This window comes from Taudactylus pleione, unplaced genomic scaffold (genome assembly GCF_031769625.1).
Source record: "Taudactylus pleione unplaced genomic scaffold, aTauple2 ptg000053l, whole genome shotgun sequence".
Classification (NCBI taxonomy): Eukaryota; Metazoa; Chordata; class Amphibia; order Anura; family Myobatrachidae; genus Taudactylus; species Taudactylus pleione.
The window spans coordinates 14408040-14532267 of NW_028284455.1; the positions used below are offsets into that span (position 1 = coordinate 14408040).

Consider the following 124228-nt stretch of genomic DNA (forward strand, 5'->3'; position numbering starts at 1 on the left):
CAAGGAGGCTAGATGTATGTAGTCAGTTCTGTAATGTTTTTTGTATAGAAGTATTCCGGCGCTCCCAAGGATCAGTGTTATTTTGGGAAATAAGAGAATGGAAAAAAATATAGTGTAAATCTGTGATAAAAATCAGGTCAGCCTGAGGAAGCAGACATGGGGTCTGTGAAACGCGTTGCTGCTATTGGTGCCTTCTTCACATTTTTTACATTATGGTTTGGCACTATTTATGGTTATTTTATAATTATATTATATTTTTATTGACTTTCTTTTTTTGTATGGCCATCTATGAAATTATTTTAATGGAAGTTAAATAAAATTATTTTTAAGAGACATATATTTTTTCATTACCGACAGACAACGGGATTTAAAATGAATGTCTAAGGCGCTTATGCAATTGGAAGAAGGTGAGCAGGATATTATTTACTATAATTCTGACTTGATGACAACCGTTTTGCACTATGGAGGCATGTTTTATTTTCTTTACATAACGACTACTGTCAGGATTTGAGACCCATCCAGATCGATTCATCGTTGCTATTGCAACCACCGTAGTACCACGGTGTTGATTTGTGTCCATTGTACTGATCTCACCTATAAAGGGTGAGTATATGTCTATATACTTTATTTTTTGGTTTTTATCACAGATTTACACTATATTTTTTTTCATTCTCTTTTTTTCCCCAAAATAACACTGATCCTTGGGAGCGCCGGAATACTTCTATACAAAAAACTATCTTTATCCGGAACTCTGTTGAAAGTTCCGACTATTCCAGGCTGCACCTTCTTTCGGTTAATTTATAAGTCCACATAAGGATAGTAGCGCCAAGCATCCAAACCTATTTTTATCACTTCTGTAATGTGTTATGCTTGGATTTTGTAAACAAAGCAAAATACAGATTGTGGGATATTGCTAATAAAAAGTTCATGATGTGAAGAGACATAGGGCAAAATTTACTAAGTGGCGGGCTCTAAACCGCGGCGGTTTAGTTGCGGTTTGATGGCAGTTTCTTAATGACACCAAAACCGCTGACTAGTAATTTTAGCCCTAGCCCTCTTCTACTCTAAAATGTGTTTTGATGGTGGTTTTGTGGCGGTTTTGCAGTGGTTGTGGCCACAGTAAATCTGCGGATAGCAAAACCGCCACCAAACCACCCCCTGCCACTTAGTAAATTTTGCCCCTAGCCTTTCATGAGGCAGCTTCAACCAAAAGCAAGCTAAATGTTGCAATACCATAAGGACTTGTGATGTAACAGCTGGCAGCATGTCAGAAATTGAGACTACAGATACAAGTGATCAACCACAGAGTAGAAGCTCTACGATGAGCAACAAAGTTAGATCACCTAAAAGATAAAGCAAGGAATTTGATAAACTTCGTTTGCTGTGTACCTCAAACTATACATAAAGCAAAGCCAAGCTGCGACTGGCAAGAGTGGAAATCATCCACAGACAAAGAAATAACAGTCTTGAACTACAATGACATGTGGACCATTGTGGCCGAGCAACTGTAATACAGTCAAAAATAAGTGGGTCCTGTAAGAAACTAAACATTGATGGAAGTCTTGCTCATTACAAAGCCCTACTTGCTGCCTAGGATGACACCAAGAAATCAGGTGTTGACTACGACTATAGATAGACAGTAATTAGTTAGACAATGTCTAGATAGACACCAGATGTTAGACAGTCAATAGTTAGAGAAGGATAAAAGTTTGACGCGGAAAAAAGTCAGACACACTAAAGTTATACATGTAAAAAGTTCGACAGGTACAAAATATCGACAGGGTCAAAAGTTTGACATGAAAATTATCGACACAATAATGGCCGACACATTTGTTTTTTCTTTTTTTTTAGGATTAGGGTTAGGTTTTAGGGTTAGGCACTTACTGGAGGTTTAGGGTTAGGCACTTACCCCCACAGTTAGGCACTTACCCAGATGGTTAGGGTTAGGCCCCAGGAGGGAGGTTTAGGGTTATGCACCAAGGGGAGGTTTAGGGTTAGGCACCAGGAGGGAGGGTTAGGATTAGGGCTAACAAAACAAAAAAAAAATTTGTCGACCACTTGTGTATTGATTATTTTCATGTCGAACTTTTGACCCTGTCGACCTTTTGTACCTGTCAAACTTTTTACATGTCTAACTTTAGTGTGTCTGACTTTTGTCTGTGTCAAACATTTTCCCTGTCTAACTATTGACTGTCTAACATCTGGTGTCTATCTAATTATTGTATATCTCTTATACCACACCCCTACGGGGAGATCTGTATTATGTTTGTTTATAACCTCTTTTTGGTTACATTTGAAGCATCCAAAATGCAGGATGTCTTTTATTGTAAGTCTAATAAGAGACTTCCTTGAGTGAGGGGGGTGTTAGGAGAGATCACCCTGTGCTCTCTCTCCATCTGGTGTTAGGACCCTGAAAGGCTGAAGGAGCAACCTCCGACCTCGTGCACTACAGCACATGCACAGCATGTTGATATATGTTCAGCTCCATCCTAGGAGGACATGTCCCTGAGAGTCTCCAGCAATATTCCAATTGAGACAGAGTTGCAAAGGCCAGTGACCCCAGACAGTTCCACTGCACCACCACCGTAACACCACTATATATACAGAGCCAGTGTACATACTCTACTGACACCACTGTATGAACAGATACAAGTGTGCGCTCCCACATGTTGCACACTACCGACGCTCCCCTATATGTTCCTGGCTAAATCTGGTGCATACGCTATCTACCTGTTATACAAACATTTAACATCAACCCTCTGTCATCTTGCAAACCTGTTATGCCTGGTGAATAAACCTAAAACCCGGTTAATATGTACCATTTGGACTAGCCTCCATCACACACAGCTGCCACCTATATCAACTATAGGATCTCCCAATAAATGTCAGCTGGGTTTAGACCAGCGTGGGACAGGTTAGTTTAACCCTACTGATAAGATGTTGTCGCCTTTGAATCCCTCTGCCAGAATGTTTTGCAGAATGTAACCCATTGCCTACAATGGTGAATACCAAGCTCTGGAATGGTGCATTCTGCATTTTAGCAGCCCCCATAGAAAAATAATGTATATTTAATTTACACCATTACCATATTTTAATATATGTTTCAAGCTGGAGATAATTTCCACATCAATGATCAGGTGGAGCTTTCAGAGTATCTGCAATCCTATGAGAGATCAATCATAAAATTAGTGTTTAAACAACTTTAAAAAACAGCATTATATCAATATGTTTCCAAAAGGTGAAGAGTGTCAAATATCGCTTAATATTCAGAAATAAAGTGATCATCTTTATCTAAGAATTTAGAATGTCATAAAATGTGTATGAAGAATTAACTGATTTCCACATTATTTTAAGAAAAATGGGGCTTGATAAATAGATTACAGGTTGAGTCTCCAATATCCAAATATTCCGAAATACGGAATATTCCGAAATACGGAATTTCGTTAGCATGACTGAGATGGTGAAACTTTTGCTTTTTGATGGTTTAATGTACACAAACTTTGTTTAAGGCACAAAAGTATTAAAAATATTGTATAAAATTGCCTGCAGGCTTTGTGTATAAGGTGTATATAAAACATAAATTAATTTCATGTATGCACACAAACTTTGTTTGAGCCACAAAATGATTGAAAATATAGTATAATATTACCTGCAGGCAGTGTTGTATAAGGTGTATATACTGTATAAATGCATTCTGTGTTTAGATTTGGGTACTATTCCCAAGATATGTCAATATGGCATGCAAATATTCCAAAATATGGAATATTCCGATATCCAAAATACATCTGGTCCCAAGCATTTTGGATATGGGAGACTGAACCTGTACTACTTTTCAAATTATGTAATATTGTTAGAGTCTGTCTTAAGCTGGGTACACACTTAGTGACCTGCCAATGTGACGCCCGATGGTGCCGATAAACGATATATCGGGCGAGCGTACACACTGCACGATCCGGTGAACCATTGCCTAATATATCGTTCACCGGCACCATTGGTCAATGGTTCCGGTGCAGGCAGCTGCGTCGCTGCATCGGCCGTGCATGCAGGCCAAAGGAACGACCACAATGAACGACCCACGGGAGTTTGCATAATTGGTACACACTAGACAATATGTCGGCCCGATACGCAGGATCGGGCAACATATTGGCTAGTGTGTACCCAGCTTTATTCATCACATTGTTTAAAGGGAAACCATAAGTGAATATACAAGTGATTTAACTGTCAGATTCGGATGTGCAGGGTGCAGTAGTAAAACCAGCAATAAAATATATCACGATCACGTAAATAAAAAATAATCTACAATTTCTTGAGATGCATTTGTTTTTGTTCAATATCAGAACGAAGCAAAACATATTTTGTTATATAACATGTTATACTTTTCTACTTAAGCTTTAGCACAATACGGGCCACTCTTAGGGGTAAATTTACTAAAGTGAGAGTTTTTAGAAGTGAAGATGCTGCCCATAGCAACCAATGAGATTCTAGCTATTATCTTCTAGAGCAGGGATGGGGAATCTCAGGCCCTAATGGTAGCTATAGTCTGGCCCCGCCCCCTAATGATGACAGCAGCCAGGTCCCCTCCTGGGAAGGTGCAGCAAAAAGGCGGTACATTTGCATTAATCCCACCTTGATTCATAATGTACATAATGTACTGAGCATGCTCTGTTGAGAATATCGTTATGAGTACTCATTGATGAGGTAGAGCTACACAAACAATGTGCAATTGCTGTGAGGAAGCAAGGAGCAACAAAGGAGCAATTAACTAGCTCCTGACAGAGGTCTGATGTACAAGAAAGGATCAGTGAGAACTTACTGTATGTACTGCCATTTCAAAGATAGGTTGCGAATAACTTATTTAGCAACATCTTTAAACATAGAATTAATGTAGTTGATTCAATTTAGTGCAATGCTGAATAGCCCTGAGAAGGAGTTCCCAGAGCTATTCAATTCACCGCGCTGTTAAGTCCAGCTAGAACCACTTAAGTAGGAGAATGCAGATTACCATGCCTTAAGCTGGGTATTTTGTTGTGGTAACCGGCATTCCTAGACTAAAGTGATCGCCACGTAGGAGAACAGCATCGTGGGCAGCACTTACAGTAAGTCGGATTTTTGCTCTCACCTCAGGAGGGTGCAAGCAGAGATCCTCTAGTTGAACTTAACAGTGCAGTGAATTGAAAAGTTCCGGGAACTCCTTTCTGAGCTTACGAATGGTGATTTCAGGCAGACGTCTTATTGTAAGTATTAGATATTAATCCAATAAAATGTAGTAGCTATCATGTGAAGTTAGCAATTAACTATGAAAACTATGACTCATTTTCTCACACAAGGAACATGTCAGATGGGAATCAGAGGCTGTAATTTCCTTAAAGTAGATATTCTGGTTGACATGAGCATTAAGGGCCTGGTTCAGAGTCACACGCTACACCAATATTCACACAAATGGCAGGTGTTTTCTCTTCTGACCATGCATCCCATTGCACTACACATGCATCCCTATTTTGTTTGTACAGAGTCACAGATCAAATGTAAACACACGGTAGCAGATATGTAAGGGACATACCTGGACAGTGACTGGGTGGTAACAGGGGGGTGGCTAAAAAGGCAACATGGAGATGTTGCTTCTCAAGTTTCAATGGTGCCAATGATGGTGTATCTAAATATGCTGGCAGTGGGTGCCTCAGTCCTTGCACATTCACATGCACACCAAGGAAGGGCATAAATAAAGACCCAGCTCCTGCAGCGTCTGTGTCTGACCCAGAATCACACCTTTAAGCTGGGTACAGAATATACGATGTATATATAGTCCTGACGCGGCTCGGAATGGTATATCATACACATCATGTAGTATGTACACACAATCCATCATCCCCTCAGTTGTTCATCGCATCAGCCCATCCGGATGTAGTCAGCATCATTCAACATCATCCCGAAGGTAAGTATCGGGGTGCACGGGGAAGATAACACTACCTAGCAGGGTTAGGGTTAGAGAACGGGGAGGGAGGGTTAGGGTGTGGGGATGGGGAGCTTAGGTTTAGGCACTAGGGTTAGGAACCGAGAAGAGTGGGTTAGGGTAGGGAACATACTTACCATTCACTCCAATGCGTGCCGGGATTCTGCCTGTTGGGATGCGGCTGTCGGTATTCTGACTAGCGGCATCCCAACAGCAGGGATTTCATACCCAACCCAGCCCATCTGCTGTCCTATTCAGCAGATGGAACGCTGCAATGAATGATGCGGTGTAGTTACATGTAGCATGATTTGATACATCACTCCATCGTACGCTGGATTGTGTAGTGTGTACGGAGCGAGCAATATATCGTTACATTGGTCACTGCATCGCTGGGTCGCACCATCATATTGTGTGTACCCAGCTTCAGTTGGCAAGAAGGATTTCAGATCATAGTATTTTTTTGTGTTTCCTTTTTGTAAGCTTAGGCTGAGAGACTCCATGAAGTCCGTTAATGTTTATATAAATATCCTGTGTAGAATGATACTGAGGGGTATATTTACTAAAGTGTTGGTTTTAAGAAGTGGAGATATTGCCCATAGCAACCAATGAGATTCTACTTAAAATTTGATAGCACCTTCTAGGACATAATACAGTGTTCGCAATTATGCGCTATAGCGCGTATTTTACCCGATATTGGGCACTGGGGGCTCACTTTTATAAAGTAGCCGGGACCCCGGGGGTGCGCTGTGCTGTGGCCAATCCCCGACAGCTGGCTGCAGCACAGCGCGTCCCCCAGAGAAAGACACAACGCTGTCTGTTATAGCAGCCAATGAGAGTCAGATAGACTCTCTTTGGCTGCTACTGTGGAAAGCCGCGCTGGGATCAAGTGTCTGATCCCAGCATCGGCACAGCATCCGTGGCTGGCGCTGGGACAGTGTGTTTGTTCCCAGCGCCGGGTAAGCCACCGCGGCGGGTACCTGGTGAAGGTACTACCTGGTCCCTTCCACCAGCGTCGGCGGTAAAGTGGCGGCTGGAGAAGCTTGGCTCCGGGCGCAAATAGCGCCGGCGGTTGTCTGGCACTGGCCGTGAGGCAAACACTGCTCGCAGTCCAGCAGCCAATAGGAGGCAGACGCGACAAGCCAATCACTGCACGCCATGTGATAGCCCCGCCCACTTGCGGCGTCTTGAATTAGATGTCGCTGAGCGGGAAACTTCAGTACCGGCGGCGGAGCGGAGGAGTGAAGACCTCCTGAAGAGTAGAGCGTCGCGGCAACAGTTCCGGTGGCCGCGCAAGAGGCCAAAAGACGGCGTGATCAAGGAGGAAGACAGGAAGAGGTGGCGTCGCTGGCCAGGACGGGCCAGTGGCAGAAGAATGAAGTTGAGGACCAGAGAGGACTGTGGAGGTGGAAAGAAAAAGAGCTAACAAAGCTCCCCCCCACAGCCTCTTCCACCATACTGGTAGGCGGCCTTGGGCCAACGTTATTTAACCCCTCCCTAGACCACCAGGGTTGGCGGGCACTAGGCCCGTGGGATAAACGCAGGCAATAGGCCTGTGGGTATATAGGTGGGCACAAGGCCCGGGCCACATAGGAGGCATTACGCCCAATTGAAGGTATCTGCCCCCACAAATAGGTGTGAGTGACCTGGGCATTAGGCCCAGGTCACTAAAAGGCAAACAGGTGGGCCAATACTGGGGGCAATGCATAGGGGGTCAATTACTGGGGGCACTGCATAGGGGGGTTACTACTGGGGGCACTGCATAGGGGGGATTACTACTGGGGTTACTGCATAGAGGGACTACTAGGGGTAATGCATAGGGGGATTACTACTAGAGGTAAAGCATAGGGGGATTACTACTAGTGGCAATGCATAGGGGGTCAACTACTGGGGGCAATGCGTAGGGGGACTACTACTAGAGGCAATGCATAGGAGGACTACTAGGGGCAATGCATAGGGGGACTAAAGGGCATTAATGTGCAGCATAATGTGTAAAGGCCGGTCATGGCTGTGTGGCAAAAATGTGTAAAGACTGGGCATTACTGCGTGGCATAATGTGTAAAGGGCATTAATGTGCGGCATAATGTGTAAAGGCCGGGCATGGCTGTGTGGCATCATTTGTAAGGGGTTAGGGGAGGTCTGAGAGTTATATGGGGAGCTCTAAAGCATAATGATGGGACCCAGAAATGGTCAGGAAGGACCCCAAAGTGGAGGGTCCCTAGGACCCACATATTTTGTCACTCACCGCGATCACTGATAATAGCTAGAATCTGATTGGTTGCTATGGGCAACATCTCCACTTTCAAAAACCCGCACTTTAATAAGTATACCCCTAAATGTTGATGGTACGGTACTTACGGGTGCAGAACTTTCCCAAGTTGATAATGTGTTCGTTCATGGAAGTCATCAAACCTTTTTGATACAATGTTGCTGCCTTCTTTTCTGCAAAATTGTTTTTACATTTATTTTCATTCTTGCTAGTAGAAATGATTACAATGTTATAATGCACTTCTTTAGCATATTTGCTGAATAAAGTATTAAAAGCTTAGTTTTGTTGTTTACATAATAATATTGTGCAAACTAAAACCATAGTGGTAAAGCAATGTAATGCGATATAATGACAAAGGCTAAAGCGAACACATTTTAATTAAATATTTCCTCTTGCTTGCCTGACCTTGCCATGTGTGTGGAATTATATAGGCCACCAATGATTGCTTTAGTAAGAACAGAAGAATAAAAATGAACTTCCAAATATGCATCCATGCATTTATCTGCCGGCTTGCATACAGCCATATACAGTATCCTTTTGTCAGGGACAGTGCAAGGTTTCTTTGTATCCTAGGCCTACCTCCCCTCTTCCCACCCAAACCAACTCCCCAGCAGCTCACACGCTTGACTTTATTAAAATATTAATAACAAAAACGTATAACAATCATCCAGCAACACACACATTTTTCTTATGATTTGGTTGAGTTACTTGTCTTTGTATTATGTATTTATTCAAAGACAATGCCTGTATACCTACACAATACATTAAAAGGACAAGTCAATACTCAGCAATGTGCACAAATTGGCATACTGGTGAGAATCATGGTACAGTAACATGGCAGATATGACAGCATTTATCTGCTGTCATATCAAACCTGTCATGTTGGTGGCTATTGGCGGATGTTGGTAAGCTTTTCTCTTGGTCTGCCACTGCATTCGTATTTGGGTTCCTGTGTACTGATGTACTGATAGACTGTACAGCACTTTCAGCATTCTACTGTAGTCAGAGCCGGTTGGCTGGAGGGAAACTTGATGATGGGTAGTAGATATTGGTATGTGCAGTAGGCAGAGTGTGTCAGGGTCAATCATATTTCATTCTGCTATGGGACTTCATCGTTTGTGTGGCACAATCTTGCTGCTGAGGAGTAATCAGTGGCACCCTTCCCAGGTCCTGGCACCCGAGGCAGTTGCCTAATAGCAGTGCCAACCCAGCCTTCTGTGCACATAGCATGTCCAGTTTGTCCTATTCTCAAGTCCAAGGAGACCTAATCAAACCCAACACTGTAACTGGAATTATGCTCTGATGTGCTGCTTGTAGTGTATGAACATGAATATCTGTGCATTACATATTATTTATTGCTAATTATGTGCACTGATTCAGAATGATTTAGGGGTTCTGCCCTGTGCACTTCTAGAGTATGTATCCTTTCTGCTGTTGAGATATACCTCAGTAGACTAGAACTGCATCTAGGGACCTCATTCAGAGGGGCTCGCAAAATGCAGTCTCACTGCGAATAAATGCTAATGATTGCAATCGCAACGCAGCCATACATAAGGACACCCACTTTACCTTATATACATCTGTAATACTTAGCAAGTCTGAGAAACCATCGGTAACATTGAGTACCATTACAGCCTCACGCACACCTGCACAAGGTCTGATCCTACTCAGAAATTGCTAACCTCATTGCACGCAGTGAAAGCCCAAGCTGCGTATTCCATCGTAGTGGCTAATTTATGCACTCCCCTGTAACGGCGTTCAAATGCATTGGCACACCTGTGTTTCTCCGACCACCCCCTCATCACCACCGCCAACCGCTCACTTCCTGTCAATCACTCTGCAATGGGTCTGCGCAGTCCGATCGCAGTGAAACCATTGCCCACTGAATTAAATATTTTTCTTTTTCTTCTAAATTACTGCATAGCTTGGTCTCATTTATGGCTGGATAAGAGTTAGGGGACACCAGGACTGCTATTATTACATCTGGAACTTTGATAGGTTTTGGGTTTTGTCTTACTTTGAGCAAAGTGTGCCTAGACATATGCCTCAGGAAGTGCACCAGGAAGAAGGAAAATGTGTGCGTTAAAAGTATAGAAGATTGCCCAGTCTCCTCCAGCTCAGAGCTGATGTTGGTTACAAGTTGCAATTGGCTATAAAGGTGTGTACACACCTACAGATATATCTGTTCAATCTGTCTGGTGGGAAGGAAAATCTGGTCCGTTTTCCAGTGTTTGCTCAAATACATTACCAGATTTTCCATCCCACCAGACGGATTGGACAGATATATCTATAGGTGTGTACGCAGCTTAAGCCCCAGGGCCGTAACTAGGGTGGGGCGGCCAGTGTGTCCGCGCAGAGCGCACACGCACTGTGGCTGGAACCCACCACCTCCACCCACGATCACGGCCACTACCTGTATTGTAACGCCTGCTACAATGTAGAATAGTAGCGGTGTGCCCGGCTCCTTATCTGGGCTGCGCTGCAGCAGCCGTCCCTGTGGTCCGCCCCCTCCCCATCTGCTGTAGTGCTAGTGTCTTCAGGGAGGGACTGGGAGAGACCCAACCCAGTCCCACAGTGACCTGCGCGACCGAGGAGCCTTTCCTCTAGCACTGGGCTGCAAGCCTGCAACTGCCAGTGCCGGATACAGAGACTGCGGCTTCCCACCGGCTCCCATAGTGAAGCGATTTATAATACAGGTAAGTAAGTGTGATGTATTTAGGAGAAAGACCCGGGGGAGGGGGGATTTGTACTGTGTGGCATAATGTGTAAGGGGGATATTTGCACATTGTGGCATAATGAGTAAGGGGCGGGATTTGTACTGTGTGGCATAATGTGTATGGAGCATTACTATTAGTGGCATAATGTGTAAGGAGCATTACTACTGATGGCATAATGTGTAAGGAGCATTACTACTGATGGCATAATGTGTAAGGAGCATTATTACTGTTGGTATAATGTAAGGGGCATTACTACTGTGGGCATAATGTAAGGGGCATTACTACTGTGTGGCATAATCTGTAAGGGGCATTACTACTCTGTGGTCATTTGGTGTAATGGGCATTACTACTGTGTGGCGTAATCTGTAAGGGGCATTACTACAATGTGGTCATACTGTGTAATGGGCATTACTACTGTGTGGGGTTTTCTGTAGGGGGCATTACTGCTGTGTAGCAAACATGTATTAGGAATACTATCATAGGCCTCGGAACAGGGGGGGGGGGGGCAAGGGGGCATCTCTCCCCCCACCCACATTTGAAAGTTGCCGCGGATGGTCAGGGGCTGTGCTTTACAGCAAAAGGCTGCACAGCCCCTGCACTGTAAGGAGGAGGAGGTGTAATGTGTAAGTTACACCTCCTCCTCCTCTGTGTGGTGCAGAGGAGCAAAGCCCGACCGTTTGTGGCCGTTGTTCTCCAGTCCTGACCCGAACGTCGCGTGAGGGAGGAAGTGCAGTTCCATGGACACGGCGGGGTTTATGTTGGAGGGGCGTGGTAAGGGGAGGAATGATTTTATGTTGCCCTTCGACATAAAATTGTTCCGACGCCCCTGGACACTGCTATGTAGTGTAATGTGAATAAGAGGCACTACTGTGTCTCGTAATGTGAATAGGGGGTACTATAGTGTGGCCACGCCTTTCCCTATGAAAACACACCCTTTTCCCGGCTGCGCACCTCCAACGCACGCTGTTCCTGTTTACAAAATGTGGGGGGGGGGCACCAACGGTCTTTCTGGCACAGGGCACCAAAATGTCTAGTTACGGTCCTGATAAGCCCATCCGCAACCGTCGCTATTTTGGTCTGTAAACCTAATGTGTGTGTTTTTACAGAAATCTAGGTGCACTTGTATATCTTAGAGCACATGGAACCTACAAAGAATGGTTCGCACTGTGCCTTAGTCATTTTGCAGTTTGGTAGTCTGTGAGCTTCATTTTAAAATCTGTTACAAAATATATTTCTAAAACAATAATAACGTACATTGGGCCTGATTCAGCACGGATCACAACTACAACAGTGTATGCAGTCAGCCGATTATCGCGTACTGCGCATGCGTATGCATTGCAGTGCGTGTGCGCGATGGCAGCATTGCGGTTGCATTGCGATCACGCAGACCACAGAAAGCCACCGCAGAGTGATTGACAGATAGTCAGCGTTTTGGGGTGGTGACAGGAGAGTGGAAGGAGAAAGGCAGGTGTTCCTTGCCGTTTGAACGCCGTGGCATGGGCGTGCATAAATTTGCCACTGCGATTGCATACGCTGCTTGAGTACTGTGTGTAACTAGGTTAGCAATTTCTGAGTAAGGTCAGACCTGCTGTAATTATGCGTGAGGGGCCGATGTTACTCGATGTTCCTGATGTATAAGCAGGACTGCAAGGTATTACGGATGTGAGATAGCGGTAGTGGGCGTCTCTATGCTGGCAGTGCGACGGTATTGCGATAGAATTCATTAGCATATTTTCGCAGCAGACCTGCGTGTGTAATTGCAGCTGCGATCGCAATAGCGATCTGTAATGAATCATAAACCCCAATTCTTTGACTTCGATTTAATCCATTTAACGATAATGAAGAAACCTACATTTTAGTTTCATGAAGACATCTTATGGTGCGTTCAACATTTCTGCCATCATTGAAGTGAGGTGTTTCTATTCCAAACCTTCTGTCCTTTTTTATATTTGACCAGTCATAGTTTCGGTCTTTTATTTCACCTAGGATTTAAGCAATGAATCAGCTAGCAAAGGAATAGTCTAAAACAGGAGCTATAAAACAACAATCAAAGAGTTCATAAAACACCAATATGGTCATTATGCAGTACTAGCTGATGTACCTAGTTTCAACCGGGTAGACCGTAGATATTTACTGTTTCCATTTCCATCTCACCAATCCAATAACACATTAATCCTTCAAATCTATAGTAATGCATCACTGCTATAGTAAAACATTACCTTCCCTCACCTGTGTACTAACACATTCCACTCCCTCACCTCTGTAGTAACACATTTACCTCTCTTGCCCGGATTGTAACACATTCAACATTCCCCTCTATCACCTGTGTAGAAATACAATCACTCCCTCACACCTGTAGTAATACATTAACTTCACTCACACCTGTAGTAACTTATTCCCCTCACCTCTGGAATAACACATTACCCCTGCTCACCCCTGTAACACATTCCCCTCCCTCACCTCTGGCGTAACACATTGGTTGCTATGGGCAACATTTCCACTGCTAGAAACCAGGACTATAGTAAATATACCCTTAGGTGGATGAGGACACATCTGTACTGAATGTAAGTCATTTGCATCTTTTTTCCATATGTACTGAAAATGTTATACTGAATATGTATTTGCAAACATGGTTTTGCTTTCTTGAATAACCAAGTTGTAAAATATATTACACACTCACCAACATCATAATCATTATGTGAAATAATATAATTCTTGTGTCCTTGGCATGATTCTTCATATATTTCTTGCAAGCATTTAGGAGGATTAATAAGTTCAGAAGCTGATAAACCTAAATGCAAACAAGAGAAAGATTTTCTTTAATTAATTTATATTTTATTACTATGGGAGTATTAACTGGAGTTGTTAAATGAGTATAGCAGATTAGTTTCTACTCAATGACATTATTGTTAAAATAGAACTCAGCTGCTTCTCCCTAGTCTGCTTGGAACCCGTTTGATGGGTCTGTAATCAAGGTACCTAGAAGACCTTGGGGCTTCTGTAATAGGTTGGGAGCTGCAGCTGTTGAGGGAACTCCTGCGAGTCCTCCCATTATTTTAAAGCAGCAATGATTTTAAAGACAAAACCAGCTTGGATTTGCCTTTAAAATTATTGCAGCTTTAAAAATACTAATACTAACAGACTATTTTTTATTTGTTTTTTTAAGTATTAATAAGTGTGTGATTTAGCCCCAGAAACACAAAATCGATGTTGATAGATTTTTATCATTTTTGAATCGATCAAAATTTACTTAAAATTGACCTTTAGTAAATATATCCCCTCTACTCAACCAGCTCAGAGCGCCCTCCCCCCTGCTAATTTTATTTCAATGAGTTCTCCCATCTTGTTTTTGTTGGCTTCATTAACTAGGAAAACCAGTGTGCTATCTCCGAATGCACTCAAACTGCCCAACAACTTCCATCAGCTGCTTCAAGCTCCTGCTTTTCCACCAATGCAGTCATGCAGGTCCATTAACCTGTGCACTTTGGGGGACATCTAAGCCCTACTAAAGAAGATCTTGCAGTGTGACTTGGTCATTTGTGTATCATAAATAAAGTTGACTGTCTTGTTTTGCTCAGGAAAAAAGTAATTAAAAGCAAATTACTATCAGCCCCAGTAGGGTGTAAGTAATATAAGAATAATTTTACCAAAAGGTCAAGCACAATTGGGTATTAAGCAGGTTAATACTGTACATTTGCCACTGAGAGGGCAGGAATTTCTCTATTGAAGAAAACTATATAGGAACAAGCAGGGTAATAGCATTGGCCAACGAAAGATTTTGAAAGGGGTCTTTCCAAATCCTTGGTTACTGAACCAATGTAAAGACATCTAGCTACAAATAGATAGACAGACAGACAGACAGACAGATAGACAGCATACATAGGATTTAGGACCACTACAGTAAAATATACCACTCAGCCTATGATGGGGTACACACACACTGACTGACAAAGACACACACACACACACAGAGACACACACACACATCCCTATCACTAAAAAACATGATTAAAGATCCCCCTCCCCCCCAGTAGTTCCCCTTATATGTCCCCCCTATGCAGTACCCCCAGTAGTGCCCCTTATATAGTGCCCCCAGTAGTAGTCTCCCTTTGCAGTGCCCCAAGAGTAGTGCCCCTTACACCGTGCCCCCAGTAGTAGTCTCCCTTATGTAGTGCCCCCAGTCATTCCCGTTATATAGTGCCCCCAGCAGTAGTCCCCCCTTTGCAGTGCTCACAGTAGCAGTCCCCCCTTTGCAGTGCCCCTTATATAGTGCCCCCAGTAGTAGTCCCCCCTATGCTGTGCCCCCAGTAGTAGTCCCCCTATGCAGTGCCCCCAGTAGTGCCCCTTATATAGTGCCCCCAGTAGTAGTCCCCCCTATGCAGTGCCCTTTATATAGTGCCCCCAGTAGTAGTCCCTTTTAGAAGTGCCCCTTCAGAAGTGCCCCGTATGTAGTGCACCCAGTAGTAGACCCCCCAGTAGTAGTCCCTCCCGGTAGTCCCCCTTATATAGTGCCCCCAGTAGTAGTCCTCCCAGTAGTGTCTCTTATATGGTGCCCCCAGTAGTAGTCCCCACAGTAGTGCCCCTTATACAGTGTCCCAAGTAGTAGTCCCCCTATTCAGAGCCCCAGAACGGGCCATCCCATTATACAGTGCCCCCAGTAGCAGCCACCCCCTCTATACAGTTCCCCCTGAAGCGCCCCCTCCCTATACAGTGCTCCCAGTAGTGGCCCCCCTATACAGTGCCCCTAGTAGCTGCCCCCCTATACTGTGCCCCCAGTAGCGCCCCCCCCCTTATGCAGTGCCAGTGCCGTGCCCCTTACACACACAAAAAAAAAAACAAACACTACTTACCTGTATCCCCGTCCCTGCCGCCACCACCACTGTCCGATCCTCCCGGCCCACTGCACTATCAATGTCATATATATACAGTTCACTATATTTATGAGTTTTAGTAATATTTTTAGGTTCTTAGGAAAATTAATACATTGTTAATACTTCTCACATATGCCTCTATTCAGCACGAGTGATGATGTTGTCCCGAATATTATCGTGCAACATCATTACAATTTTGTATTAATTATTACATTTTTCAGCTGCTATTCGCCAGTTTTTTATGCAGGGACAGTGGTTGCATTAGCACGCTGTGCCGTCGATGTTGCAGAAGGCATTGTTTTCGGGATTCCGGAAACAAACCCTTCTGATTCTGTTTCTGCGCATGCTCAGTCATGCGCTTGCAAATAGTCTACGTCCCTGCTTTCAACTGTAAAAGCATATAAATATAAATGTATATAGACTAATATAAAGCCTGCATGCACATTTCAAGCAATTTCTACTGTTTTGACAGGCTGGAATTGGACTTACCCTCGGCGTTCACCGCAAAGCAGGGATGGAGACTGGGGTCGACTTTCAAGATCCTGCAGGAACTTAAGGGAAAATTTCTCTCTGTCCCAGCAGTTTTTGGGATATTTAAGGATTTTCCTCATATAATGCCATTCTGAGATGGCATTATATAGAGTAAAGATTTTTTGCGTAACAACGCTTTTTGCTTTGCTGAATAGCAAAGAGCCTTAAAGCACTGTAGAGATCAATGGCTGATCCCTACAGTGTCATACTGTGCAATATGGGAATTAATGGAGAAGATACTGTAATTTCGTTATTTTCTCCATTATCCCGTTGCTGAATAGTGGAAATTATAGTTTCCGAATTTCTTAAGCAAACAAAAATCATTGCTGAATAAACCCTCATCGCCCTTACATGAAAACATATCTTCATTATAAATAATTCATACTCATGTTACAGTTATCAGAGATATGCTATGAATACATATCCACAGTTTCTCAAACTCGGTCCTCAGGACCCCACACAGTGCATGTTTTCCAGGTCTCCTCACAGAATCGCAAGTGAAATAATTAGCTCCACCTGTGGATCTGTTAAAATGTGTCAGTAAATTATGAATATAGCTGTGCACCTGCGGGGTGACCTGGAAAATGTGACCTGTGTGGGGTCCTGAGGACAGAGTTTGAGAACCACTGTCTTAAACAATAAAACCATAATTTACTAACCTCTTTGATATTTTCGCCCAAATGTAGTTTCGCTGAGATTGATGGTAGCTGGCAATGCCCCTGTTGGATCACATGATTTTCCTAGGGGAGCTCGTCTGTGACTAGAATACAAGGATTCTCTCTTCTCAATTAGTTTTTGACGAAATAATGTATTTGATGGCACATTAATCAATGAGGCAGCCTAGTTTGGGAAAAATTAGGTAGACAAAACACAACAAGACTTTAAAATCTAACAAATAATATACTTATTACAAAGTGATAACACAAAATGATATGCAAGATCCATAAAGGAGAATGAAAGCTGAAAAAAACAATTAAGCAATACAGTGCTTTCACTGCTAAGAAACAACTGAAGCAGTCACAACTAAATAGTTACTAATACCACTTTTACACCTAAATTCCGGGTCTGACTCAGAGTTGGAACAGGGGGGGTCATTGAGACCCGCTCGCGAGCAAAGGACGCTCGCAAGCGGGTCGATGTTGTGCGAATGCGCATGTGCACGACGGAGGGAGCTCCGTCGTGCGCATGCGCGAGACCCGGCGAGCGACGAGGAATACGTCGCTCGGGGTCTCGCACCAAAGGGGGCATGCTGTCGATGATGAGTGACAGCACGCCTCCTTTGGTGGGCGTGCCGGGGGCGTGGCTGCCAGACGGAGGCGTTCCCATGGGAACGCCTACCGTCTGAAGCCGGCCCCACTGACATCAGTAATGATGTCAGTGGGAGTGATTTTGGCTCTGATAGAGCCAAAATCACTCCTGGGCTTGCAGCAGCGAGACCCTACCGCAGGGTCTCGTCGCAAGCCCGATGGTCGCGATGGTCTTGACCATCGCGACCATCTTTTTGGCCGCTTGCATATGCTGTGGGTGGTCACCCACAGCTATGCGAGCGGCCAGGAGGCCGCTCCATTTTCAGGGAGGAGGGCACTGATTCAGAGCGAGCGCTCTGGTCAGAGCGTTCGGCTCTGAATCAGGCCCTGGGTTCCAATCCGGATCAGACCCGGAATGTAGCCAGCGCCGACCCAGGATATTCCCGAGTCAGCTCCGTTCACACCGGAGCCGGGTCTGCATAGACCAGGCTTTTCCGGCACTGAAGTGGACGCTTGGAGATGACGTCATCTCCAAGAGCCACTGAAGCTGGACCAATCGGCCAGCATGTGGCGCGCTCCAGGTCATCGTGACCCGGAGCACGCCGTACACACTGCAGGGTTTCACTGGTTACTCCTGTGTTAAACCCTGCTAGTTACCTGGGTTGGATTGCCGGGTTACTTGGCCCGGCGATCCAACCCTCTCCCCTTTTACACCAAGGAGCTACCTGGGTTAACCCTGCAATTAGCTCCAATGTAAAAGGGGTATAAAGGAACATGCATAATTTTTAACTGCAATTCAATATAAAAAGTAGAAATAAAACCAATAGGTGCGCTTATGAATAAAAGCTGTCCTGTGTAGCTGACAGCAGAGGGATTCGGTCCAAACCCTCATTAAAAGGAACATAAAAAGAAAAGTGTCTGCGCCAGTATAAACACTGAGGATCCCAAAAGCTGTTAGTTAAATGACAATTTATTAATAACAATATCAAAATATTGTACTGATCTGCAGTTTGTATAAAACCAATTAAATATAATTAGTAACATTCAACAATACACTATGGCCTGTATTCAATTAGATGCGAAAAGTCGGAAACTTTTCGACCTATTGTACTTTCCTCCACATTCGCCTGTTTGAGGCGCGAATTCACGGCATGCGTGTCCCCTCGATTCGCCCTATTCAATTGCAGAACAGAAAACGCAAATAGGCGAATGCATAACAGACCCTCTGACACTGGAAATCATTACATATTTGTACTATTAGCCCTAATAAATGACTTTGTGTCTGTAAGTTGTGTTAAAAGCTTTCTAGAAGCATATTTCTAAAAGTGGTGAAAAATTACAGAAAACAGTATTTTTTGTGGAAATAGTCCAGTCAAAATTGGGGTACTTGAAAATGGGTGCTAGCATACTTACCCTTGTTATCTCTATTTCTACGAAGTCCATAGGGTTCCACAGGATACCTTGGGGTATAGGTGTGACGTCAGTCGCAGGGCACCAAAGAGTTAAGCTTTCAGCCTCCCAGGATGCACTAGGTCCCCCTCCTATACCCCGCCCCCGAGCCAAGGCACCTCATTTAGTTACCAAGCATTAGGCCGGAGGAGGAGAAGGAAGAGAGAGAAAAAAGATCTGGACACACACAAGAATCACATTCTCACCAGAGGGAGACGGAAAAACCGGTGACCAGAGCAAAGCCCATCTGCAGCACAGGTGCGACAGGGCGGGAGTCCTGTGGAACCCTATGGACTTCGTAGAAATAGAGATAACAAGGGTAAGTTCTTACCATATCTCATATTTTCTACTTCAGGGTCCATAGGGTATCCACAGGATACCTTGGGGATGTCCCAAAGCAGTATCCTTTAAGGGTGGGGACGCTCCTGTGCAGAAAGGAGAATCCGCCGCCCGAAGGAAGCATCCTGAGAGGCGAAGGTGTCAAACCTGTAATACCTCACGAAGGTATGGACAGAGGACCACGTAGCAGCCTTGCAGATCTGGACTGCAGAGGCACCATGTCGAGCTGCCCACGAAGGACCCACAAACCTAGTGGAATGAGCCTTCAGAGAAGGAGGAACCGGTAGGCCTTCATGAAGATAAGCTTCAGAAATAGCCATACGGATCCAGGCAGCCAAAGTTTGCTTTGAAGCAGGCCAACCCTTTTTACGGAAGCCATAGAGGACAAACAAAGCGTCTGACTTCCTAAACGAAGAAGTGCGGTCAACATAAGTCCTTAAGGCCCGCACAACATCCAAAGAGGCCTCACCCACGGAAAGACCCGGTGAGTTAAAGGCCGGAACAACGATTTCCTCGTTAACATGAAACTGGGAAACAACTTTGGGAAGAAACTCGGGCCGAGTGCGGAGTACTGCCCTGTTCCCATGAAAAACCAAGAAAGGGGGTCTACAAGAAAGAGCCCCTAACTCAGAAACACGTCTGGCCGAAGCAATAGCCAGAAGGAAAACAGTCTTAGCTGTTAGCCATTTAAGATCCACTGATCCCAGTGGTTCAAACGGCGGTCCTTGGAGAGCCCTCAGGACCACAGCCAAATCCCAAGGCGCCACAGGTGGAACAAAGGGCGGCTGAATGCGGACAACACCTTGCATAAAGGTGCGCACATCCAGAATTGTAGCAATCCTATGGTGAAACCAGACAGACAGGGCCGAAACCTGTACCTTCAAAGAAGCAAGGCGAAGCCCATGATCTAGTCCCGCTTGCAGGAAGGCGAGAATCCGAGACAGACGAAACTCCTGCGGTGCATAACCTCACGGTCGACACCACTGGAAGAACGTATGCCACACGCGATGGTATATCCTCGCGGAAGACGGTTTCCGAACTCGCAACATGGTACGCACCACAGAGCTGGAAAACCCCCGGGACCTCAGCATGGCCGTCTCAACAGCCACGCCATCAAACACAGCCGAGTCAGGTCCGGGTGACGACAAGGACCCTGAGACAGGAGGTCCGGTCGTAGCGGCAACCGCAGAGGACTGTCCACGGACAGACCCTGAAGGTCTAAGAACCAGTGCCGTCTGGGCCACGCGGGAGCTATCAACAGGAGCGTCCCTCCTTCCTGTTTGAATTTCTGGATTACCCGTGGAAGAAGGGAGACCGGAGGGAACAGGTATGCGAACCGGAACGTCCACCGGATGGACAGAGCATCCACCAAAGACGCCCCTTCGTCTCTTGTGCGAGACCCGTACACCGGCAACTTGTTGTTGTGCCGGGACGCCATGAGGTCGATCTCTGGAAGACCCCATCTGTCCACCAGCAGTTGAAAAACGTCCGGGTGCAGGGACCATTCCCTCGGATGAACGTCCTGGCGACTTAGAAAGTCCGCCTCCCAATTGAGCACTCCCGGGATGAAGACCGCTGATATGGCCGGAAGATTGCGCTCCGCCCAAACCAGGATCCGAGACACCTCTACGAGAGCCGCCCGGCTTCGGGTTCCTCCTTGCCTGTTTATGTAGGCCACGGTGGTAGCGTTGTCTGACTGGACCTGTACCGGGTGACCCTGGAGAAACCGATGTGCCTGCTGGAGAGCATTGAAGACCACACGGAGTTCCAAGATATTGATTGGAAGCTCCGCTTCTGTCGGCGTCCACCTGCCCTGGAACAGATGTGGACCCGAAACTGCTCCCCAGCCCCGAAGACTGGCGTCCGTTGTCAACAGGACCCAATTTGGAACCCAGAACGGACGTCCCTCGCTGAGGTGGGTCGTCTGTAACCACCAAGCAAGGGACAGGCGAACCTCCGGGGTGAACACAATCGTCTGGGACTTCAGAGACTGAGGCAGCCCGTTCCACTTTGACAGGATCAGGTGCTGCAGAGGTCTGGAGTGAAACTGGGCATATTCCACCATGTCGAACACCGACACCATGGAGCCCAGTAACCTCATCGCCGAGTGTAGAGACACCAGGCGGCTGTGCAGACAACTGCGCACCCTTGACTGTAAAGCAGAGATCTTTTCCTCCGTCACGAAGATCTTTTGCTGTCCCGAGTCCAATAAGGCTCCTAGATGCAGAATCCTCCGAGACGGGATTAGAGTGGACTTCTGCCAGTTGATTAGCCAGCCGTGCCGTTGCAGCAGGGCTATGGTCAGGGCCAAGTGGCGTAACAGGAGCTCTGGAGATCCCGCCACCAATAACAGGTCGTCCAAGTACGGCAACATGCGGACTCCCTGCAGCCGCAGAGAAGCCGCCATGACCGCCATCACCTTGGTGAAAACACGTGGTACTGTCGCCAGGCCAAAAGGTAACGCCCGAAACTGGAAGTGGTCGCTGCGGATTGCAAACCTGAGGAACTGTTGATGGCGCAAAAGAATAGGGACATGCAGGTAAGCGTCCTGTATGTCCAATGACACCATGTAGTCCCCAGGTTCCAGCGCCAGAATGATGGACCGTAGGGTCTCCATCCGAAACTTCGGTACCCGCAAAGACTTGTTGAGTGCTTTGAGGTTGAGAATCGGATGATACAATCCATTGGGTTTCTGTACCAAAAAAAGATTTGAATAGAAACCCTGGCCCCTCTGGGAGAATGGAACAGGCACTATAACTCCAGCCTGGAGCATAGTGTGCAATACCTTCCGCAGCTCCGTAGCCTTGTTCCGGTCTGATGGTAGACCCGTGGTGAAGAATCGAGCCGGGGGTCTGTGCCGGAAGGAGAGGGCGTACCCGTGGGAGACCACCTCCAGAACCCAAGTGTCTGTCGTAGTGACCGACCAACACTGGGCGAACTGCAGCAGGCGGCCTCCCACCCTGGGATCCCCCAAAGGGAGGCCCGAGCGTCAGGCCGCAGGCTTGTCATCTGGCTTGGGGGCCGGACGTCTGGTACTCCATGCCTGCTTCTGGGGCTTGACCGATTTCCTAGGGCCAGCCTGACGAGGAAACGACTGTGGTTTGGGCCTGCCCTGGGCCCTAGATGACCGAAAGGACGATGGTCCAGAACCAGAAGGAGCAGCGGCCGACGGGAGACAAGCCGATTTGGCTGCCGCCAGCGTGGCCACAATCTTATCCAGATCCGGACCGAAGAGAACTTCTCCGGTAAACGGCAACGCTTCCAGACCCTTCTTGGAATCTGCGTCCGCCTTCCAGGATCGCAGCCACAAGGTGCGACGAGCAGCTACCGCTGCTGAAGAAATTCTAGACACCAGAGTACTAATGTCTAGAGCCGCCTCGTTGATGTAGGTGGCCGAATCACGGAGATTGCCAATCAACTCCGCCTGTTCGGAATCAAAAGAAGCCTCTAATGAATCCGCCCAGCGCTCCATCGCTCTGGCAACCCAGCAAATGGCCATAGCCGGCCGTGCTGCCCCCCCCGCAAGGGAATAAGCGGACTTCAGGCAGATTTCCACCTTGCGGTCCGTAGCATCCTTAAGGGAGGACATGGATGGCATCGGCAATGTGGCACTACGGACAAGACGGGTCACGTGAGAATCCACCTGTGGAGGGGATTCCCACTTAGCAAAATAATTATCCGCGAACGGATAAGCCACCGCCAGGCGTCTCTGCGGCTGGTATCTTTTGCCAGGCTGTTTCCACGCCTCCTCTAAATGGTCCACCAACTGACCCGAAAGAGGAAAGACTGTGGCGCCCTTCACGTCTTTGAAAAAGGCATACTTAGACTTAGCCGCTGAGGGAACTTTGTCCTCAATCACCAAGGCTGTGCGGACCGCCCGAATAAGTCCAGGAATATATACTTTGGACTTAGCATCAGCGTCCTTAGTATGGAAAGGTTCCTGATCGTAAGGATCCAGAATCTCCCCTTCATCAGACGTCCCTTCGTCATCCTCATAAGGAGCGGACAGAGACGCCACCGGCCGTTTATGAGGCCGCATCACAGACTCCCCTTGCAACACATCCGACAAGTGCTGTACAGAACTCGTCAGGGAGTTAACCCACGCTGGCTCCTGAGAAACCGGGAGCGGGGAAATAGGGAGACTGTGGGGTACCACCAATTGTCGTGGGAAACCCTGCATGGGTGACGACACCACAGACTGCTGGGACAAACCCATCGGAGTAAACGCGGGCTGCGGAGCTAACTGGCCCACTAAAGCTGTTAGCGCCTGAGCGAAACAAGCCCAGGGCGGCTCCTGTACCAGTGCTGTAACCGTAAGAGGCCGCGCCGTGGACAAACACTGCCGGCAAAGGCCCTCCGCGCTACCCTCCCCCTCCGCTAACGGTACTTTACACGTGGTAGACTGTAGCCGGAGGGGAAAATCACTTTCAGACATGATGGCACCACGTATGTGACCCCTTTCACCAATTATATATTAAATAGGCGAGAGACCACCCTGCAGCACCGCACCGCAAGGGCTTAGCAGAAAGAACAGGGACAGTAATAAAGCTGACAGTCTTGAGAAGAAAAGTTACAGGCAGCAGCGCTAGCACAGTCACATACAATGCAAATAAAATCAATTCCTGCACTAACAGCGCTGATCACTCAACTACACAGACACAGGGCCTGGTAGGACACAGCGCTGCATACACAGACCTGACCACAGCGGAGGAGAGGTATGCGGGGGGACCCAGACCACGATGCTTCCAATGCAGGCTTCCAGCAGCGTTCACCATGCTTCTGAAAAGATGGCCGCCGAGGAGCAGAGAGAAGGCTGGCCTGGGGGAGGAGCGCTGACACAGGGCCAGTCAGCACAGTGCAGAGAGGGCTGTGTGCAGCGGGGGAGGCGCCGGCTGTGAGACAGGGAAGGCACGCTCCCCTGGCATGCATTTAACCCCTGGGACGCCGCAGCGCTACCGCTCTGCTGCGGTCCGCTGTCCCAGGGGGTAGTGGAAGCGCAGGTTGGTCGCCTGGCTCCACGCTGCAGCCAGTCCCCAGGTAGCCCCCTGCCTGGGGACTTAGGACCATGTGATCAGCGGGGACCCACCGCGGGACCCCGCTGCTTACCTCTGTCCCCCTTGAATCCGGCCATGGTCCGGAACATCTGGGGTCACCGCTAGCTGTGACCCCAGATGCCCACCAGCATCCCCGGATCAGTACCGGCGTTCTGGTACCGGCGGGGTGTAGGGAAGACAGCATGGACGTCAGGACTGACTGTCCATGCTGTTCATCCAGATGTGCAGCCACAGCTGCATGAAGAAAAAAGCTTCAGGGGCTCTTCTAGCCCCCACTCCAACAGGTGCACCCGACTCCGGCCGGGCACCAAACTAAACTGAGGTGCCTTGGCTCGGGGGCGGGGTATAGGAGGGGGACCTAGTGCATCCTGGGAGGCTGAAAGCTTAACTCTTTGGTGCCCTGCGACTGACGTCACACCTATACCCCAAGGTATCCAGTGGATACCCTATGAACCCTGAAGTAGAAAGAGAATTTGTGAAGTCCTTTGTTTTATCTTCCAGATATCTCAGCCAGTATAAAAATGATCATACCATGCGGCACATAGAATAAGAATCAATATTCACCAGTCCAATGGGTGGATATAGAGCGTGTAGTGCTTCCAACATATATCAGCGTGCTGTGTGATTTATAGCACGGCTCATCTCCAGCAGCTGCCGGCCAGGTCTGCCCCGAGATATGCTCTCTGACTAACAGCTCCCAGCCGCGTCTCACAGCAGGTAATGTCCGCTTTCACCTGGCCGCACTTAGCTCTGTCTCCTGGGACGCAGGTGTCTAACGGCTGTATTTCACAGGCCCGCAATACAATGCAGGCTTACCTGCAGGCACTGGATGCGTTTCTCCCCTCTCACAGGGGTTTTATCAAAAGACAGTCAATAGAAAAAGTATATTACACTACGTTTAGAATAAACTTTTGTATCAATCAATTGCTTACACTTAGCAAAGGGCCGGTTCTCACACCATGAGTAATGGAACTTGCCACATCAGGGTCATTTGCTTTGGCATAGAAAACTGTTGGAACACCTGGATTTGGCTGCCTCATATTAAGAAACTTCTGTACAACAGGTGGGGTAGTAGGCTGTAAAGGGGAATAAAAGAGAGCAGGATAATAAAATACTGATTGTACACAGTGATTTGAGTAATAACAGAAAGAAATAGACAAAAACATAAACAACAGCAGGTAATATAGGAAACTTGTGTCTAGTTAACAGCGCAGCAAGGGGTTAATAAATCAATGTGCAGTGATGTATGTGCAATTGTTTAATAATACAGTTAAAAACAATATAGTACGATGTAATAAGGGCATAATACAATGCGCATATAAAATCAATATTCATTCCATAACATACAACAAACATATATATGAAGGTGCGCTGATTAAAAAGCAGGTAATCCAGTTTCTGGCATGTATTGTAAAAATGGTAAAAAATAGTACTTGAGTCACAAAAGTTTCACATATATAATTTTGCACGATAAATTTTTCATTTCAACTTACTCTTAAATGTTTTATTATGATGTTTATTTACAAAGACTTCTATACTTTTTTTTATTTATATTTTTTTATATTTTTACATTTTACAATTACATATGGCATGTCAGCTAATTTTATTTGGTATGTCAGCATCTTCCAACTGTGAAATGCCAACACTCTCCATTTAAACATGAAGGAACATATTATATATCTGGACATCATCTCACCTGGATGACCAATCATAGAGGAGTCAAATATGCACTAAAAAAAAGTCCACTTCACTACCTACTGAACTATACAGCCCTGACGAAGCCTGCACAAGTACAAGCAGGTGAAACGCGTTGGCTCGCCCCCTTTCAACTTGCTCCATGGACTCCAGTCTCTACCAGTCTCTCCGACGGGGATCAGCGTGCACGCTCACCACCGGAACGCCCGCCAAGCAGCTCCACATCATCAGGCACTAGCGGAGGACAGGAGGAGAAGCAAGAGATCGGGAGGCTCACATCACAATACAGCCACACGGACGAGTGGTAGACTCAATCCAGACAGCACGGCACATCGGCAAGACGAGGTAGGAGGGGTACGCACCCATCCGAATCTTTTGCAACATTGTATCTAATATCTCCAGCTGATGAGCTGTGATCTGAAACTTTTGTGACTCAAGTACTATTCTTTACCACCTTTACAATACATGCCAGAAACTGGACTACCTGCTTTTTAATCAGCGCACCTTCATATATATGTTTGTTGTATGTTATGGAATGAATATTGATTTTATATGCGCATTGTATTATGCCCTTATTACATCATACTATATTGTTTTTAACTGTATTATTAAACAATTGCACATACATCACAGCACATTGATTTATTAACCCCTTGCTGCGTTGTTAACTAGACACAAGTTTCCTATATTACTTATCTCTACTCTGGTGACAACGGGATTAGTCACCTGTGTCTATAGCTGCAGCACATTCCCTCCCCATATTTTCCCCACATCCTAACCCCCAGTAGCGCACCACACCACCATATATACTCAAGTAAACAGCAGGAACTAAAATATTAGCATTATAAAAAATTATAAATGTTTAGTAATTTGTAATACAATTACATGTGGTCATTTGGTTTTCCTCTAACTCTACCTTCCCCTTCATTTTCTCTTCCAGTTGGCATTCCCCAAGGCTCTGTCACTAGCTCCCTTCTCCCTTGGTGATCTCATCATTTGGATGACAATATCATTATGCTGATATACACATCTCTACTTTTCCTTCCCTGACCTCTCCTCCTCCACCTTTTCTCACATCTCCAACTGTCTCTTTTCCATCACTTGCTGGGATCCTAGTGCCTTTTTTAAATCAACATGTCTAAGTCTGAGCTTATTCTCTTCCCCACTCTTTGGTCCTTCTAGTCTTTTTTTCCTCCTATCTCACTATTTAATTTGCTAACACAATCCTGTCTCCTGTCTCCCAAGTCTTCTCCTTAACCTACAACAGTTAAGCTATCTTTTAATGTTGCAAATTTCACAGGATTTGACCCTGTCTCATTCTTCAGGCTAATAAATCTTTTATTATTATCTCCCACCTGGAGACTTGTTATCTCCCACCTGGACTACTGCAACCTCCTACTCTCTGGCCTTTCTTTCTCCTGCCTCTCCCCAATTAAATCTATACTCAATGCCGCTACTCGTTTCAACTTTCCATTTCATTGCTCTGATTCGACTTCTCCTCTCCTTCATAAAATCCAGATTAAGCTCCTCACACTGGGGATTACTTTCAAACCACTGAATTGCTCCTCCACCTCCATCGACTCCGTCCTCACCTCAATTCACTTTCCCTCTCACCTCTTTGCTCTTCATCTGTCCTCCATTCCCAGGGTATTGGGTCATTGAAAGGGATTCAAGTCACATTGTTGACAGTTACCATGTTGACATTCAAAATGTATACATGTCGACACTAGAATGATAACACGGTTCAACATGTCGACAGGCACCATGTCGACCCAATGTTGACATCTGAAATGTCGCCGTGTGAAATGTCGATATTCTTAGAATACTGGTGGTTAGGTTCAGGTGCTGCTGGTAGGATTAGGGTTAGGCACTAGGGGGAGGTTAGGGTTAGGCTGCAGGGAGGGGGGTTAGGCACTAGGGGGAGGGTTAGGCACTATGGGGAGATTAGGGTTAGGCTGCGGGGGGGAAGTTAGGCACTAGGGGGAGGGTTAGGATTAAGTGCAGGGATTAGTGTTAGGGATAGGCAGAAAATACTCACCAAAACCACTGTTCTATCAGACATCTGCACTAGGACCCAGAAGCAGCGCCGGAGCCACTGCAGCTGTCAGGACCAGGTAAATGACCGCTGGACCACCAGGCACGTTATGCAATGTTATCATGTTGACATGTCATCTGTGTAGACATGCCGACTTTTCGACCATGTCAACATTCTCATGTCGACCCGATGCACGTCAAAATTATAAAATGTTGACCTAACATTGCCACACTCCACTGCACTGTGCTACGGAACATGGTTGCACCATATAAATAAAAGATAATAATATTTAAATATAAAGTGAATAGATGTAAAAAAATGAAGTCAGATAGTTAGACATACAATCATACAATGTACTCGAAATGCTGCATAAACAATTAATTTACCTTTTAAAATGAACAAACATAAAACCTTTATTATTCTTGTTAAAACTATTTAAAATAGAACCTAAAAGCAGTTCAGATGGTATTTTGCTTACCAAGGGGGGGGTTTCAGCAAGACAGCTTGAAGCTCTGTCTCCACTAGAAAATAGCTTCCCAGCCTAGAGAAGAAAAATAGTAGGTATATCGTTAGACTTGCAAATGTCAAACTTTTTGCTATTTTGGTATCTGCTTACTGCTACTCTACAAAATTATGTAGATCAACTGAGGTAAATATTATAATATTACTGAGTATTATTACTTTATCAAAAATTAATCTGCACCTTCAAAATTTCCTCACTACATGATCAGAGGGGGTGAGGGACGTCAACATAGCATGCACCTTCATAATATGCAGACACATCCTCCATATGTCATAATGCAATGTCACAAATTTGTATCACTGGCCTATTTATCAAGTGTTTATTTTTTCTGCATAATTTTATGAATTGTTGATATGTACTAATAACCTAATGCAGGAGAATTCACATAAATCTTGCGCAGAAGGCTAATTACGTAGCACTGCAGATCGCAGTCCCCATTATTATGATTGGGGACTATGGAGCTCATTCAGACCCGCTTGCTAAGATGCATACTCTCGTTGCTGCCAATGGTATGAAGTGTGTATGCATCATGCGCATAGACAGCCCAGCAGTGAGTGATGGGGAAGCCGTTTGTAGGTGGTAACAAAGGCTGGCCATTAAAAGCGGGGGAGTGGAGGTGCAACTGCAAACACAGGCGTGCTTGAGCATCTCAACGGCGCTTTAGAGGTGTGCATAATTATAAGACAGCATCATAGTACACGTCACCTGGCTTGCTTTTACACTGAAGTGCTCGCAGTGCTTGCAGCAGGGTATGGTCAACCTCAAGCGCTGTGATAGCATCCGATGTACCGATGGTTGCATACACTTCCTGGACATGGCGTGCACAAGTGGGCATCTTAAAACAGACTGGTGGGTGTCTGCATACACAATGCGATCGCTCTCTAAGAAATACTGGGCGTGCTAATGCATTGCTGTGCGGTAGCAATGCCTACGCAATTTGCATACACATCGTGCGAGCGATCACATCTAGTGAGCAGCTCTGAATCAGGCACAATGATCTGACTCCTATGTACCAAACTCCAGTTTGGCCCCTTTAGTTTACACTATCTTCAGATGGTGTACATCGCACATTAATCTCTCCCCTGCAACCTCTGTCCGGTTCCGGGAATTGACACTGTGCACATGTGCAGTGTCAGGTTCCCCTGGAGGAGTCTATCAAAATGCCGGGGTAGTAACTAAACTGTCCCCGCAGGGACAGCTGTAGATATAACCGGAGTCCCTGTGGGTTTAGTTTAGTACATAGTGGGGATATTTTCATTCAAAATGAAAATATCCGCCATAATACAGAGTGTTAATAATCGTGGTAGTACCACGATCATTAATACATAGACCCTTAGTATTACTATATACATTATTGTATAGATTACTCAATGGTGAATAGTCTATTTCTATGGAAGTTCACTCCTAGTTTAGCAAGAAGAATTTACTGTTAAGGTTTATAAAATTCCTTTTTTATGCAAATAGCTTTTATAAGGCTGAGTTATAATTTGGCTCCACACAAAACCGGTATGTGTTGGTGGTTTAATGAGCATATACCTGTTATACAGTTGAAAATTCAAACATTAACAGTACACCCTGAATAAAACCCTATATGCAAAGCATATCTCCAACATTTCAGATAAAGTAAATTAGTAATATATATATATATATATATATATATATATATATATATAAAATATATATTGATCTAAATCGGCCATATCGTGCAAAAAATCGCACCGTGTATGGCCCCGCTTTAGGGGTATATTTACTAAAGGTTAATTATAATTGATTTTGCCAGATTTAAAATTGATGAAAAATGATCATCAGTGTTGTGTTTCAGGGGCTAAATCACACATTTACTAATACTTAAAAAGTCAAATAAAAATTTTGTCTGTTAGTAAATGTGTAATTTAGCGCTACAAACACATCGATGTTGATTGATTTTCATTTATTTTCATAAATTTAAAAATTCGACCTTTCTCTTTCTTTTTCTCATGTGTCTGTGCATGCACAGTATGAAATAAAATATAAAGACTGATGTGAAGAATTAAATATACATTTTGAGAGTAGCACTACCTAATATGATAGGGCTACAGTATATAATAAGCAAATAATAATAAATGATTTTATAATCTTGAAAATTCTTTGGGTTCTATTCAGCAATGATTTTGCTACATAAAAAATGCAGAGACTATCATTTCTGCCTTTTTTAAGTAAATCCACTATGCAGCAATGGGATAATGGAGAAGATAACGCAATTACCTTCTCCATTAATTCCCATCTCGCAGTGTACCGCACTGTAGGGATCAGCCATTGATCTGTACAGTGCTTTAATGCTTTTTCCTATTCAGCAAATCAAAAAGCGTTAAATTACTTGAAAAATATTTACTTTATATAACGCCATCTCAGAATGGCGTTATTTGAAGAAAATGTATTAAATTCCCCAAAAACTGCAGGGACAGAGGGAAATTTTACCCTAAGTCCCTGCAGCATCTTGTAACACCGCCTAGGCTTCTTCCCTGCTTTGCGGTGACTACTGACCGGTACGTCCAACAAGGGCATGTTAAACCTGCCTAAATTAATTGACATGTGTACACAGGCTTTATATTAGCCTGTATGCATTTATATGTATGTGCTATTATATTTAAAATTGAAATATAAATGTTAAATATAAAAGCACATAAATATACATGTATACAGGTTAATATAAATCCTGTGTACACATGTCAATCAATCTGGACAGGTTGAAGATGTACAGTACTTACTCGTCAGCGATCATCACAAAGCAGGGACAGAGACTGTTCGCAAGCGCATGACTGAGCATTCGCAGGCGCAGAAGCAGAAACAGAAGGTATTGTTTTGGAAACCGAAAACATTGCCTTCTGTCACATCGCAGGGACAGCGTTTTAATGCAACCGCTGTCCCTGCAAAAAATATTGCTGACATAAAAAATAGCTGACATAAATTTTAATAATTGAAAATTGTGACAATGTTACCCGTTAATATTCTGGGCAACATAGTCACTGTTGATGAATAGACCCCTTTGTCACTTGTAAGAAATACAAATGACAAAGAAGTGTTGCATTCCAGATGAGGATGATGATAATGATAACACATAATGAAAGTGACATTACAACAACTACTGTAATGTTGGGTACACATTAGACGATCCTGTGTGGTGACCGCCAGTTCGATCGATATGAATATACATTGGTCGCCTGTACACACAACGATATAGTGCACGACCAGGCAATAAATATCGTTCAGTGGCCGCATCCAGGAGCTTGTCATCACCCGATGGATCGTCACATTTGCTGCACAGAACACATTGCTGACGATCGGCAGGAGCGCGCAATCGCTGGTACACATTAGACGATGTGCTCGATTTATCATTCTGATCCGTGTCAAAACGATACATCGGTCGATAGACTGTCTAATGCAGTGTTGGCTAACCTTGACACTCCAGCTGTTATGGAACTACATAACCCAGCATGCACTGCTACAGTTTTGCTATTAGGGCATGCTAAAACTGTGGCAGGGCATGCTGTGATATATAGTTCCACAACAGCTGGAGTATCAAGGTTAGCCAACACTGGTCTAATGTGTACCCAGCTTAAGTGATAATGAAGTTGAAAATCAGATAACAAAACAATTCTGGACTGAGTTGTGAGCCAGCAGTAATATGATATCTAACTATTGTTTAGTGACATATTTAATGCTCTGTAACCTTGGAACTTGTTACAATAACAGTGGAACTTGGAAGGCACTGTGATCGTCATACAGTGTGACATACAGTATCTATAATGAAACAGAAATTACCCCTCAGCCGTGTTACCCCGGTGCAGGAAGAAAAGGGACTGACAGGAGTCCGGTATAATGTCGCAGCACACGCAGTAGCAGGTCACTCACCGTGCGGATATGCGGGGAGTGGACTGTAAACCTCCCGCTGTAGATGGGGGCCTCCTCGTCACTCGCCATCCCCGTGACACCCATGATAGATCCACTTCTGTGACTTCCCTCACACTGTAAACTCTGCCAGCGCCCGGCAACCGCTGCTATTTATCATACCCCTTGTTGCCTGGCAACCAGAAGCGTGAGATCAATTCGCTGAACTGGATGTTTGTGTGTAATGTTATATCTTTATTACACTCTGGACATAGTTACATTATGTACTTTCTACATGCAATAACCTGAGCTGAATTAAATAATTTAGCAGATAAAATACATTCTTTACCCAGAAATCTTTTGCCACAACTAGTAAAATATGAGTTCTGTGAATAGTTTCCGTCTGTAATTATCAATGAGTTGCAGATCATAAAGCTTTGTCCCATTGCAGTGGCGTAACTAGGGCAGGGCGAGCGGGTTGCGTGCCCTGGGCGCCGTTGGATCGGCGGCGTGGGGGGGGCGCCGCCGGCCACGGTACTGGCCCGCCCGCCCTAGTTAGCCAGTGTAGCGCCGACCGCAATGAGTGCAGTCAGCGCTACACAATTACACAGGACCGGCGCTAGGCTTCCAGCGCCGGTCCTGTGCTGCACGCCTGAGCCCGTTCCCTCCTCCTGAGCGCTTGCCCAATAGCGCCAGGAGGCGGGCTCAGGCTGTGCATAACACACGCATCGCCGCCAGCGCTTGCGGCGATGCGTGTGTTAAACAGCAGCCAATGAGAGTCAGATAGATTCTCATTGACTGCTGCAGCACCCACTGCAGTGGGTAATGGGACTGACGTCATGACGTCTGTCCCATAATGCTGAGTGCGCCAGCCCGGGCGGGAGTGGCGTCGCGAGCAGGACCAGGAGCAGAGATTCAGGTAAGTATATTTTTATATATATATATATATATTTTTTTTTTTTTTAAACCTATCTGCACAACGGGGGAGGGGGGTGGCTACTACTGGGGGGACCTCTACTGGGGGAGGGGAGGCTACTACTGGGGGCGCCATTGGGAGGACCTACTCTACTGGGGACTACTACTTGGGGGGGAACTACCACTATAAAAGGGGCCTACTACAAGAGGCACTGCACTCGGGGGACCACTACTGGGGGCAATAATAGGAAGGGCCACTACAGGGGGCACTGGATAGGGGGGATCACTACAGGGTGCCTGCATAAGGGGAACACTACTGGGAAAACTGCATGGGGGGGACTACTGCTGGGGGCACTATATAAAGGGCACTGCATAGGGGGGGGCTACTACTGGGGGCACGATATAAAGGGCACTGCATAAGGGGATACCGCTACTGGGCGCAGTGCATTGTGGGGACTGCTACTGGGGGCACTGCATAAGGGGGAACACTACGTGGGGCACTGCATTTGGGGGGGCCACTACTGCGGGTACTGAGTAAGGGGAACTAATTGGAGGCTGTATAAGGGGGACCACTACTGGGGATACTGTATAAGGGGCACTACTATGGGCCTGCATAAGAGGGACCACAACTGCATACTGGGGGTACTGTATAAGGGGTACTACTGGGGTTAAGGTGCATATGGGTAGGAATGTTCAGCGTGAAAATAAAGGGGTGTGTCATGTTGACACGCCCCATTTTTAAGTGACCACGTCCCTTTTTTTCCGTGCGCACAGCTCGGGATGTAGGGGGGGGCTCCCTTTTCAAATTTGCCCTGGGCTCCAAATACCCTAGTTACGCCACTGTCCCATTGTCTTTATAAATTTGAATGTATTGAATAGTTATATATAACATGCAAATTTACAAAATAAAGACCGTAAATATATAAAAATAGGGATTGTAGTACAAGATACACTAGCATGGCAAGGTGTACCTGAAAATGATGGCAAATGTTAGCAAGTATGTTTCATGTCAGAGTCCTACAACACTGTTTGTTCCAGCTTTGACATAAAGTTGATGGGATAGATTCTAGCATAAAAACTGATGCAGTGTTGTCTGAATTTAAACGGTTTCCAGTCTTCAATGGGACACTGATATATAATTAACAGGACACTGGCTGATGGGTGCAATAATAAATATAAAGGATGGGGACCTGCAACAATCAGTGAGGGGGGGAGGCACTACCACTGACTGTCATAAAAAATGTAATGTACTATCATCAGGGGGAGGCACTGTCACTGACTATCCTCCCCCTCACTGTTTGTAACAGGTCCCCATCCCTTATATTCAATATTGCACCCAACAGTGACCGCCTCTATAAATTATAATGTAAGTAGCCAGCCTACAAACAGTACGACCAGACAGTGTGCACAGGGCGGCGCCGAAATGGGGCGTGGCTTCACGTGAAGAGGCGTGACCAGTCGAGAAGGGCGTGGCCTTGCAGCCAAAGCTCCGTGGTCCTCCCATTATTGCCGGGGATATCCGAGGTGCGGTTACAGGGGGGGTGGGGGTGCGGCGTGCAGAAACGGCCGGCTCCCTCACAGTGACAGGAGCCCAGTGCTGCACTTAATTATACAGTGCAGCACCCAGCTCCTGTTGCTGAGGGGGAGTCTGCACCTTGGTGTCACCCCTCGGTGGCAGCCCGCACATCCCCCCCCCCCCCCCCTGTACTGCCCTGTCAGTCCAACCAGAGCGCTCCCCCTGTCAGTGCTGCTCCTCTTTACAGACTCTTGGGTCCCGTCTTATCTCTGACCCCGTATGACGGCATATGCACGTGCGTGTCACGTCACAACGTCACACGTACGACTCGGGAGCGCAGAATTTGGAATCCTACGCTGCTCAGGCTGTCACTGACAGCTGCGAGCCACGGGCGGCTGGATGGCAGGAGCCACGCCAGAGTCAGGCTGCGGTGTGCCCTGGAAACTTTTAGGCGCCTGGAGCTTGCGCTCCACTGGAGCCGCCCTCCCTATGCCCCTGTATTCATGGTCATAAAATGAACATACGTGGGTGGACATGTAATAACCTGCGACTTGCAGGCATCCGCTAGATTCTGGCAAGTCTGCCAAATGTTTTAAAGTGGCAATCACCAAGTTGGTTTTGCATTTTAAATTATTGCCACATTAAAACATTGGCAGACTCACCAAATTCAATATGTTTGAATAGTCTACAGAAAATTATTTATATAGCCCAGCTGTAATTTTTACTCTTCCCACTGCTCAATGGTGGCAGGATGCATGACGCATCGCATTCGGGATGCACTGCATCCCGCCACTCATCACATGCATGTCGGCGTTGACTACGCCAGTATGCATGAATGAAAGCGCAAAGGATCGCTCTCTCGGTAAGAGTAGTCCTTTGCGAATGAGGGACTTCCGGGTCTATGAAACAACGTGATTTCAGTACCTCAGACAATGCATACACATAGGTATCAGTTACTTTATAGACGCTATCAAAAATGAGATGAGCTAATGTTGCTCATGTTTAGGGTTACGGTTAAGCCGGATACACACTGAGTGATGTGTACCAGTACGATATGTCTGCCCGATGGGTCAACACATCGCACCTCGGGTACACATTAGAACAAGGTAATAAACAGCAGAACGATCCCTTTCCGTCCTTCATTACCTGCAACGGGGCTGCATGCGATATCATTGGATGTGCAGCACGGCCGACCGGACAATACCGCATGCGACTGGGAGCGCGCATATTGGCTGTACACACTGAACAAAGTGGCCGATATGTCGTTCCAATTCGGCCGGAAACCACATATCGTGCCGATATCATCTCAGTGTGTATCCAGCTTTAAGTTTTGAGTTAGGGTTAGGATAAAATAAGCAATAAACTGTATGTCAACATTATGGTACCAACATGTCAAATTTCGACAATACGAACATGTTGACATTTTAAATGTTGACCTTTTGGTTGTCGACCTAAAGCCCATGTTGACATTCTGATGTAGGAGCCACCACTGCCAGGAGAAAGGAATGCCTGGTATGCAATGGCCCGATAGTAATCTCTGCAGATTCGGTTAAAGGATAGTGCTGCACTTTACCCGTTACGCCCATTGCTGGTACTGTCTTGCAGGTCACCTGTAAATTGGATGGAGATTTTAACACTGATCTGGTCGCCAATGTATCTACAAGAAAAGTATGTTTAGTACCAGCTTCATCAACCATCATTACAGGTTCTTCCCTAGTACTCCCAGTTAACCTGACTGGCTGTAGACTACAGGTGTGACCTGACCCTTAGAGCTGACTGTCCTTCTCCAATAACGCATTTACTGCCACTATGTGAGCAGGCGATTGCTGAAAGTTTTCTGCATTCTGGGGGTGTTTTGGAGTTCCCTGGTAAAGTGGTCCCTGTTTCCTTGCTTTACAGTCCCTAATTAAGTGTCCCCTCTGGTTGCAGTCATAACACCTTCATGGTGGGTATGGTTTGAAAGGTTGTTGTTGTGTGGGTTGGAGAGTGTGGAAAGATAATGGCTGGGGATGTGGATATGGGGGTTGTGGCTGTGTGTGGAATGTGTTCTGAGGCAAGGTATGTTGATATGTGTTTTGCTGCAGAGTGTGATATGTGTGGTATGGCTGTGTAATTTGTGACTGCGCAGGATGATGTGTATTGAGAACTCGTAGCTGCACAGGTGAGTAGGTGGCTGGTGGCTGTAGATGCATTGTTTCAAGAGCTTGAATGCTAACAGCCATTAGCTTCTCACTCTGTGTTTCATGCTTCCTGAGGATGTTTTTGTCATGTTCAATAGCAGTTTTCCTGAGAGTGTCTACCGTAATTCCCCTCCATCCAGGATGTGAAGTCTGAACCCTGGTCTTTAGATTGTCTTTAAGACCATCCATAAGTACCGTGATGACCATTTCCCTGTGGTGTGTGCTATCTTTTATGTCCTCTATCCCAGTGTACTAGGTAATAGTCTGCAGCACTCTGGTAAAATAATCTTCTGCAGACTCACTCTCCTTCTGTTTAATTGTAAAAATTTTACTCGTTAACTACAACTGGAAAATATACGGCCAATTGGGTGATTATGCGAGTTATGTTGTTCTGATTACTTTCGTCAGTTAAGGGACTATCTCCATCCAATACACAAGCCATGATAAACTTTTCCACATCGGTATTGTGTGGAAGACATGCACGTAATACCACTCAACAATCTTTGTTGGTTGGCTCATGAGCATTACCTAAATCCTTTACAAATCTCTGGCACTTTGCTAGTTCTTTCCTAGGGTCAGGGAAATCTGTCATTATGGAATGTAGCTCTGCTCTCATCCATGGACAATGCATTGCTACCTCCCTTGTAGGCACTACACCACCTGCATCCGGATTCCCATTGGGATCTGTTATTGTCCGGACTGGATGCATGCCTACCACACCATTACCTTGGCACTTGGGGGGTTCAGTCTATTACTGCAATGTATAGTATTTACACCAGCTTCCGCTACGGCTTCTGCGGGTGGTAGCACTTCTGCTACTACTATTGGTGAGGCCACTTCCTGTAGCTGCTGTGGAGGAACATTTAACATTTGAACTGCATGGGAAATGGTTGACATTACAACAGGTTCATCATCTGCTTCATAAACATTTTCCTTATAATTACTCAGGAGAGGGTACAAGTTACTTGTTAAATTTTTATCATTTTTGGAATGGGCTGTATCTTCACCTTCCACCGCGTAGGGCAGTGGAGGTGTGCCTGCACTACTGACTGTACTTTTGGCAATGCTACCTTGCTGTGCATACGCGTTCCCTTGCTGTGCACACACTATGCCATTTTGCGTTGCATGCGCGCTCCCTTGCGTCGTGAGCGTGACGCTATTTTGCGCCGCATGCACACCGCTACACCACGTTTCCCTCTTGCTGCCACAGTTTCAAACAATCGTTATATTCTACTCTTTTCTTCAGAGATTTCACCACACAGATGCTATCTCTAACATTGTTCAATATTTCCTCATCAAAACTGCCAATCTTCGGAAAAGATTTCACACACTTCGTCATTCTAACCCATACATTACAGTGCGTAGTTGTGTATGCTCCATACTTCGTATGCATTATATGCCGTGCCGACTCTGTCGTCCCTTCCAAAAGCAACACTTCGTCCACCATACCCAGCGTTAGCCTGGCACCCACCTGGGAAAATGATGGATTATACACCCTTGAAAAAGTCCCTAAACGGGACAAAACAAATTGGGAGGCACCCACACACCCAGCCAGCCACATAGAGACTCTTTTCTTTCATCAAGACCTTTTTTTATTCTGATGCTTTTCGTATATACTTGTTGAATACTATTGCCAATTTACTGACATAGTAATTGGGCCATTTTAATCCTGCACCATACACCAATACTGTTTGGTATGGGCAGACTGTACCAAAAATAAATAAGTTTAACTGCATTTATACCAGCTCCAAGTCTGCTTACTAACCTATACTCCCCTCACACGCATGCATCCAGCAGATTGAACGCAGCACGGGACACTGGTGGACCAGCAATACAGCAGCAAGATTTGGTGAATACATAAAACTTACATTTCATATTGCATCATAGTGTCCTAAGATCCCTGATGCTGTGCTATCTGTAATTTTGAGGTGGAGAGGAGGAGCAGACGTGTACAGCATCATCCTACTGCTGGAAACAGGAAACTTTGATACAACATCTGGACACTAAATGGACATACTATAGAGACAATCCATATTAGGATGAATGTCCAACCTACAGCTATTGCATCCAGTGTATGTATATATATATATATATATATATATATATATATATATATATAATACAACTACTTCAAGGGTGCTTCAACAAACTTAATAAAACGGACAATCCTTATATTCTTTGTATATAACAATGCCTTCAGGGCTTATAGGTTCCAATTCTTTCCGTTTTATGGATGTAGCTATCTTTTTTCGTGCTCGCTTTTCAGAGCTGATTGAAAAGTTCATATGATAGAACTTGTTTTATCGTCGTCCTTGAGGTTCTAAAATATACCCTCACACCAGAAAAACATCCAAGATAGGCCCAAAGGCCAATATTAATACACTTTAAAATAAATTTTATTAAAAAATTTGAAAATTCAGATGGACAAATGTTTTTACATGAATATGTTAATATGTCATCATCCTTTATACAGATAAAAATAGATTTCTCCACACCTTACGAATTAGTGGAGGTTTACAGCACAATGTCCACCATTTGTCCAGGGTTTATGCAAATGGTGGACATTGTGCTGTATACATACAGAAGCTATTATCTCCAGACACCAGTGTAATTTCTGAATTATTAATTATTACATTTTATTTATAAGGCGCCACAATTGGTCCACAGTGCCGTACATACGTTAACAGTAGACCAGTACAGAGGACCTGATTCAGAGTCAGAAGCTCTGACAGAGCATTCGCTTTGAATCAGGGCCGGCCTTCTGTTTTTTTAGAGCGGCCTTCTGGCCGCTCGCATAGCTGTGGGTGACCAGGAAGATTGTCGCGATGGTCAAGACCATCACAACCATCGGGCTTGCCGACGAGACCCTTGTGGTAGGATCTGGTTGCCGTAAACCCTAGAGTGCTTTCGGCTCTAACAGAACCGAAAGCACTCCCAGTGACATGTAATGTCAGTGGGGCCGGCCCCAGATGGTAGGCGTTCCCATGGGAACGCCTCCGTCTGGGCAGCCATGCCCCCGGCCCGCCCACCAAAGGGGGCGTGCTGTCACTCAACATCGACAGCACGCCCCCTTTGGTACGAGACCCGGAGCGACAGTTTGCCCGTCGTTATCCGGGTCTCACGCATGCGCACGACGGAGCCGGCTCCGTCATGCGCACTGGGCCACCATCGACCCGCTTGCGAGCGCACAGCGCTCGCGAGCAGGTCTGAATCAGGCCCAGAGTACACATAACATTACATTACAGTAACCAAAACATAAACAGAGCACAAGTTTCAATTAGCACCATAATTCTTAGTACACAATACAGCAGAGAAGGTGAAGGCTGTCACTGAAGTGCTAGAGAAGAGGGCTGTGAAAACAGAAGGGAGGAAGACCCTGCTCCTAGGAGTTTACTATCTAGGGGAGACAGACAGATGACATGAGCATGTGGATGGGGACAAGAGGGCAGGAAGTAGTCGAGGTAGACATGACTGAGGCAGGACGGTGGGGTGAGCGACTGGGTGAAATGGTTATGTGGTGGACGGGAATGCTTTGATGAGCAGGTGGATTTTTAGTGCACGTTGAAGCTATGCAAGGTTGGGGAGAGCCTGATTGAGCGAGGGAGCTCATTTCAGTGAAGGGGGGGCGCACGGGCAAAATCTTGGATACGAGAGTGAGATGAAGTAACCAGGAATAGCAGTTTGGTAGCATTTTGGGAGAGAAATAGTCTAATGCGAATGATGTTGCGCAGCTGAAATTGACAGGATTGAGTCAGAGATTGAATGTAGGGGGCGAAGGAGAGGGTGGAGGTAAGGGTGACACCATAGCAACAAAGTTGCAGAACAGTGTAGGTGATAGTATTATCAACAGTGATAGAGAGATTGGTGGGGGTGGAGACTCTATTAAGGGGGAAGATGACGAGCTTGGTTTTGTCCATGTTGAGCTTCAGAGAGCGCTTGGACATCCAGGAGGAGATGGCGGAGAGGCAGCTGGATACCTGAGCGAGGACAGAAGGGGAGAGTTCAGGAGAGGTATAGTTGCATGTCATTGGCATAGAGGTGGTATTGGAGGCCGAAGGAACTGATGAGTTCTCCTAGTGAAAAGGTGTACAGGGAGAAGAGCAGGGGGCCCAGGACAGAACCCTGCGGGACACCAACACGAAGGATGGAATGGGGGAGGTGTAACCGGAGGCAGACGCAGAAAAGGAGCGATTGGCGAGGTAAGAGGTGAACCAAGCATAGACGGTGTAAGAGCGGCCAAAGGTCTGAAGGGGTGCGGAAGAGTCGAGTATGATTCACGGTGTGTAAAAATAATTTAAAAATAATCAACTTTAATTGTGTATACAGGAAGAATTAAGGAAAATATATATTTTTTGCTATTATGCTGTTTTTCTTTTCTAGTGCACAAAACATATTATCAATACTGCTTCAAATAAAAGTCATAGCTCTTGTGAAAATAAAGGAAACAAGTTACCAAGGGGTCTATTTATGTGCCATGTACAGTATGTGTAATCTGGCAAAGCCTAGTTACATTTGCGAACACTGGGCCTGATTCAGTACGATTTGCAACTGCGATCGCAATAGCGATTACGCACACATTCTCACTGTGAAGATATGCTAATGTCTGCGATCGCTATGCCATATGTAGCCTAACATAAGGACGCCCACCTTACCTTATGCACATCCGTAATACTTAGCAAGACTGCAAAACCATCAGTAACATCAAGTACAATCGCAGCCTCACGCACACTTGCACAAGATCTGACCTTACTCAGGAATTTCTAACCTTATTGCACGCAGTGCAAGCCCAAGCTGCGTATGGCATCGCAGTGGCTAATTTATGCACGCCCCTGCAATGGCGTTCAAACGCACTGCATTTTGCCGACCACCCCCGTCACCACCCCCAAATGGTGCATAGTCACTGCAATTGCAGTCCGGATCGCAGTGGAGTGTTTGTGCACGTGCACTGTGATGCATGCGCAGAACGCAACAATCGGACGATTGCGAGCATAATCGCAGTTGCGATCGCTGCTGAATCAGGTCCACTGTGTTGGACTGCAAGCCAGTGTCGCTGTGGAGTTGAGTTACTCAACTGCCACGGCGACCATATTTAGTAAGTTGCAATAACCGATTTTCTATTTCTGCAATAATGAATTCACATTTACACTGAAACAACTATTAATATAATAACTTATAATTTTTATGAAATCCAATTTTTTTACTTTACTAGTTATTTATACTGTGTGCAGCAGCCCCTGTTAAAATGTAGGAAATTATTTACATAAAAATTAAAAAAAAAATCCCCAATTTATTCCACCACACAGTTATCTAAACAGATCTTCTTAAATATAATATTTAAAAAAAAAACATACAGTGCTATAAAAGTATCTTTTGATATAACTTCACTTTGTACATTTCTGTTCAGAGACCAAACTCAAACATGTGCCCAGCAGGTGATGCCTGGACCATAGGAGTGCTCTGTAATTCACATTAAAGGTATGAAATAAAATTCATTGATGTTACAGAATATGTTTCGAACTGTTGTGTGATATTGTTCACTAGAGTCTGGCTTATTCATAAGGGCATGGTGGCTGAGGCCATGTAGAGACACAGGAGGGGGGAGGGCATGTTGATGAGGCAATGGATAGACACAGGAGGGATGGGGACATGATGGCTGAGGCAATGGAGAGTCACAGGAGGGGTGGGGACATGGTGGCTGAGGCAATGGAGAGACACAGGAGGGAGCATGGTGGCTGAGGCAATGGAGAGACAGGATGGATGGGGGAATGGTGGCTGAGGCAATGGAGAGACATATGAAGGGGGCATAGTGGCTAAGGCAATGGAGAGACACAGAAAGGGGGCATGGTGGCTGAGGCAATAGAGAGGCACTGGGGGCATTGTGGCTGAGGCAATGGAGAGACACAGGAAGGAGGCATGGTGGCTGAGGCTGCTGGATAGACACAGGATAGGGGTTGAGCTGAGGCTGCTGTGTCTATGGAGAGATACAGGAAGGATCTCAGGCCATGGAGAAACAGGTGGGTATTTGAGACACAGGAAGGGGGGAGCTGAGGCTGCTGGAGAGACAGGGGATTGGCTGGTAATTTTCCACAACTTTTAAGATTAGCAGGAACAGGCTGGGTGGGGCACAAACATCCTCATTGAACCACTAATTCTATATAAAAAAAAACATATTACATCTGTTGAATGATAACATATGTTATATTCATAAGCAAGCAAGTGTCTCTGAACCATGTGATCGCCTACATGAATAGTGAATACCGACTGAAGTTACCATTTGTCTAGGGAGGATCAATTTTTTCAGATGTTCCCCATTGCAGAGAAATCATTATACAGGTAAGAAAAGTCTGAAGCCGGGGGATGCCCAAAAAACATGAGTGTTGCTGGCTCTGCATAGTGAACAGGGCTGGCAGCATGACAAGCGTGATAACTGGACATCTGTCATCATCAGTGAAACTGAGTGAGCACAATACTGTGGTCATTAGAATGTTAAGAAGAGTGACAGATTGATAAAGTAGATAAGTTACTTAAAAAGAAAAATAGGTAACATTTGAGTTTTTGCTGGCAGGAGTGTTAAAAAGTATCTAAAATTAATTTCCCACAATCAAAATTGCTAAAGCTTCAGGGGGGTCTAGACGGCCCCCAGACAACCAGCCAGTCACTGCAGATTTCCATTCCACTACACATGATATTCATTGCTGTCATATACGTGTTTTACCTTTCTCTCACATTTCTCTAATTTTGTGTTTATAATGTATGCTTGAGTTATAAGAATTCAGCCAAAACAATAAATAACAAATTTCAAGAGGTGCCATTTTTTATTTGCCCTGGGTGTCATGGACCCTAGTTACGCTTCTCTGCGACACTTAGTCTAATAAACTACACAGATATCTGAAGGAATAATCTGTAATTTATTGCTTTCATCATGGCCAGTTCAACTGTGACACGTGCTCACCTTAAATACCCATAATAATATGTGTGACTGCTACTTTACCACAGTCATACAATGATGACATCATAGGGGCCAGAGTACCACTCACCACCTGAGTGAATACAATATACAAAATCACAAATACACAGATAGCAATTTATGAATTTCATAAATTTTTACTTGAAATCACAACTGCATAAATTATAATCACAAGCAATGGACTAGAAACAGTAACAAAACATGTAATTGTATTCAGTAGCTTTACAAGGAGGATGCGGGAGGTACGGTCTGCACCCGGGTGTCATTTGCCGAGGGGTGACACCAAGGTGCAGACTCCCCCTCACTGACAAGAGCCGGGTGCTGCACTGTAGCATTAAGTGCAGCACTCGGCTCCTGACACTGAGGGAGGCGGCCGGCACTAAATACAGGGACATCCTGCACCCCCCCAAGTAATAGGCATGGGGGATCAGGCTGCGAGGCCATGCCCCTTCCCCTCGAGGCCACACCCCTTACTGCAAGGCAATGCACAGCATCCCTCCCAGCACTGGGTGACAAAACGTGAAAGGGACGCTACTGATTGTATTCATAAATAAGAATTTCCACAATAAAACATGTCTTTATTCTAAATAAGAGTGTGGGACTGTGAGCTGGAGCACTGTGAGGCACTGTGTTAAAAAATGCTTTAGCCATCAGGGCACCATTAGAGTGTCATTAGCATTAGGTTAGAAGGAGTTAGGTTTAGGAGTTTAATAGGTAGATCTAGAGACAGGAGTAGGTATATGGGAAGTGTTACTGCAGACATCATTGTCATTTGTCAGTGTATGTGTGTTTGTCACACACACTGTGCACTCACACACTGCGGTGCAAACAGGCTAGCTACTGTCTGTGCTGCTGTTGATTGTTTTCTGTTTCTTAAGGTGGACCTGCACCTTATTTTCTGTAGTATACTTATTATTTAACTGTCCAAAAAATACCCTGCTGCTGCACCCCAAGAAGACTTTTGTTTTGAGTTTTTTCCCAGTTTACCTGGCTTCCACTAAATAGTACTCCACCTCCATTTACCTGTGCTGGCTACGGGCCTCTGTTCTAGTTCTTAATTAATGAAAACATTCTATAGCATCGTACAAATTATATTAAACTGCCATACTGTCTGCCAATGCAGTGCCACTATATTTTCTAGATGTCCTATATTCTTTTTTAAACTGCCATGTGTTTGTGCCACAGCTCTGTCACTTAGTTTAGCCAGTCAGCTCGCTGCACCCTTTGGCTAATATGGCATCTATGGGGCTGATCAGTGCTTCCTCTCTCCAGCTGCTGTAAAGGCATGCTCCGGAACTTTCTCCTGGCGGCAGCAGGCATTTCCCGGTCTCTCTCCTCTATTAAAGGCATAGGCATGTGCAAAAATTTGATGTCACTTTGGTGCCAAATTTTAATCCCCCCCCTATATAAGGAAGGCTCTGTGCATTATTGATTATTGCCCCTGCCACCTTAAAAGACTTACCTGAGCTGTCAGTAGCAGAAAAATTAGAGGAGCTTCCAGTCCCTCCTTGTCCCTCAGACATGGTTGGCACTACTGCCCAGCAGTGGCTGCAGCCGCAGTGACCTACGATGTCATGCCACTGCGTCTCAATAGGTCAAGGCACGGGTAGTATCTGAAGTGCCTGGAAGAGTCCAGGTTGCCCGGGCCTGAAGTTAGAACTGGTGGTGCAGCTCCAGGACCTCAGTAGCAGCTGCGCAATGGCAGGCACTGCTCTGCTTCTCTGGCAGCACATCTGAAGACTAGTTGCAGCACACTAGTGTGCCGCGGCACAGTGGTTAAAAAACACTGGGTTAGAGTATAAAATTAAAAGGTTATTCCTGGACATTACAGTGTGGTCATGAAGGTGTTAATCATTTCATGTTCTCTTGTCTAATGCTATTCATGAGCATACATAGGGTGGCACAATATTGCAGCCTCGCAGCACAGAGCCCATGTTCTCCAAGTGGCACTATCTGTATGGTGCTTGTGTAACCTCTCTGTGTTTGCTTGGGTTTCCTACAGGAGCTGAGGGTTACTAACAACAGTCCATGAACAAAAGAGTAGATTAATGTTAGTTGTGAGCAGGGCTGCCATCAAAATTGTGGGTCCCGGGACTGACATAATGGGCAGACCCCCCAAAGTTTGGGCTTTGGGGTAGGGTGTTATTATAACATGTCAATCTTCATATAAATATATGAAACATACAAATACAGAAATAAAGGAGAGAAAACTGCTGTAAAGAAATGTCGGATCCACATAAAATACCCTAAAAAAGTTAGAACCACATAAAATCATTGAAACAGCCAGATCGACATAAAATATATTCAAATAGCCAGATCCACACAAAAAAACACTGAAAACCCCAGATCCACACAGAACACCACCATAACACTAGTGCAGTTCATATGGGGAAGCTTTCACTGGCGAAAACTGGCAAATTTTATTACCGTCAGGATTTTTGCCAGCGATAGCAGCGTTAGAGGGAAAACTTATTTTTTCCCTCTATGGCCAGGTTTCTCCACGTCACTTCTGATGATCGGCTAGCAGTACTCCATTGCCTTCAGCAGAAGAGGAGAAGGGTGGTAAAAGTTAAAGAAGGGACAAGTGGAAGAAGAAAAGGGGTGGCAGGATGAGGGTCAAGGCAAGAGGATAAGTGGTTGTGAAGGGCACAGGGAAAAGGTTGGTGCTTGATAAATGTTAGAATTAGGTGAGGGGGACAGATATAGTAAGAGGTGACGCAGGCAAAGGAAGGAGGGAAAATAAAGGCTAGACACACATAAAGAAAAATAGAATAAAAAAGTAGAAACACTGGGGCAATATGAAGACATACACATTGCTGGTGAATGGGGGGGAGAAAGTGGGACATGGAGACATATACACTGGAGACTGGGGAGCAGGGTAGGGTCTGAAGGGGGACATGGAGACATTATATAAACTGAAGACTAGGTTGGGGGTACAGTGCCTGAGGGGGACATGGAGACAAGGGGAATGAGCATCAGTTAGCAGTGGTGTGGATTTGGCATTTTGAATATGGTGCTGGCTTTGAGCCAATCAGAGCTCGCAGACCAGCATTCAGTCAGGAGCTGCCACTGCAGCGGCTCCTGGTTGGTTGCCGGTCCGTAATCACCAATTGACTCACGGCTGGTGACAAATTCGAAATGCCACCAGCACTGTTTCTCCATGACTGCCTGCAGGTCCGGCGCCAATCCGCACCATTGCCACCCAGGACCCCCTCTCTGTTCGGGCCCGGGACTTCAGTTCCAGCAGTTTCCCCCTGATGGCAGCCCTGGTTGTGTGGTAGAGAATTTAGCCAGTATGCTGGGGAAGGGTCTGTTGTAAATGATTGAACCTTGTCGTCTATAAAATGTTGCAAATTATGATTATGCACATATCATGTGTTTTTTTTCTCTACAGTAATCAGGATGAGTGACTACAGGGTTTAGTACATTTCCCTACAAACTTTGGAAAGTACATTGTCACCGTATTCACTTTTTGAACTTTCTTTCTTTTGTTTTATTTTTGGATGTAGAGTTTACATGTTCTCTTTAATTTATTAAAAATTTTTATTGTTGAATCTAATATTTCCTTTTTCTCAACATATTTTTATTCACCATTTTTCACTGGTGTGATTATTATCAATGAACCCTAACACCTGGGTGCTTATTATTTATATTACCATGTTGCAATGTATGCTGTTATTTAATGATTTTTGACCAATGTTCCAGTTATATTCCCTCCATGATAGCTGGCAGCACTGTGGCACACCTCTCAGCGCAAGGCCCCGCGGCCCTGTGTTGCAGGTGATATCTTCACGTTAGTGATGTCATCACACTGGCGCCGTGCGTTTCGGCAGACGCACGTTGATGACTTCAGGCCCACGGCAGGGGACACATGGAGAAACTGCACCTATCACTTCAGATAGACTGGTATATAGGTATGTATGTTTGTATATATCTGTGTTTTCCTAATAAAAGTCTTTGGGACTGAAACGTTGGACAGGACGTGACACAGTTGTCAGTGTGCATTCTTTTCTTCAGAGACCTGTGAGTGCTGCCTTCTTGTTGTAATTCTTGAATTGGTGGTTTCCTTTAGCACCCAGGAGGGCACCAGGGCATGTATTATTTTATGCAAGCGGAGTGCCTGTTCCATATGTTTGATAATAATTATGCTATATAAATAAAAAATAAGTAATAATAATAATACATTTATTGGAGATACCTATTTGATGTTAATAATAATAAGAATAATACATTCAGTTATTGGAGATACCTATTTGAGGTCACCAATGCAACTTTTGTCAGAAAGATTGATTGTCCCACATTTGTGAAAATGTGTAATTTCGTAAAGATGTTAAATCAATGGGAAAATAATTAAGGCAGAGGTTCCCAATCACAGTCCTCAAGGTTCCCCAACAGTTCAGGTTTTAGAGATATCCATGGTTGAGCATAGGTGATTTAATTAGTACCAAAGTCAATTTGATATAACCACCTGTGCTTAACCATGGATATCTCTAAAGGTGCGTACACACACAGTGATGTAAGTAATGAACAATTTTCGTTGAACAATTTTCGTTCAGTTTTTCCCTTGAAAAAGTGAACAAAAATCGTTTTACAAAGTAGTTGGATTTACTTTACTTAATAAACGATTTTCTGTGTGTTGAAGGAAAAATGTTGCAACTTCTATTGAAAATCGTTAAGTTGGCCAGTCTGACTGAACTACAAACTACAATCGACAAACGTGAATGCGCAGGAACGATAATCGTTCTTCGTTTTACACTGAACGATTTTTTTGAACGATTGAACGATAACGACGTCCTTACAGTTAAATCGTTAAAAAATTTGTTGTGGGCGTACGCACCTTAAAACCTGAAATGTTGGGGAACCTTGAGTACTGCGTTTGGGAACTTCAGAATTAAGCTATTAGCCACACATAAGCAGCACCATTTTAATTTGCTACTTAAATATACTTTGACATGTAAAGCACTGAAAAATTGATGAAAGTTTAAAACAACCTAAATAAACATCAGGTAACAGTAAAGGTGCATACACACACAATGATTTTTTGAACGATTATCGATAACGATATCGTTTATCGTTCAATCGTTGAAAAAATCATTCACTTTCGGAGTTTAAACGATGAACGATTATCGATCATGCGCGTTCATGTTTGTAGTTTGTAGTTCAGTCAGACTGACCAACTCAATGATTTTCAGTAAGGGAATATGCAAAAATCGTTTGTAGTTCAAAAAAATCATTCATTACATTTAGTAAATGAACGATTTTAGTAAACGATTTTCTTTCATTTTTCCCTTGAAAAAATGAACGAAAATCGTATACTAAAATCGTTCATTTACTACATCGTTGTGTGTGTATGCAGCTTTACTGTTGATGTTTTATATAAAGTCGAAACAGTGTTAAATTTAGATATAGCTCCCTTTCAAAATCAGATTAAAGTTCCTATTAGAAGAACAGTAGTGGACCGTCTGTTTTAGAACAGATAAATGTAAAGGGGATTTTGAGTTAAATAATACATAACTCTCAGTGTTTGTTTTTCTCTTTTAGATACATTTCAATGTTTAGATATAAAAGGTTTTAAGGCTCCAAGTACTGTGTGCCTCTGGGTACTCACCTCAAAATAGTAACAAAGTATAAATGATTAATCAAATAAAGGGCAAGTGAGAAAGAAACCAGCGATGGTTTGACAGTTATTCATCTTATCTGCTTTTTCTCATTCTGCCACAGGTTCCCATGGTATTTGCAGAGCATTGTTTGTGTATTTTGGCTTGTCCTGATATGGAGGGCACATTTTGTGAAAATATGTGTTGCCCCAGTATAAGAGAAGTCCCATAGAAAATATTGTGTCTTAGTTACATTCTAGCTACATTTAAACAGTGTACCAGGAATGCTAGATTACTACTTTTGTCACAGAGGAATTGGTATAACTCATGTACAGTGTCGCAGATTAAGCATAATGAAAGGGGATCGGTATGTATTACCGCAGACCGCATGGCCGTCAGTTCAAATACTGACAGCGCATGCCCGGCAGGGATGAAGATCCCGACTGCTGCTAAAGGTAAGTACCGCTAATCTTTTCCCCCCTAACCCTCCCTTAGGGGTGCCTAACCCTAACCTCCTCCCGGGGGTGCCTAACCCTAATCCCCCCTAAAAGGGGCCTAAACCTAAGTCCCCCCAGTAGCCCTAAACCTAACCCTCCCCCCCACGGCTGTCCGTGCCCAGCGCCGTGCTTACCTTCTATTGGTAAGCTGAGTGTCAGGCTCCCGGCATAGGTAAAACGACAGGCATCAGGATTTTGACGTCTGTCATTTGTAGCTTGCCGGGAAGCCGGCAGTCGGGATTGCCTCCGTTGGCTTGCCGACTGCTTCCCTAATGAAATGGGGTGGGAGGAATAACCACATCTGCTCATATCAGAACCTTTTTTAAACAGTTTTGGGGCTTAGTTGCACACTGACGTACAAGTATTGTCCAAATAGTCAGTGTACTATAGCAATGCAGTTTTTTTGCATCTTGTATTTTTAACGGTACAAAAAAAGAGAAACATTTTGAGCAAAAAAGATGCATGGTGCGGCTAAGTCGAAAGGTTCATATTTTGATAAAAGCACAAGAAAAGTTGTAAATGGGAATTATTTGTTCCATTAGTGTAATGACCCACCCAGGAGCCCACTTTACCTTCAGACACTTCGGGCTGTATTCAATTCAGAGCGAAAAGCCATTTTCGCATGGTTTTTGGTGAAAATTTTGCCTGAAAATTTATCTCCGAATTCAATTCCAGTCCGTTTTAGCCTATGAGAAAAGTCAATGCACTAAGAGCCTGATTCAGACCCGCTCGAGAGCGCTGAGCGCTCGCAAGCGGGTCGATGTTGGCCAAGTGCGCATGCGCATGAGGGAGCTGGCCCCGTCGTGCGCATGCGCCAGACCCGCATAGCGACGGGCAAGCTGTTGCTATGGGTCTCGCTACAAAGGGGGCATGCTCTCGATGGTGAGTGACAGCACGCCCCCTTTGGTGGGCGTGCCGGGGGCGTTGCTGCCCAGACGGAGGCGTTCCCATGGGAACGCCTACCGTCTGGGGCCGGCCCCACTGACATCACAAGTGATGTCAGTGATGTCCAGGGCTTGCGGCAGACGAGACCCTACCACAAGGGTCTTGTCGCAAGCCCGATGGTCGCAATGGTCTTGACCATCGCGACCATCTTTTTGGCTGCTCGCTATAGCTGTGGGTGGTCACCCACAGCTATGCGAGCAGCCAGGAGGCCGCTCTAAAATAAGAGAGGGAGGGCACTGATTCAGAGCGAGCGCTCTGAAAGAGCGTCCGGCTCTGAATCAGGCCCTAAAATAGGCAAAACTTTTTCTCCACAGAATAGCAGGTGAAAAGAAGTGCAAAATCTATATTTTGAGGTGCAGATGTTGGGAAACCACTCAGAACCCTTGGCACACCACCCAAAGGACAATTCATCCAAAAAAAATAAATAATTCCAGGAACAGTCCAAACAACGCATTAGAAATTTGAGGCAAAAATGAAAAAAGTGGGGGGACAACTTCAAAAACTAGCGAAATAAGCTTCTGGGGGTACTCTAAGAAGTGGACAAGTATTTTGGGGATTGCAGGTGCTTGTATGATGGAGGAATTTCACTTTTTCTAAAACTTCACTTTAGAGACATTAAAATATGCTAGTAACCATTTTCAAGCACCCCAAATTTGATGGAACTACTTATTTGCCCCAAAAAACACAGCTTTATGCCATTCTTCATCACTTTTACCTAGACGCTAATAGCAAGCAATTACCACTACTTAAGTACCCTAACTAGTTTAATTAGGGCTAATACTATACTACCATAATGATTTCCGAAGTCAGACCATCTTTTTCAGTGGTACAGAGTGATTCCCCCAATTCAACCTGCACTTTTTGCCTTCTTCACATTCAACGGGTCCCGTTTTCGCCTGTTTGACAATTGAATACGGAGTAAATAAGGAGCACACACGAAAAGTGTTCACGTCCAAAACACGCGAAGGCGGCAAAAAGTCAGGCAGGCGGAACTTTCTTGCCGATGCGAATCTAATTGAATATGGCCCTTCATAGCATGGTGACTTTACTGAAAGGCAAGTTCCCCATCAAAACTTGGACATGAAATGGACCCCAGACTCAGAAAATAAATGCAATCTTGGCTGAAAAGTACAATTTTAATATTACAGGAACGGAGCAATGAACGTACCCATGACTCAGTACTTTTAGCAAAGTAATGATGGGTACAGACTGCCAGATATAATAGCTGATCATTTGATTGGCCAAAATATCATGTGTTCATCGGCCAGTGCGTACCAGCGAACTGTATGTGAACAACGTCATTCACAGACATATCACATCGGCTGTGCCTCACAGCCAATGGCAGATATATCCTCCCGTACAATTGCTGAACTAAATAACCTTATTACTGTTTTTTTGTACACTTGTATAAATACTTTATACTCCTGCATTTTATTCCCTATGCTATTATTCAATAACATTTTGTTATGTCATAAATGTGTTTTGTATAAGTTTATTTAACACATTTAAAGATTGCTGTTTTGTTATCGCTACTTATGAATAAACATTAATATTTTCTCCTCTTCTGTCAGACTAGGTAGGAGTAATTTCTCCAAGATGTTATGGGCATACATTCAGTATTACTCCTACCTATTCTGACGGAAACATACACAAAACACATGTATGACATAAAAGTTTATCGAGTGACAGCATAGGAAATAAAGTGCAGAAAGATATTGCAGTTAATGACAATGTGGAGGCATATAAATTAATAAAAATAACAAGTAAATGTGTATATAATGCTATCCAGATCAACAGTAGGATGTTTGTTAGAACAGATTACAGTGTATTAAATGTGTTACAATGTACTTGAAACACTGTATAGGGGCCTATCCATTAGAAGAGTTTTTTTTTGTGAAAGACCAAAGACTTTTCCTGCCAACAAAAAGTCTTTCATGCAAAAAATCTTTCACAACAATGAAAGACTTTGTGAGCGATATCTTTAAAGACCAAGGACCAAGGATTGTCGCTGAAGAGACAAGGGAGTGGAAATTTTTAATGAATGCAGTGAATATTCAGTAAAGAAGGTGTAAAAAGTCGTTTGCCATTCACCGTTAGTCATTCACTTCATATCCACTGAACGACATTTCTAAAATCGTTCAGCAATATGCAGAAATTGACCAGTGTGTTAGAACGGCAAAAGACTTCTTTTGTCGATCGCAGGAGTGCGCGGAGCAGGACGTTTGCAGCCTATCCATTAGACGACTTTTTGAACGATCCAACCAAAACCTCCTGGTTTTGGTCGGATCATTAATAAAAATCATGTAATGGATAGGCCCCTTATAACTGTATTACATCATCCTGTTACAATTGGCAATAGTACAGTCAACAATATGTGATCTGACCAAATCAATGGTATACATAATTAACAATTTTTTCTGCTTTTACACCTTGTGAATAATTGTGCATGACCACCCTTTTTGTCTCTTCAGACAGTCCCTGTAACTTAGTTTCAAAAAAATTTTGTTTTGTTTTTTTATTTTAAAATTTCACCTATTTATGGGTTATATGTTTGTTATAATTTTATATGGAATTTAATAAAGGTTATAATTTATTTGTGTGACTAGTGCACCACATCACGATCCTTGTTTTTTGATACCCGATATCTTTTTATAGTGGGTAGCACCTCTTCAGTAATTAATAAATTGAAATGTAAATTGTGTATTGAATAGAAGGTCATGGACTGGTGTGCTTGTCTCTCCTTTTCCAATTGCAAGATTTGCCAGATTTGCCGGGAAGGTTCCCGTCTCATATAAGACTTGATGAAAATGTACCACATGTTTTAGATGTTGTGGCTTGGACTATGTTGCTGCTAATTATCCACTTACCTCTCAACCTAAGCAATGTGATGCTGCAATAGTAGAGTATCTTTCTTTGCTCAGCTAGCCTGCACAGTGCAGACCAACAGGCTGACCCCGATAAACAAATGTGTATAAATCACTGTAGAAGGCAAATTGTTAGAGGCTCTATTAGATTCTGGTGCCTGGTTACCCTTTTAAAAGCTGAGTTGGTAAACCCCTCAATACATCAGGAGAAAACTGTTGGTGTAACCTGCATCCATGGGATACTGTGTATTATAAATAATACTGCTGAAGTGAACATAGAAACACAATGTGTTCCCACAGTAGTCACTGTGGGATTGGTACCTTATTTTTGATAGGATTGTGTCCTTATTTTGTATCTGGCCTGCCATACCTCTATGCTACCAGAGGTGTTGCTCATGTATTCAGACATTTTCTACTTTCATGCAAAAGCCTCTGTTTAATCACCTGCACCTGTGTCACTTACTATTTACTCCTGCCCTTGACCATGCATCTTGCTGGTCATTGTTTTCCCTGGGTGTATTCTTCCATGTTCCAGCCACCCTGTTCTTGTGCCTTGGACATCCTGACAACCAGTGCTGTTCCCTGGGTCTGACAGACTACCATCGTTTCTAGCTCACAATTTTGGGTATATTTACTAAGGTGCGGGTTTTTAGAAGTGGTTTTGTTGCCCATAGCAACCAATCAGATTCTAGCTATTACCTTCTAGAAGGTGCTAGATAAATGTTAAGCAGAATCTGATTGGTTGCTATGGGCAACAAAACCACTTCTAAAAACCCACACCTTAGTAAATATACCCCTTTGTCTGAATTTCCCAGACGTTAAGGTTACTTGTGTTTATGTTTTTTCTGCTTTGCCTGGGACTGTCTGCTCAGTTCACCTGCTATCCAGCCACACCCAAATTTTCCTGCTATACTGAACTTGGTTTGTTTATATCCTGCATTGTCTGGACTATATTTTGTTACAATTAAACAGTTAAACTTCACTGTGCTCCTGATTTCCATAGCTGTCATTTCTAGTATCCATTTGCATAACAATTTGATGTTTAATGCTATATTGGGAAGAAATTATTCCCACTTCTGTAAGCTGTGGGAAATCCAACTTGTTACAGAAGTAAATAACCCAGACCCGTTTGATAATGTTACTGATACAATTTTAGTGGGAGTTTTCCCCAAGTCTGAAGTGCTACCCTTTGCAAGCATGGTGAGGGAGTCAGAGTGACAAGAGCAGCAGTGTGACACAAAGTGGTGTACCTCCTGCTGAAGTAGGAAACCTTGTTGAGCTAGTTGACTGTATGCCTTGCCTGTATGATCTTGAAGTAAGAAAATAGGAGGTCTATTTACTAAGCCTTGGATGAACATAAAGTGTACGGAGTGAAAATACCAACTAACCAGCTCCTATCAGTTTTCAAATACAGCCTGTTACATGGCAGCTAGGAGCTGATTGGCTGGTACTTTATCTCTGTTCACTTTACCTCTATCCAAGGCTTAGTAAATAGAGCCCTTAATCTTTGACTTCAAGCAGTTAAACAACCCACCTCTAGTAAAGGCTAGAAAGAATGTAAAAGTGGTTGATGGAAACCCAGTAGAACCTGATAGGTTGTCATAATCTCATATGGCAGTATCTACCAACTGTCCAAGAAAGGAGAAGACATTGTGGAACAATCAATAGTTCCAAAGTCATATACAAGAACAGTGTTAGACCTTGCTCATGGTCACATAACTGTAAGACATCGAGGAGTAGAAAAAACTTCTGAGAGACTTTACAGAGTATTTGTCAGGATGCAACCTGAGATCGGCCGCTACTCACCTCCTCGCCGGCATACTTGGGCTTAGGCGTTCAGTCGCTGGGAGTGGAGGTGAGTGGTAGCTGAGTATTCTCCCCAGGGTCTGCTAGGGCTTCCATGCGTGCGTCCTGGTTCCCGTGGTGGCGCGCATAGGCGCAGCCATGCTAGTCCATATCACCTGACTAGTCTCTCCCAATGGTAGTCCTGCAGTCAATCAGCTGATCTTCTGATCCAATGACCAACTGCCTAGGGGTATTTACTGTAGCTCTGAATCCAGGAACAGGAAATTGCCTGATCAACTTCATCTCTTCAGTTACTGCAAGTCATCAGTGATCCAGAGACTGAGTACTACTCCTTACTCCAGGCTCCCCATTGTTTTCAACTTCCAGTGTTTACCAGTGATTCTCTCTCCAGTGTGCAGTTAAAATGATTATCAGTATTCTGAGTTTCCCTTTTCATGCTGATTTCCCTGAGTTATAAGTATTTGTTCCCTTGCTAATTTCTCTGAGTACATGTCCAGTCCTCTCCCTGTGTAACATGCTTAATGTCAAGTTTAGCTACCTGGAGTCCGTCACTGAGGGGCTGGAAGTTGTGGTCACGGGTCAAGGAAGGAATCAGGAGCGAGGGGCCTGGATGTTCAGTTTCCTTGTCCACAAGCATCGAATTTTGACGAGACCTGACCTAGGGTGCAGAGTCTAACCTGCCGGCAGGTGTTCACAAGTGACCCCCTCCAAGTGGGATATGGGTTTCAGCTGCACCCGGCAAGCAGATTGCGGTCCCCAGGTCAGGGATCCAATGCGAGTGGGAATGGAAAAAGACACACCACTTTGGCACACTGGAAAGCGGGTCGCAAGCGGGTCGATGTTGCCCCACTGCGCATACGCACGACGGAGGGAGCTCCGTCGTGCGCATGCGCGAGACCCAGATAGCGACGGGCTCTCCGTCGCTCCGGGTCTCGCACCAAAGGGGGTGTGCTGTCGATGTTGATTGACAGCACGCCCCCTTTGGTGGGCATGCTGGGGGCGTGGCTGCCAGACGGAGTACCGTCTGAAGCTGGCCCCACTGACATCACTAGTGATGTCAGTGGGAGTGATCTTGGCTCTGATAGAGCCAAAATCACTCCAGGGCTTGCGACAGCGAGACCCTACCGCAGGGTCTCTGTCGCAAGCCCGATGGTCGTGATGGACCAGGTAAAGGTATTCTGGTGCACTGCTGCACCAAAAAGGTGGCACTTGGAGTTGTACACAGACAAAGACAAGGATATGGCACTTGTAAATATTACACAGGTAAAGGCACTTGAAATGGCAAACACAGGCAAGAGGTGTTCTGTAGCTCTGCTATACCAGGGTATGGCACTTGTTAATAACACACAGGTAAAGGCAAATGAAATGGCAAACACAGGCAAAAGGTCTTCTGTAGCTCTGCTGTAACAGGATATACTTGTAAATAACACACAGGTAAAGGCACTTGAAATAATCACTAGGACTCGGTACATAGGTAATGTACTGAGAATACACTGGAAATACCACTGGGAAGAGTCTCTGGAAGATTGCATGTGAAGCCTGGAACAATGCAAACAGCAACCATCTGGGAATAACTAAGTTGATCAGGCAATTTCCTGTTCACCTGGAGTCCTGTTTATAACCGCAGGTAGCTGTCCATTGGAAGAGCAATGACACAGCTACCACTGGATAACGATCTATCAGGTGATTCAGCCAAGATGGCTGCACCCACGACCATCGCCGCAGGAACTTCGACATGGAGGATTGCATGACAGTCACCTGGGCCCCGGGGAGAATACTCAGCAAGTCACCTACCGCTGCACCTGACGTCTCACTGCTCACGCTAGTGAGAAGCTGGCGCACGGTAAGTAACAGCCGATCCCAGGCAGAATCCTGAGTTATAAGTATTTGTTCTCATGCTAATTTTTCTGAGTACATGTCCAGCTCTCACATAGTTCCAGGGCAAGCCTGCGTCTGGTTCATTTCCACTATCCTTCCATTTCCAGTGTTTCCCAGTGCCATCAAATTTCTACTAAGTCCCCAATTTGTCTCATTGCTAGTAATTTCTAGTGTTACCACAGCATTTAGTAAACCTTTAGTGTTATTATATTTCTGTCTTCTGCCACTCCCAGGCACCTGTCCAGAGGGCCGCGAACTGCTCACTTGGTGCGACAAAACCCAAATCCAATTAGGAGGGGTCACTGGTGAAGACCACCAAGTGGGTTAGATTCCGCGCCTCTGGGCAGGTCTAGCCAGGGGCGGAATGGGATGGAAGACCAGCCCGGGAAATTTAATGGAGGCAGCCCTGATGGGGGTGTGGTCTATTGAGGGGGGCAGGATCCCTCAAGGGCCTGATTCTAAGTTGAACACAGTTGCGGCCTTACTTGCGTCTTTGCTGCTGTTGGGTTGGCAAAAACAAACACATTGGTACTCACAGAGAAAAAAAAACATACTGGCACCCACAACAAAAAAATAAAACATTGGCCACCAACATAAAAAAAAAACACATTGGCCCCCACAGGGAAAATAAACTAAAAAACAAGTACACTCCCCCACAGGAAAATAATAACACACTGGTACCCACAAGAAAAAAAAATACATAATTGCCCCAGTCCCCCACAGAAGACTGATCTATCTGCAGCACTTCCTGACATGCTTGGCTCTGCCCCCCAAGAACGATGTGTGTTCAGCAGTCCTGGTACAATAACTGCTGGGCGCTGTGTTGCCCATGCTGGCAGTAGCGCCATGGTATGTAACCTGGGTTGGGGGGGCAGTGTCTAGAGGGCCGGGGGGTAGTGTATGTCCCTGGGGCCGGAGAGGTTGGTTGTGGTAGTAGGGCAGGTAGTGTATGTCTCTGGGGCCGGGGAGAGTGTGGGGACGTAGGGAGGAGAATGTATGTCCCTGAGGGGGTAGTTTAGGTCTATGGTGTCGGGGTGGGGGTGCAAGGTTGTTTAGTATATGTACCTAGGGCTGGGGGAGTTGGGCAAGTAGTACATGCTCTCTTATATTACATCATCACTTCACTGGGCATGACAAACATATAATTATGTTATATATTATATCTATTATGGCGGAGGGGGGGAGATCAGTGAGGGGTAATACATTTACCTAGGCAGGGGGGTTATATGGGCATGACAAGTAAACTTACATTTATTATATATTACATTTATTAAGGTGGGGGTATCAGGATTGGGCAGGTAGTACATGGGTATGGGGGTTATATGCGCATGACAAATAAACATTTATTTTCTAGATTATATTTAATTGGTCGAGGAGGGTGTCAGGATCGGATAGTTAATATATGTATCTGTGCAAGGGGTTCATATGGGCATGACAACCATATTTATTTTATATATTATATTATACTACTTAGGTGGGGGGGCGGGGAAGATCATGATCGGGTGGGTAGTACATGTACCTGGGGTGGAGGGGAGGAGTGTATGTCACATTGGCCAGGAGGATGGAGGCAGTTTATGTCTAGGGGAGTGGGCAGAATAAACTCAATGCGATCCGCCACTGCTTCCGGCCGCCGGCGCCACCTCCAATGGTTTACCGGCTTGCTGCTGGCACTTTGCTGCTGCATCTGCACACACTGGACCTCATTCAGACCCGGTCGCAAGCGCTGAGCGCTCACAACCGGGTCGATGTTTAAGGCCCTGCGCACGCGCAGCGGCCGCACTGCGCGTGCGCAAGTCCCGGAGCGAGAGAGAAATTCTCACTACAAAAGCAGCGGCTGTCGATGTTGATCAACAGCTCCATGGTCACGATGGTAACCCACAGCTTAGCTAGCGACCAGGAGGCCGCACTTGAAAAGTCAAGCGGCCGCCCTCATTCAGAGCGAGCGTTCGCTTCTTGCGACCGCCTCTGAATGAGGGCCACTGTCTGAATGTAGTGACGATCTTTCTGCAGGTCGGAGGCTGGAGGCGGGCTGCAGGGGGCTGGAGGCGGAACAGTTAGTGGTGACTGACGGCGCGGCTCCGCAAAGGCTTATGGGCAGCAGCTCCCCTGTCGGCCTTTCTTTTTCTTCTAACTTTTGAGCTGCCTTCTGCTGCGCTTGAGCAGAAGCTGTGCAGCTGCCCGATCGGAGCTGAGCTCTGATCGCGGCAGTGGGATGGGGGAGCGTAGGTCTGGAGGAGAGGGGGGGGGGCAATCAATGAAGGGCGTCCGCAGCCATAAAAGGGACCGGCCCAGCGGGAACTGTCCCGGCGGCCCAATCTGTCCCTGGGTCTAGCCGAACCTGGGTTTGGCTGCAATAGTAAGACATTTCCACTGTCACCTCCATCAGTTACTGCTCTACCACCCTAACACCTCGATTCTTGGCCTCAACAGAGGTGTCCCTAGTGCCCGGTTGTGACAGTATTTACTGACCAGGAATCCAGTTAAATGTATCAGAATACATGTCAGTACCATGCTCCCTGGCAACATGATACAGTTCACTTTTCCCATTACCCACTATAGAAGTCCCATTTAAGAATAGTTTGGTTGGACCTTTAATAAAGTCTGGCCTGGGTCTTCAGTATATTTTAGTAGCAATGGATTATGATACCAGATACCCGAAAGTGATACCATTGTGCAATACATTGACAAAGACAATTTCTAGGGAAATAGCACATGTCTTTAGCAGAGTGGGAAGGAATTCCTAACTGACCAGAGTGGGAAAGAATTCCTAACATACTTTGTGACACATAATTTGTGTCACAAATTATGAAAGAGTTGTGCCTCCTGTTTAAGGTTATTTAACTAAAGACCTCCTTGTCCTTGTATCAGCCTCAGAGTGCTTTGCTCGCACAAGCGTACTATTTTCAGAGGCTATGGGTGTTCACAAAAGGGAGAAACGAGCAGGGCAGGGTAGGGTAGAAAAGGGTATACACTGCAGTTACATGGGGGGTAAGATAGAATGAAAAAATAGTTATAAGAGCAGGCTGGGAGGCTGAGGATGAAAGTCTGGCAGAAGAGGGGAGAAACCCAAGAATATTCCTGACTGCGAGTAAGGGAAGTAGGTAATTAGGGACAAGTTAAGGTGGCCGTCACAAGCAGAGTGAAAAGAGGAAGAAGAAGATGTGAGAAAATGAGGTTGGAAATGTAGGAAGGAGAGCAGGGCCGGAGCTAGGGTGTTCAAATCCCCCCTCCCCCGCAAACTATATATGTGTGCCCCCCTACAAATATGAATAAATAAACAAAATAACAGCACTGTGGATGTCTTTACCAGATAAATAAATGCAAATTTGCCAGTGGAAAATGTACATCATAATAATTTAATATAGAAAAAATAGTAACATATAAACAGCCAATAGAATACTTAATAACAATAATACATGCCAGTAAAATATATTAGTGCCTTGGATAGCAATTGAAACACTGTGCGCCAAATGTAATAGGGTGAGAGTTTAGAAAATGTGACAGTTTCTCACACTTTTTAAACTTGGCCAAAGTAATAGAGTCCGAATATAAAGCAACAGAGCAAAGTCGCATGTTTTTCAGACTCAAAAAACTCTCACGATTTAAAATCTCATCCAGAACTCTCACATTTTCTAAACTTTCACCCTATTACATTTGGCCCTTTATCAGCTAACTGCAACAATCCTTAAAAAAGGAAGAATAGTTACAAAATATTTCATTAAAAATGAATGATGGATAATCTGGATGCCCACCTTGGCTAAACTTTTGAGATTCCAGGGTAATCCAGAGCGGTACATTTGTAGTACTGAAACCAACATCAACGTCCAGCCGTGGAAACAATCTGTGATTAATCTCACCTTCTCCTGCCCACTGGAAATTGTTAATATACTGTAGTATGCCCACTGTATAACTCGGGCATCAATAGAGGGCTGTCAATGAGGTTTATTTCAGGCACTTCCCTGTATCTCATGCTCACAGTTTTCAGTCACCGCAGCCGCTGTAAGCAGTATCTCACCTGAGGGTGAAAACAATACCATGATCTATCCACAGATCAAAAAAAGTTGATGCAAATAACTTTGTTCACTATAATAATGCACACTGTACCTCAGAGTCAACTTTTCTCAGCCAATCGAAAAGAAATGATTAATAACTTTTCTGAAAGAGGATACCCTAAATTCTTACTAGAAAAGGCCCTCTTGGAAGTTAGCCAAATGGATAAGGAAAATCTTTTAGCATGATCCAAGGATAATACAGTAGATAGATTTGGGATACATGCAACAACTAATATGCACGTCGAGAACATACCATATACTGTATATGCAAATACAACAAATCAGCATACCTAATAAAAAAGAACTAACTCTTGCTAAAAAGAGATCCAGTCCTGAAGGACATAATCACAGATAATCCAGTGGTGATATTTAAGAAAAATAGAAACATCTTGGCACCCAGCTTCCTTAAACCCAATAACAACAAGAGTAATAAAGGTGGAACCTCGTGGTGGGTTTCTATAAATGTGACAGTACACGCTGTATCATGTGTCCATATGCCAGAAATAAAACCAAAGAAGTGTTTTTACAGTTTTCCAGTAAAACATATAAATTAAGGGAATTTCTAAACTGTAAAACTCAGCATGTCATATTTCTATTACAATGCAGTTGTAATTATCCTGTATAGGAAGGACTACCAGTAATCTCAAATTACGGTTTGGAGAACATAGATATGTCTGTGACCTAGTTACCTTATTGTTATTCATTCTGTTTATGTATGGGTTCGCATTATTTTCACTAATGGTGGGTAGTGTCTACTTATTATTTTTAGTGATATGTATACCAGAATTCATATTTAAATGTATTACACATTAAATGCAAAATATCACTACAGATTATTTAACATTGATACCTTTAGTTAATGCCCTCTTTTTTTTAACTATATGCTTTAGTTTACGTTCTTTAAAAAAAAAAATAATAATAATAATGATTGTATTATTATAATTTGTCTATAAATGTTCACATATGGGAAATACTGTAATGGGTAAGCCTTTCTCAGCAGCTTTTTATTTTTTTATCTTTATTCATATTAGATTTTTCTTTTTATGCGCTTTGCAACTGTGCCAATATTTTTAATTATTTATGGTTTTGCATATGTGCAAATGGTTTGAGATTAGTAAGCCACCAACATCACACACAGGTGCTTATTGAATTAAGACAGGTATATTAAGGATTCGAGTCAACCTTCTGCACACACCCCTCTGAGGAAATCCCCTTATTATGCTTCTTTTCTCCTGCTATTCAGAGGCAAATCTTTTTCACCTATTACATTGCATTGACTTTCTGCGTACGCGAAACCCGGCTGGAATTGAATACGGAGATAAGTTTCCGCCACGTGAAAAGCTCGGTCCGCTATACTTTTCCGCGGATCTCTGCTTTTCGCTTCTAATTGAATTTGGCCCTTATTTGGTAAAGACAACCAGAGCGCTGTTATATTGTTTATTTATTCATTTTTGTTTTGGTTGCAACCACGATAACAGCATTGAGGTGTTCTCTATGCCCTTATTATTGGTACAACTACTGATTTAGATTTTGATAAATTCTTCTGTAATTGTATTCATTATTATTGAGATTCCTTCCAAGCGCCGGAGGTTAATATACAAATTAGGGACACTATATATAATCAGGGAAGTGCAGTCAGGGTAGCCTCCCGTCATACTCCAACCCCTATCATACTCCCTGTGTCATGCTCCACAGTTTTGATATAAAAACTGTGTTTCTATACATGTGTGTCTCCCCAGCCAATGACCTCACCGCATGTCACTGATATATATATATATATATATATATATGTGGGGGTGTTTGTGGCATCTGCCAGTGCCTTTACTGATTTGAGCATTCACCTGCTACAATCTGGGGAGGAGGGGGGGGCAGAGTGCTTTGGGATGGCAGTAGGCGGGGCTAGGGGGTATAGGATGTGTGTTGGGAATGCCAAACCCTTTACTGATTCTAGCTTTCACCTACATTCACCTGCTACAATGGAGGAGGGGGGGTGCTTTGCAGTCCAGGAGGGTTAAACTTGCCACATCAGTTACATTGACTGACTGGGGGGGATTTGGCATACACTGACTGGGGGTGGGTGGGGTGGGCTTTGGCATACACTGACTGGGGGTGGGTGGGGTGGGCTTTGGCATACACTGACTAGGGGTGGGTGGGGCTTTGGCATACACTGACTGACTTGGTGGCGATTGTTTGAGGAAAGGGGAGACCCAAACCGGTGTCTTGTTTAGGGCCCCATGAGGTCTAAATTCGCCTCTGATTGTATCCATCTCTGAATCTGTTAGTTCTTATAATTGATGTGTTGAAAACAGGAAACATGGGCAAGCAAAGGATCTGCACAGCTTTGATAAGGGCCAAAATGTGATGGCTAGGCGACTGGGCCAGTGCATCTCCAAAGCGGCAGGTCTTGTGGGGTGTCAGTGGTTAGTACCTACCAAAAGTAGTCTATCGAAGGACAACCAGTGAACTGGCGACAGGGTCATGGGCGTCCAATGCTCATTGATTGGGAGCGAAGCTGCGTTGCTGCAGACCAGTCAGAGTTACAGCGGGGCGGAGCTTAATGATGCGAGGTGCCCGTCCCCGTTAGCAACCTGCTGTTGCATCAGAAGTGTAAGTATATACAGTCAGGTGCATAAATATTGGGACATTGACAGAATTTTCAGATTTTGGGCTCTATTCACCACCACAATGGCTTTGAAATGAAACAAACAAGATGTGATTTAACTGCAGACTTTCAGATTTAATTTGAGGATAACTACATCCAAATCAGGTGAACGGTGTAGGAATTACAACGGTTTCTATATGTGCCTCCCACTTTTTAAGGGGCCAAAAGTAATAGGACAAACTAAACAATCCTAAATCTAACATTCACTTTTTAATACTTTGTTGCAAATCCTTTGCAGGCAATTACAGCCTGAAGTCTGGAACGCATAGACATCACCAGACGCTGGGTTTCATCCCTGGTGATGCTCTGCCAGGCCTCTACTGCAAATGGCTTCAGTTCCTGCTTGTTTTTGGGGCATTTTCCCTTCAGTTTTGGCTTCATCAAGTGAAATGCATGCTCAATCGGATTCAGGTCAGGGGATTGACTTGGCCATTGCATAACATTCCAATTTTTAGCCTTAAAAAACTCTTTGGGTGCTTTTGCAGTATGCTTCGGGTCATTGTCCATCTGCACTGTGAAGCGCCGTCCAATGAGTTCTGAAGCATTTGAGTGAATATGAGCATATAATATTGCCCGAAACACTTCAGAATTCATTCTGCTGCTTTTGTCAGCAGTCACATCATCAATAAATACAAGGGAACCAGTTCCATTGGCAGCCATACATGCCCACGCCATGACACTACCACCACCATGCTTCACTGATGAGGTGGTATGTTTTGGATCATGAGCAGTTCCTTTCCTTCTCTTCTCTTCCCATCACTCTGGTACAAGTTGATCTTTGTCTCATCTGTCCATAGGATGTTGTTCCAGAACTGTAATGGCTTTTTTAGATGTTGTTTGGCAAACTCTAATCTGGTCTTCCTGTTTTTGTGGCTCACCAATGGTTTGCATCTTGTGGTGAACCCTCTATATTCACTCTTGTGAACTCTTCTCTTCATTGTTGACTTTGACACATATACATCTACCTCCTGGAGAGTGTTCTTGATTTGGCCAACTGTCGTGAAGGGGTTTTTCTTCACCAGAGAAATAATTATTATGTCATCCACCACAGTTGTTTTCGATGGTCTTCCGGGTCTTTTGGTGTTGCAGAGCTCTCCGGTGCGCTCTTTTTAAGAATGTTCCAAACAGTTGATTTGGCCACACCTAATGTTTTTGCTATCTCTCTGATGGGTTTGTTTTGATTTTTCAGCCTAATGATGGCTACCTTCACTGATAGTGACAGCTCTTTGGATCTCATATTGAGAGTCGACAGCAACTGATTCCAAATGCAAATGTCACACCTAGAATCAACTCCAGACCTTTTACCTGCTTAATTGATAATGAAATAACGAGGGAATAGCCCACACCTGTCCATGAAATAGCTTTTGAGATGATAGTCCCATTACTTTTGGCCCCTTAAAAAGTGGGAGGCACATATTGAAACTGTTGTAATTCCTACACCGTTCACCCGATTTGGATGTAATTACCCTCAAATTAAATCTTAAAGTCTGCAGTTAAAGCACATCTTGTTTGTTTCATTTCAAAACCATTGTGGTGGTGAATAGAGACCAAAATCTGAAAATTCTGTCAATGTCCCAATATTTATGGACCTGACTGTATGTGTTTTAGTGTGTGCATGTTAATGTGTATGTATGTGTTAGTGTGTATATGTGTATGTATGTATATATATATATATATGTGTGTGTGTGTGTGTTAGTGTATACTGTATATGTGTTAGTGTGTGTATATATGTAAATTGATATGTGTATGTTACATATAATATATACATGTTTGTGTATGTATGTGTGTTTATATATATATATATATATATAATTATGTATATATATTTAGGGCCGTATTCAATTACAAACGAAAAGCCGAGATCCACTGAAAAGTAACTTATCTCTGTATTCAATTCCAGACGGGTTTCGCGTACGTGGAAAGTCAATGCAATGTAATAGCCGAAAAAGATTTGCCTCTGAATATCAGGAGAAAAGGGGAAACCACTCAGAACTCTTGGGACAGTCCCCCATAGGACAACTGGGTCAAAAAATCCCATGAAAAAACTGAAGAACACCCCAAAAAAGTACTTTCAATTTGGGGGCAAAAAAGCACAGAGTGGGGGGACAGCTTCAAAAACTAGAGAAATAAGGTTCTGGGGTGTTCTAAGAAGGGGCCACTGTGCTTGTATGATGGAGGAATTTCACTTTTATTAAAACATCACTTTAGAGACATAAAAATATGCTAGTATCCATTTTGAAGTACCCAGAATTTGACAGGACTACTTATTTTCACCTAAAAATACTGCTTAATGCCATTCTTCACCACTTATGCAAAGACACTAATTAGAAGCTACTGGAACAAATTAAGTACCCCAAATAGCTTTAACAGGGCTATTCGGGCACATCTATATTGATCCCCAATGCTAGTGCATCTTTTTTGGGAGTTCAGGCTGATTTCCCCATTTCCGACAGCACTTTCCGCTTATTCCGACATCGCGGCTTGCCGTTTTCGTGTGGCTTGGAATTGAAAAAGGCGAATAGCGGGGGCGCGCACGATAAGTTTCCGCGTCCAAAACTCGCGATGTAGGTGGAAAGTCGGGCAGGCAAAACTTTGTCACGGACACAAAACTAATTGAATACCGCCCTAAGTGTGTGTGTGTATATATATATATATAAAATTTGAAAATCCACCCCCCCTCCCCAGAAAACTCTGTGTTTGTCCCTGGCCTCTGGGCTCTTTCTCTGCCTGGGGCTCATGTGCCCTCAATACTGCAGCAGCACAAGCTTCTGCCAGGGGGACACATGAACTGGGCTTCCAAAATTCCTCAGGGTCCGGGACCCCTCAGAATATTGGGGCCCTGTACAAATGTCCTCCCTGTCGCTGGACCTGGACGTCAGTGGCGTAACTGGGGTCGAGCGGGGCACGTGCCCTGGGCGCTGTTTCGGACCCAGCGTGTGTCCATCTCCTCCCCCCCCCCCGTCTGATACAGCGCCCAGGGCAAACTCATAGAAAAAGCAGAGTGGTAGTCATGTCATACAGTAGTGACGGAATAATGAGACCTCCTCGCGCTGTACACATATACACAAAGTAGTGTAAAAGTCAGCACGATGAAGCTACCTAACAGGACACAGTAACAGTGACAGAAACCCCCAGCCACAACACTGCGTGTAAGAGAAGTTTTTCCCAGCGGCTCGCCGTACCCTTGATGATGATGTCATGGGGATCATGTGATTGGGCCAGACCGGAGTCACCGAGCTGCAGCCCGGCAGGAAGCTGGCAGAGAGCAGGGAGAGGCAGGACTGGAAGCCGTTTCCCTGATATGTGGCTGCCGTGAGCGTCCACCCGTCTCTCCGGTAATAGCAGAGGTCGCCGGCGTCCTGTTGTCAGTGCCTGTGAGGGAGTGCAGGAAACCGGGGAGAGGGGCTGTTACGTGGATGTGCGTGTTGTTGTTTACATGGCGCCAATCAGCCATACACTTACAGTGCGGGGGCTTCACCCATCATCGGGGACCGGTGTCGCTACTTTCCGTTCCTTGAGCAGCCTATCAGCCCAGGAGGCTGTGGCCGGGTCACAGGAACTGAGCTTCGCCGCCAGGCCTCCGGTTACAGACAGTGTGACTGTATATACAGAGAGCTGTTACCGGGCTGCCCTAGTCACACTGTATATGCTAATTATGGTTATTATGCAGAGTGTAGGGAGATGGGGATGAAGTACAGAGCTCGCTCTCTATAAGCCCCAGTGTCACTTCCTAGGGGTTTCTCATCACAAATGTACCTTTACGTCCTCTGATTATAATGACACACTTGCTGTAACACCAGTGTCCACCTTTGTTTTAAACTGCTGCACCTGTACACCACGGGGTGCGCAGGGGATGCTCCTGTACACCACGGGGTGCGCAAGGGATGCTCCTGTACACCACCACCACTACCCCTTTTACACTAAAACCATGGGTTAAGCCCAGGTCACTGAACAGGAGCTTCAAGCCTTGTCACTTTGACTTGAAACCCATTCACACCACAGGTTGGACCCAGGATATTGCTGGGGCTACCCTCAGCTGGTGTTTGAAGATAACATCTCCAAGCATCTGGAATACTGCACTCTGTATGCCGTTAAGGTTAGGTCTATAACGAGGTGCTGTAAAGGACCTCTGACTTCACAACCACGTGACCCGTGGCTAAATGGGGAGGGGCACGGTTCAGAACGGGGACCAAAAGTGTTCTCTCGCCATGCTCACTTTGCTCACCACAGGTTAATATTTCCCCTCTATGCCCACATGGATAGTAACACTGGTAGCGGTCTGGTCCTGCTGCAGCAGTCACGTGGTTGTGATGTCAGAGGTTCTTTCTCCAACTTGAATCTAGCAACAACCATGCAGTTAACGGAACCCCCACAACCTGGATGCATCCCTTCTTGGCACCCAGGTTGGAAACCCAGGACCCGGGTTAACCATTTTACACCAAGCGTTAACCTGTCAATAACCTGGGTTTTAGCTGCGGTGTAATAGGGGTATTAATAAAACACCTTGGGATAAGGTATAAATAACAAAAGTATAATATCAATAAAATATTGAGCTTGGGGGTTTATATGGACTTAAGATGTACCTGGCTTTTGCAGATGTTTAATTTATATACATTTTTACATAATAATTATAATTGTTATTTAATAATGAACTTGCAGTAAACTAAAGGTAGTTGATCAAAGCATCTATCTCACAGTACAGCTTGCAATATCTGCAGATGAAGAAAAATATGTGCAAAAACGGGTGTGGTATAAGAGATAGACACCAGATATTAGACAGTCAATAGTTAGACATGGAAAAAAGTCTAGACACACTAAAGTTAGACATGTACAAAAGGTTTACAGGGTCAAAAGTTCACCATAAAAATGGTCGATTTTTTTTTTTTCTTTTTAGCCCTAATCTTCACCCTAATCCTAACCCTCCCTCCTGGTGCCTAATCCTAAAATAAAAAATTGTCGATCATTTTCATGTCCAACATTTGACCCTGTCGACCTTTTGTACCTGTCAAACTTTTTATATGTCTACCTTTAGTGTGTCTGACTTTTTTCCGTGTCGAACCTTTATCCTTGTCTAACTATTGACTGGCTAACATCTGTTGTCTAGATTCTAGACACTGAGGGGTATTCAATATGAAACGTTAACTTCACTGTCGAAGTTAACGTTTCTTATCAGAGTTTTTACCTGCGTTAAAGTATCGGGAGCGCACCCGCTTATCCCCGTATTCAATATAAAATTAACGAAAACGGGAGCCTCCGAAGTTGGATTTGCGTAAAGTTACGAAAGTTGCGTAAAGCTGTAAAAACATGGGGGATCACTATGGGTACCCCCGTTTTAGCCTTTAAATGAAAGTTGGGGATTTAAATAGCCGCAGCAGGTGTTTTTTCCCGACATTGAAGAAGTGATGCAGAAGAGCACTTAGGTTTTTTTTTTCGTTTTTTTAAGTGGTCCCATCAAATTTGGGGTACATGAAAATGGGTACTAGCATATTTTTAAGCCCCTAAAGTAAGTTTTTAAAAATTCTGCATTTGTGCACCTGCCGCTATAAATCTATTCTAGAAAACACCTGCCGCATACTTGCAGAATAGCCCTGAACCTATTTCCCTATTGTTAATCATTTTTTTCCCTTTTTTTTTTTTTTACCCCAATTTTTAAATAAATTTTTTGGGGTGTCCCTATTTTTTTTTTAAACTTTTTTTGACACAGTTCTTTTTTAAATGTCATTCCCAGGGGTGGAGGCTATTTTTTTTAAGCCTGCACCCCTAAACCCCAATTCTGCACTTTTTTTCGACACCTATTCAATGGTGAAAAGTTATCACTGTTTTTTATCAGACTTTTCAAAACTGCGATAAGTCTTTGAAATTGAATACGGTGTAAAACTAAAACCTGCGATAATGACGTCATAAGTGCGATATTAACGCAAAAACGATGTTATCGCTCCCATATTGAATACCCCTAATTGTCTATCTATGGTCGGGAACCCTGCAAAAACGTGTGCACAGTAAAAAAATAAATAAATAAAAAAAAGTGTTTATGGAAAGTTGAGTGATGCATTGTATATATACATTAGGACAATTGCAGATTACACAGCATCATGACACAGGCTTTATGGCAGACCAATATTGATCTTCGTTCTTGCCTAGCTGCTTTGTGGTGTTTTTTTTTTCCTCATTGGTGAAAGTTCACACATTGATAAAGATATATAGAACTATGGAAGAATTGTAATACAGCTTTCACAAGCTTTGAATATCCTTTGGTCTTAAAACTAAAGCACCAATTGCCACTTCAGGATGTAGGCTAAACAGGATATTTCCAAACTGTTTGTATTGTGAGCTAAAGTCAATTGAGCCCTGTAAGATTGTGTGAAAAGACAAGTTCACCTGATTATTTACATTTAGGGGTACATTTACTAATGTGAGAGTTTTTAGAAGTGGAGATGTTGCCCATAGCAACCAATCAGATTCTAGCTATTATCTTCTAGAAGGTGCTAGTTAAATGTTAAGTAGAATCTGATTGGTTGCTATGGGCAACATCTCCACTTCTAAAACCTCTCACTTTAGTAAATTTACCTCTTAGAGTACAAGTGGGATCTGTTTTATTGTTTGCGCTCTCTGAATTAGGCATTCAGTTTCCATCCATAACTAAAGTCACATGGGTGACAGATCTTGTACTGTTTTATAAAGTTGTAAACTTTTAGCCACATCAGGGTCTAATGCAGAGTTAAAAACAAATTGACCGTATATGCACCAGCTTTCCGCGCATATTCACTTATATGCAGAATTGTCCGCCCTCCCTTATATGTACACTTGGTTTGCCTCAGTCCAAATCTTCCATAGCTTTACGAAGAGTAATTCAGTTATTAAAACATAATTCCCTCCTCTAGTGAAGTTTACAATCTATATGCCATATCACATGGACACATAATTGTTTTATTAGAAGCCCATTAACCTGCTAGTATGTAGAGTGTGGGAGGAAACTGATGTACCAAGAGAAAAAACAGCAGATATGGGAGAACATACAAATGCCACACAGATAGTGTCTTGGGGATTTGAACGCATGACCTCAAGGCTGTGAAGTAGTAATGCTAAGCACTATGCCAACCATTATGCCTCTTCTGTTACAAGTGGTGGTGTGCTTTAAAGGCGGGTATCCACTACTAGATATACAAATGAGAGCACGATTACAACATTGCAATCGTGCTCTCTTTTGTATATCTAGTGATGTGCCTAGACTGAACATTCACTCGTTCAGTCCAGGCACATCCATCATCCCCGCACATGCTGAACCTGACTGGATCGTCAGGTTGACCAGCATGTACAAGCGATGATAGATGTCAGAAGCGACCAGCGTGCACGCGCATCGCTGGTTGCTTCCGACCAAAACATGCCCGATGCATGCGCGATTTGCAAGCAATTGCACAATAACGACGTCATTATCATGCAATCGCTTGCTAAAATCGCCTAGTGGATACCCCCCATAAGTGTGTATGACTCTGCATTGCCATACTTGCTTGCATTCAGTTTGCAACAATCACAGTGTGAAAACACGCAAGATGTGCTCATCAAACCGATGTACATTCAACTGTGCATCACATCCACCGTCTTCAATTACTTGCACTGTTTTTGCTTAGTCCATATTATATTCTTTTATTATGAAAATATATCTTAAAAACCCCTGTATGATCTATAAGACACATTAAAACTGTTCTGATGACTTATGATAGCCCAACATCATCTTGAGAGATTTCTTGTTTTGTTCCCCCATTAGTACTTGGGGAGCAAATTCATTTGTTTTAGGGTGAACTATAAAGCTGCTATAGCACCTAGGAATGTGTTTCCTCTAATGTACTCCTCCCCATACCAGAAATACCAGGAAAAGCAACTACTATAATACAGAATCTGCAAATGTCATTAACCATGTTTAAATAGAAGAATAGAGGCTGTATTCAGTTAGCAGCAGTAATTCACCACGTGAAGAAAAGGGTAATAGTCTTGGGCTTTTATACCTGAGGTTATTCAATTGCAACTCCTTTTCCTCCTGCGGGGAAAATTGAGGCTAACGTGCGTTAATCCATAATTTCCGGAATAAGTACGCATTGCTATTGTTAGCGTGTTTGCGGCACCTATGATAAGAGCACTTACCGTGGATTTCTGTTCGAGCCTCCCTCAGGCTCAAACAAAAATCGTCATTAAGTGCAGCCTGTAATTGAATAGCCCCGGCCGACTAATAATTTTTTTGAGGTGGTATTGTACTTTGAAAGTACCTTCTAAGTTTGAAAGTTGATGATTATTATTCTTTATTAGGCAAAGTGCAGCAGCTTGGAAATTAACATAAGAAATAGTGCTGGAAAGCTTAAATACTATAGGATTGGACAATATACTAGAAAAAGCAGGAGTTAAGTAAAAAAGGATTTTCAGTAAAGAAAAAGCAATTGGTTTGTGGATTCAAGAAAAAAAAAACTTGAAGAAAAATGTAGCAGATGGCATCTCCAAAAATCTCCAATAAATATGTATTGATGACCTTCCATCTATACAACCATATGTTTATTAATACTGTCCCCACCTTGCCCTCACAGTGCATTTTCTAAGCTCTTGATCCAACGTTTGTATCTGGAGGTATTCTTCAGCGATACTGGAGAGAGCACACTGTCAGGGGTTGCAACTAGTGGCACCCTGTGAAGAAAATAAATACATCCAGGGCACAGACAGTCACACTGTCAGTGAAACATCACGGAGCGGAGGATCACTAAGGGGTCCAGCTCACCCATAACCCGTACACCGTCAGGGACAGACACAAGCACCTGTTGTGGTTGTTCAGGCTGCTGGCTCCCTGCTCCCCATTGCACTTCTAAAGTCCATTGGATAGGCCTGTGCCGGACAGCTGACATAACTTTCCAGAGGGTGAGATAGTAGCGCTGAAGAACACCTCTGCAGTGTGGCTTCTAAGCTCCTCACACCCTTGCGGGTTACGTCATGGTGTCACCCACAAACTGCAGTACTGGGAGCAGGGCTTTGGAGGTCCCAAAAGTTATCACAGGTTTATTTTTGTTAAAAATTGGTCTCGATCTACTGGTTGATGCCCCGCAAGCTATTGGTTCATTTTGGCCAGGTCTGATAGAAAACATTTTGCCTACACTACTTGCAGGACTTCACAGTCCTGCAAGTAGAGCAGCCAGCAACGGGGCGATCATAAGGATCGCCCATGATTCGCTGCTGGCTGGGAGTGGGGAGAACAGGGAAAGGCGGGGCTGTTGCAGTACTGTCAGCCAAAGCTGTTGGGCAATTAGGTAAAAAGTACGCAGTATGGGAATCACCCGTTGTAGTTTGGTGCAAAAAGGATAGGTGTATGAGGACACAGGGCCGACCTGAAATGTCACACATCACTTTTTGTCTCATATTATAGGTATTATTTTTCCCTCAAATGTAGTGCTGTATGCAATACATATGTTAAGAACGGGCAAACCTTGAGCATCTACATATGTATGCCTTTGAAGCACTGTCCTCTAAAATGAGCAGTCTGGGGTGGAAGAGTTAAAAAGCTGGAGTTATTAGGTATAATCCATATATTCTCTCAATGCATCTCCTCAAATGCTAATAAAAGTAAGATTTAAACTCTATAATCTCAAAATTGCTCATGTCAGACAGATGATCGCTAGTAAGCAATTAATCAGCCACATTGGAGCGATGAAAATTGCTTATTTTGATTATCCTTATGCCCCCCTCATAGAGTTACATAAATTATCCACATGGGCCTTCTAGTAATGATTTTATCTGTACTCTTGATAGACTATCAGGAAAAGGGTAATGCCAGATGAGTGCTTTAGCACACCAGGGAACTGCAACATTCCAAAGATCTGATACGCTTACTGTGTTATGAAAGTGAATGGGAAACATTGTTCTCCTAGTACTCAATAGCAATTATTCTTTCTAAACCATGTTTTGAAATATTTTTGGCATTTTGTTCTAATTAATGTTGAAACGAGGAGTGTGTCTTGCAATTATTTGTGGCGTTAAGTATAGTTCTATTTAATCTACATTGACTGAGACAGCCTTGTCGATTGTAGTGTTTCAAAACAGTTTTAAAGATGTCTCCATTTCTTTTCTTTTTTTTTTAAATGAAGTACAGTAACTGTATAAAGTGTGAGTTTGACATCCTTTGAGCTTACCTCCCCATTCTGCCTGAAGGTTACATCACCCTTGGCAGCTAGAGGTGTGTCCCACACGGTGTTGAATTTCTGTGAGTCCTCATCAGAATTTCAGTGTATATCACCTGCCAAGTGCGAACAGGTCATACATAACATACTGGAATGTGAACATATTACAAACCTTTGTGCCTGTTAAAGGAAAAGTCCTTTGTGGCTCAACCGTGTACATATTAGATACAGGGCCAATTGTAGTACGTGCCAATTTTTTTTCCACGGTTTTGCTAAATTATTTAATTAAAGCGGCAGTTTTATAACCGGCAAAACCAGTTTGAAAAAATAAATAAATCTCATTGCAAAAGAACAGAAAATAAGCTCTTTTGCCGTATTGTTAAATATTACATTTGTCTCCCAGTCTACTAGACTGTTTATGACGTACATGATGGACACTTTTTGAAGTCTATTTTGCACATTAACCCCTACGCCCCCTCCTTCCCACCAAAAAAGTAGTGCAGTTTATTAACAATTTTTATATGACTGTAGATTTTATTATATAATTAATATTACCTTGTGTAGTATTTGCCATATTTAGCATTGTAAGTAATCTGGCAGATCACTGTGTGCTTTGAAAGCAATGCCCTGCTGCGCTCATATTAAGCACTTACAGGAGTGCCGATATGGCAAGTTTTTCTTTGCCCCTCTCTGCTTAATAGAACGTTTCGCTGATGTCAGGGAATTGATTACCCTCCAAAGTGTGCTTGTGGTCTATTCAGACTGTGGGCAGCTGTGTATTTTATTGGCATTCGTCCTATATGCTCAATATAAATTTGCTAGGAATGGGATGCATTTGCGTGAATAGTGGACGGTTAGCATGCTAATTAGTTTTAGTTACGTATAGCCTATACTCAAAATTATAGTGTTTTTTTTTTGTTTGTTTGTTTTTTACATTTTAACACTCTGTAGTGGCGTTTACTTTCATACTAAAATGACTTTCTATTTGAAAGCATTTCTGAAATCTCCTATATAGTATTAACAGTGCCATATGAGCAAGGAGATCAGGTATTCTTTTAGTATATGAATAAATATCTGCTACTCGCTTTTTGTATTTTCTTATAAAGTACGACAATGTGGCGGTGTTTACAATGACGCTGCTTCTGCTTCAGTATGTTTAGATCGCTGGAGGGTATTGGTAAACTCCATTTGGTCTTAGGGAGAAAAGTACATTTGTAAACATGCAGAAACTGCTTCCTCATTCTAGAGAACACAACCACAAGATTGGTTGCTAAGCACATTTCTAAGTCCTTTATTTGGTTTTTATAATCTAAAAACGTGTGCTTTTTTCAGATTCATGCAACAAAAATATTAAATATTATATAAATAAGTCACTCAATTCAGTGGGACTTAAAATTGTTTTTTGCTCTCATGTCTCTCCATAAGTTATTCAAGAATATATTGGGGGGTGGGAGGGGGGGTTGTATCAATATTCTAAAGAGTGTAGAAGTTGCCTAGTGTTAATTCTAGCACCCTGCACCTGTCACAACCCGTGCAGTTTCTTTTTCCCGCCTGGGGTGTCGCTCTCTGTTCTGGCACACTCTGGTCTGTATCTCAGCAGTTCGTTACATTAGTTGAGTGTGCTAGAAGCACCAGAGCAAAGTGTGACACCCCAGGCAAGAAAGAGGAACTGCACGGGTTGTGACAGGTGCAGGGTGCTAGAATGAACACTAGTTGCCCATAGTAACCAACCATCTTCTACCTATCATTTTATAAGAGGGAAATTAAATTCAACACGATGGACGTGATGTGCTGTCCCGGCGAGGAAAAACTTGTGATGTTGGCACTACCGTATATGGCCGATATGCATGCAGCCGGGTATTGCAGCAATGCCTGGTGCACATCACACTGAATTGAATCAACCCCATAGAATGTACTTGATAAATGCTAATTGGTTGCTATGTGTACTTCTCTGAATGTCCACTTCTCGACTGGCTTCTTATTCTTCTGGGCGATTTCTTTATCATGCAAGCGCTAGCCAAACATTTGGCCGAAAGGGGCAGCCCATGGCCAAAATGTAGAACTTGTGCCACTCTGAGTAATACAGCAGCTAGACAGATGTGATCAGCAATGCGTTAAGGAGCCCTTAAGCTGGGTACACATTAGACGATGTGCGCCCCCAGTGGCGCACAATGCGACCGAATGATATATCGTGTGGTCCGTACACACTACACGATCTGGTGCGACCGCCCGATATGTCGTTCCCTGGCTGCATCCCCAAGCATAGTGTCGTTCCTTGAATCTTCAGATTGGCCTGCACTGCAGGCCGTTATGAAGATGCGACAAACGACACGCAGTAGAGTATACACATTTGACGATGTGGGCAATTTGTTGTTCCGATCCATCAGAAATTGGCAAATCGTCCAATACATCGTCTACTCTGTACCCAGTTTAAGATTCTCCGCCACCTGTCTTCTGCTTACAGGAGGCTCTGTTAATATGCATTGAAAATATGCTGCAATAAAATTCTCAGTAATAGAAATTTTTTTTAACGCTTGCAGATCCTACAAATTTGCATTATGATCATTATTTATACTGTTTCCGGGGTAGTGACTATGCTGTTGTTTCTAGTCACTAGAATGTTAACAGTGTGCTGCTGTATAGGGATAATTGTGGCAACCTCCCTCCCCATATTCAAGCATTTGGTAGAAAATGTGATTAAATGTTTGTTGAAACAGTCTGGTTTGCTTCTACTTAACATTTATTGCATGGTACTTTCTTTTCATGTAAAATAACATGCATAGTTTTAATAGCTTTACTAACGTGTATGTACAACACGTTTATTGTCCAGTTAATGTTTGGTGTGGGAGCAGCATTGTTTCACTTTGCCCAAATCAATGGTATTAAGTGAGATCCTCCTACACCAACCAGTAAGCAGAGCTCGTTTTCTGCTGGCACTGACTGTCGCATAGTGAGGATCTAATTACTGAGTCCTTGTTGAGAGAAATGAATACTGTGTGTAGCCCGTGAATGTGATAATAAACTTACTTTGGAACATGGCTTTTGATCACACAAATGTTTCCAAACAGTTGCTCAGGCCTTAAATACTTAATAAGAAATAGTCAAGTATTTGAGTTGTGTTCATTTACAGTATTTTCTCATTTTTATTAATAGATTACGAGAAGGATACGTGATTGCAGAACCTCTTTGCTTCGTGGACTATTGTATATAAATACAGAGACTTGCCTATCGAAATTCAAATATGGCTAATCGAGGAGGAGCCACCAGACCCAATGGACCAAATGCTGGGAATAAAATCTGTCAGTTCAAGCTCGTCCTCTTAGGAGAGTCAGCTGTGGGAAAATCCAGCCTAGTGCTACGTTTTGTAAAGGGACAGTTTCATGAATTCCAAGAAAGCACAATTGGAGGTTAGAAAAAAACACGAGCAATTACTGTTGCACTTAGTAATGTGCTACTGTAATTTTTTGAGAAAACATTGCACAGTATTAAGAATGTATTATTATTTTTGTTTACCTAAATACCAGACACCCTGGCCATGCCAAGCAAATTGTGATATACCAGTTTTTTTGGTGTTGTATGAAAGGTCGACACCAGAATGTTGACAGGTTCTGAATAACAGTCAGAAAGTCGACATGGACTTTAGGCCGACAACCAATATATCGACATTCTAAATGGTTGACATGGTTAAAATGTCAACATGCTCATAATGTAGATATCCAGAATTTCAAGTGTTTTGCTTAGTTTAGCCTAACCCTAAAAATATGCAAAAAAAAACCCCAGTGTGTCAACATTTATAAATGTCAACAGTATAATTATGAACATGTCAACATCTTAACTATGTTGACCTTTTTGAATGTTAATATATTGGCTGTTGACAGTCTGAATGTCGACATTCTGACTGGATAATGAGTGTTTTACAATTGAAAGGATTAGAGATTTTTATTGCACATTGTGTGCATTTTTTTCAACCGCACTTACAGTTGTCTGCTGGCGTAAGCAGTTTTGAAATCCACAACACAGAAAGCTATTTGCACCAGTTCAGGGAAGAGAATATGGTATGTCCAGTGGGGACGGTTGTGCGCAGGGGACTGGATAAGACACCTGCCCAGTAACTGATAGATGAAATCTACAATGAATCAGGATAGGCAAGTATTCTGTTCACAAAATGCAAACATTACAATTAGTTTAGATAGAAATTCTCTCAGGTGGAATTCTCCTTTAATTCTGTTGTGATATAAGAACACTGAAATGACAAGTCTTGGCGTGCCAACTATGTGTGAATTCACCAAACAGCACTACAGTTACTGCAGGTATATAGTACTGTATGTCATTCAGTAATACATAGGACTTGGCAGTGTGTTTACTTGATCTGCAAAGATGGATCATTCCTGTTACATTAGATCAGGGACTTTCAACCTTTTTCAACTCGCGGCACACCGAACAAGATTTTAAAATTGCTAAGGCACAGCATCAGTCCCTCACGGGGAAAAAAACACACACATTGGCCCCATGGGAAAAACACTCACAAATTGGCCCCCCCACAGGAAAAAGAGCAGACCTTGGCCCCCACAGAAAAACAAACGCACACATTGCCCCCCATAGATAAAAAATAAAACACAATGGTGCCCACAGAACAGAAACATTGGGCCCCACAGAAAAAAATACAAAACAAAATGGTCTCCAAAGAAAGAAAACAAACACGCATATTGCCCCCCACAGAAAAAAAACAAAAAAAAATCAAGTTGGCTTTCTGAAGAGCACAACACTGTCTGGGCCAGCAATAGTAAAGTCAGCTCTGACTGCACTGACCTCGCGGCACACTTGACAACTGCCCACGGCACAGTGGTTGAAAAACGTTGCATTAGAGTAATGTTATCACTTAAATTTGCATTACTTTGAAGTGGCACAGATTTTTTTGTACACCCCTTTATAATGGCAGTGTAAGTGAGTTGTGAACAGGAGAAACAGCCGGAACTCGCAGTGTGTGTGATTGCAGCTTCAAATTGGTACTACCGCTCTCCAAACCTGCCTCTCCTTCCTGATGAGGTCATACAGATCCCATTTTCAGAGTGCTGCGAGATGGAGGAACTAAATAAGCTGCAGATGGTAATTGTCCCTCACTACAGTGATCATACAAGTAAATATGCTTCCTTTGGAAGTGGTATGTAAGCATGAATAGTTCATCTTATTTCATCATGATTTCATGAATGGAGAGCTGACAACCAACGAGCAGAACATTGCTTTGTTAGTTCCCCTCCTAGCCTTGGCTGGTATAATTAATGGTTGCTAGCTTGATGTATGAATTTTTATGAACTACACTAGACCTATATAAATTTAAACTTGAAATGTGCTGGTTACAATCATTATTATAAAACTATTTTCCAGGGTGTTATGCAAACTAGTCTTAATAATATGCAATATTAGTTTGTTCTGACCACAAACCATTAGGTCGCCTTCATCACAAACCCAGTGTAAAAACTTACTGCAGCTCCAATTTGTCAGTGATAAAACCATCCACCGAGGGACATAACTCAGCGCCTCCCTTTACCTCTAATCCAACTTTCAGTGAATGGTAAAGTAGATATTGGTACACTTACTCTGCAGTCCTCTGACTTGCTGCTGCTCACCCCTGAACCATACAACTTTCGGCATTGCCAAACAGCTTTTGGGTTCCTGGCTTACACTTTACGGTTATTGAGCTGGCTGCAAATGAAGTTATGGGGGAAATAAAAGCCCAGGTGCAATCAGAAATCGTTTTCTGTACAGGTCAAAGGCAAGTAACTTTCTTAGTCCTGTGCTTTTCCCTTCCCGACATTATCATCACCGCCACATAACTACATGGGGTCTACAAAAGCACATTGAAAAATAACCAATATTAGCTATTTTTTTTCTGCATTGTTCCTGAAGCACTATGGCAGAGCTCATTTGTTTCTTGCATCTTAAAAATATGTATCTGACTTTCTAAGTAACAAATAATAGTTTGTAAGAAACAAAACAATTGATGCAATATGATAGAGGCCTCTTGAAAACGAGTGCCAGCTATTATATAGTGCTATCCTCTTGGATATTACATCTTAGGTTGGTTTTGCAAGGCAGCTAGTGCATTTCTTGTTATTTGTAAATAATAGATTGTTATTGTTCCTTTCTCACACCACCTCTCTCCTCTTTTGCTTCTCCATTTTTGGATATAGCTGCATTTCTCACCCAGACGGTCTGCCTTGACGATACAACAGTAAAGTTTGAAATTTGGGATACAGCTGGTCAGGAAAGATATCACAGCCTAGCTCCAATGTACTACAGGGGAGCCCAAGCTGCAATAGTTGTATATGACATCACCAATGAGGTACTGTGACTTTCTTTTGTGTTTTTCAGTTTCTGTCTTATAATAATTGTTAGAGATTATCGTTTTGCAAAAAGAAGAAAAAGTTACTGTTTTTCTGTATTACTCTCCTACTCATAGACATAATTACTGACCATTTTCTTCTGATGGGTTGCTATACAATAATGAGGGAAATATCAGGCAGTGTGCGGAAATGTGGAGGGGTCATTACTAAATGTATTTTAGTGTGTGTGTGTGTGTGTGTGTATATATATATATATATATATATATATATATATATATATATATATATATATATATATATATATATATATATATATAAAATATAATATAATATATTGCTCCATGTGTGCAAAAAACTTATCTGGAAAACATGAAATTCCACTTAATATGGTGGTTGGGGTTTTACATTTTGATTTTGTTATTTTGACTTCTAATTGTATGTAGGCTTATTTTTTATTATATACCTTAATATAGTAATTGTTGAGAGTTTTAAACTAACGTATTATGCTTCTCTTTACTGTACTGTGTACATAGTGCATGACTGTGCTGCTGTCTCGCCCGGCTGGGATTTAAGCCTCAGTACATAATGTGTCTGTTTTTCCAGTGCAGTTAATTCTATTGCGTAAAGAAAAAATTGAACAACCTTTACCGTTTAGATATTAGTACTACCCTTAATTCATACGCTAGTATTTTTGTGTATTAAGATTATTTTTAATTTTAATGTCGCATGAACGCGCCAGGAATTGAAAGAACAGCCCGACTATTCTGTAGGTGTGTACTTGGCTTTAATCAGCACTTTGCTGAATGGAAACCTTTTTACTGCACACAATGAATTCCACTTTAACTCTTGAGTGCTGAAAGTGCACTCGATCCAACTATTGGGACAACTGTTAAAAATGTATGTATAACATGTTTTTTCCAGAGCCAAACTTATTATTTTTTTTTACAAAATTTAGACTTTTTCTTTCTTGGTGGGGTGATAGGTCATATGACAGCTTTACTTTAAGAGGAATTATTTTGCACTAAAATGGTGATATAATGATGCAAATGAGTGCGGAATTGAGCAGCAGGAGGGTGTGGGGGTCAGGATGGAACAGCAGGGACGGATCTGCAACGGAGCAGAGAGGACGACGGAGCAGTTGCTGGGTCCAGTATACTAGTAATTATCCGCACAGAAACAGACAAATCTCAGGTGTACGACTCCAAATTATTGATAATATATAAATGCAATAAAATTTTGCAAGCAATAGAGGTTTTTAGCATAATCATGGCCAAGGTTGTGGTCCTATCCACCATATCCAGGTAACCTCTGTAGGGTAGGACCCTAACATACTAGGTTTCAAATCCAGAGCGCAGGACCCCCCCAAACTAGCCCAGGGCACCGCCGTAGTAAGAAAAGTGCAGTGTAAAGAGATAGTTAAGAGCAGCTACAGCTGCATATAAAGAATGAAAGTAAAACAGTGAAGTACATGTATATTAAACACACAGTGAAGGGTTAAAATGTGTTATAAAAGAAAAATGTGTTATAATTCGGTGCCCTGAAACAGATCAACCAAAGTAATCCAGGGGGACCCACCCCCCAAAAATGAACCAAAGTTGCACTACAGTATATAACTTGTCGGACTTACCTAGAATTGTGCCTAATACAGTGTGCATATACATTACCAGACTCCATGCTTTTAAACCAATAAGGAAGGCTGCTGATCCAGACTGAGGGCGTCTCCTTTCCCTCAGATGTGCAATAAAGCACATTAAATGGAGTATATGTGAAAGATTCCTGCACTGCACAACCTGAATATTTACAATGGGAGGTGCTACCTGATGAGACTAATTGGGCCAGTTTGGGGGGTCCTACGCTCTGGATTTGTTAGGGACCTACCCTAAAGAGGTTACCTGGATATGGTGTGTAGGCTCATAACCTTGGCCATGATTATGCTAAAAACCTCTATTGACTGCAAAATTTTATTGCATTTATATATTATCAGTAATTTGGAGTTGTGCACCTGAGATTTGTCTATTTCTGTGCCTGCAATTATTCTTATCAGGTAGCACCTCAATTTTTTTTTTTTTTTTCAGGTTGTGCAGTCCAGGAGTCTTTCCCATATACTAGTAATTATCCTAAGGGAGCAATATTATTTACTGACTATATTAGGGGGAGGGGATTAATGAATAAATCTATATTACTTATCCATTATATTTGTTTCCAATATTATATAATTGCTAATAAGGACAACAACATTTTTTATTTATACTAGGGGAACTAATATTTTATGATATGGGCGCCACTATTAGTGACCTAAAATAACAATTATACATTGATTACTAATAGGGCTATTAAAAATGTATTTATGTTGAAAAGGGGGGAAACAATTATTTTATATCGCAATAAATGGTGCCCCCATCAATAAATGCATTTGTATTAGTAATTGTTTAATATTGGCAACTTTATATAAGTAACTTCTGGCCCAATATATATTTTTCAAATAATATTGCACCTGTAAGATTATTAAGGGGTTTTTAATGCTTTTTTTTCAATACATAATAGTTGCCCACATAATAAGGGTATTGCTCCTCCTCATCTCCTTATTGGACAGATAGCTCAAATGGCAAACATTGTAACAAGCACAAATCCTTTTTTTATTTGTTGAGCATTTACATGAGATCGGAGAAGCAATGTGGGTGAGAAAGAAAGCATACCATTGCAGGTAACCACTGTGATGCAAACTGATAAAGTACAATAGAGTATTAAATTCACTATATTACAGGAATCATTTGCAAGAGCGAAGAACTGGGTGAAAGAACTTCAGAGACAAGCAAGCCCCAATATTGTAATAGCTTTGTCTGGTAACAAAGCAGATCTGGCTTCCAAGCGAGCTGTGGACTTTCAGGTAAGGGGTGTGTGTGGATAGATAGATAGATAGATGTATCCCTGCTACTAAACTCCATACTATTGAATATGTATCTTTTTTTTTTTTTTTATCTAAATCTGATAATGTAATATAACTCTGTTTCTTGTCAATACACTGTAGTGTAGTGGTTCCCAAATTTTCTTGAATCACGGCGCCCTAGAGTATTAGCAATTTTTTCACAGCACTCCAAAAATTTATCTTGAGAAATTCTGAAAAAAATATTCAATTAAGTAAATTGTTCTTATCTCTCATTGTAAGGTTCAGTTATGGGGAGGTGGACAAGATTGCCCTTCTGTTTGTACACATTTTTTGATTGGCAGCCACAAGGACTGGTTTTGTCTATCGCACCGATCATAAATAATTTGATTTGGTCCCAGACCACCAACCCGAGGCACCTCTGCAAGTGCCCTGAGGCACCCCAGGGTGCCACGGCACTCAGTTTGCGAACCACTAGTGTTTAACTAGAAATTATTTTGTTTTATGGCGTTCTTATTAACATTTGCGGACCATGTGGCACCGTAAACCAAAGTTTCAGTGGTGCTGCTATTTCATATTATATGCTAAATAGTCGTGTTCTGCTTCGTAATGTTTTAGTTCATTATAATGCCAGAAGACATTACGTCATCATTTCCCACTTTAACAATGGCTTTGATTTTTTTTTTTTTTGTTAGAGAGATTTTGAGTGGACTAACTATAAAGATCCATTTTGTTTATTTTAATTTTTGTGGCAGTGAAGGAAATTGTATTTATCAGCCTCCTTGTTCCAGCAAAAACATTTTTTTTACAAATTATTATATGGGCCAAGTGATTTGCATCTCAATTCACCTTTTCCGTCATCATGGAACAGTCTGTGTATAATGTATTTTATGTAGTGTTTGGGTTTTTATTTTTCCTTTTTTTTTTTTTCAGGAATATATTTACTTCCTGTTTAGACTCTGCTTGTCAGCAACCTCCTTAACATTCTAACAATCCATATATTCACTTTCTAAAATGTCTCTATACCATCCTGTCATTTAAAACTCTGTTCAAAGTCTAGCAGCCATGTATTTATAACAATACCATATACCTTTTCTTTTAATTGTAGTTTACGTTTAATAGCCCATCCAAACAAATTTGCAAGTTCTCATTGATCAAGCTGTAACATATTTTGCAGGAGGCTCAGGCTTATGCAGATGATAATAGCTTGTTGTTTATGGAGACTTCGGCCAAAACATCTGCAAATGTGAATGAAATATTCATGGCAATAGGTAAGTGTAATAAGTAAGAGCATTAGTCTTTGTTGCACTGGATGCTATGTATGAATATAGGAGTGTGACCAAAACTGTGTGCAGAAAATTGACCGCTTGTTACAGTGCTGTGTTTTGAAGTAGTTTAATAACCTGACTTCATGTTTCATTGGCGCATCACGCTTATATATAATTTTATTATTTTAAAGGGGGTAACTTAAATCCTGTAAACAAAGAAAAATCCCCATTAAACTGGTCATCTATGCCTTATTAACTATGTATGTTTTGTTGATGTACTCTCAGTAGATGTATAAATGGTCTTGACCACTAACTGATTCTCTTGTGATCCTGTTCATAAAATATGTACAAGCATATTGAACACACCTTTCCATATCATAGGTTTGCTCATATACCACTGTAATATGCATAAAAAAACACATTCCCTCAATAACGGTCAATAATATAGTGTAAAATAATGTGTTGAAATGTAGGATCTTCTGGAAACATATACACATTAATGCTTTTTCTATCTCTATCTAATATATGTGTAGTTCATAAGTTTTTTAAATCCACTTACAAAACTGTAGAGATTTGTTATGTTAAAATAATGAGATGTGCATTTAGCAAAATGTGCCCTGAGAATAGCATGCAGTTCTCAGCTGTGTACTTGATTTAGGTCTTAAATAACCTTTTATAAAGTGCTTTTTGAATTTGCCAATTTTGTAAAATATTTTCTCATCCCTCTCCCCTTCCCCCCTCTCCCCCCTTCTCCCCCTATCACCTCCATTTTTCTTTTATAGCCAAAAAACTTCCCAAGACTGAACCACAGACTGGTGGAGGCAACACTGTCAGAGGAAGAGGAGTAGACCTTACTGAAACTGCACAACCTAGCAAAAGTCAATGCTGTAGTAACTAAGCCTTCATGTACTTTCAAACTGTATTGATATTCTCTCGCTTCCTAATTGTTAAAATAACAATTGAGTGTTTAACCCTTTCAGCCTCGGTGCCGATCCTTCAACGCAATGCGTTACAAGTCCCCCTGGCAGTAAATACAATAACATGCCCAGTAAAAACTTTAATGAGAGAGAGACTTGCAGTGTTGTCTCACTCGTAAAACAGCCGTCTTTAAGTGCGGATTCTGATTTTTAACATGCATGCATTATTTTCTAAAAGCAAATAAATTGTTGTTGTGTAGCAGATACACTCATAATAATAATAATAAGAAGAATATTAATAATAATATTAGTAAAACTCGAGACAAAGAAAAACTGTCGCCAAATGTCAGACATTGGAAATAACTGAAATGATAGTTTTTATCTGTGGTGAATTGCAGGTCCATCTTATTGATGATGACGATTATTAACCCACAGTTAAACATTTTAGACTTTTTTTTTTTTGTTAAATAATTTTAATTCAAGTAGAAGCAAATATGTAACAAATGGTTTGTTTTGGCTTTGTCACAGTATTCATTGAAAATCGCCTCTTCTACAGTTAGTGTACATTCCGCGCTACTTATTGTGTAACTTATCGGCCATTAATTGTCTTGCTTCTTACATAGAAAATAGAAAACAAAATACGGTTTGCTTACACCATTATTTTTTGGGGGAATTTTTTATTTTATTTTAAAAATAATGCATTAAAATCATGTTAAATTCTGTGAGCTATATTATTCAGGTTGATTCATTTGAGATGTATTTTTTTTTTTCTTAAATTAATTTTCCTTCATGGAACACACTCTAGTATCCGTTAATTCTGCTTTTATGGGTTTTTTTTGTTTCTTTGCCCAATACAAGTACAATGGTCTAACAATTATGTGTACTCCATTTAGTTATCTTAAAATTGGATGGTAAAATTGTATTGTAAATAGGGTACTGGATTGTAGTCTTCATTTTTGTTTAATATGTTCTGTTGTTTGATTTAGTTTAAAATTGTACAGTTACTAAAATGATGAAATAAAAAAAGCTAATGTTACTTTTTGTTTTTCTCTGTCAAAGATTTACTGTGGTCACCATTGGTATCCATGTACCGTAATTACTGTAAAAATTCAAAGGTAAAAAAGAATCATTAGACATTCATAAATGTATATCTAAATGACCTCCCATCTTAGTATCTCTATTTTCATATGCTATGTATCAGATTGCAAGCCATTGTACTCTTTTATGAAATTTTGGTATATTAATATACTACCTTGAGTGTCCTACCATTGATGTGCATGTTAAACTCTCTGCGTTTATATGACAAAATGTTCCTTCATATCTAAAACTGATAAGCTCCTGTTTAAATAAGCCAAGTTGTATTTTAATTGAAACGTAAGATGGGTACACACACTAATATGTATTGTAGCATAGATCATTCCTACGGAGATCAGAACCATCTGTTGTGTGGATCATATAGTGTGTATGCCCGATTGCGCGTGCATGGCGGTCGTTCATCGCATCGTCCCATCTGCTGTGCCGCACAGCAGAAGGGACAATGCGATGAACGACACCGTGCTGCTACATGCCGCATGTAAGGATCTATATCACGCTGTCATACACTGGATTGTGCCGTGTGATTTTAATTTATTTTGTAAACATTAGGCATGTGTTAAGGTAGATCAACTTTCTGGATTATCAGGAATTAAACTTTGACACCCAGGTAGGAGTATGAGGCACACCGTAATATTTTGCTGAGATCCTGCCAGTATTGCTGCCTTTAGTATCTGCTGGCAAACACGAGCAGCTGCCGTGCTGTATGTCTCGTTTGCATTGTGTATGTTATTGCTTGGACACTTTGCTGTATTGTCAGAATCAGAAAGGATTTCCATAATCTCTAGTTTTGCATCTGCTTCCCTGAGATGTCCAGGTGCCTTTGGATTATCATATTTTGTCAAATTAACATTGTTTGTATTCATTTCTTGAATGTTTTCTTGCGTGCTGTTATCCTTTGGTTTTATACTATAGGAGCATGTTAAGAAGGATGCTAATAGCTCCTGCGCCATTTCAACAACTTCACTTGTGCTCAGGACTTCCCACAAGCCACTTGAAGCAAGAATAACAAATTTGCTTGTATGATATACAGGAATGGAAATGGTATGAGGTGCAGGGATGACTGCAGTCTTGAGTTTTGGGTCACCATGGAAACCAAGTCCTCTTGTAATTCTGCTGAATCCTTCAATTAAATCACAGCCTTCGTTTACTGATCCACCAGATTCCATCACACGTTTTCGTTCTCGATAGTTTGCAGTGCTATGATCTTTAGTAAGACAGTGACTTTTCCCATTTCTGCATAAGACTGCCTTAATGTTTCCTACAAAGTGATCAGTATAAATTGTTAAACAAATGTGCTTTCATTTTCAGATATAATGAACTTTAGTTTATTTAATATTTAATTCTGACTAAATCAAAGGTATATAAATGCACTAGTGCACTGCTTTTTAGTTCAGTGTAAGCATTAGACTTTTTTTTTTTAATTGGCTTCTGTAATGAAAAGCTGGCTCCTAAGATTCCCTATTATTTGTTGACTGGATATTTTTATACAAAAACACTGTTTTTAAATGGGGACTTTTTTTTATGGACAACACCCCACCTCCACAAAAAGCACACATTGCTATGCATTCATTGATTGATTACTTTATGCTAATTGGCTATGGATGCCCACACTACACTAGCTACATTGTTATTGTGCTGGTATGGAGTACGGCAGGCCTGGCCAACCTGTGACTCTAGCTGTTGTGAAGCTACAAGTCCCAGCATACCCTCCCACCAATCAACTTGTAAAGCATGCTGGGACTTTTAGTTTCACAACATCTGAGAGAGCCACAAGTTGGCCAGGCCTGGACTTCGGCATGATCTTTTAACCAATAATACGACTCTCAAGCATACAGCTACACATACAGCTATTTTTTTTTTTTGGAAGTTATTGTGACTTTGGGGTACATTTACTAAAGTGAGCGTTTTTAGAAGTGGAGATGTTGCCCATAGCAACCAATCAGATTGTAGCTATTATCTTCTAGAAGCTGCTAGTTAAATGTTAAGTAGAATCTGATTGGTTGCTATGGGCAACATCTCCACTTCTAAAAACGATCACGTTTGTAAATTTACCCCATAGTATCTCTGCAAGTATGACCAAAAAGGTAAGCGGGTAGAGATGGAAAACTGGGTATTCCTGAGGGACATTTGGGAAATATGTAATTATTTGTACACACCCTGTATTGATACAGGTTGAGTCTCCCATATCCAAATATTCCGAAATACGGAATATTTTTAGCATGACTGAGATAGTGAAACCTTTGCCTTTTGATTGTTCAATGTACACAAACTTTGTTTAAGGCACAGAATTATTAAAAATATTGTATAACATTACCTTCAGGCTGTGTGTATAAGGTGTATATGAAACCTAAATGAATTTTGTGCATGTACACAAACTTTGAGCTAGAAAATTATTGAAAATATTGTATACAATTACCTGCAGGCTTTGTGTATAAGGTTTATATGAAACGTAAATGCATTCTGTGTTTAGGTTTAGTTCCCATTCCCAAGATATCTCATTATGGTATGCAAATATTCCAAAATACGGACTATTCCTATATCCAAATTACCCCTGGTCCCAAGCATTTTGGATATTGGAAACTCAACCTGTATATATTTCTAAAGGTGCATACACACATAATGATTTTTCGAACGATTATCGATATCGTTCAATCGTTGAAAAAATCGTTCACTTTCTGAGTTAAAACGATGAACGATTATTGTTCATGCGCGTTCACGTTTGTAGTTAAGTCAGACTGGCCAACTGAACGATTTTCATTAAGGGAATATGCAAAAATCGTTTGTAGTTTAAAAAAAATCGTTCATTACACTTTAAAAAATCGGGCCGATAATCTGACAGAAAATCGTTCATAAAATCGTTGGTAACAAAATCGTTGTGTGTGTATGCAGCTTTACCCATACAACTCAGCATAGGTTAGTGTACATTTGTTTTTATATAGTATAGCCACTCCAATGGCTAACTGTAAAGTACTATTTTGTGCTGTCTTAATTTTTGTGAAGAACTTGATACAGAAGTTCCCAAACTGGGTCCTCAAGGCGTACACAGGGTACGATCAGTTAGTGATAACGACATCACTGACTGATCGTCCTGCACCTTCCCGGTGTGCTGGATGATAGTTATTGTTCATTCAGTACACCACCAACCCATCAACGACGGGCCCGCGATCAATTTTTGCGGGTTCCTATGTAACTTGGTTGATATCGACTAGGTAGGTCTGCATGCACGGGCGATGGTTGATATCGTTATCATCCATACGTGCCAGCGCATCGCTGGTAGTTTGAGGGTTGGTAGGCACCAAAAAATGAACAGTATTGTTCATATTGTGCAGTTTTATCGTACCGTGTGTATGTATCATAACAGTCCAGTTTTTAAGGATATCCGTGCTTGAACACAGGTGACCTAATTAGTACCTCCATCAATTTGATTTAACCACCTGTGCTCAAACATGGACATCTCTGCGTTTGGAAACCTCTGACTTGCTACCTTTCTGCAGCTCTCGCCACTAAAACCAGATGTCTGTTTAGGAAAGCTGTAGATCAAGAACTGTAAACAATCATACAAACACCCACTATAATAAAATATGCCTTAAAAGAATACAATAAACCACACATACATGCTGGCTACTGTTGAAGAGCCACTAATAACATTCACAAGTACTTGTAAAAGTTTCAGGAGCTTATCAGAAATGATGGTATTTGTAAGAAAGATAATGATATGAGGAAGTACAGCATGTCCTGTAGATCGTAGCCAGTCTAAAAGGGTTAGTAAATATGTGAAATAGATAAATATATTCTGTTATGGTACAGATCATTTTACACTTGTATGTGAATGATTTGAATTGCTCTTTTATACAAAACACTTGTGGTTTAGGTTTAGCATGGTTTTAGAACAGCCCAAGTTTAATCAGATACTTTATTATTACAATTTTCAGAACCAGAAGAGTAAAGATATAACTTGCTAAGCTTTTCTTTCCCTTAATGTTGCATTCTGACATTTATATCTATTTATAAATGTCTACCCTATTCATTACTATGTTTATAATAAATGTTTAATGGAAGAAAAAACAAAAACTTAAACACATCCTGATTGTAAACACAGGAAAATTGTACAAAATAATGGAACATTTTTCTCTGTCTCATTTTTCCGCACATTAAACATATCATAAATGTTCAAGATCAAAGTATTTCCAGAGAATGGAATGTGGAGCTGCTTGAGCTCCAGTGAACAGTTCTGCAAGTAATGAAAATATGAGAAAATTCTTCACTGTGAAAACTCAGTTAATGGAATAATCTTACATATGTCAGTGTATTATTCTTTCATTCCACTTATAATACTACATTAGTCTACATTCTGTTTCTTTCAGTATTCCTTCATAATGCCTGCAAATTAGTACAATCACCTGTTCATGTTTCAGGCAGGTCAAACATTACTGGCAGATCTGCCCCAATTACTAATTTTTATGTTTTCCTATAAGCATGTATTTTACCAGGGTATGGCTTGTTTTGTAGAATATATTCAGTGCAAAATAGTTAGTAATCAGTAACACATGGAAAAAGAACTTAAAAAAAAAAAGTAAAGCGTATTATATTACACGGTCACAGTTGTGATTTTTTATTTTAAATAGCTGGGACCTGGTCGTTGCACGGGTTGAAGAATAGACCTTGAAATACATGTTTAGCTGTCATTTTTTACATTGTCCTCGCCTATAACCCCATTTCATTGACCCTGAAAAGGACCCCACTGTTTGCTAACATGGTTTTAGCCCTGAAAAGAACCCAACTATCCATTTATATAGAGTATTTCGACACTGTTACCTCAACACTGAGGTACAAACAATGGCCCTGATTCAGACCCACTCGCAAGCGGCTGTCCGCTCGCAAGGGGTCGATGGTCTGCACTGAGCATGCGCACGACGGAGGGAGCTCCGTCGTGTGCATGCGCCAGACGCGACGAGCGAAGGAAAGTCCTTCGCTCGTTGTGTCTGATCAAAGGGGGCGTGCTGTCGATGTTGATTGACAGCACGCCCCCTTTGGTGGGCGTGCCGGGGGTGTGCCTCCCTGACGGGGGCGTTCCCAAGGGAACGCCTCCCATCAGAAGCCGGCCCACTGACATCACTAGTGATGTCAGTGGGAGTGATTTTGGCTCTGGTAGAGCCAAAATCACTCCGGGCCTTGCGGTTGAAAACCTCAACCGCAGGCTCCGGCTCGCAGTTACGATGGTCACGACCATCAAACTGCACGCTCGTATAGGCTGTGGGTGGTGACCCACAGCTATACGAGCATCCAGGAGGACGCTCCATTTTTATGGAGGGCGGCCCTCATTCAGAGCGTGCGGCTCTGAATGAGGGCCAATGTTGTGTATTTTTCCAGTAGGAGCCAGTATGAAAAGGCTGTTGGAAGCCCACATACAAATGCCCATTGGAAAAGCAGTGAGTTTGCTGGTCAATACCTGCTACTTTGCAAAGATTGACCTTAGCCCTTATTGATGGTTATTGCCAAAGAGAGTCAGATTGGAAATTGCAATCTCTTGAATCAACATATGCTCTCCTGTACAACATCCTGTTATGATAGTGGCTTTAATGACATGGACTTTTGAGAATACTGTATTTATGCAAAGTCGTGTACCATTGGAAAGCTTTGGAACATCCAGGTTTCTAAGCAGCATGATTGGAGCACCAACCTTCAAAAATAATTTGCGGAGGCATCCCTGGTCGTTCCTGGCAGTTTAGAAATTCAGTTGGATAATGCACAGCTTGGTGTGGATCAGTGACTGTCAATTCATCTATAATAATTGACAAATTCACCTGGCAGTTCCTGCAATATTGTCTCATTGATTTTGTTACTATCTCATTCTTTGGTGCAATAACAATGCAAATTAGGAGTAAATAACAGGTGTATTCTATGACAGTTTAATGGGGTATATCAGGAGCAGAGTGACTTACAGGACAGAAATCAGTATAGCTTCCCAAATCACTGTGGTTTCAGTAATCAGTGCAGAACAGAAATCTCTGCAGACTAACATTAGACACCATGGCATATGAAAATGTGCTTGGAGGAAATTAGTAACTATCAGTGCAGGTGCAGTGTGACAGTTGATCCTCCGACTCACTGCTTTTTTATTGGAGCTCTGCCTACTCCCCACTGGTATATATCAGACTGTACCTTCAGATCAGTGCAGTTTTAGGCACTGAAAGACATCTTGAGCGAACTTTCTCCAACAAAAAATTTAAATCAGAGACTCCACAGCTCACTTGTTGGGCACCATGTAGATCTCCATGGCCCTGTCTAACTTCAAACATAGCCAAAAACCTAATCCTGGACAAACTACACCACTGTGCCAAATTTGCTGGAGCTAGGTAAAAAACTGTGGCCGTGCATAAAACGCAAACAGACAGACACACACTTTCTCGCTTATTATATAGCTAAATCCACTTTCCTGGTAACCATAAATTAATCTTTATTATAATTCACCAGTGTCTTACAAACTATATATATAGTACAACTCTGTATAACTTTGATTTTATATATACTTTGTTTAGAACAAAATGCTTCTTGTATCTTCTTTCAGCTTCATCTTTGTGTTACATTCTAAATATTTGTAGTTGTTGCTAATTGTTTAAAAACTTTTGAGTCTTTGGGCACTAACTGAACAGGCCATTTACACATCATTGTGCTTTTTATGTCTAAAGCAGAGGATCCCAAATGTGACGTGGTTTTCAAGGCACCTCAACAGTCCAGATTTTAGAGATATCCATAGTTGAACACAGGTGGTTACATCAAATTGACTGAGGTACTAATTAAGTCACATGCTCAAGCATGGATATCCTTAAAACCTGGACTAGGTTGCTTTGAGTACAGAGTTTGGGAACCTCTGGTCTAAAGCTTGTTCTTGTGCATGCAGTTTTATATTCATGTTTTGTGTACAGCTAGCATTTCCATGGCTGATTTTAGCCTTTCTGGTATATTAAGTAAGTAGGAGTGTAGTATATTGATATATGTATTTTGTTTAATTATGTTAGAAATATTAAGAGCCCCCTTAAGTTCTCACAATACATATAAATAGGCAAGTAGAACAGTATGGACAGCAAAACAGATATGAGTAAATAAAGAGCAAATAAACATTTTTTCACATAAAGGGGCCATTTACAGAGCACAAAATGAGCCAGCCACTGTGCAAGTGAAGCATTGCATCCACACTGTGCCTCAATTTTTGCAAATCTCTCCTAGATTGTGCGGTGGTGCATAGGTTTGTTGAGATGTATGTTTGCATTTGTTGAAGAAGATAGGAGGAGTTACAAATCTAAACGCTAACTGAGGAGATAACCTCCAGATAATAACTTTTGAAAGTTTATTAAAGAACTAGCTGAAGTACTCAATAACTATGTAAGATTTGGCAGCTTTACCTTGAGAGGAAGATGTGGAAGATCTTCGCCAACAAGTAAACTGCTTTTATACTGTATATGTAGATACTAGCTGAAGTACCCGGCGTTGCCCGGGTTTAAAAGTTTTATTATGTGATGTCGTCCAAATCCATCCAATGGAAGGCCCAGAACGGGCTCCCTGGGTCAAAGTTCTGCTTGGCACACTCCGCTGTGAGGTCCGACCGAGACCCCATCCACTCCATTAGGCATCCCAGACCAATTGCCACCTCTCTGTGAAGTTTTCATCCCGTGGAATGCCCAGAACAGGCTCCCCAGGTCATAGTTCTGCCCAGCGTATATCAATGAGAAGTCCAATCTGGGGCCACAACCCCTTAGTGTCAGGACTCTGTGGGTAGTTAGTGCCAGCTCACGTGCATTACCTGTTCGGGCACGTGGTGCGGCAAACAGATCCCGTGTGAGTCTGGGGAGGATGGGGGTCCCAACTGTAGCGTCTGGGGTTCAGGTCGGGGGTCCGGAGTTAGTCTAGCTGTGTCTCAATGTGGCTGGCATTCCCGTGTGTCTAAGGTTGTGAACGCCGCCATGTTGGAGACCATCAGCTGACTACCTGGGATCCAATGGGCATCCGGAGGGACCTCTAGGACCAATCAGCATGCTGCTGCACCTATAAAGCAGGATGAACCCTAAGGGACAGTGCCAGTGCAACAAGTCACTGATCCTAGTTAGTAGCTTGTTACTGTGTGCCTCAGTGTGGTCCGTGTACTCTGGATTTCTCCTAGCCTGGTGTGTCCTGTCAGCGCTCAGTTAGAGATTACGGTTCTCTTTGGTAAGCACTGGGTTCTTGTGTAAATCCCTGCAGCCTGCGCCCATTATAGCTGGTACTGCTCCGCAGCCCAGCACATTCTATATAGCTGGTACTGCTTCACAATTCAGCACCTGTATTGCTGGTACTGCGTTGCAACCAAGCACAACTGGTATAGCTGGTACTGCTCCGTAACCCAGCACATCCTGTATAGCTGGTACTGCTCTGCCACCCAGCATTCCCAAGTATCAAAATTCACCTCATCACAATTCTCCATAGCAACTGGTCTTGGACTGCCTCTGGTACATTCCTGATTAACTGGTAATGTGTTCTTTGCCAAGGTCTTCCCATGCTTCTCCCAAGCATAACTAATTCATGAGAAGGAACTACATCCGTCCATCACGCCTACTCCCATTCACTAAAGTCACTCCCCCATAGGCAAACGCAGGGGGGGTTCCGGTTGCCTGGAAACCCCCCTCCCCAGCCCACACCATGGCCACAATAGAAATAGTAATATAATAGAATTTTAGAGTTGCATGTTCTTCTCAATATCACTAAATAATAGGCACCACCTGTGGATCTTTTAACGTGTCAGCCAGTAATAAATACACCTGTGCACCAACTAGGAAATCTGGAAAACATGCACTGTTAGGATTGCACTGCTATAGACCATTTACAGGGTTAATTATTAATACTGTTATCCAGTGCATAAGGAGACCAATATGTACATATATCTCCAGGGCAGTGCTAGTTTCTTCTGCTCCCCCAGACTCCCGGACTTGCTCCCAGGCTCTGGAATGTTGTCCACATCTGAATAAAAAACATTCAGCTTTTCAGTCTGGAGGACTTTACGTCACCTGCCTGGTATATCCTCAGTTTTTGGTCCCTTAACCTCATTCCTAGCTAATGATGATTTTTCTCCAGGTATGACACTCTCACACTTCTCTGGATGGGCGATTGAGGGACTCTTCAGGGTCGGTCAGCTGGTGATTTCCAGAGGTGTGAAGCAGTTCTCTGATATTAGGACTAAATGGGATATTCCACAAAGAGATTTCTGGAAATTTCTGCAGGTCAGACATTATCTTCAATCCGGTACCAGACTCACTCTGGCATCTTGGGAGTTGACACAGTTTGAGAAAATCTGTATAGCCCCATTAAATCCAACACATACGATTTCCACCATATATACATTATTACAACATCAGGGCTCCCAGACCCCTCCTTATTTTATTTCGGCATGGAAAAGAGATCTAAATTTAACTCTCTCAGAAAAGGAATGAGAAAACATATTCCTCAAAGCCCATAGTAGCTCTGTATGTATTCAAACTAGGGAGACACATTATAAAATTTTAATGCATTGGTACAGATATCCCTCATTACTACATACGATGTATCCTTCAATATCGGCGAAATATTGGAGATGTCTAGATTCAGTAGGATCTCTATTACATATTTGGTGGTCTTGCCCTCTCATAGAATATTTCTGGAATGACGTTATTGCAACTTCTCGTGATATACTTACAACCCCTGTCCCTACAGACCCAGCCTTCTGGTTATTAAATCATTCCTCCACCCCACTGTCACAATATAAAAAAATCACTGCTACGACATTTGAGTAATGCTGCTCAAGCCTCAATACCCGCGCTCTGGAGATCATCAACTCCCCCTAACCATAAAACATGGTTTTCTAAAAATAGATTATTATATGTCTATGGAGGACCTTTTATCTTCAGTAGATAAACAGTCTGAATCCTTGGCTTGTTTACAAATCATCGAGCACATATAACAATCATATTTCTACTGGTGCAGATACAAACTGATTAATTATGAATAAAATGCATTGATTTAATTCTACAATTTGGTTCCCCTCCATGGTCAATTTTTTTTCAGTTATTGTTTCCTTTTCTTTTCGTTTAGAAATTTGAAGTGGAAATTTATTTTGATGGTTTATTTATTTGTACATTGCTATGTTTAGTAATGTTGACAATTTTTCTCGCTGCGTCGAGACCTGATATGTTATGGAAAATTTTATTTTTCATCATCTGTATGGAAGTTGTATTACCTTGTTTTTTCCAATAAAAAACAGAATTTAAAAAAAAAAAAATTTCAGCTCAGGCAGGATGGCTCTACCACCATATCTAATGGCTTACTGTGATCGCTGGTCCTGTATTTGCTGGAATTATGACATATACTGCACTTTGTATGACGCATATTAAAGCTGCATAAGTGATAATTATGTCCTATTTATGGCCAGATCACTTTAAAATCAAGCATTTGGAAACCCCCCTCTAGAAATCCTGCATTTGCCACTGCCCCCAGCTGTCCTAGATTCGCTGGAGAATAAGACCCAGCTGGATTTGACACCTAGTACGTCTTCTTGGAATCAGTGTTACCACTCTGACGTTTTCATCCAAATCCATCCAGTTGAAGTCTCAGAACAGGCTCCCCGGGTCAAAGTTCTGCCCAGCATATACCAGTGGGAGGTCGGACCGGGACCCTAACTCCCCTTAAAACCTGTCCAGGATCCAACTGGACCACCTCGCATTGGTTTCATCTCAATCGGTGCAGGGCTGTATCTGCAAGTTATTACGTTTTATTGTGTGATGTTCAAATCCATCCAGTGGAAGACCCAGAAAAGGATCCCTGGTTCAAAGTTCTGGACGACGAACTCCACTGCGAGATCCAACCGGGACCCCAACCACTCCATTAGGCATCCCAGACCTATTGCCACCCCTTTGTGAAGTTTTCATCAAAATCCATCCAGTGGAAGGCCCAGAATAGGCTCCCCAGGTCAAAGTTCTGTCCAGCGTATACCAATGGGAGGTCCGACCGGGACTTCAACCACCTAGTATCCTTTCTGGCATCCGATGTTACCAAACTGTGAAGTTTTCATCCAAATCAATCCAGCGGAAGGCCCAGAACACTCCACAGGTCCCCAGTGGTCTGACTAGTGGTCAGGGTTGATGCTTTGGCTGGGGGACCTGGTGATAGGGCTCCCTTGGCTGTGGCATTAGCCCCCCACTAGAAAAAGTCTGGTGCTGGTCCTGAATAATACAGGGGAACCCTACGCATTTTTCCCCTGTATTTCCAGAACCAGGACCTGCTCAGAGCCCAGTGCTGGTTGCGCTGAATACGGGGAGCCCTACGTCATTTGTCCCCTCTATTTAACACAACCAGTACTGGGTCTGTAAAGCCTGGTGCTGGTTGTTCCTGGAGGGGTGTGGGGGGGGGGGAGCATGCCATTTTTTTTATTTTAACACTTTCATATTCTTAAACACAGCAGCACAGACGGATCTCACTGATCCATCCATGCATCTGTGTTTATTTTTATCACACAGATGCAGGCATCACGGATGTCCCTGATCCAAGCCTGCCTCTGCTGGCGACCGCTACCCCCCCCCCCACCTTGGATCCCAGCTGCAGCTTACGGCTGCTTCTTTCCCCCCGAGTCCCACCGCTGCTACCGCCTGCATTGGCCAGCCATCTTTGTGGAGCCATAGTGAGTACACCTGCTGAAGGCATCAACTGAGGCTGCGCAACAAGTTGAGGCTTCCTATCTGTATAATGGCGCATTCGTGAGGTAATAGTTTAAAAACTTTCTAATTTACCTGAAATCCCAAAAGTACCTACCCTGAAACATTAGCTATCTAATAAAACAAACCCCAAGTCTAAATTCACCCTGTACCCTGACTTATACCTTACCAAAAATACCCCATAGAGAACAGCAGAAATGTGGTCCTAACTGAGAGTGTCAGAAAAAACTGCCAGTTAGAACTTTAGATTACTCCCAAATCCTAATTTTTTATGTTTTTTCCCTGAGATTTGGCATGCAGCACCAAGCGACAGTTCTACCCACCCATGCCAAATTTCCTTGGTACCTTTAATAGCTTTTGAGGTGTAGCCCCTTAAATACCATGACCCCTTTGGGAGTTCTCTATGGAAGAATTCCATTTATTTAGATTCAGCCTGGAGATCTGAGCTGTAATGTGGCACATCCCACTCAGTGCCCACAATCTTCCCATTCGTTCACCACAACAATCCCACTGGGTTCCAACATCCTTCTCACTCAATACATCCATCTTTAAAAGCACAGTAACTTATTATTATTATATAGTCAATATTCAGACCTTTAGGGGATAGAGTACCTAAATTGAATATACATTATGCTTTAATCTTCCGCTCTCCGTATGTCGTAACATACTGTTTTTTGCAGAATGATTTATGTCAAGCATTTTATATAGATAGGGACAGGTGAGGAGGGAAGGGCATAGATCATTGTGGCATTCTCCATAGTTCTTCTCCACAGAGCTATCACCAACCAGCATTTGAGTCTGCTGTTCGGTGGATTTCTGAGGTTTGCGGAGCAGTAAGAAATGCTATTGCTCACATACTGTAATAGACAACCTCATTCGGGTCAGTGACACTAACAGAAAGTACATATGGAAAATAGAGTAATAGCTAAGACTTTACAGACAGCTGAGCCTGTCATCAACCATGAAAAAAATAATTCAATAAATAATAAGATGTGATCCAGAAATCTATCATATTAAATGAGCAGATAATAGAATCAGCATGGCTTTATGAGTGACTGACCATGCCAAACTAATCAGATTAACTTGTATGTAGTGAAAGTAGGAGACTGGACTGAAAATCTCTCTCTCTCCCTCTCCCTCTCCCTCTCTCCCTCTCCCTCTCCCTCTCTCCCTCTCTCCCTCCCTCTCTCCCTCTCTCTCTCCCTCCCTCCCTCCCTCTCTCTCTCTCTCCCTCCCTCTCTCCCTCTCTCCCTCTCCTTTCATAATCGGTTCCAAACTGACCCAGTACTGCAATTCATCAACGGTCCCAAACCGATCCAATTCTGTAATTCATCATCACCGGTTCCAAACCGATCCAGTGCTGCAATTCATCATAATCAGTCCCAACCCGATCCAGTACTGCAGTGGTTCCCAAACTGTGCACCGTGGCACCCTGGGGTGCCTTGGGTCACTTGCAGGGGTTCCTCAGGCTCGTGGTTCAGCACCAAATAAAATTATTTATGGTCAATGTAATGTAAATATGTGGACAAACAGAAGTGCAAACCTGTCCACCACCACATAACTGAACCTAAGGATGACATATAAGCACAATTTACTTCACTTTACTACTTTACTTCATTTTTTTCTGAATTTCTTAATAACATATTTAAACTTAGGGGTGCCGTGAAAACAATGCTGATACTGTAGGGTGCTGTGATTCAAATTAGTTTGGGAACCACTGCAGTACTGGAATTCATCACCATCGGTCCCAAACCGATCCAGTACTGCAATTCATCATTACCGTTCCCAAAGCGATCCAGTACTGCAATTCATCATCATCGGTTCCAAACCGACCTAGTACTGGAATTCACCATCAGTCCCAAACCGATCCAGTACTGCAATTTATCATTACCGTTCCCAAACCGATCCAGTACTGCAATTCATCATCATCGGTTCCAAACCGACCCAGTACTGCAATTCATCTCCATTGGTCCCAAATCAATCTAATACTGCAATTCATCCTCATCGGATTCAAACCAATCCAGTACTGCAATTCATCATCGGTCCCAAACCGATCCAGTGCCGCAATTCATCAACATCGGTCTCAACCGATCAAGTTCTTCAATTCATTAACATCTGTCTCAAACTGATCCATCTCTCAATCCAGCATCATCGGTCCCAATCCGATTATGCCCATCTCTTCAGTATTATATTTCCAGTTCCCATTCCGACCTGCTGCTCAATAAAGACATTTAGTTTACTTCAGGCCCATCATCCTCTGTGGTTCATATTACTCCTCTTCAGCCTCCCACACCTGTTCCGACCAACTCCTAGTCTCAGGCATGACAGTTACAATGGGTAAGATAAACAAAACATATACAAAAACAAATATACAACAATACATGCATAAAAACAGCAAATCAAATTATGCATAAAGCAGTAAAAATTATCCATGAATCTAATGAGACAGGAACAGACATGAGACATACAGTAGAGAGGGCTCTGCTTTTGCAATCTTACAGGTGTTGATACATAACAAAGTAGTAGGACTGAGAGTGAAAACTGTGAATGAGATCTGGTAATGCTAGTGTCGGTAGTGTAAAACTGGCTAAAGACTACATGGGATCGGTATGAAATCCCAGCAGCGGCATCATGATACTTCAAGATCCCGACATGGGTGGTAAGCATGCTAACCCTGCCCCTCTCCTCCCCTAACCCTCCCTTAGTGGTGCCTAACCCTAACTTCCCCCTAGTGCCTAACCTTAACCTCCCCCTGATGGTGCCTAACCCCTTCACGCACCCTCCTAAACCCAACCCACCCGGGACTCCCCGGAGGTGCCAAAACCTAACCCCGCTCCCCCCACAGTTAAGACCTATGAAGCTCCATGTACCTAAGATAGGCGTCTGGATTTCAACGCCCATCTTTAGTCCCTGGTCGGGCTTCCACTGTCGGGATTCCGACGGCCGGCATCCCGCTCGCCGGTAATCTCACTGCATCCCGACTACATAGTAGTGCAGCCAACCAACCGACACAGAGGAGGGAAGGAGCAACTGATCAATAATGGGAGGGCCTCAATACACTTCATGATGTATGTAGGCGGTCCCCTTTCACAGGATGAAGTTGGCTGCATGACGATTGGATCGGACAAGTTTGATGACCAAACCAAATGATCCAGATTATTTTTTCATCTGTTTTCAGGCTGTGAACAATTATAGTAAGAGGATTTGAGGAGGCAATTTGGAAAAACTGGCATAAAAAGTTTGTATATGTGATGGTGTCAAAAAAACAGTTATAAAAGAAACATTCTAACCTGTCCTTTTTCATTTTTTTCATTAAGTACTTTTAAATGCTCTAGAAAGTGTCCGTATTTGCAGATGACTAAACTATGTAAGGTTATTAACACATAAGGACAGCTCACTACAGATGTTTGGAGGAAGTGGCATATAGGTTTCAACAGCCTTTAGGCTGTAGTACCATGCTACTTCTGTGGGATGCAACTGGGGAAAGCAGAGGAGGAAAATAATTTACAGTAGGCATGCAAATATGAGCCTGTAAGATGAGTAGCAGCTCTGCTCATAAAGTACTAGGCAGCTGCAAATACATTTGTGAGATGCATACAAAGGGGATAGATAAATAGGACCCAAATATAATTTTCTAATTGTATAAGGCACTGGTTACATAATACTTGAATGGGGCGAGGGAGTAGAGCAGAGGTATTCAACATGCGGCCCACTAGCTACTGAGGAACCACACATCTCAGGCCATGCTAAAACTGTCAGGGCATGCTGGGATGTGTAGTTCCACAGCCGCTGGAAGGCAGCATGTTGAATAACCCTGGCATACAGTTTTGGCCAACAATATGCAAGCAAATCATAATAATGACTTAGACTTCTAAATGGAATGTCTACTTTGGGACTTTAGACATTTATTCTAAACCATATCCACTTATAGCAGCAAAGTTTCACCAAACAATTCCATGAAATTTGTAGTGGATAGAATAATCTTAGTAGATTTGCTCATCTCTGCAATATATTGAACTGAATGGAGGACATGCTTACCAATATTGGCTAGGTGTAGCATACCAAGTCTTTTTTTCTCTCCATCGGTTGACTCGAGTATGACTCCTGTCTTCTGACATGTGTCTGTCCTTGTATGTCCATCTATAAGACAGGTCACAGCGGAGCACCCACTCCATCTTGACTTTGAGCTCTCCCTCCTTCCTAGTTTCAACATTCTATCCATGCGCCAGAAGGCTTTAGCATATGCTATATGTATACCTTCAACATCAGTCCCATTTTCTGTCTTCCTTTTCTCCATGGAGAAACTATTCTCTGTTTCTTCATAATGTTCTTGGAAAACTGTATGAAAGGTATCAATATAAAGCTTTTCCTCTTCAGTTAATTGGTATGATGGATCAACGCTCAAAATGTGGTCTAGAAATAAAATGGGAAGCTCCAGTGCGGTGGTGCACGCTGCTGTTTTCCCATAGTGTCCATCAAAAATACCAGCAAAACACGTGTTTTCCCGTTGCCCAAAGTTATTAAGGACTGTAAAAGCATCTTCCATGTCACTTTTCCAGGTGGGATTTCTATCAGAACCGATCACTATAGCTTTTACCATGTTATTGTTTATATTCATGTTATAAACATTGCAGCTGCTATCGTCGGGCTTGTTCATTCTGCTACTGTATGGTGCTAAAGAAAGTAACTTTCCCTTTAATATTTCATAGAAATAATCAATTTTCTGGTGTTGTCTTTGTCTATAAAAGCTCTCAGTCTGAGATATAATTTGCTCTCTATGAACAGTAAGGCCATGAAGATGTGACGAAGTGTCCCCTGGCTTATAGCCCAGGAAAGTATTAGCTTTGTGGTGTTGTTTGTGGATAAATAGTGAACAAGGATTTATGCGTTGGTGACATGTAGAACAAATAAGCCATTCATCATTAATATGAGATATTTGGTCGTTATCATCTTCAGTCTGTAGATCAACATTGGGTGCTTCCACTATAGTTGGAAGGAATGACTTCTTCATTCTAAAATAAAATAAAATTCCAGTAAGGATATCTAATGCTGGGCATACACTATACAATTAACTGTCAGATATCTGTCCAATCTGGCTGGTTGGAATGAAAACCTGGTAACGTATGGGAGCAAATGACAATCCACCATTTGCTCATAAACACTGGAAAGCAGAAAAAAAATGGTCCTTCAGACAAATTGATTAAAGCACAAACATTTTACCAAATTGAACAATTGTTTTTAGTTCCTTTTCCAGTGTTTAAGACCATATGATCGACTGACATTTGCTCCCATGCATTACGAGGTTTTCATTCCAACCAGCCAGATTGGATAGAGGGCCTGATTCAGAGGCGCTCGCTAAAAGCGAGCGCTCGCTCTGAATCAGGGCGGGCGCTTGGTTTTTAAGTTGCGGCCTTTTGGCCGCTCGCATAGCTGTGGGTTACCACCCACAGCTTATGCGAGCGGCCATGTTGATGGTCGCGATGGTCAAGACCATCGCGACCATCGGGCTTGCGACAAGACCAGTGGCGTAACTAGGGCAGGGCGAGCGGGGTGCGTGCCCTGGGCGCTGTGGGACCAGCGGCGCGGGGGGGCGCCACCGGCTACGGTACCGGCCCTCCCGCCCTAGTTAGCCAGTGTAGCGCCGACCGCAATGAGTGCGGTCAGCGCTACACATTTACACAGGACCTGCGCTAGGCTTCCAGCGCCGGTCCTGTGCTGCACAGCTGAGCCCGCTCCCTCCCCCTGAGCTCTTGCCCAATAGCGCTAGGAGGCGGGCTCAGGCTGTGCATAACACACGCATCGCCGCCAGTGCTGCCGGCGATGCGTGTGTAAAAACAGCAGCCAATGAGAGTCAGATAGACTCATTGACTGCTGCAGCACCCACTGCAAGAGCCGGGCTTCCGTCCGGCTCCTACAGTGGGTAATGGGACAGACGTCATGACATCATGACGTCTGTCCCATAATGCTGAGCGTGCCAGCCCGGGGGGACTGGCGGGCGGCGGCGGGAGCGGTGTCGCGGACCGGAGCAGCAGCAGCGTGGATTCAGGTAAGTATATTTTTATAGATATATTTTTGAAACCTATCTGCACTACTGGGGGCACACCGGGGGAGGGGGGTGGCTACTACTGGGGGGACCTCTACTGGGGGTGGGGGCACAACGGGGGAGGGGTGGCTACTACTGGGGGCGCCATTATTGGGTGGACCTCTACTGGGGGGGCTACTACTTGGGGCACTTAATCAGGAGGGGGTACCTCTACTGGGGACTACTACTTGGGGGGGGAACTACCACTGGAGGCATTATAAAAGGGGCCTACTACTAGAGGCACTGCACTGGGGGGACCACTACTGGGGGCAATAATAGGAAGGGCCACTACAGGGGGCACTGGATAGGGGGGATCACTACTGGGTGCCTGCATAAGGGGACCACTACTGGGAAAACTACATGGGGGGGACTACTGCTGGGGCACTATATAAAGGGCACTGCATAAGGGGATACCGCTACTGGGCACACTGCATTGTGGGGACTGCTACTAGGGGCACTGCATAAGGGGGAACACTACATGGGGCACTGCATTTGGGGGGGGCCACTACTGGGGGTACTGAGTAAGGGGAACTAATTGGGGGCTGTATAAGGGGGACCACTACTGGGGATACTGTATAAGGGGCACTACTATGGGCCTGCATAAGAGGGACCACAACTGCATACTGGGGGTACTGTATAAGGGGTACTACTGGAGTTAAGGTGCATATGGATAGGAATGTTCAGTGCAAAAATAAAGGGGTGTGTCATGTTGACACGCCCATTTTTAAGTGACCACGCCCATTTTTGGGCCGGGCGCGCCTTCGGTGTCGCGCACATCGGGGGGGGGGGTGGTGGGCTCCCTTTTCAAATTTGCCCTGGGCTCCAAACACCGTAGTTACGCCACTGGACGAGACCCTTGTGGTAGGGTCTAGTGGCCGCAAGCCATGCCAGTGAGAGAGCCGGAAGCTCTCTCACTGGCATGGGAACGCCTCAGTTTGTGAAGCCATCCCCCGGCCATGCCTACAAAAGGGGTCGAGCTGTCGATCAACATCGACAGCCGCCCCTTTTGTAGTGAGTCCCGAAGCGAGCAAGCTAGACTGTGCTTCCTTAACTGTGTGTGTGGGTTTGATGTTACTCAATGCTACCCATGGTTTCGCTATGTTGCCCTAGTATACGCATGTGAGTAAGGGGAAGTGGGCATCCTTATGTCAGGCTGCATTCGCAATGCGAATGCAAACATTTAAATAGCACCGCTGATATTAGCAACGCAGTTGCGTGCGTATAAGCAGAATAGTGATCCATGCTTAATCAAGCCCTCAGTGCTGTAGGCAATTACAGCTGAATAGGCCTTACAGGGCAGCAAAAGAGTAGTTGCACACAGACCAAGTTTACTTAGAGCAGGCATGTCAAACTTAAAATACCAACCAGGCCAAATATTCAAGGTCTAAGGGCTCTATTTACTACAGTCCGCATTTGTAATGCAGATTGTAGTGTGATATTATTGACTGAATTCGCATTGCGAATTCAGCCAATATCACAGGGAGTTACAACAACCATCGCTGCTACCCCCCGGCGCTAAGCCCTGCCCCCGGCACTAAGCCCCGCAATCGCAGACCCCCCCCCGTGACCCCCCCCTCCCTCAATAGCACTTACCTGCAGTCATCGGTGGTCCGGTGATGTCTTCCATGCCTCCGACTAGCTGACATCCCATACTGCACTGGGGCACGGTCACCTGATGACCGGGCCGCAGTGCAATATGGGAGACCAGCTGACCGGAAGGAGAACATCACTGGAGCCACGATCACCGGTCCCTGGAATCAGGTACATTTTTTTTGTTTACTTTTTTTTTTTTTTTAGCAGAGATCAGCTTGCGGTCTGTTTAGACCACACAGTTGATCACTGGGACTGGCTCCGGGCTCTGCTCTGCCCGTTACAGTAGAGTAGGAGCCCGGTAACCGGGGGAGACCCTGGATAACGCCACCTCCAGGTGTCGTTATTATCACAGGGCCTACCTAGGTATTTTTTTCACTATTCATTTTTAGTAACTACCAGGCAGATCACATTTCCCATTGCAATTATGGGAAATGCGATCTGATTACTAAAAATAAGTGATACCTAGGGGTTTGGAGTAGAATTTTACGAATTTTGCCCTGTAATAACTATAGGTGATACTAAAATAATGTGAAAAGGGTGTGTTTATTTTAGTAAAAATAATGATAATAAATAGAGCCCTAAGAGTGTGTTTGCCACAAGAAAAAACAAGTCTGAAATGCAATTTTGAAAGGTTTATTATTAATAAAAACCAATGCAGTGCCTCCTGTAGTAGTGACCTTTATGCAATGTCCCCCTGTATTAGAGCCCCTTATGCAGTGCCCCCAGTAGTGGCCCTTATGTAATGGCCCTTATGCAGTGCCCCCAGTAATGCCCCTTATGTTGTGCCCCCAGTAATGCCCCTTATTCTGTGCTCCCTCCCAGTGTAAAACAGGCCCCACTCCCCTGTGCAGTACTTACCTCTCTTCATGCTGGCTGCTGGGCACTGCTTCAGTCCACGCCATAAGCGCTCCCGCGTAGATGCTGCCACTGACTGGATCTAACTAGATCCAGCAGGCGCAGGCTCCTATCACTTCATCACTGGGCAGGCTGACCTCTGAAGCGATCAGAGTCTTTTTTAGTCTCTGATCGCTTCAGAGACCAGCGTTCCCAGTTTTAAATACAGTAAACACTGCCTGATCGGAGCTGAGCTCTGATTGCGGCAGGGTCTGGGCCGCATAGTATGTATTTTGGCCCACTGTCGGGCCACATAAAATGTTTATTTGGGTCACATACAGCCCGCGGGCAGCATGTTTGACATGCCTGACTTAGATTTCTTGCACAGTTTTATAGTTGGTACAAGTGCTCACTGATGAAGAGGACAGCTATTTGAATGAGTGTATGGATAGGGGTGGTGCTTTTGTATAGAGCCGTGCAGATCTGCATACAGGTAAATATCCTCATTCAGAGATGTATGCCAACCAGATGGTTAGCATACATTTTTGATTTTAGAAGATCGGCGGGATCTGTTCGCAATGGTGATCCGATTGATGCGTCCTTGCAGTTAAGATCAGCAAGAACCGGAACATCTCTAAGACCTGCAAAGGAATCGCACATCAACATCCTGCAGAGTAACCTTGCAGGGAATACAAGAAGTTGGAACTCCTGAGATAGTATGCATTGTTAGGTGGCTAAGGATGCCCTAGGATGCTATGATGATGATGAGCCTATTTTATGGGGAGGCCTGGAGCTGTAAATCAATCCGTCCCATTGCTAATCTTGCTCTGCTTGCTGGTACCAGAAGTGTCACAAGAAAAAAAACAGATGAAATATTTAACCATTTGTTACTCCAGCACTAAGCAGCAGGGATGTTGGGAGGACCCTGAGTGCATTCAGTATGGAACTATTTCTTTGCTGGGGAGGAGGGGGGGAAGGGGTGCACATTTCTTTATGGACTTGATTCTCCTAGTCCCTATGTATATACGAAACTTTGTGGACAAGTCCTTGATATACTTGGCCTATGTTTACAAGCCCTTTCCTTAATTTTTCACCTCCCCATAATGTAAAGAGTTGCAAGTGGAAGATTTATCTGAACCAGATAGACACATGTATCAAAGTGCACTTTTTACTAAAAAAAATGGACTTGTGTAACTCTATTAGAGCGACTATTAGGGTGTATATGTCACTAAACTCAGAGTGTTGGGGCATCTGGTCTCACGCCTGAGGGTTGAGGTTGGTCGGAATAGGCGTGGGAGGCTGAAGAGAAGACTAGGGAGGCGTGAATGATCTGGGTGGCTTGAGCCAGGACTTGCTCATGTACTGATGTGAGAAAGTAGAGGAACTGCAGTAGATGATATGCCCGAAGTCAAGGACAGGAATGGAATGTCTTTATTATTCTGCAGGTTGGAATGAGAATTGAAGATGATGATATTGGACTGGGATCAATGATGTGGAACTGATGATGAGTTGAAAAGAATAGAATTGGAATTGATGATACTGAATAGATGAGTAGAATCGGATTGGGACAGATGATGCTGAATTGATGAGTAGGATCTGTTTGGGACCGATAATGCTGAATTAATAAGTAGGATTGGTTTGGGACCGGTAATATTGAATTGATGAGTAGGATCGGTGTGGGACTGATGTTGCTGAATTTATGAGACGGATCGGTTTGGGATCAATGGCCCTGATTCAGAGCCAGACACTCTTTGTGAGCGCTTGCTCTGAATCTGGGCAGCCTGTGTTTTTTTTTGGCTAGCCTCCAGGTCGCTCGCTAACACCCACAGCTTTTGCGAGTTGCCAAGTGATGGTCGCGATGGTCGCAACCATCGCGACCATCGGGCTTGCGATGAAACCTTTGTGGTAGGGTCTCGTTCCCGCAAGCCCCAGTGAGCTTCCTGCTCTAATAGAGCTGGAAACTCACTACTGACATCACTGGTGATGTCATGTAGCCATGTTGGTCCATATCACCTGACTAGTCTCTCCAAATGGTAGTCCTGGGGTCACTCAGCTGATCCTCTGATCCAATGACCAACTACCTAAGGGTATTTAGTCTGACTCCAGGAACAGGAAATAGATGCCAGTATTTGTTCCAGGCTCTAGGTTACTTTTCACAGCGTATCCCACAGCTAGTCTGCGTCTGACTCTTTAGTGCTATTGGAGTCAGCTCGCGTCTCCATCACCTGTGCCATCCTGAGCATATCCATGTCTGTTTTCCTAGTGACTTACTTTCATTTTACTTCAAGTTTTGCTTCAGTTAATCCTCTCGTGTTTACCCAGCTCTGGCTCATTTACCAGTTTCCTGTGTCTCCTCCTGTACCATTCCCAAGCCCTAGTTTCAGTAGCTTTCACTGCGTCTGGGTTCACGAAGCACCTTCTGTTATCCCCATGATTGGATCTACAGTGTATCAAGTTCACTAAACCGCGTCTGTGTTCCCTGCACAGTTATTGTACTCCGTGATTGAATCTACAGTGTATCAAGTTCACTAACCTGCATCTGAGATCCCTGCACAGTTATTGTGTTCCGTGAATGTATCTACAGGGTATCAAGTTCCCTAACCTGCATCTAAGTTCCCTGCAGGATTACTTGTATTCTGTGACTGGATCTACAGAGTGCCTATGCACTAACCTGCGTCTGAGTTACCTGTACAGTTATCTCTATTCTGCGACTTGATCTACAGTGTCTTTTCACTACCCTGCGCCCGGGTTCACTGTACACCCAGTGTCTCTCTGTGTCTGCATTACTGAGCTTCCTCTACATTACCCTGCGTCCAGGTATTCCGAGTACCCAAAGCATCCAGTATTTGACCTTCCATTATTCCTCATCATTCCCAGCTAGTCTGTGCCTGGATCTCCTGTGTCACTTCCTGGTGTATCTTGCCTCTGAATCCTGCAATGTTTCATAGAGCATACCAGTGCATCATTCCATTAATTGAATTAGTGTCATTCACTAGACTCCTTGTCACTCCTAGGTACCTAACCAGAGGGCCGTGATCTGCTCACTTGGTGCGATGAAACCCAAATCCCAACAGGAGGGGTCACTGGTGAAGACCACCAAGTGGGTTAGACTCTGCGCCTCTGGTTAGGTCTAGCCAACACCTGGGTTTGACCATTTATTGAGGTCGCTAGTACTGTTTCAGTAGCTTTCACTGCGTCTGGGTTCACGAAGCACCTTCTGTTATCCCCATGATTGGATCTACAGTGTATCAAGTTCACTAAACTGTGTCTGAGTTCCCTGCACAGTTATTGTACTCTGTGATTGAATCTACAGTGTATCAAGTTCACTAACCTGCGTCTGAGATCCCTGCACAGTTATTGTGTTCCATGACTGTATCTACAGGTTATCAAGTTCCCTAACCTGCATCTGAGTTCCCTGCAGGATTACTTGTATTCTGTGACTGGATCTACAGAGTGCCTATGCACTAACCTGCATCTGAGTTACCTGTACAGTTATCTCCATTCTGCGACTTGATCTACAGTGTCTTTTCACTACCCTGTGCCCGGGTTCACTGTACACCCAGTGTCTCTCTGTGTCTGCATTACTGAGCTTCCTCTACACTACCCTGCATCCAGATCTTCCGAGTACCCAAAGCATCCAGTAATTGACCTTCCATTATTCCTCATCATTCCCAACTAGTCTGTGCCTGGATCTCCTGTGTCACTTCCTGGTGTATCTTGCCTCTGAATCCTGCAATGTTTCATAGAGCATACCAGTGCATCATTCCATTAATTGAATTAGTGTCATCCACTAGACTCCTTGTCACTTCTAGGTACCTAACCAGAGGGCCTTGCTCTGTTCACTTGTTGCAGTGAAACCCAAATCCCAACAGGAGGGGTCACTGGTGAAGACCACCGAGTGGGTTAGACTCTGCGCCTCTGGTTAGGTCTAGCCAACACCTGGGTTTGACCTTTATTAAGGTCGCTAGTACTGTCACTCCTCTAGCTGTCTCTTAGCCATCCTAACCCTCCGGCTCCCTGTCCTCTACAGAGGTACTCCTTGTTCTGGATCGTGACAGCTTCACCTGAAGTTTGCTCTGGCACTAAAATTAATCCCCCAATTCCTTTTGGCTCTCAAATTAAGGAAAACAGTTATATGAACATATTCTTGCTCCCTCCTATTTTGGGTTCACCAGGAGTTTCATTTGTCACTCATTTACCTTTTCATCATTATTTAACATTTTTTGCAGCTGTGTTGGCCGTAAATCAGGTGTATAATCAGTTGTACACATCTTGTAATGCACCCGATCCCTATGTGTATGTTTGGTTTGCAACAAGTCATCATCAATGTGCCCATGCACCTGCCCTCTCCTGAAGGCACCTGGAAGCGTGTAACTATGCTTGCATAGCTCATAGTTGCATCTACACGCACTTACTGAACTTTGCCTAATGTGAGAACACCACATTACATCCCAGTTACACCTCTACAGTTGTAAGGGTAAACGTGATTGAAATGTGTATGGGTCTGCATTGGCTGTACTTGCAGATACTCAGTTTTTTTTAGCTCATTGCTAAACTGCCCAAGATACATGCTACCATTTCTGCATTAGCACCTTTGTGAGCAGGTTTTACTGAATAGACAGTTGATTTATAGTATTCAGCAATGTTCTGCTCTATATATTATCTCTCACTTATGTTTGGTAGAAATGTCTTCTAAAGGCCCCTGTGCACGGTGCGATATGCACCTTGCGATGCGACAGCCTATCCGATGGCCAACATATTGGGCGGTCCCACCAAACAGAGCGATCCGCTGCCCGACCACCCGATATGCCAACACCCCCCTCCCCACCGCCCGCATAGCGCTATATGGGATCGTACATTGCATCAACAGTGTCAGGATTCTGGGCTGAATTACCTGATAGATCCTTATCCAGTGGTAGCTGTGTCAGTTTTCAGCTGACGTGCTCAACCAATGGACAGCTACCTGGGGGTATAAACAGGGAATCGGTATGCATTACCGCTGGATGCAAGTGCCTAAACCTAACCCCCCCTTCACCACCGCCTAAACCTAAGTCCCCCGGGAGTGCCTAACCCTAACCCTCCCTCCCCCTAGCCTAACCCTATAACCTCCCGGGGGAGTGCCTAACCCTAAGTCTCCCCAGGGAACCCTAAACCTGACCCTCCACCCCCCGCAGCTGTCCGTGCTCGGCATCACTTCGATGGGGATGACGGGCGCTGGTCTCCCGGCATCGGTAAAATGACAGGTGTCTAGATTTAGATGCCTGTCATTTAACCCTCGCCGGGATAAAGCAGTTGGGAAGCCGGCCGTCGGGATTACGTCTGCCGGCATCCCGACTGCATACCATAAACAGGACTCCAGGTGAACAGCTAATTGTCTGATCAACTTCGTTACTCCCAGACGGTTGCTGTTTGCTGTGTCCAGGCTTCACATGCAATCTTCCAGAGACTCTTCACAGTGGTATTTCCACTATATGCTCTGTACATCTGCTATGTACTGAGTCCTGTGTATTATTTACAAAGTGCCTTTGCCAGTATATTGTTTACAAAGTGCTATATCCTTGTGCAGCAGTGTGATAGTACATCCCTGCCTGTTTGCTATTTACAAAGTGATATCCTTGTGCAGCAGTTTGATAGTACATCCTTGCCTGTTTGCTATTTACAAAGTGCTATATCCTTGTGCAGCAGTGTGATAGAACACCTTTCTCCTGTTTGCTATTTATAAAAGCCTTGTACAGAAGTGCTACAGTACACTTTGCCTGTGTGTGTTAATTCATATGCCTTTGCCTGTGTGAGCTATTTACCAGTGTCATATCCTCGTGCATCAGTGTTCAGACACCACGTCATCCAAACTGGTGCAATCACTACTCTCCTTCAGTGACTGCAGCATATCCTCACTTCCCTCCAGTACTAGCTGCATAACCTACTCCTCAGTGGATTCAGGGCCTGATTCAGAGCCGGACGCTATTTGCGGTCATTCGTCCAGAAAATAGGGGTGGCTATTCAAATGAACCGTTCGCTCTTTGCGGTCTGTTCACGCCTCTATGTCTGAACGAGCGAACAAAATTTGCGGTCGTTTTTTTTTAAAATACGCCCCCTGGCCGCTTGCATCCTACGTCATGTCCGCTATTTATTAGATTAATCGAGTACATCGACCAGCGTATGAACTGCTCGCTATTCTTGTGGTTGGTTTTTGCTACCACAATCTTGCGAGCAGTTCTGGCTACAAAATAACCCAGTGACGTGGTCAATGACGCTGCTGTATTAATTATGCACACCCTTAAAACGCCCGTTTTGACCTTTAAGCACGCCTGCGTTCGGATCTCCACTCCCCGTTTCAAAGCACCTTCCCCTGTTACCACCCACATACGCCTCATTCTGTCACTCAAAATAGCAGGCATTCGCTATTTAGCGAACAAACGAATTTCGGCCGCACTGACCGGTTTGCGCATGCGTGTTACGATCCATACGCATGCGCAGTTGGGCAAACATCGCTCGGAGCGAACGAGCGGCCACTTACGAGCGGCTCTGAATCAGGCCCTCAATCCCTCTGGTCTGCCACAGCACCTCTTCAGGAAACATCTCTATTGTACTTCTCTGTACTAGTGTTACAGAGATTATATTTCCAGTGGGCCAAAGCGGTGTCTCTTTCTCTATTCCCACTCGCATCGGATCCCTGACCAAGGGGCCCGTGACCTGCTTGCTGGGTGTAGCTGAAACCAGGGCCGGCCCAAGCCTAAATTTTTTTGTAAGCGAATATAGATTTTAGCGCCCCTTATATATGTATGATAATTGTGTGATTTAGATAAAATATTACAAAAGTAATTAACATAATGCTGATATGAGCGGCTAAGATAATAAGTGTTCCTTCGACTAACAATACAATGAACCCTAGCTCTTGAAGCCAGTGCAGGATCATACTTATTATTATTATTATTAGTCTTAACTTCAAACTCTGTCCTATATGCCCTGCATCTTCTTTACAGTGCTGGCTGGTGACTGCTCCTTTCCAGCTCCTCTACACTGATTTCTGTCAATGCTACAGTTCCACTACACTGGGTGCATCTCAAAGTTGCCCATGATTGGTCAGGCTATGCACCAATAGGGAGGGTTGGAACACATGCAAGTCCTGGCATGCTAGGCTGAAGTCTCATTCACCACCCTGCTCCTTTTCTCACACTTCAGTTTCTTCTCTTCTCCATCATCCTGCTCCTTCTCTCACACTTCAGTTTCTTCTCTTCTCCATCATCCTGCTCCTTCTCTCACACCAGTTTCTTCTCTTCTCCATCATCCTGCTCCTTCTCTCACACTCCAGCCTCTCCTCTTCTCCATCATCCTGCTCCTTCTCTCACACTCCAGCCTCTCCTCTTCTCCATCATCCTGTTCCTTCTCTCACACTCCAGCCTCTCCTCTTCTCCATCATCCTGCTCCTTCTCTCACACTTCAGTCTCTCCTCTTCTCCATCACCCTGCTCCTTCCCTCACACTCCAGCGCCTCTCCTCTTCTCCAACACCCTGCTCCTACCCTCACACTCCGTCACCCTGCTCTTTCTCTCACACTCCAGCGCCTCTCCTCTTCTCCATCACCCTGCTCCTACCCTCACACTCCGTCACCCTGCTCTTTCTCTCACAGTCCAGCCTCTCCTCTTCTATATCACCCTGCTCCTTCTCTCACACTTCAGCCTCTCCGCTTGGTAATGTCTAAATCCCGTTCACCGAGAGGACCCTGACGTCATCAGCCAGTGTCCAGCGTCATTCCCTGCCATCCAAGTGGGCATAGAGGGGGAATATAACCATGTGGCGAGCGTAGCGAACCACAGTGCCCGAAGCGTGGCGAGCGCAGCGAGCCCGCGAGGGGACAACAAACTTGTGTAAGTGGGGACAAAGTACTTCTGTAGCTGGCTGTCATGGGCAGGAACTGCACTTCCGCCCTCACTCACATCACTTCCAGGTCCCTAGCGCGAAGGGGAAATACAGCCAACCCTCTCCTCTTCTCCATCACCCTGCTCCTTCCCTCACACTCCAGCCTCTCCTCTTCTCCATCACCCTCCTTACTTTACAGTCACAGCGATAAGTAAATATCAAAGAGAGCAGGTCAGCAGTGTTGCAGCCACTCCTCCTGACATGCCACCATGCCCGTCCCCTCTACCCCAGCCCCAGTGGCCTGAGTGGTCAGTGTGTGTAGTACACTGAGCCAATGCAGACTGCCTGTCACTGCTAAAGCGAGGATGCAGGCACAGCTCAGTGATTGGCAGTGCCCTGAGCATGGCTGCAGTGTTGTCACTGTGTAAGGGTCGAGGCACTGGTTAGAGAGGGGTACAACTCAGCAGCAAGTGCACCCCATCAGCCCAATCAGCTCCTGGTAACAATCCCACAGGAGACAAAACGTGTCTACAGGTAATTTTGGACAGGATATTGATGACATGAAAGACAAAGTGCCATATTATGTCCCTATTTAGTTTAATACTAAATTAATCTCAGGATAAACCTGTTTATCAAAATTATTTTTAATCATTTAAATTCATCTGCAATCAAATCTCAGTGATCACTGCTGCTGTCAGACCAGCAGCTTACCCACTGACTCCCTCCCTTGCCATAATATCATACAGCATACTAAATGTAATGACTTTTAAGATCTCTGATGTCTCAATTTGTTTAACGTAAAATATACATGTGTTTAATAATCACATTGCTTGCATGACACATAATACACGTCCTTTAATCACACACATGCACCATAATACACACACATGTTGCAGCACAGTACATACACTGGATTACAGAAGCAGCAGTAGCTTTCCTCTTCGTTTGTTGTCTGTGTTATTTATTGCCAAACTTTTCCCCATCAGAACTGCTGCTCCAGCCAGGATGCAGCAAACAGTCACTGCTGGGGGCCACTCGAGGGCAGTGGCGTCACAAGGCGGGTACGGGGGATGCGGGCCGCACCGGGTGTCACTCTCCAAGGGGGTGACACCAAAAGCCGCATGCTCATGCCCGCACCCCCCGCCGCTGCCACACATCTGCTTTAAATCAAAGCCCTTAATTACTGATCCCCTCTGCAGCCACATAGTGAACTATGTACCCAGTTCCGGGCAGGTGATCCGCCCACTGGCTGGCTGGATACAGAAAGGGGGGCATGCTGTCTGAGGATACAGAAGGGGGGGCATGCTGTCTGGGGACACAGAAGGCTGGCTGGATACAGAAGGGGGGGCATGCTGTTTGGGGAAACCGTGGTTTCATACCATATGATATGAAATATAGATAGCACATTGGGGGAGATGTATGAAGCCCTGAAGCGTTATCAGCGCACGTTATGTGCACTGATACCGCTTCTCCCCGATGTATGATCGGGGGTCTGGGCGGTAAATGACAGAGGCGCTATGCGCCCCCGTCCTTATCGGCGCTGCTATCTACAAGATAGCAGCGTTGATAGCCTGGGCTATGTACGAACGGTCATAACGCATGACCGTTCGGCCGGCTGTAGCTGTCGTTATCGACAGCTGCAGCCTGGCGATGCCCTATCCCCACAGCAGGGACAGTGCTGTCCCTGCTGTGGCGGCTGCCGGCTCCAGGGCTCCACGCGGGGATCTCGCGATACTTGCTTAGTGGAGCCGGCCGGGACAGAGACATAGCGCATCAGCACTAGGCTGATGCGCTGCTGTCTCTAACGGGTAGTGCCGGGGGGGGAGTTAACGCTCCCCCTCTCCGGCCGATGAGATGTTTATACATCTCATCGGTAGTGCTTCCTGCTTCGCCTCGGTAAAGAGGCGAAGCGGGAAGCGTTATAGTGGCACGTTAAGTGCCGCTATAATACATCTACCCCATTGTATTATATGTGATTGACTATAAGAGGATATAATGCATCTCTCGCTTTAGTGATGTTTACAGTATAATTTAATTATCCTTCCTGATATATAGATAATTATTACGTGTTATAACATTACTGCAATTGTTCATTTATAATTATATATGTATTTGACTATATGCACGTTAGATACAATGGTAGTATAGTAATACTTTTTTTTATAATATGTCATTTTGCTGCTATCATGTTGTTTGATGTTATGGTGAAGGGTTGAAACCTGTTACTGATCGGGCGCGGCCGCTCCGGGTGAGTGGTCCAGGCTTCGGCATACATGTGGTGAATGGTAGTTTTCTATTGTTATAGTGTTATTTTGTGCTTCTTAGCCTGATGACAGTGCCTGAAATGTTGCAAATGTAATGCTAGAGTTGTGCTCTATGTAAAAGCATGGAGTGCTGCACTGTGTGTGTGTGTGTGTGTGTGTGTGTGTGTGTGTGTGTGTGTGTGTGTGTGTGTGTGTGTGTGTGTGTGTGTGTGTGTGTGTACAAAGGTCCTGAGAGGACCAAAGCATTGGTGAACACTTTTTTGATGATGGAATAAAAGATTTTTGATACCTATTTGATTGAAATTCTGGTGAGTGCACCCCTACATTCTAGGGAGGAGCACTGCAGTGTGAGTAGTGGACTGGTAAGGGGGGAAATAGTGCAGAGCTGTGCACCTTGGTCCTGATTTATTTATTTTTTGTGGAGGGGGGGTGTCACCATGAGTTATAGCACCGGGTGACACCAACCCTAGTGACGCCTCTGCTCGAGGGGGTTGCTCAACAACAATATTTTTTGCCTGTAAATTGCATGAAGTGTAGAGGGAGGAGGAATACCCTCAACACCCCCCTCCACTGGTTTCATGCTGCCCGATCAGAGAGTTGAGCTCTATGTCTATGAATCAGCCTGCGCGGGAAGGTCTGGGGAGACAATGACAGGGATCGTGAAAAGCCGCCGAGTGAAACACAGGGCTCGGCCCAGCGAGAATTAGCCCAATCCGTTCTGCCTCTCCAGCCCACAGTACAGTACTGGCAGCAGAGAGATGGCCTCTGGCGCCAATTTAACTCCAGTAAACCGTGGCCGCGGCTCCCGTCCAACTCTCCACCACCGTGCTCCTGTCCCAGCCATGTTAGTGTGATGTGCTTGCGACGTGATGTCATGACGTCACGTCGTCCCACACGAGCAATCAAACGTCCGCCCGGCGCCAATTACAACCGCGGTGCAGCTGTGTCACAGTGACACAGTCTGCCCGTGGTCTGCCTCGCTGCTGGCTGTATTGTTTAAGTGAGTAAAATATCAGCATGGTCGCAGCCGCGGCGCCCTTCACTATGTGGCACCCTACGCGGCTGTGTACCATGCATAATTATAGAACCGGCCCTGTCTGAAACCCATATGCCACTTGGAGGGGTCACTGGTGAACACCTCCCGGCAGGTTAGACTCCGCACCCTAGGTCAGGTCTCGCCAACATCCGATGCTTGTGGACGAGGAGACTGAATATCCAGGCCCCTCACTCCTGACTCCTCCACTGATCCGGGACCACAACTTCCAGCCCCTCAGTTGGGGACTCCAGGATGCTAATCGTGACAAACAGATCTTATGTGCAGCATGTCAGATCTGGAGGAGCGATGTGCGATCCCATGGGAGCACGCACTGGCCGATACATGCCCACACACGGGGCCTGATTCAGACCAGCTCGCAAGCGCAATGCGCTCGCGAGCGGGTCGATGTTTGGCCACTGCGCATGCGCACGCCGGAGCCACATTCGCATGCCACATTCTCTCTTTTCTGTCATTCAATAAAATACATAGAAACGCAGATGTCCTCATTGTAATTCATACACATTCCCCCCTATTATCGGTAACTGGAAAGGACACATTAATGATAAATAAAACAATATTCTTTTATGTGATTTACATAACCAGTAAAGCAAACTTACTTGGTATTAGAACAGCTTCCTCATTGATTGTGTACATAACGCAGCTAATGTTCCTATACTGATGAATGCATCTCATGTGTTTACAGGATACTATGGTTACTGTAACCTTAGGCACAGTTCTCAAACAGCAGTACACGCAACCTAGTTATTAAGTCATATATCCAACTAATGTGACATCACTTTTGTGTGCTAAATAATTGTAATTAACCTGATAAAACAGAAATTCATAAAGCAGTGCTGAGGATTATACTTCTGCACACCATTGCCCACCTTTCTTTCCCCACTTAGGGCTCTATTTATTAACATTATTTTTATTAAAATAAAGTGAAAAAGGGTATTTTCACATTATTTTAGTATCACCTAAAGTTACTAAAGGGCAATTGGAGTAGAATTCGTAAAATTCTACTCCAAGCCCTAATTATCACGCATTTCCCATAATTGTAATGGGAAATGTGATCTGGCCAAAGTTACTAAAAATAAATTGTGAAAAAATACCGGGGAAGGCCCTGTGATAATAACGCCACCTGGAGGTGGCGTTAACCAGGCTCTGCTCCACATGCTGATTCACTAGAAAAAAAAATTTGTAAAAAAAAAAAACTTACCAGAGTCCAGGGACCGGAGATCGGGGCTCCGTTGATGTCCTCCCTCTGGTCAGCTGGTCTCCCATCCTGCACTGGGACCCGGTCATCAGCTGACTGGGTCCCAGTGCAGGATGGGATGTCAGCTGACCGGAGGACATCACCGGAGCACCGATCACCGGAGGTAAGTGTAATTAAGGGAGGTGGGGTCGCGGGGGGGAAGGGTCACGGGGGGGTCACAATCGTGTGGGGGGGCTTAATGGTGGGGGCTGGGCTTAGCGGCATCAGGTTGGCGCATGCGCAGGCACTTGTCATGTTATTTTTTGCTAAAATACCGTGATAAGTGTGCGGAGGGGATCGCAGGGACAGAGCTTTATAGCAAGTTCTGTCCCTGCAAGGGACTTTTAGTAAATCACTGAAATCCCTGATATTGGCTGAATTCGCAATGCAAATTCAGTCGGTAATATCACACTACAATCTGCATTCAAAATGCGGATTCTAGTAAATAGAGCCCTTACTGACTGCATCTATTGGGTTTTATAATTTGTGGGACATGAAATGTAAACAAAACAAAATTAAGTAGCTTTCATCTCTTGTATTGCAGAACACATTTGTGTATAATTATATGCGCGGACCCCTGTTTTCTGGTTTTGGTTCTAATTCATAATCGTGTTTTGGTTTTGGCAAAATCATTCTCAAGTGGTTCAGATTTGTTTTTTGTTCAGTTTGGATTCCTTAAAAAAAAAATCAATGAAAATCGTTAATATAAAATCAATAAAAAATCAATAAAAAAATAAATAAAATCGATAAATCATGTAATTTGGACTTGTTTACATGCAATCCAAAACCTGAGTTTGGTTTTTAAATCCGAGTTCAGAACTGACTGCAGAACAGAACCAGGACTCGGTTCGACTCGGAACCGTCAAGTGATTCCGAACTAGGACTTGATTCAACTTAGAGGGGTATATTTACTAAAGTGAGAGTTTTTAGAAATGGAGATGTTGCCCATAGCAAGCAATCAGATTCTACTTAACATTTAACTAGCACCTTCTTGAAGATAATAGCTAGAATCTGATTGGTTGCCATGGGCAACATCTCCACTTCTAAAAACTCTCACTTTAGTAAATTTACCCCAGAATCTCTAAGTTCAGGCATGTTTGTGTTTCAGGAAAGCAGAACCGCACATCTCTAATTTATATATTTAAAAGGGGTTGCGTATGGGATTCCGGCGGTTGGGTTGCCGCTGGTCAGAATACCGACAGCGGCATCCCGACAGTCAGACTCCCGACACCCATATGTAAGTATAGTAGCTCTAACCCTAACCCCTACACTGACCATCCCTCCCCGGTGCCTTAACGTAACCTCCCCCCCTAGTGCCTAAACCTAACATCCCCCTTCCCCGCACCCTCAAACTAACCCTCCCCCCTTAGTGCCTAACCCTCCCCCTAGTGCTTATCCCCTAACCCTAAACCTAACCCTCCCCTAACTCCCGACATTTACCTTCGGGATGCCGGCAGTCGGGATTCTGGTGCCGGGATCCCGACATATTTAAAACATATTTCCAACCAAATGTACAATTTTAGTCAACACCCCTCCCCAACTTGGGCTGATTACCAGTGACTGGTAGCAATATACTGGGACTCTTCTGCATGTTGACAGCAAGTAAATGGGAAGGACAAACAGTACTGTAAGCTTTTAATTTTAATACAGATGAAGCAGCATTGTCTTATCAGAATCAATGTTAGAGAGAAACACAATATAATTGGTATTTTAAATCTCCTTGGTTGTCAGATGACCTGGGCTGAGAGCAATAAGGATATTGGGCCTGATTCACTACAGAACGCAATTCTCCTAATACGCACGCACCACAGTTGCTAACATCAGCGCTGCTATTTAAATGTGTGCATTCACACTGCGAACGCAACTAGACATAAGGACGCCCACTTCCCCTTACTCACATTCGTATACTAGGGGAACATAGTGAAACCATCGGTAACATCGGATCCAAATCTCAGTTGTATGACCTGCCTACCCTGACTGCATGCCCCTGCCTACTGGCAATGTGGCTACAAATAATGGTATGTACACCTGCCTACTTTTGTGTTGGCGCTATCTACAGGCTCTTACCTATGCTACAGTGATCCTTACCTTCTGTGATCTGATGCAGTGTATTTTGAACAAGTTCCTGAGGATTCTTCTGCCTGCTGTCTGATTTATCTTTTTACTGTTTTGTATGTATTGTACACCCTTAATACAATACAATGACCTCCACAAACCTTACCATACTTGCTTTCGCTCTGTAGAAACACACAGACAATCCATTGTGATCTCAATTTGTGTATTTCTCCAAACACACCAGCTGCTGCAAAGCACTATAGTTTTCTGCAATTGACATTCGCGTCATTCCCTATTTTACCAGACATTTCTCTTATATAGAGGAACAAGGCAGGGTTGCCCCTTATCTCTCTTGCTGTTTAACTTGACAATTGACCCCTTACTACGACATTTCGAACATCTGCAGGGCTGGCATGGGATAACTATTGTTGACTAAGAGCTCAAGGTCTCTGCCTTTGTAGATTATCTACTACTATATTTCCAGAATCCTAAACAGGCCATACCACAATTACAACATACACTTAAAATTTTTGAGTCTATAGCCGGTTTTCAAGTAAATACCGCAAAAACAGAAGCTCTGGCTTTTTATCCTGAAGCACGCAGAGGTTGGGGCACCACCCAGGGGCGTATCTACCCATTGGCCAGGATGGCACTCGCCAAGGGCGCCGGCCAATGGGGGGCGCCATCCGGGGGTGCCACCTGTGGCCAGTGGGTAGAATCAAGACAGGGCCGCCAGTGGCTCGGCGGCTCCTCAGTGCATCAGCAACAGAGATGAGGCGCACATGACGTCACGCGCGCCTTGTTTAAATAAAAAAGCTTTATTCTATTTACCAGGCAGCCACTGGCAAGCGATGGCAGCTGCCCGGACCTTGACATCTAGGAACTTTCTAGATGTCAAGGTCCGGGCAGCCGCCATCGCTTGCCGGCAGCTGCCTGGTAGGTACATAGAATAAATAAAGCTTAATTTTTTTTAACAAGGTGCGCGTGACATCATGTGCGCTTAATTTCTGCTGCTGCACTGAGGAGCCGCCGAGCCACAGGCTGAAGTCGGTAAGTATCTGTGGGCATGCGGGGGACCGATTGCTGGATGGTGGGGGCCAGGGACTGGAGCCGGTGGCTGGATGGTGGGGGCCAGGGACTGGAGCCGGGAGCTGGGTGGTGGGGACCAAGGACTGGAGCCGGGGGCTGGATGCGGGGGGTCAGGGACTGGAGCCAGGGGCTGGATCTGCGGAGGGTCAGGGACTGGAGCAGGGGCCTGGATCCGGGGGGCCAGGGACTGGAGCCCTTTATTACAGGCAGGCTAATGGCTGAGGAGACAGGAGGGTGATGGCTCGGAAGACAGAAGTGGGATGGTGGGGCTCGGGAGACAAAAAGGGGGCTGCCTGAAACAACAGAAGGGGGTGCTGGCTGATAAAACATGGGGGTTGCTAAGGATACAGTAGGAGTGCTGGCTGTAGAGACATAAGTACAGAGTAATTATTCAGAAAATATGGGGGGGCGCCAGTCCATTACTTTGCCAGGGGCGCTTGGACCCCTAGATACACCCCTGGCACCACCTTTCCATTTAAATGGGCAACTTCCTATATAATATATTTGGGCATCAAGATACCCTCTCATTCCTCTCAATTATACAATGTTCATTATGGAAATATCCCTGCACAAACAGTGAGAGATTTCAAAGTCTGGAGCACTCTGCCTTTGTCTTATATTGGACGCTGTCATGTCATAAAAATAGTTAAGTTTCACTCGTCTTTTATACATGATAGAAATGTTGCCTATGCTTTTTACACGCTGAACGGCGAGGTGCAAAAGTTCATCTGGGCTGGTAGACGACCCAGAATTTCTCTCTTTAAATTGTAAATTTAGTTACCTGAATAATCTGGAGCCTCCCACGATTCCCGGGAGAGTAGACATGTATGAGGCGGGGTTAATTTGCCTTGCATTAAAAGCTATCAAAGGATTTTGTAGGACAGCGCTCACAGATTGATATGTTGTCTAAATCACTAGCTGCTGTATTATATAGGAGTTCTCCTGTACTCCTAGTCGTTGTTATCTAGTTTTGGGGGGCGGGGGACGGGGAAGTTGAAGGGATATATTATAGGGATATGGACGGGTCAGATTAGGAAAAAGAGGGGATTATGGAAAAGTGCTCTGTGATAGCCAGTGTATGTTAATTTCCAATTGGGGATACTATTTCTATTACTATTAGTTATTTATTAATGATTGTGAGAATATTATGTTATTAGGTGAATATTATGTTATTAACTTCTTGTGTAGTTACTGATTGACAGTCCAGGTGGGCAATAACTGTAGGCTGATGCTTCTGATGAATGTGTTATAGATATTAAGCTGCTAGCTAGGTCCTTATAGTATATAGTCTATATTTAAATTAAATGTCTGGTAGGCAAAAACTTTTGGCTGCATCTTCAGTGATTAGGATAATTGTGTAAAGTC

The 124228-nt window shown here is 43.8% G+C and overlaps 3 protein-coding genes across 4 annotated transcripts; 1 reads left to right on the top strand and 2 right to left on the bottom strand.

Moving 5' to 3' along the window:
- Positions 1-3041: 3041 nt before the first annotated feature.
- Positions 3042-61557, bottom strand: EFHB (EF-hand domain family member B). Of its 2 annotated transcripts, none has more exons than XM_088462725.1 (8): positions 61462-61557; positions 28633-28695; positions 25357-25500; positions 16995-17175; positions 13614-13724; positions 12786-12915; positions 8306-8389; positions 3042-3163 (listed from the first exon to the last, which is right to left on the bottom strand). In XM_088462725.1, the coding sequence occupies exons 1-8, from the start codon at positions 61525-61527 to the stop codon at positions 3127-3129; spliced, it is 816 nt and encodes a 271-aa protein (XP_088318851.1). In that variant the 5' UTR covers positions 61528-61557; the 3' UTR covers positions 3042-3126. The 2 variants fall into 2 exon arrangements, with proteins under 2 accessions (XP_088318851.1, XP_088318850.1); XM_088462724.1 differs by lacking the exon at positions 61462-61557 and adding an exon at positions 32569-32652.
- A 6048-nt stretch (positions 61558-67605) lies between these two features.
- Positions 67606-87023, top strand: RAB5A (RAB5A, member RAS oncogene family). Its single transcript, XM_088462726.1, has 6 exons — positions 67606-67758; positions 77728-77981; positions 80766-80917; positions 83683-83805; positions 84980-85073; positions 85853-87023. The coding sequence occupies exons 2-6, from the start codon at positions 77816-77818 to the stop codon at positions 85966-85968; spliced, it is 651 nt and encodes a 216-aa protein (XP_088318852.1). The 5' UTR covers positions 67606-67758; positions 77728-77815; the 3' UTR covers positions 85969-87023.
- Positions 87024-87550: 527 nt separating this feature from the next.
- Positions 87551-103807, bottom strand: PP2D1 (protein phosphatase 2C like domain containing 1). The gene is made up of 2 exons (XM_088463416.1): positions 102835-103807; positions 87551-88340 (listed from the first exon to the last, which is right to left on the bottom strand). The coding sequence occupies exons 1-2, from the start codon at positions 103805-103807 to the stop codon at positions 87649-87651; spliced, it is 1665 nt and encodes a 554-aa protein (XP_088319542.1). The 3' UTR covers positions 87551-87648.
- Between the last annotated feature and the right edge of the window lie 20421 nt (positions 103808-124228).

Bases quoted from the DNA above. Each gene is read 5' to 3' on its own strand.
- PP2D1 (XM_088463416.1), bottom strand. From the start codon at position 103,807: ATGAAGAAGTCATTCCTTCCAACTATAGTGGAAGCACCCAATGTTGAT. The intron at 88,341-102,834 runs GTAAGCATGTCC...ATCACTTTGTAG, and splicing joins GCTACACCTAGCCAATATTG to GAAACATTAAGGCAGTCTTA.
- EFHB (XM_088462724.1), bottom strand. From the start codon at position 32,652: ATGGGTGTCACGGGGATGGCGAGTGACGAGGAGGCCCCCATCTACAGC. The intron at 13,725-16,994 runs GTTAGTAAATTA...GTTTGCATTTAG, and splicing joins TGGGCGAAAATATCAAAGAG to GTTTATCAGCTTCTGAACTT. The intron at 12,916-13,613 runs GTGAGTGTGTAA...CTTAAATCCTAG, and splicing joins ACATAATGATTATGATGTTG to GTGAAATAAAAGACCGAAAC.
- RAB5A (XM_088462726.1), top strand. From the start codon at position 77,816: ATGGCTAATCGAGGAGGAGCCACCAGACCCAATGGACCAAATGCTGGG. The intron at 77,982-80,765 runs GTTAGAAAAAAA...TTTTGGATATAG, and splicing joins CCAAGAAAGCACAATTGGAG to CTGCATTTCTCACCCAGACG. The intron at 85,074-85,852 runs GTAAGTGTAATA...TTTCTTTTATAG, and splicing joins TGAAATATTCATGGCAATAG to CCAAAAAACTTCCCAAGACT.